Consider the following 126,895-nt stretch of genomic DNA (forward strand, 5'->3'; position numbering starts at 1 on the left):
GAGATTTGGTAGGTCCTATTTTTCCCACTGATGAAAGCTTTGATAGCTGGGAAGAAAGCTCTCTTTCCCTGTTAAAGGAGGATAACCTAGGAGGAGGACGTTAAGACTAGCTAGACCACCTTCCAATGCATGCAAGGGCTGACCATTTTATAGACGAGGAAACTTAGACATTGAGAAGATAAGTTGGGAGGCAAAATCAGAAAAAGAATATGAATTTTATGCCTCAGTCAATGGTACTAGGTATTAATATCACCGTAGGTTTGGCAATTTCATTCAGCCATCTGTCCATCTGGTGATAACTGGAGCTCCTTGAAGTCAGAAACCCATCTTCATTAGTAGGTCCCCAGAGCCTAGCACAGCATCGTATAAACTGAATATTCCCAATAAATATTTGTTGAATGAATAAAATAAGAAAACTGGGTGTTAATCTTTATGCCCTAAGAGCAGTTTTATTTACATATTGGATAATTAAATTCAATTTAATATACATTTACTAAATATCTGCTCCCATATTGGGTTAAGCTCTCAAGAAATAAAAGAATTATCTTATCACTGCATCAAATTCATGCATTTTATAGTTTTTCGTAAATAGATCAAAAGTAAGAGGTACATACAAATAAGGAACAGGCCCCTACAGATGTTTTAATTGCTTTGGATTTGGTATGCCTTCTACCAGGGTGTGTCAGAGACCGATGACTATTTATGGTACAATGCAGGGTTAACCCTTACGTCATGACTTCACGTCAATCCCCACATGTTTGGACCCAATATTAATATTAATATTAATACATTTCTCTTAGTTTCCAAAGCATGTTCACATTCATTATATTATCTAGGCTTCTGTGAAATAGCTAAGATTATTCCCATTTTACAGAGTCAGCATTTGCCTAACAAATATTTGTTGAAATAAGCCAGGTACTATTCTATCTACTAGATTAACAACTGAGTACAAGGCAAGTTCTCTACTCTCGTAGGACTTACATTCTTGCAGGGGCAGACACACAGTAAACTGAGTATAAGCGGAAGAGAATGAGGGGGCTGTGAAGACAATGAAATGGTGATGTAATTGAGAGGGACCAGGGTTGGGAGAGGACAGGATTCTCTGGGAAGGTGACACTTGAGCTACAACCTAGATGAGGATCAGAAGTTACTCACGGGTCCCAGGGAATAGTGTTCCAGACAATAGGGGCAGCACATTGAAGGACTTGGAGGTGAAAATAAACTTGGTGTGTCCAAGGGACACAAAGAAGGCCAGTGTGTGGCTGGAGCCTAGTGGAGAATGAATGAGCTGAGATTGGAAAGGTAGATAGAGACCAAATGAAGCAGGGCCTCCTGGGCCATGGCGAGTCAGGGCTGGATGTTATTCTAATTGCAGAGGGAAACCACTGAGGGTTTTAAGCAAGCAAAGGACTACTGGGAAGCAGTTATCCATGAATTCCTCATGTTCTTGCATGGTCGAGGCCCACTGAGCAAAGGCATTTATAGCCAATGTTCATATAAAGGGACATTCCAGGATAATAAAGCTTGGAGGTTTCTCTCTCTACAGACATCCTACGATAATAAATATAGTCCTCTTCTTCCCCTCTGCAGAGGAGACTTGTTTACGTTCCAAGGTGATGAGCAATCTCTCTTTAGAGGGGAGGATGGACGGGTCACCAGCAGCCCTACATATGATCAGATTTTCCTAATTTCAGATTTTCTCTCCTGCAGCACAATCCACTGCACATGCAGGTAACATCTGGCCCCATCACATTGGGGAAGCAAAACAACATATTGGCCTGGCTGCTGCTTTTGCGGTGAGGAATAAATGGTCTTTTCTTTGACCCAGAGGTCTCTCTTGTATTCTGTCAGTATATGTACTTAACACCACGGTAGGCTAACTTGTTAGCTTGCAAGTTGGATAAAATTTTAGACCATTCAGTTTCTGACTTATCAATCACCTAATCCAATTTGGTTTTGAAAAAGATTTCATAACAAGGAGAAGAGGGTTTGAGAGCTGAGATGATCTGCCCACGGTGAGGCAGCACTAAGGTTCTCGTTTGGACTGCCAATGATTTTTAGGCACTGTCTTGGTGCTTCTCAGAAGGAACCATCCTGACCACTCTGGCTTTTCTTTCTGAACTTTCCAGGTGCATTTTAATTTAGATTTGGTTCATGAACTATTCACACCAGTCCTCTAAAGGTCTATATACTCAAAAAGTGATAGAAGAAACAGCCCCCCACTTGATAGTGATATAAGAAACACACAGAAAGTCAGAAGGTTAGATCACAGACTTTGTGAAAAAGAACATAAATATACTAGTTATGGGATTTAAAAAAAACAAACTTGAAATTTGATGGATTCCTGTTTGAATCGACTTTATTGATAAAAGACTTTATGTAAAAAGACCTTCACATTTGTGAAAGCAGCATCTCAGGATGCAATGCAATACTCTACTGCCCTCTTCTCTGGGATTGTTCAGCCTATTGGCGTCCAGTGGGCTGGAATGCTTCCCTCCCACACATTGCAGAACATTCTGGAGCCACGTCCTGCAAAGCACAGCTCTCAGTGGATGTGTGTGTGTCTGGGGGGGCTGGGTTTGTTTCATGTCACCTGGAGAGAGCAGTCACAAAGGGAAGACTCTCTTGAGGCCTTTTGTTTGTGTGTTTGTTTTGTGTGTGTTGAACACAAATCAAGTGACACTTTTGGTTGACCTCATTCTTCCCAGCTCCTACTGAACATCTGCTCTCCAGTAAAAAATACTGTTGGGATCCAAAAGCAAAACAGAAATCCACATTCGTTTCTTTCACAACGTCCTTTGCCCGTTTCTTGATCTCTAAAGTTGTCTGTGATCTCAGGTCTTACAATAAGTGTTTCTGTTTCAGATTCATATTTTCAAAGGAATTGGTCACTTCAAAATTTGATCTGCATTAATTTGAATTGCCACTTGCTAGACTGTTAGGCTCTATGTTGAATATGGGAAAAGTCTCTAGAACTGATCTTTTGGATCCATTACAATATTCTCTGGGTGGGTGTGAGGGCAGTGGTTCACAACCTTTTGTACTGAAATCTTACCAATAGCTGGATGAAAAACATTGTTCCTATTATTATAGAAGCAAAAAAAGACCACTTTTTCCAAAAGAGCATTTCCACATTGACACGCATTCTCAGTAGCTAAGAACTTTTATGAAAGCACCACTTCCCACCAGACTACTCCACAAGACCAGTTTATAACCTTGGCAGTCGATTCCAGACTCAGAGTAATTACGCCTTGGAAATAGGTGTTTGGTGACTACTACTCTAGGTGAGTGATATTTGAGATCTAGGTCACCGGTAAAAATGTTGATCCCATTTGTTTTATTAACAAGTATCTCTCAGAGGTATCCTGGTAAATTTTTGCAGGCTGCCAAATGTTGTGATCTTATTTTCAAGGTTTTATTTTAAATCACTAAATGCATCCCTTTTTAACTTGCCTGGATGGACGGGGCTGTCCGTTCCTGATTCCCCCTGCTCTTTCCATCCCGCTGTCCCACCTCTGTACCCAGGCACGGTGCTTCTGTCTCCGAGAAACTTGCTGTGTTCATATTTGAAGCATTTTCAAGCAAAGGGAACTGAAGGGCTCTTCAGAGGCAAGTGATAAACAGTGTCTTAGAAACTGCCTTTCCAAACGGAGACATTCTAACTTATTTAGCCTCCTGGATCAGGAAAACAGTTTGGCTCTTTTCAACCTGATCTTTGAAACAAGCAATACAAGCACACACGTGCTGAATCAAGTTTGTTCTGTCAACTTATTGGCATCTGAAGTTTCCCTGTGTAGGTTCCATGTTTCTGAGAGAGACACCACCATATGCTGCTTTGAAATACCTGAGCTGTCTGACTCAACACCGGCTTCTCCTCAGGTCTGCCCGCCGCGGCATGGTGGGAAGAGAGCTGGGTGTGAAGGGTGGAAATTTAGGTTCCAGACCTGCCTTTACTGCTGATGAGCTTGTGACTCTGGGTAGCGCAGAGATGTTCCACATCTTTCCGGAAGTGGCAATGCTGGGATTTGAACTTGGGACAGCTGGCTCTGTGCTCTTAGCTGCTTCATTGCACAACCCTCCAAGGGGGGCGCTGCCTGCCCTGTTAACCCATGGGGTTGTTGTGACAATCATATCTCACATAAGTGAGAAAAGTATGTTGGTTTCCCAATTCATGAATGTGTTAAACCAGCTTATAGTTATTTTCTTGGATCACTTAAAGAGATTTATTATTAAACTGCTATGACAGCCTTTTACCTGGTTTCACGCCCCTCCCCTTTCTTCTCCAAACAGTCCTGCATGACCTCACCCCATAACCTTTCTGGAGAACCGCCGACAAGACGCGTTGCGCTGGAAAGAGTGTTGGGGTAGCTGGCTGTGGACTCTCAAGGGCGGATGAGGATGCGATTCACCGCCTTGGCTGTAGGCAGCGCTGTGTCTAACTCACCCCTGCTGCTGGACTGTCTGAAAGTTCAAGTGTTCCAGAGAAACATCTCCACCAAGGCAGAGCCCCTGCAGGCGGGAACCTGTCTGCCTTGGACCGCTATTTCCCCAGCACCTGCCCAGAGCCCGGCACACTGTGGAGGCTCCAGATATAGTCCCTCATGACTCCTACAACTTCCTCGTTAACAGTTTAAAAACCAACCAGTCCTAGGGTTAAGAAAGTTTCGATCATTCCACCAGTATTTATTGGTTGCCTATTCAGTGGCGGGCCCGTTCAGTGGGTATTAGACACACGATGGTGAACGGGACATAGTTCCTGCTCTTAAAGAATTTAAGTCCCTCGTGCCAGCTCTAATGCTTGGGGCTTTATCTTTGGCTTATTAGTAGTTGCCCTGCGCACAGGCCGTCGCCCTCACTCCCAAGACGTCCCTCCTGCTCTTCTTGCTACGCAGGGACACCCCCCACCTGTCCGCCTCCTCGTTGGCGGTTCACGTTCCTCCCACATCCTGAGCCCGGCTCACGTCTCTGCTCTTCACAAAACACCCCTGATATCAGCAGCTCCCGCTGCTCCCCTCCCCACCGCCCAAGGTCTTTACCACCTCCGCATTTTCACTACAAACTGCAGTGCCTAACTACACAGCTTTCTATCATTGTACCTGGTTTCAGCAGGCTCCCTTCATCCCGAGTTAGAATGCCTGGAGCCCTGTAGTGCTATGTTGTTCTGAGCACGTGGTTAGAGCTCAGTAAATACTTGATGGGACGATGCAGTCCTTTTCTTCTTGTTTTATTAGCGCATATAAAGACAGTCAGGACACTTTTTTATCTATAGTCATCCTTCATACACTTGAACACTAAAGTTACTTCATTTCTCTCCTTTTTAGATCAAGTAGTCCCAGTTCTCTGTTTAATTCCTGATGGTTCTCATCTTTTACCTGTTGTGACTACAGCTGCATGCTCAGAACTATGTCCCAGAAACATCATATGAAAAAAGTATTCTGTGGGTAGTTTGAGAAATTCTGCTCTCTTTATTTATTGTGGCTACTTGGACCCTTTAATATCCTCAAATATGTTATGAATCTTTTAAAAGTGGATCCTAATATGCCTTCTTAACACTCAGAAGTTTAAGTATTTCATTTTTACTAGCATAACTCGGATTTATAGCAAGTTTGGTTCCAGACCACCGCAATAAAACGAATATCACAATAAAGTGAGTCACACAAATTTTGGGGTTTCCCAGTGCACATAAAAGTTAGGTTTACAAAATACTGTAGTCCATTAAGTGCATGATAGTATTATGTCCAAAGAAACAATGCACATACCTTAATTTAAAAATACTTTATTGCTAAAAAGTGCTAATAGACACGTGAGCCTTCAGTGAGTTATAATCTTTTTGCTGGTAGAAGGTCTTGCCTAGATGTTGATGGCTGCTGACTGATCAGGGTGTTGGTGGCAGGAGGTTGGGGTGGCTGTGGAAATTTCTTCAAATAAGATGACAATAAATTTGTTGCATCAATTGACTCTTCCTTTCAAGAAAGAATTCTCTGTAGCATATGATGCTGTTTGACAGCATTTCACCCATATCAGAACTTCTCCAAAATCGGAGTCAGTTCTCTTAAATCCTGCTGGTGTTTTATCATCTAGGTTTACGGAATATTCTAAATCCTTTGCTGTCATTTCAGCAGTGTTCACAGCGTCTTCACCAGGAGTGGATTCCGTCTCAGGAAACCACTTTCTTTGCTCATCCATAAGGAGCAACTCCACATCCATTCAACTTTGATCCCGGGATTGCAGCAATTTGGTCCCATCTTCAGACTCCAATTCTAATTCTAGTTCCCATGAATTTTCACCACAACTGCACTTACTTTCTCCTTTGATATCTTAAATCCTTCAAAGTCATCTTTGAGGATTGAAAGCAATTTCTTCCACATTCCTGTTAATGTTGATATTTTGACCTCCTCCCATGAATCACCTACGTTTGTAGTGGCATCTAGAATGGTGAATCCTTCCCAGAAGGTTTTCAATTTGCTTTGCCCAGATCCATCAGAGAAATCAGTATCTATGGCAGCCATTGCCTTACAAAATGTATTTCTTAAATAAGAAGACTTGAGAGTCACAATTTCTCCTTGATCCATGGGCTGCAGAATGGATGTCGTGTTAGCAGGCATGAAAACATTCATCTCCTTGTACATCTTCACCAGAGCTCTTGGGTGACTAGGTGCATTGTCAATGGGCAGTAATCTTTTGAAAGGACTCTTTTTTTCTGAGGAGTAGGTCTCAACAGTGGGCTTAAAATACTCGGTAAACCATGCTGTAAACAAATGTACTATCATCTAGGCTTTGTTGTTCCATTTACTGAGCACAGACAGAATAGATTAAGGGCCCTAGGATTTTCTGAATAGTAAATGAGCATTGGCTTCAACTTAAAGTTACCAGTTGCATTAGCCCCTACCAAGAAAGTCAGCCTGTCCTTTGAAGCTTTGAAGCCAGGCATTGACTTCTCCCCTCTAGCTATGAGTCCTAGATGGCACCTTCTTTTAAGAGAAGGCTGTTTCATGTATAAAATACATTGAAAATCTGTTGTTTAATGTAGCCACCGTCATCAGTGATCTTAGCTAGAGCTTCTGAATAACTTGCTGCAGCTTTTACAGCAGCACTTGTTGTTTCACTTTGCACTTTCATGTTATGGAGTTGGCTTCTTTCTTTAAACCTCATGCATCAACTTCTGTTAGCGTCAAACTTTTCTTCTGCAGCTTCCTCACCTCTCTCAGCTTTCATAGAATTGAAACAAGTTAGGGCCTTGCTCTGGATTAGGTTTTGGTTTAAGGGGATGTTGGAGCTGGCTTAATCTTCTATCTAGACCTTCTATCTAAAATGCTGTCCGTATCAGCCACAACAAGGCTGTTTCACTTTCTAATCATTTGTGTGTTCACTGGAGTAGCACTTTTAATTTCCTTCAAGAAGTTTCCCTTGCATTTACAATTTAGCTAACTGTTTGGCACAAGAGGCCTAGCTTTTGGTTTATCTTGGCTTTTGACATGCCTTCTTCACTAAGCTTAATCATTTCTGGTTTTTAATTTAAAGTGAGAGATGTGTGACTCTTCCTTTCACTTGAGCACTTAAAGGCCACTGTAGAATTATCAATTGGCCTAATTTCAATTTTGTTGTGCCTCAGGGAGGCCCAAGGAGAGAGAGAGAGAGAGACGGGGCAACAGCGGTGGAGCAGTCAGTGTACACACGACATTTACTGATCAAGTTTGCCATCTTACGTGGGTGTGGCTGACAGAGCCCCCAAACTATTACGATAGTAACATGGTCACTAATCACAGACCACCCTAAAACATATAGTAATAATAATAATAATACTATTGCGAGAATTAACATGATGTTATGCAAAGACACAAAGTGAGCACATGCTGTTGGGAAAAATTATGCTGATAGACTTGCTTGACTCAGGGTTGCCACAAACCTTCAATTTGTAAAAACCTCAGTATCTGCACAGTACAATAAAGCAAAACCTACTAAAATGAGGTTTGCCTGTAATTACACTTAAAAATTTTAGGCAGTGTCAGTGACTGCTTTACTATGAAAATTTCTTGCATCTTCTCACATCCCATCTCCAGATTTTGTGATTTACATTATTTCTACTTTGTTAGGCAGAGTTCCTAACATTTGTATTCCATTTTGCAATATAAAACACCCCAAATTGTTAGTCTTAATTCTATGCTAAAATGGAACAAAGTTCAACAAGAGTCTTTATATCATGGCATCTCTATTTCTGTCTTCTTTGTGTGGACTTATCTTTTGGATACCTGGAGTTCATCAAATAGATTTTTAAAGAAGAGATCATAAAAAAGTAACATTACCTGAGTTATTATGTGTTGAAATTCTCTTTTTCTTTTAAAACTATTTTTATTTATATAATGAAAAATAATAATACTTGGCCATGGCAAAAATTCAAAGTTACAAAATGCATTCAGTGAAAACTGTTATATTATGCTCACTGCTTAGTACCTTTTCTTTTTTTGGTTAACTATACATAATGGAGATTGTTTTATACCAGAACTTGAAGAACTACCTCATTCTTTTAAGCCAGCATAATTTACCAGTGTATTGAAGGAATATAAATTTATTTCTTACATTTATTTCTAAAGATAATCTAACTAAATATAATATTCTTAGATCACATTTTGCCTCAGAATTTCACAGACATTCTTCCATTATCTATTATTATTGGATGTTGCTTTAGAGAAATTTGAGAATTATCTAATCTTTCTTTCTCATAAGTAGTTCTATTTTTATGCCTGGATAATATGTATAATTTTTTTTTTATTTTAGATTTTTTCCTCTCAATATGTATAATTTTTATCTTGAGAGTCAATAATTTATCCAGAATATATCTCATTTTGATTATGTGGTATGTGTTTTTTCTGGCATGTGGTGTGAACTTTTCAACTGAGGACTCAGTTTATCCTCTAATTCAGGAAAATTTCCCCATATAATATCTTAGAATATTTTTTGTGATTCATTTATTGAACTATCTAGTTCAGGGATGCCAATTATTCTTATATTGGAATACTGTCTTCTATTGTTACCATATCTTAATTGCTGTAATGTCTTTGTATTTTTCCTTGTATTGATAGTGGTTATACAAAAAGGAAGATGGCCCAGACTGCAGAGCAGTGGGCTACAGAGGATTATTCCAAAGAGAGTTTGCCTAGCTGGATTTTAAAATGGCTTGATTGGTGATTACTTTTTTCCTTCTATTTTCTTCTTTTTTGAATAGGAATGTCTATAACTGTTATCTTATGTCTATCCTGCCATTGTATTTTCAGAGCGGAGAACTTGTTTCTGTAGTTCACAAGTCTGGATGGAGAGAAATTGTGCCCTGAGATGGATTATGCCCAGAGGCTCACCTATACCTTATTTTGATTACTTAGACAGTGAGATTTGGGACTCTTGAGCTGCTGAGATTTGGGACTTAGAGTTGATGCTATAATGTGTTGGACTTTCAGGGACCCAGGATAGGGTTAATATAATTTGCATGTGGGACAGACATGGATCTTTGAGGGCCAGAGGGTGGACTGTGTAAGGCACAACTAACATGCAACCACTGAAGATGTCCACATCCTAATACCTGGAACCTGTGAGTCTGTTATGTGGCATGGCGAAAGAGAACTAAGGTTGCAGATGCAACTATGTTAGATAATTAGCTGACTTTGAGACAGGCAGATTGGTCCAGATGATCTCAGTGGGCCCAATCTTTCATATGAGTCTTTAAAAGTGGAAGAAGGACGGTCAGAGAGCCTAGATGGCCATGTGGAAAGGACTGCATCCCCGCTGCTGGGGAAGGGGCCACAAGCCGCGGAGCGGAGGCAGCCTCTAGACGCTGGAAAAGGCATGGAAGCAGATTCTCCCGAGAGCCTCCAGAAAAGAACTCAGCCCCAGCAACACCTTGATTTCAGCCCAGTGATACCCGTGTCAGAACCTGCAATTCTAACAAGTTCCCAGGAGATGCTGGTGCTGCTGGATTGGGGACCACACTTTGAGAATCTGTAATTTATTTAAGGCCCAAACTGTGGCAGGTCATTCAGGGTCCAAAGCATGCCATTTTATTTATTTGACCATTCTTTGTAACCTTTGGCTTGAGGAATTCAGAAGCAAAAAGAGAACTTGAATGCGTGGGTGTTACCAAGCAATTATCACCGTAAGCAGCACATTGGCAGTTTGCATATCATTTTCACTGCCTGCAGCAAGGTGTGGGGATGGGCCCATACCAGAGGGATCAGCAGTCGCCCACTCAAGAATGTAATTAGAGATAACAACATCTGAAAGTCTCATGCTTCTCATGGTGTGGAACTGGATCCAATGGCTCTCATCACTCAGCAGGGCAGTAATCCTTGGCATGGAGCTAAACGGAACAGTGACTTCAGAATGACAACATTGATCTTGATTTTAAACTGAGCTCAGGAATTACTGCGTTCTCAGGTTTCACTGCATGCCTGGTATTGCACAAATTCTTCAGGTTTGCTTGCTCTAAACGGGCCTTTTTAAACTCCAGAAGAGTCCTACCTGCTGAATGGAGTCTCTGACCCAATGCCAGGCACAACAGCAGGGTGGCTGAATAGACTTTTTATTGTCGCCAGGCGTCCTCAGCCTCGCTTTCACAGTAGCAGCTTTGGAAGAATAGACAATTGTACTCTGTGTTATTTTTCAAAGCACATTCATGTCTTTCATCTCATCCTGTCTGTCAGAAATATTAATGACAAAGTTAGGAAGAAAGTCCGGGTTTCCTGAATCCTAGCCCCAAGTTCTGTCTGCCTCGTGCTCCTGCTACACTTTTATCTCAGTCTCTAGATCAACGCTCAGAAAGTTCTTCCATCTACAGTGGGGGATACCTGGAGGAGACGGGGGGAGAGAAATAGACAGAGAGAGACAGCGAGACAGAGAAGGAAAGAGAGAGGGAGAAACAGAGACAGAGAGGAAGAGAGAGAGAACCAAAGGAGTGAAGGAGGGAAGGAAACAAACAACAGGGAACAACAAGAAAAGGGAGAAAAAAGAAGAAAGAAAATAGACCCTGAACCCCCTAAGGGACAGTTGGGAGCCATAACCTTCCAGGTCAGCGAGTAGGAATAATGGTCTAGTTCCTCTGGGACAAAAGCACCATCCCGAGCCTGAGAGAAGCGGCAGGCATCATAGACTGGTGAGCATTACAGCTGGCAGTTGTCACCTCCTCTCCGCAGCTCCTTGGCAGCAGTTTGGTGCCACTTCTCTCCCCTCCTCCCCTTTCTCCTGTTTGTGTAGAGAGGTGACCCATCTGCAGGTGACCATATGCTTTGCACAGGCTGCGCTCAAGGTCATAGTGGGGCAAAGCGTGGACTAGAAAATGACACAGACAGGCCACCCATTGCTTGGCCTCAGGAGTCCCCCCCCCCCACGCTGTTGGCACCACAAAGCACCCCCCCCCCAGTTCTTCCTGATAAGATCAGGGGAGATATGAGAGAACAGAAACTGGGGAAACAACCCTTCCCTTCTTTTTAAGCGTCATCTTGACTGTGATAGGATTTGCATCAGGAAACCTTTTGACGGAATGTGGATGAATGCAACGCCGCTCAAAATGGTAAAATGATATTTTGAGAGCATGGAATGGAAACACAAGATCAATTATGTAAGCATGCAGCAGCCACTGTCAGCATGGCCAGGCGTGGGGACCAAGGAATGGCCAAGAGGAAATGCTTGCTCAGTGTTACGTGTAGCACTATGTTTGGTTTTGACTCAGCATCCAGAACCATCTCACGTTGTTCAAGGAGCTCTTTCTTATTTCTCATCTGTATTCTCTTATTATTTTTCTATTTTTTTAAAGGGGTGGGGCTGTTGTGAGGAGGGGTGTTCAGCTGCCTTGTTTTTGTTGAGACAGAGTCTCCCTCTGTCGCCCCAGGGTAGAGTGCAATGGCATCATTATAGCTCACTGCAACCTCCAACTCCTGAGCTCAAAGCAATCCTTTTGCCTCAGCCTCCCAGGTAGCTGGCACTACAGGCATGTGCTGCAAAGCCCAGCTGGGTTTTTTTTTTTTTTTTCCTTTTCTTTTTGGTAGAGACGGATAAGGTCTCACTCTTGCTCAGGCTGGTCTCGAACTCCTGAGCTCAAGCGATCATCCCGCCTCGGCCTCCCAGAGTGCTGGGATTACAGGCGTGAGCCACCTCCCCGGCCCCTCAACTGTATTCTCTCATCCTATTCTCTGTGCCCACATAGCTGTCTCCTGAGGTAGATGGAGCCCTGGAACAGCACCTGGCACACTGCGGTGCTCGATAAATGAGTGGGGGGTGCTCGAGACAGAGAGGCTGCTTGTGGGAAAGGAGACATTACTTGACCTCATTTGGCAGGAGCGTGGGAGTCAAGGATAAGACGGATGGTTAGACCCCATGACTTTCCAATTCCTCAAAATCCTGAGATGCTATAGTTCTTATGTATTTAGAAAACTCCAGAAATGCCAGTATCTGCATCTTCAAGGAAGCCTATTAAAGATTTATGGTATATTTTTTTTGTCAGAGGTTTATAAATAGCACCATAATTTGTCTTTAGCATAAGTTCCAAATTTTTTAGATTCTCATTTACTTAGTGTCTATTTCAGTAACATAATTGGGAAGCCAGAGCCTGAGGTACTATGGTCATAAGTTATTTTACAAAATTGAAAGGGTATGTTTGTAGATTTCCAAAAGAAAGTTAGCTACTTCAAATGGAGCGGATACCAGCCAAACTCAAATTGCCTCTGCCCAAGGTAAGTAGTAAAAAGGATCAAAACTCGGGCCTTTCAAGTCTTTCCATGATACTATCCGTCAGTCTGAAAGCTCCGGGAGAGCACGTGAGGCTTAATAAATGGTTCCTGTGATGATAATGTTTGGTTGTAAACAAACAGGAAAAAATCGTCTCAAGTTCTACAGGTGAGGAAAAGAGAAAGAAAGGAAAAGGAAAGGAAAAAGGAAAAGGAAAGGAAATATAATCAGGAAATTTATAAGAAGTTAAAAACATTTGACTTCTAACAACTATCATTGCTTTGTGGAAAACAAAAAACTAAACAGGCAATGTCATCAATCTCTGGAAGATTTGTCAGGTTTTATGTTCTTCAGGAACATTTAGGGGCTTGATTACAGTATTCCTAGTACACTGCTGAAATTCAATTCATACTACAGAAAAACAGCCCAGAATTGTCTGGGAATGTCTGTTTCTGTTGTAGTAGCTAGGGGGCTGGAGGCTTGAACCTATGCAGAAATATTACAAGTGTTTGGGAAACAAAATTCCCAAAGGGGAGCAATAACATTCCACATAAAAAGTTATATAGGCTGGGTGCGGTGGCTCACACCTGTAATTCTAGCACTCTAGGAGGCCGAGGCAGGAGGATCACTTGAGGTCAGGAGTTCGAGACCAACCTGAGCGAGAGCGAGACTCCTGTCTCTACTAAAAATAGAAAAAATTAGCTGGACAACTAAAAACAGAAAAATTTAGCTGCGTGTGATGGCATGCACCTGTAGTCTCAACTACTCGGGAGGCTGAGACAGGAAAGTTGCTTGAGCCCAGGAGTTTGAGGTTGCTGTGAGCTAGGCTGACGCCCGGCACTCTATCTAGCCTGGGCAACAGAGCAAGACTCTGTCTCAAAAAAAAAAAGGAGTTATATGGACTCAAATTTTAGCCAGCATTGCAGAAGTAGCCTTCTTTGATACTGGATAGCACTTTATATCAGCCCACGGATGATTTGCCAATCATAAATGGGGAAGTGAGTCTTCACAAAGGAGGGATAAAGTTGTCATCTCCTGAACCCACTGATCAGTTTTCATCTCACTAAAATTGAGAGGGTAAGACATCATGCCTCCAATGTCATGCATTATGAAGACATTACATCACTATCAAGTGTTCTTACCCAAAACTTTGAAACCAAATTTAAACATGCCTTTAGATCTAACTTCCAGCTTATAGGATAGACGATTTGGTTAAACAACACCGAGGAAGCCAGTAGAGACATCCAGAATGCGAGACGTTTGTAATATGCCTGACACCTTTTCAGTGAGTCAGTGGTGTGGGAACGCGGCCTGTGCTGAGTGGTGAGACTGCTGAAGACCCCGAGACTGAGGACACAAAGCAGACAGTGCCAAGTGTGGACCTTATTTGGATTCTGATTAACACGAAACAACTATAAACCAACATTAGGGGGATGGCTGGGAAAAGCAGAATATTAGATATTAAGAAATCACTTTACCTTTTTTTAGGTGTGATGTTAGCATAGTAGTTATATAAGAAACTGCTCTTAATTTCTAGAAAGTTATGCTGAACTACTTAGGGGTAAAATAGCCTTTAAAATATGTCAACAGGTTTTTATGCAGATACAGGTATCAATAATCCCTTAATCCCTTCGTGATTAAGTCAGTTTGAATTGAGCTTTCTTACCAGGATGTTGAAATGCTGATGGTAGTTATCTAGTAGAGGGAAGAAACTGACGATTCAGAGAGGGGGGAGAATTTCTGGGGTGATGTCTGGAGCAGGCAGGAAGGGCTGTGATCTGGCCCCTCGGAGTGGTCCAGGGCCCCAGACCAGACTGCAAAATGCTTGTCACTGGACCTCAAGGAGATAAGTATGAAAGTTGAGAGCACACATTTAGAAACTTTTATAGCAATTTGACAGAGTAATTTTATGCCCTTTGAATCCAATAATTTAAAAGTGAGGCTTAAAAAAGATATTTATTATTGGATCATCCTGTTTCTGGGGCTTCTTAAATGGTGTCTTGGATGTGCTTCAGGGGGCCTGTGAACCCCTCAAATTGTATGACAGATGGAATTGCACACAGGCACACACATGCATGCATGCATGACACATTTGTCAACAGCTGTCATCAGATTCTCACAGAGGTCCACAACCCCCCAAAAGACGAAGAACTCTTGCCCTGGAGTTGCCTTAGAGTAATCCTCCCCACTCTGCTTAGAGTTGCCTGTGTGGACACTTATCTTTTCCAGTTTTTAAACTTCTCAGATGCTAATGCCTAGCTCTATCCGTTTGTGTGGCCCCCTCATCTACAGTGTTAAAGTACAAATGTCTTTGGTTGGCCGCTGTCTTTGTCATTCTGCCAACACGGAGCTCTTAAGCCACACACTACAAGCAACCCGACCTCCCTCCCACCCAAACTGGGTGAGGGCCGGGGCATGGGGGGCTTTCTAAAGCCTCCGGCACGAGCGCTTGGTATTGCCCATTTCAGCTCTACCACGTTGGCAGGCTCCATTCCAACAATCCTTCTTGGCTTAGCTACTCACCGCGCGAGTCACTGTTTAAACAAATTCCAGAAAGCACATCAATTATTACTAATGAATTCCAAATCAAATCATCCAGAACTACAAAGGGCCACCAGATGTTTCGGGCAAGGAGAAAAGACGGGGCGGGAGGCATGGGGTGAGGAAGGATTCTTTCCCACCGCGCTGTGAACTTGGGTCTGAAAGCCATAATTTATCAGGCACCCAGCATACAGAGGCATCGCACGCATTTAAAAATACTTCTTGGAGAGTATTCTGACATTAGTTCTATTGTGGAATGTTACTCTATATTGGTATCATACCTAACAAAAACTTTTCAGACCTCTTTTACATATATATATATATATATATATCATTTTTCCTTATAGTATCTGAGTGAGGAAGCAAAGGTTGTGACTGTTTTCATTTTTCCAGATGAGGAAATTAAGGCACAGTGAAACACATAGATTTTTTTTTTTAATAGTAGGGCTATGTTTGGAAGCCAGGTGCTCTGAGGTTCTTGTTGGACATTGCCATTTCCAAACAACCAGTGAGCTACTAGGCAATAAAACTTTCTAAGAACAGTCACATGGGCCCATATGAAAGCCCCACGTTGAGTTTTAAGGGATGTAGGATAATGAGCTATAACCAGGACAAGAAAACAGGTCTGCAGTGGTGAGCCTAAGACTCAACGTGAGAAACTGGGGATGGCCATGGGGTCCCTGCTGGGGGGATAAGGAGCAAAGGCTCTTTAGGCACTGGGGTGCCACCGGCAAAGGCACGCACAAGTTTTTTCCATCGTGGATCTCGTGTCGACTCATCAACGGTAAATCTCAGCGGACCTGGCCCTTCTCTTAGCACTCCTGGGAACTTATTCCATTATCAAGCAGAATTAAAGACCCCCCACAAGACCCGTGCCTAAAATAATATCCCTTCAAATGGCTGGGGGTCAGAGTTATCAAAAATATGGATGACTTAGGACGTGGTTATTAGATGTGGGAGTGAGAAAGAGGAAATCACAGCATGTGAGGCCAGGAAGGGACCTGAACACACGTGGTTCAACCTGTCCCTCTCTTATGTGAGGGACCTGGGAACCCAGAGAAGATGGGCCACTCTCCAGGGACACATCCTTTCTTTCAGATATGGAGGTGATCACATGCTAATGAATTGCTTTCTTCTGCTTATTCTCATCTTTATGCTCATTTTAAATATTCATATATCTCCAGTGGGCTTTGAATATTTAAAACTTGTGCTCTCAAATGTTGGAATGAATAAGTGCTTTTTTTTTTTTTTTTTTTGGTCTCTCCTACTATGTATTTGTTCAAGCAGACAAATTTCTTTAAAGGTAGATTTCGTATTTTTTTTTTATAAGAACACATGTTAAATATCTCAAAAAAGGCCTTCATGGAGCAAAAAATTCTAGTGGCTACATACTTTTGTTGATACTGTGTGAAGACTGCTGAATAAGGCTGGATTTTTGCTTGTGAGTGCACTTCATGCTACATTCCAGCTCCACAATGCATTTGATTTACCAACTCTAAAAATAAGACATACTTTAGAGAAAGATGTGGGCTTGGTCAGAGTGAAAGTAATGGAATAAACAATCTCTCACATTCCAAAATCATTTTCCAGGGTAATTATCAAGCCAAGAACTACAAAAACACTTTAATTTGTGCTATACGAATCAATGCAATAAAAGCTCTACTTATTGACTCAAGAACATGCTTTGTTTGTTTTTCAACTCCAAGATCAACTTTCTAACCATCCATTTTTTTTTTAGACACAATAAGGTAATAGTACAATTAGACCTAGACCTCCTTTCTTTTTCTTCTCTTCCTCTCCTCTTCCTTATTGTATTTTTGATTAATTTTATTTAAAAGTTATAATGTATAAACATGAATAATAAAAAAGTTGTGTGTAACTGTTTAATATTTAGGCTATTTTAAATTTTAAGAATAAAAAAATTAAATCAGATCAATATTCAGAGAAAAGTTTGTATCTCCATCAAGTTCTCTTCTGACAAATACCACGACTCTCCTGGAGCCAACAGCCACATGTCATGCTTGAAGTATCCAAGATCCAATGTTTCTGTAGAGCTATGGCTTTGAAAGGCTGCCCAACACCCTTAAGAAACAGAAGTGCTGAGTGAAGGTCCAGGCCTCCTGAACCATCAAAACCTTGTGTTTGAGGCCTGCTTGCCAATAGTCATTCAACAAACATTTATTGTCAGCCATGCACAAAGAACTGGATGTCAAAGATGAAAAAGACACACTCCCGGCCTCACAGGAGGACGTTCCAGTTCTGGAAAGGAGGTAGACAGTGGACCACACAGCCTCACATTGTAACATGGACAGAAATGGAGAGATGGTAATAACAGCTAATATTTGTGCAATACTTGCTGAGGACGTGACATTGGCCTAACAATGTCCATGGTGCTGAGGCAGTGTGGGGCAGGGACAGGAACAGTCAGGAAGATAGAAGACTCTGTTGTCTATGAAAGCAAAGGTAGGCTGCCCACCATCTCCACACACACACACACACACACACACACACACGCATGCACGCACATGAGATGACATAGGAAGGAAGAAATATGGCAGCGTGGTACAGGAAAAAGGGCCAAAGGCAGGCTGATTTAATGTCATTTTATTTTCATTATCTCATAATGAAATATGAGATATCTCATAATGAAATATGAGATATCTCATATCTCATAACCTGAAGAGACAGATATTTCTGAGCCTCACTCTGTCCCTCTGCCCAGCCCTGGGCCTTACTCAGTTTCACCTTCACTCAGGCAAAAAAAGAAGTGAGGATCAGGACCAGACCAAAATGTCATTGGTCAAACAGAAAAGCTGAGAGTTTAATGCCCGTTTTTCCTTCACAGCAAAATGTTCCTGGCTCTGGCATCACAGTGGATGTTAAAACCATTGCATCAAGACACGGCTTCAGAGCCTACAGAGCTGGTTCTGGGCAGTGGTTAAGCCCTCGAGGGGCTGGCTGTGGGACCCTGGACAAGCTATCTAGCTGACCCTCAAATTCTTCCTCAGTGAGATCAAACTGAGAATGCCTGTTTTGCAGGGCTGCTGCAAGGGATCAAACGACAGATGAAGAAAATACAGTACCCAGCATACAGTACTTAAAACCCCTAGCTCTTATTGTTACTCAAATGCTCTAGGCTCCAGGTGACATTCCTGAATTCACTCTGTGTGTACATGTGCAAGTGTGTATGCGTGTGTGTGTGTGTGTGTGTGTCCTGGGTGCACAGCACACAGGAAGGGAAATGATGGGGCAGTCTATACCAGGGTTTCTCAACCTCAGTACTATTAGCATTTCGAACTGGGTAACTGTTTGTTGTGGGAGCTGTCCTGCAACTCCAAGGTTTTTAGTATCACCCCGGTCCTCTATCCACTAGATGCTGGTAGCACCCTCTTCCTCCTGCCCCCACCAACTTGTGACAAATGAAAAATGTCTCCAGATACTGCCAAATGTCCCCTGGGCAAAATTGTCCCTGGTTGAGAACCTCCACTCTACACACTGGTATTTTACTCCTCTTGTTGCCAGCCAAATAAATCATGGGGATGGGGATGACTATTTACTGAGCCCAGGTGGATCAGTGTTGCATGAAAAGTTTCCTGCATTCATACAAAGGCACCCTTGTCTTGTTCCCCACCTGCCCAACCTAAAAGTCAAGAGAAAGACCTGCTTCTAAAGAGACCTTGCCAACGTTACCTGCAGCCTTTCTTTCCCTCATGCTCCTACCATCACAACCCTCTTGGTTTTTGAGGTCAAAATGCTGCTTCCAGAACAATCTCCCCCTCCAGGCTTTCTGACCCAGCCACAGCTTCCTTTCCTCCTCCCAAATCCTCTCCCTTCTCTGCACTTGTGCATGATGACACTGTGGCATTTTCACCCCATGCACCTTGTTGGGCTCCCCTTTCTCATTTTGTCCAAGCAGACACACTCTTGGCCCCTTTCCTGTTTCTCTGGACGTCTCTGTTCCCTACCCCCACCCCAGCTGAAAGAGCCACCCACCTCCTTCCTGCCCATCACCCGCTTCTCATTCTCAGAGAACCTTTTCCAAACCCCACTCCACAGGGACATCTTTCCTCCCTCTCTGTCTGCTAATCTCTCTTCCCTCCAACAACTTTCCCATGATGATATCTATTCACCCTTCGATGGGCAGATTTGGAGAAGAGTGTCATTTGATAACGTGCCCAGCAACTAGCAACTTCATTAAATGCGTGGAAACACTTCACTGCTCTTGGCCGCCGTTTCTGAGCTGCATTTGCACAGCAGTTGTAGAGAATTTCAAAGCTTTCTCTCATATTTATCTTGGCCAAACATCCATGTGATCTGGTTGCTGGTAGTTTAAAAATTCATGCCTATACCGTAGATGACTGGCTGCTTACAAAGTCCACTGAGTATCAGATGTGAACCCCAGGATCGAACCTATGCCCTTGGGTAGTTTCCTCTCTCCCTGTTTTTGCCCGTTTTTCTCTCTGCTTCAAATCAATTTTGTTTGCCAAACTCCCCTCTTTTTTTCCTGGCATTTGGCTCTCCAGTTTATAACTAGTTCTTATATATCTCAATTCTGGCTAAAAAGTTAGAAGTAAATTTTCGAGAAGAAAAAGGATAAGAGAAAGAGTTAAGTAAATAAACGGATGAAAGTGGGTAGGAAAATGAAGGCGTTGGGGGAATACGGTGCATCTCACCTTCAGGACCCACTTATGTTAAAACATATTAATGTTTTTAGGTTTATTACTGCACTTCATTGAGCCAAAATCATCATCAAAGGCTATTTAGCACATTTTCAGGAAGAAGTCTGAGTAGGTCCTGTGCATAATGAATCCGGTTATTAAAAAAAAACTTAGGCAGGGCGCGGTGGCTCACGCCTGTAATCCTAGCACTCTGGGAGGCCGAGGTGGGCGGATTGTTTGAGCTCAGGAGTTCGAGACCAGCCTGAGCAAGAGCGAGACCCCATCTCTACTAAAAATAGAAAGAAATTATATAGACAGCTAAAAATATATATAGAAAAAATTAGCCGGGCATGGTGGCGCATGCCTATAGTCCCAGCTACTCGGGAGGCTGAGGCAGTAGGGTCGCTTAAGCCCAGGAGTTTGAGGTTGCTGTGAGCTAGGCTGACACCACGGCACTCGAGCCTGGGCAACAGAGTAAGACTCTGTCTCAAAAAAAAAAAAAAAAAAAGAATGGCTTTTTCTTCTGTGTTAAAATATAGAATGGACTGCTGAGTTTTCATTTTTTAAAAAAATTCCCTCCTGAGCAAATTTTGGTGTCCTGGTTTCCATTAAGTTTACATCTGGTGATGCATCTACAAGCCATGAGCATGTTCGCCCTTCCATCATGAAGCACAGGAACAGTCCTGGGTTCTCTTGATGGAGATCTTAGTCTTAGCACTCCTATTCCTTACTTCTCCGTCATTGATCCCATTTGTTAGTAGAAATTTCTGTAGTTTTTCACTGAAGCTTGTCCATTTCTTCCCTAGGGGATGCTTATTTTTGTCCACTTCCTCTCCATTTGCATGGATAATTTTTTAAGACTCTCAGCATGCTTGCTGGTCTCCTGACCGCATTTCAGTTCTGCACGTAGCAGCTCATCTTCCTGCCATAATAGCCTAATAGAAGTTTGGAGCATAAACTGACCTGAAAACCACCTGTCAGAGATTATTAGCAGGGCAAAAATGTGAGCTGTGGACTTCCTCAATCCAATCTTATTTTACCTACACTGATGCCCATCACAATTGGGTTTAAATCCCAGATTCACCATTTTCTAGCTGTGTGATTTGGAGCAAGGGGTCTCAAGTTTTTCCTCTATGAAATGTATTACATAGGAGGATTAGATGAATTAATTAGTGTAAAAGCACTTAAAACAGTGCCCAGCACACAGTAGGAACTCAAGAAATTTAGCCCCTATTATCAGGGTTGTGATCAGACAAGAATATCAAAAGAAAGCTCTTACCATTTCCCTTGGAATGGAGTCAGATTGAGAGATCTAACAAAACCAGGTCAGGATGCTGGGCCCCATTACCCCAAAAGTTAGAAAATACCAACTATGAATGGTTTCATGAAGCAAAAATGATTGTCACGGTCCTGTCCATGGATGGACTTTAAAGTGTTTCCCTAGTTCTTGGGCTCCTGGCTTGGAGGAATCACAAGCTATGGCCCACACAATGGAGAGAGATGACAGACACTCAGCAAGTATGCGTGAAGAATTTATTATAAAGAAAGTTTAAGGGTGCAAAGTGAAAGATACTTCCTAAGGGGAAATGAGTCTGTCTCTGCTAGTGGAGAAGACACTATCTTCTTCTATGTTTTTCCTTCTATACGCTAGTAGTATATGCTGGTGTAAAGGCCAGGTAGAATTACTTACGACTATATGTGATGGGTTTTGGGGTCTGGATTTTTCCAGGTATGGACATAACTTAAAAGTTATGTTCCAGGCATTCCTTTCTCCTATATGTGTGGTGGGGAAAGTCACCGTTTATGGTGTTTTCCTATTTTCTGATTGGTGGTCCCTGTTCCATGGTCTAATTATCCCATTCTTTAAGACTAAAATAACTTTTCCTTGGTTATTTTTCTGTAACTATTTCCTTCTTATTATTTTTCTTTAACTGTTTCCTCCTTCTTGTTTTTCTGCTCCTATCATTCATTATCTCTTGTTTTTCTGTCCCTAACATTCCATTACCTCTTGTTTTTTTGTCCCTGACAAGATCACTTTTTAAAGCAAATTACTCACAACTCAATTTTTAAAATAGGCAAAAGACTTGGATAGACATTTCTTTAAAGAAGATATACAAATGGATAAAAAGACCATGAAAAGGTGCTCAGTATCACTAGTAATTAGGGAAATGCAAATCAAGACCATGATAAGATACTACTCCATACCCACTAGGATGGCTATAATTTTTTTTAAATGTGCACATTGTTGGTGGGAATATAAAATGGTGCAGCCACTGTGGAAAACAGCTTGGCAGTTCCTCAAAAAGTTACGCATAGAATTAATAAATGACTACAAAAATCCCACACTTCGGTATGTACCCCAAAGAACTGAAAACAGATATTCAAGCAAATACATACGCACACGTGTTCATAGAGGCACTACTCACGATAGCCAAAAGATGAAAACAACTCAAATGTCCATCACCAGATGGATAAACAAAATGTGATATATCCATTCAATGGAATACTATTCAGCCAAAAAAAGGAAAGAACTACTGATACATACTACAATGTGCGTGAACCTTGAAAAAATTACGCTAAGTGAAAGAAGCCAGATACAAAAAGTCACACACTATATGATCCTCTTTATATGAAATACCCAGGATGTGTAAATCCACAGAGACAGAACACAGGGGCGGGGGAGAGGAAGAATCAGGAATACTTGTTTAATAGGTACAGGGTTTCCTTTTGGGGTGATGAAAATGTTTTGGAACTAGATAGAGGTGGTTGCACGATATTGGGAATGTACTAAATACCCCTGTTGTCCAGCTTTCATTACTTTGCTACAGCCCAAAATGTTCTGGGGGTGACTAAATGTTGCTCATTTTCTTCATTATCTGTCCAGCTCAATGAAACCAAATTGCATCGAGTCTGGCTTTGATGCCAGCTGGCTGAATCATGCATATTAAAATAGTTAATTTTATGTTATGTGACTCTTACCTCAATTAAAAAAAAAAGATGAAGTGAATCATTTGCTTCCCAGTGAGGGTGATTTTTCAGGGCATTTAATACTTCATTGAAATGGAAGGTTCGTTCTCTAGATATTCTCTTACATATTTCAGTAAACCTAAGAAAACTTCAAGGAAATATTTTCCTTACAAAACAAAACCCCAAAACAAAACTGGTTGCAAACCCCGGACTTTAAATTGCTTTTCAGAGTGAACCTGTATTCTCTATTCTGTGGCAGAGCAGTGTGGCATGGGGTCCCTCTCACTCTTGGAGCTGTCATAGCATGGATGGCCCTGGCTGCAGTGGCTGGACAGAAATGCATGTGTCATGAAATAGCTTGTTTGTAGGGAGAGGGAAAGCTTAACCAGATAGGGGAAGATTGCTCCCATCAGTAAAAGGAAAATGAGTGTCCCTCTTGTTAGAATCTTCCATTATGCTCTCAAGGTACACATTAGACACCTCTACTGCTTTAATCCAGAAAGGTGATTAGTGGGGGAAATTTGAAGCACCGTGACTGTGCAGTCGATCCAGAGGATGGCAGTGGAGAGGGTAGGGCTTCCTGCTCATTTCGTACCAAGTATGCCATCACTTATCACACTCCTGGGTCCAGCCAGCCCTACTAGAATAGAACTGACCGCAGAACAATTATTTAGCTATTTTGAATGCCCCTTTTCAACTGCCAGCATAGAACCTATGACAGCTCAGTGAGATCTGGGGTTTTAGCCATCTAAAGCCTACCACGACCACATAATATTTTCCACTGTGTCCCATCTCCATCTCATGGGTCACTTCAGTTTAGCTGCCCAAGTCCACATCGTTAGCCCATGCTGCTTCCAATTTCCTATGTCCCATCTTTCTTTGTTTGCTTGTTGTCCAGCTTTCATTATGCCACTACAACCCAAATACTCCAGTGGTGACTACATGTTCTTTTTTTATTTGTCCACCTCATGACACCAAATTACACTGAGTCTGACATCAATGCCAGTTGGCTGGCTTCTTTCCGGGTGTTAATTATTGAAGAACTTGTCTTACTATTTGATATTAATCACTCTGAGCGGGCTTCAGTGGGGAAAAAAAATGGTCCAGGAATAGAATGTGACATTAGAAAATAGGTCCAAATCCTGAATATCCTTCCCACGAGACAGGGTGTGCAGAGCTTTGCAACCCTGGGAGGAAGGATGCAAGGCTTGCAGGTGCCTTTAGAAGGCTTAAGACTTTGGTACATCCAGAGAACACCGGGAAGAGCAAAAAGAGGAGAATCAGGGAGAGAAGATAAGTGTGGAGGACGCAGAAAAGCAAGGACAGTAAAAGGACAGTGACTATGAAAGCACCACCTGGAACCAGGGTCCGCAAATGGTCACTTTTCATGTATATGCTCCTGGGAAGCATAACGACTAAGACCGTGAATATGGGAATCAGAGCAGTGTGGGTTTTAAGTCAAGCTCTGCCAGTTACACCGGCTGTCTTCAGACCAGCTGTCTGACCCTCTATGTCCCTAATTTCCTCAACTATAAAATAAGGATAAAATCTACAGAATTTATTGTTATGACACTCATTTCCCACCTCTCCTTTCATAATCATCCCTCTTCCATTTTACAAAAGAAATATATCACCTGTCTCTAATCTTACTGCCCTGCATTGCCCTGCATCTGACAAACCTCTGGGGTACCTAACAAGGGGACAATTTGCCAGATGGTTTTGGTGTTGGTGTTGAGAAAGTGAGTGATTCTAATGATCAGGGAACACATATTTTTTGCAACTCAGGTGGTTGCCAGATATCTGCTCTCAACACCATTGAAGGAAGATCTTTTTGAGTTGTAAGCTGATGACTGAAAACAATTTTGATGATAGAATAATGAAGTTCAAGGGGATGAGGGACTTTGCTATGACAAAACACCTTCCATCTTCATATAATTATTTATGTGAACAAATTTTCTCAGTGCTTACATTAAAAAAGGGATAAAATTTACACTAACCCTAGCTCATTATAGCAATGAATATATTTATCCATGGATAAGTGAATAAATTTTTTAAAATTCCAGCTAACTCATAAAGAGACATATTTCAGGACCTCCCTCCCCCCAGGGCCACTTACTACTGGGATCCCTTCTTTTTTTTTAATTTCAGAAAATTACAGGGGTAAAAATGTTTTGGGTACATAATCTGCTTTTGTACAGTTTGAGTCAAAGTTATAATCTGTGCCCATCTCACAGATAGTGTGCATTGTACCCATTAGGTGTGAATTTACCTACCTCCCCCCCCCCCCGCCCCCTCCCCACCCCCCACCCCCGGCTGCATGCTTGATTTCCACTGAGTTTTACTTCCATATGTGCACATAAATGTTGATAGATTAGTTCCAATTTAGTAGTGAGTGCATGTGGTGTTTGTTTCTCCATTCTTGTGATACTTCACTTAGAAGAATGGGCTCCAGTTCCATCCAGGTTGTTACAAAAGATACTAGATCACCATTTTCTATGGCTGAGTAGTACTCCATGGTATACATATACCACATTTGATTAATCCACTCATGTATTGATGGGCACTTGGGTTGTTTCCACATCTTTGCAATGGTGAATTGTGCTGCTATAAACATTTGAGTACAAGTGTCTTTTTTTAATAAAATGTCTTTTTTTCCTTTGGGTATATACCCAGTAGGGGGATTGCTGGATCAAATGATAGGTCTACTTTTAGTTCTTTGAGGTATCTTGTACTACTTTCCATAGAGCTTGTACCAGTTTGCAGTCCCACCAACAGTGTATGAGTGTTCCTTTCTCTCTGCATCCATGCAAGCATCTGTTGTTTTGTGACTTTTTGATAAAAGCCATTCTCACTGGAGATAAGTGATATCTCATTTAGTTTTGATTTGCATTCCCCTGATGATTAGAGAAGTTGAGCATTTTTTCATATGTTTCTTGGCCATTAGTCTATCTTCATTTGAAAAGTTTCTATTCATGTCTTTTGACCACTTTTTAATGGGGTTTGATTTATTTTTCTTGCTGAGTTCTTTGAGTTCTTTGTAGATTTTGGTTATCAGCCTTTTATTGAATGTATAGAATGCAAATATTTTCTCCCATTTTATTGGTTGTCTATTCACTCTAGTGATTGTTTCCTTGGCTGTGCAGAAGCTTCTTAATTTGATCAGGTCCCATTTATTTATTTTTGTTGTTGCTCTGATTGCTTTTGGGGTGTTGTTCATAAATTCTTTGCCTATGCCAATGTCTACAAGAGTTTTTCCAACATTTTCTTCTAGAATTCTTATAGTTTCATGCCTTAAGTTTGAGCTGTTATCCATCATGAGTTAATTTTTGTGAGTGGTGAGAGGTGTGGATCCTGTTTCATTGTGGCTATCCAATTTTCCCAGCACCATTTATTGAACAGGGATTCTTTTCCCCAGTGTATGTTTTTGTCTGCTTTGTCAAAGACCAGATGACAATATGAGGATGGTTTTATATCTGGGTTCTCTGTTCTGATCTGTTAGTCTGTCTCTGTTCTTGTGCCAGTACCATGCTGTTTTTGGTTACTATGGCCTTGTTGGATAGCTTGAGGTCTGGTAAATTGATGCCTCCTGATTTGTTCTTTTTGCTTTAGGTTGCTTTGGCTATATGGGGTCTTTTCTGGTTTCATACAAAACATAGAGTTATTTTTTCTAGATCTGCACATTCCTATATGCCAACAATAGTCAAGCTGAGAATAAAATAAAAGACTCAATATCTTTCACAATAGCAACAAAGAAAATAAAATACCCAGGAATATGTTTAACAAAGGAGGTGAAAGAGCTCTACAGGGAGATCTACAAAATACTTAGGAAGGAAATCACAGAGAACATAAACAAATGGGAAAACATACCATGTTCATGGATCGGCAGAATCAACATTGTTAAAATGTCTATACTACACAAAGTGATTTACAGATTCAACGGGATCCCTTCTTGACAATTCTATAAACTTAGGAGAAACCACTAGTGCCAGCTCCCTTTGGAGCTCCCATGGCTCCCTGGGCCATGCAGACTGGCTGGAGGTTGCCTTAATTTACAGGCAGCCATCATGGTTCTCCTGAGCACATTCACACTGCTCAGCTGAATTAATTAAAGGAAAGGCCTATGTTGTCAGTAAAAGATGTTGTATAAGTAGTTAATTGAACAGTCAGACTTTTAGTTAATTACAAACACAAAACAGTCCCAGTTTTTATTCAATTGTTGCTTTTAAAAGTACTCTGTCAATTTCCCTTTTCCACAGCTTTTCTGTCACTTGTAACTTTCAAAAAGTCAGATCTAGTCTAATCTAAAATGAAGTCTTATACTCACTTTGTCTATTGACCTGCATGCATTATCTCATTGGCAGTTTCTCCCTCCTACTAGTTTATTAGGAAAACATCTTTCACTGCTCCTTCCACCCCCACATAAGGTCATGGGATCTCTAATGCAATAGTCGTCAAAATATTTGTTTATGCTCCCCCACATAGTGTGTGTGTACTCCCACACTTAAAAATATTTGACATCTAAATTTTTAAAATTTTTGTGCAAAAGATGCAATTTCTGTTGTATTGTAAATATTGGCAGTTAAGATAATGCCATTATATCACTCTTTTAAATACACCTGCTGAACTACAAATATCGTAGTTATTTTATAACCACTGTCGTCCATTGATACTACATGCATTTGTGATTCATTGGTAATCCATGGAAAAGCTCTTCTTTAATGGCAGGAAACTTTGTAATGTTCCTTTACTTCCTTGAACTCGTATTTCCATCCCATTTCTCCCATAGAATTTTATCCTGTTATCTTGTTATGCTTGAAAGTTTTTGCTAACTGCCCTACCATAATTTTCTACAATAAAAACACTCATGTAAACATAAATGTTTTGATTTCCTGTGTCTCTGAGATTGTAAATGTCAAAAAATTTATTCTGGAGTGAGTTATCAATTTTTAGGAGGCAGCTGACCAAAACATAATATACATTAAAATTTTTAATAAATAATGATTAAACATGAATACTAAAAATTTGTTGACAATTTATTTTCGGGAGCCGCCAACTTCCTCTAGCACCATACCAACCGTGGTGCCAGGACGGCAGCAGCGAAAATTTCAGAAAAGGAACTTCTTTCTCCTAATGGAGCCAAGTGGTGCTTGCGTGGAAAAGCACTGCAGATGTGGGCCAGACAGTTGTGACTCAGTTCTTTCCCAGCTGGCTACCTTGGGTCACAGGTCACTTAACTTTTTGTCTCTGTTTCCCATCTTTGCAAACTGGAATTAATACAATATGTGCTCTGTTTCCTTCATGGAGTTGTGGGAAGCTTCACCTGCTATAATGGAAAAGTGCTTTGTGTGCATCAAAAATGAAATACAATTGTTATTTACTGTTATTAATAAAGGAGGAAAATACCCTTTCTGAAATTTGGCATCTGAGGCCTGGAATTTAAATTGTAGTTTGATAATTATAATGGTAGTTTAATCTGACCTGTTTGGTATTGTTTCGGGCTTATCTATATCCAAGATATTAAAATAAATTAATTTTTCTAAAGAAAAACACAAGAGTCCTTAGGAATTCTTGAAGTAGCCTTCAAAATAAAATTAAAAGTATTCCTAATAAACATAAATGACTCAATGATCACTCTAGGGAGACCTTAGCTCTGGGTTAGTTAGCTACGGGCTGGGACTCAGGGAAGGCATACCACCAACTAGTCAAGCAGGAATGAATTTGTGAATCACAAATCACACCCCTGTGTATACACAACCAGGCAGCTTCTGGTCTTAGGAGCTTTTCATTCTAGGCCCTTAGGGGACAGAGAGAGAGAGAGAAGAGAGACGTGGGGGCGGGAAGGATAAATGTCTTTAAAGAGTAAATGATATAAGGAAATATGCAAGGAAGGAAAGAGGGGAAAAGAAAAACAGGAAAAATGCAGCATGTTTGAAGTCTCCTCATCTTGAGTCCATCAGTGAAATCCCCTGGAGAGCAAACAAAGTGAGCTCGGTGTGTTTGTAGTCCCAGCCTGGGTGGGTCCCAGTGTGGACGTGGAGGTGTGGCCGGCTCTCCCCTGACAGATCCCACGTCTGGGCTCCTCTTTGAAGTTGACCTGAACAATCCTTTCATCGAGTTTTCAATATTGCTGTGGCTATAATTTAAACTTGAAACAGGAACAAAGTGTTTTTGCTATTGAGTCAATCCTCTGTTAAAAGAGACTCTCCGTGTGCAGACGGTGCCCCTCTGCTCCCTTCGTGGTGCATTTAAGCCTCCACACTTCGCACACACACTTTGTAGAGCAAAACAACACAACATTAACTGGGTTTGACTGTGGGGTCTAAACAATGGTAGTACCATTTCTAAAATTTGTCTTTCTTCCTCCTTCTCTCCTTTTCCTTCTCTTTCCTTCTTTTGCTTCTTTTCCTTTCTTTCTTAAAAATTTTGTATTAGTAATATAATAGTATTGCAAATGCAATGTTCATTATAAAACATTAAAAAATACAAATAAACAAAAACAAAACAAATCAAAATAAAAATACATGAATCATTTCATCCAAAGTTAACTTCAGTTAACATTCTGGTGGAAATTCTTCCAGAATTTCCGTCTACTTGTGTGTCTGTCTATCTGTCTCTCTCTCTCTCACCTTGTTTGTGTTTGCATGTGTGTGGATGTATGGATTACTCTACTAGAAATAAAGTTTCTTGAGAGTAATGATTTTCAGTTCTCTTAATTTGACCCCATTCTATATAGACTCTTCCACTTATTTTCCTTGGTGGCGTTATTTTAGTTTTACCTATAAGAAGCTAACTCTGAGACCACACAATCCAATGTGATTTTCAGGTCATAGTTATTTGAGAAGGTCAGGACTCAAGTTTCCATTCACGAGGGTGATTTGGGATTAAACTTTCAGGGATCTGAATAGATGCTGAAAACAGAGATTTTTTTTTTTTTTTTTTTTTTCTGAGTAGGCTTGTCTGATCCTACCTACACCAAAAGGTGTGATTGAAAAGTGTGAAGCAAGGCAGCCCCAGTGCATCCCTCATACATTGCCCTCCTCAGCTCACCCTGGCCCCTACACTTTCCAAGAACCCATTATTTTTTGTGCTACAGGAATTCTGGGGAAATTCTCAGATAAAAATGTGCCTGTTTATAGATATCACACCAAAGCCTCATCAGGTATTTAGTAATACCCTAACTTGGATAACTTGGATTAGATCATCAGTTCCCGGGAAGAGAGGAAGACTTTAACAACTGTGTGGGTTGGGGTTTTGGGCAATGAAAGAGAAGAGAGAGTTAGGGGGAAGGAAAGATAAGGAAAGAGTCTGAGCCTACACATTTCCTCCAACTTGATGGGTGGGCTGACAGCAAGGACCAGAAACCCACCGACTTAGAGTATGCACACATACAGAGGGAGGGAGGACGGAAGGGTTGTTGTAAAGATCCAGCATTCTTAGATGTTATGGGGACATGACATAAAGTACGGCAGGTCCTGAGCAGTTGGGAATTCAGAAAGTGTACCTCTCTCCCTTCTCTGCCCCTTCCTCTTCAGTTCCTCTATTGCCCAAGCAACGTCTTCTAATCACTCACTTGATACTCGGCCCCAAATGGTCTCAAGCCCTACTATTGCATCAACCCTGTTGTACTATCCACCACAGCTGAGAATTTTTTCTGCATCTCTTAATTCAAATTCCCGATACTGGCATTGAAATCAGTTAGGACATCTAAAAAAAAATCCAGATTCTTGGGTTCTCAGCCTTGATGATTCAACCAGAATCTCTGGAGAGAGGGAGAGTAGTAACCAGCTCGTCTCTACTGGGGCAGATTCTGCCACAGCTGCTGGTTGATTGCCCTGAGGCCCAAAGTCCATCCGAGGACCCTGGGCTGCGGTCAGGGTGGGTGGGCTTCGAGAGGCAGATGGGGCCCTTTGGGGCTGGGATCAGGGCCAACACTGTAAGACGTATTTGTACAGTGCTCCCTTCAACTCATTCTCTTCTTCTCACTAGGGAGTTTTTAAAAATACTTATAAATCAGATTATGCTCACCGAGCTTCAAATCCTTCAGTCGATCCCCTATCTTTATAGATAAGGACCAAAATCTTTAGCATGGCTCTTATGGAGAGAGGTGAGAGCAGGAACAAAGGAAAAAATAGATAGCAGGAATAAGTTCTAGTGTTCTGTACCACTGTAGGATGACTATAGTTGACACTAATATATAGTTTCAAATAGCTAGGAGGAGGATACTGAATGTTGCTAACACAAAGCAATGATAAATGTCTGAGATGATGGATGTGCTACTTACCCTGATCTGATCACTATGCAATACATGTATCAAAACATCATTGTGTACTTCACAAAGATGTGCAATTATTATTTTTCTATTAAAAAATAAAATAAAAACACAATGGGAAATACTAAGTGAAAAACTGAATGTCTGGGGACCTAGATTCTGGTTTGGATTCTGCATAAACTTAAGTGGCCTCAGTTTCTTCACTATGAAAGTAAGTAGATGGACAAGATGGTCTCTAACTCTCTGAGTGCTAATATTCTGACATTTCTTCGTTCTGTCCCACAATATTAGGGACAGAAATCCATTCCAGAGTAGGGGATAGGATTCAGGTGGAGCAACATGGCTCACGAATAGGTTCACCTCCTATTAGCTGATGAGAAGTAAAGGTGAGAAATCAGGTGGAGGACCCTGTGCAAGACCCTGACCAAATCTCGGCGTTGTAGACAACAAACACATCGACATGCTCCTTCTGGCTTTTGATGACACAATCAAGTTGTTCAAGTGAAAATTGGAATTCTGAGACTATTCTTTCAAAACAAGAATTCTTTTTTTTTTGAGACAGAGTCTTATTCTTTTGTCCAGGCTAGAGTGCCATGGTGTTAGCCTAGCTGACAGCAACCTCAAACTCCTGGGCTCAAACGATCCTCCTGCCTCAGTCTCCCGAGTAGCTGGGACTACAGGCGCTCACTGCAACGCCCAGGCTAATTTTTTCCTTCTATTTTTAGTTGCCCAGCGAATTTCTTACTATTTATAGTAGAGACAGGGTCTCGCTCTTGCTCAGGCTGGTCTCAAACTCCTGAGCTCAAGCCATCACTCCCACCTTGGCCTCCCAGAGTGCTAGGATTATAGGCGTGAGCCACCTTGCCCGGCCTCAAAACAATAATTCTAAAGCTACTTGTTCATGCGTCCAGGTGTTAGCTGGGTGAGTATGTGGCAAATGCTGAAATAATTCAGTCCCAAGCAAACTGTGAGAATTGGTGCAAGCGGAAATGATGCAAAACTAACTACTAAGAGAAAATGAAAACTTTCTACAGATGGCTGGCCACATTGCAGCCCAGAATAGTCATCTGTAGGGTGGATGAAATAGTGTGTCAAGAATTCACTGGTTGGATGATTATAATGAGTCTTATAAGTTGATGAGGAGGCTTGAATTGTGATTTTTTCAGCAAGCTCAGAAATACTTCATTCATTTCTACTAGACAAAATGTGTGTCCCTGAGGTCAAAGACGGCATCTATCACTTTAGCATACCTGGACTTTTAACAAATTCACACTAACCCACCACAGTGGACCTAGGCATGGTTGGATGGAAGGCTGCTCACAGACTTGGCTGATATCCCACCTGCACTTCCCATCCACCTCCTGGCTCGTCCCCACGTGCTATAATGCCCTTCTCTTCCGCAGGCCAGCCTTTCTCTCGTATCACTCAACCTATTAAGAAATTTTACATTCTCCAAAAAAGCTGTCCTTCATTGGGTGGCTAGGGACCAAGGACTTCTGATTCCTGATGCTTAATTAATCCCTCCCTCTTCTGTGCGGCCGTATCATCTTATATTAATAAATACCACTAGTGTGAGACTTAGAGCATTAATTATGTCTGTCTACCCCTCTGGATTCTATGTCTCTTTACAGCAGACATCATGACTCACGTATGTTTGCATCTCCCATAGCACCCAGCGTGTAATTGGTACCCAGTAAATACTTAGAAAGAATTGTAGCAATGACTGTGGGGGTGAGGGGGTGTGGGGAGGGGAGGAGGGGTACTTACCCTCTCATAAGGACTTTTATCTCAATTTATTTTATAATATTTAAAATACTATCCATTGACAATGAAAATATAGCAGAGCACAATACTATTTAAATAGTAGTGATTGAAACAGGAAAAGGCTGCGTAGGAAATATTTATCTTGAATGACGGTGCTTAAGGACAAGAAGACAAGCTGATTTAAATAAAGAAGGGTGAGGAAGGGCCTTCTGAAGACAATCACATCTCCTGAGTGCTTTTAGGGGTTGTTCACACCTCTAGCCAAGTCCAGTTAAATTCCAAAGCACATGGCCTTCTTTTTCTGAGACATGCCTATTCTTATGTGTTCCCATCACGCATGGAATAATTTGTAGGCTGACAAAGTAGGTAGAGGAGGAATAGAAGACAGAAAGAGAATAAAAGATTGCCTTGAGGTATCTACGCAAGTTGGAAGAAGGAAAAAGAAGCGGAGTTGCTATGGTTTGAATTGTGTGCCCCCAAGTCCATATGCTGAAATCTTAACCCTCAGGATTTCAGAATGTTAACTTATTTGGAAATAAGGTTGTTGCAGATGTAATTGGTTAGGTTAACATTAAGGAGGGCTCTAATCCAATATGACTATTGTCCTCATAAAAAGGGAAAATTTGGACACAGAGACACAGGAAGAATGCCATGTGAACAGGAAGATGGCCATCTACGAGCCAAGGAGAGAAGCTTGGAACAGAGTCTTCCTTTGAAGCCCTCAGAAGGAACCAGCCCACTGACATCTTGATCTCAGACTCCCAGCCTCCAGAACTGTGAGGCAATAAATCTCTGTTCAAGCCCCCCAGTGTATGGTACTTTGTTATGGCAGCCCTAGTAAACTGAGGCAGGAATGAAGGAGAATGTGTGTGTACATGTAAAAGAAAGGTTTCCTGAGACGGAATTAATTGCATTGTGGAATTTGAAATAGAGCAGTCTGAGCAGGACAGCTGTGCAAGACAATTCAGAGGAGGAAGAAAGAAAAGAGGACATTGACTCAGTTCCCGGCGCCAGCAGCAGATGGGCTGTTGACTGGAACAGCTCTCTGTAGGGGGAGAGGAAACAGTACACAGTGGATCTTTCCAATTTGTCTGATATTTCAAGTAGCCAGGACGTGGCAATTGTTGGACATGCAGACTACTGCTGAGCTGGGGCCCAGCCCCCTCTGCAATTTTTGGAAGGCTGAGGAAGCACCGATTTGGGGTAAATATTATCAGTGGTTATAATCTGGGCAGTTGCACGTGTGTGCAGTGTGGTATGTGGGCATGGAATTTAAACTTTTGCCACATCTGACTAAAATGCAGATTCCTAGAGGGTTTTTAACTGTGGCTGTGCTACTACTGTCTTTGCACAGCATCTTACACAAAGTTAGAAAATAGTTTTTCTTAGTGAAAATAATTTTATCCTTTTAAGATTGATAAAAGGAGACATACTTTTCTGAATAATATTTTTAAGCCAATAGTATGTACAAAGCCTACATTTACATTCACTGAAATCTCTGAGGCATGCTTTTGTTTACTTCTTGAAGTATTAACATTTTAATATAAATAACTTAAATATAAAACAACCAACAGTGACCAAGAAATAATAAGTGTTTACAAAGCACTTTCACATATACTATTTTATTTGATCCTTACAAGATCCCCGTGGTTTTACCAAGATAGATCTTACTGTCCCTATTTTATGACGAGGAAAACTGAGGGTCGTAGAGTTTAAGTAAATGCCCTAATTCATACAGGTGGGAAGTAGCATTATAAAAACAAAACTAGAACTCAGTTCTCTCAACCTCCAATTCAGTGTTCTCTACCATTAATGAAATATTTAATAATTTCAGAAACTGTTAATAGAAAATAATAATACATGGTTTACTGTCTTAAGTCTTTTAATGATCTAACTATATTCTATTTGTCAAGATATTTATCGTAAAAAGTCTATGAAGGCCGGGCACGGTGGCTCACGCCTGTAATCCTAGCACTCTGGGAAGCCGAGGCGGGTGGATCGTTTGAGCTCAGGAGTTTGAGACCAGCCTGAGCAAGAGCGAGACCCTGTCTCTATTAAAAATAGAAAGAAATTAGCTGGAAAACTAAAAATATATAGAAAAAATTAGCCAGGCATGGTGGCCCAGGCATGGTGGCCCAGGCATGGTGGCGCATGGCTATAGTCCCAGCTACTTGGGAGGCTGAGGCAGGAGGACTGCTTGAGCCCAGGAGTTTGAGGTTGCTGTGAGCTAGGCTGACGCCACAGCACTCTAGCCCGGGCAACAGAGTGAGACTCTGTCTAAAAAAAAAAAAAAAAAAAAAAAAAAGGTCTATGAAATCTTAATAGAAATCTAGTTGTTAATTACATAATTAGTTTTCTGAGTAGAAAAAAATGTGCACTCTGGAAATTGCAGAACTGGTTTGAATATCTCTCGTTTGGGCAAGCTATAAGCTTATAAGCTTCAACAAGATTAGATACAATACGTATTTAATATAGTTCCTGGTACCAAATAGGCCTTAATAAATTTATTGGGACTGAGAGGGTATTTGGAGGCTTAGCGTGCAAAGAATATGTTTTCTCTCAAGCAAATGTCCAGGATCAAGGTCAAAGTCATACTATGCAGCCGTGGACTGCATCACACCCACGCAGGGTTGCCGCTGGTCAGTGAGCTCACTCACTTCCCACTTAACTTGTTAGCACTAAATGGAGTAGGAACATTCCTCTCCCTGGGAGGGGCATAGTTCTCTCTGGCTTGTCGTGTGGCAGGCCCTTCTTAGGGCTTTGTGCCCTTCGCTGACACAGGGAGAGTTTTGCATGTAGGAAGAAAGAGTAAGTTGCTATACGGATCCCTGCTGTGGATCAGAGAAGGCTATTTTACTGTAAAAGGAGCAAAATTACATGACTGCTTTAATGTCATCCAGATGATTTTCTCCTTTTCATTTTTTAAGCTTTGCTTATAATTTTACAGCATTTTCTAGCAGCACAGGATTAATCTTGGCGCTATCCAGAACTTTACCATTGCAAACAAAGTTTGCTGGGCATGAGGGTTCTGGCTGTGCCTTTTTAATTTCAGTATTCCATTTCATATGAACCCCTTACATATGGATGAATGCTAGGTAGTTTACAAAGTGGTTAATGTCTATATTAGTTCACAGAATTTTAGAACCGGACGCATTCAGTAGGTGTCAGCAGACTTTTTCTGTAGAAGCCCAGGTAGTAAATATTTTAGGTTTTGTGGGTTTCTTTCTTTTTTTTTTTTTTCTTTTTTTGAGGCAGGGTCTCCCTCTGTGGCCCCAGCTAGAGTGCAGTGGTGTCATCATACCTCACTGCAACCTCAAACTCCTGGACTCAAGGATCCTCCTGCCTCAGCCTCAGGAGTAGCTGGGACTACAGGTGTATGCCACCACGCCTGGCTAATTTTTGTATTTTTTGTAGAGACAGGGTCTTGCTTTGCCCAGGCTGGTCTCAAACTCCTGGCTTCGAGTGATCCTCCAGCCTCAGCCTCCCAAAGTGCTAGGATTATAGGTGTGAGCCACCGTGCCTGGTCTTTGCAGTTTTCTGTCTGCTGCAGCTACTCAACTCTGCCCTTGTAGCATGAAAGCAGCCACTGACAAACAAAAACAAATGCACATAGTTGTGTTTCAATAAAACGTTATCTATGGATACCAAAATTTGAATTTCATTTAATTTTCACATAACACGACATAATATTCTTCTGATTTGCCTTCACCATTTAAAAAATGTAAAAAACAAAAACAAAAACCATGCTTAGCTCATAGGCCATAAGAACATAGGTATAATTTGCCTACCCCTGAACTAGAGGATTATATTCAGTGTTAGACTTGCCAGAGACTTTATAGAGCTTTTCAAAGTCCTTTTTAGAGCTGAGATTCTGAGCACAGAGAAATCCAATACTTTCCCTACAGTCATCCAGCTAGTGAGTTATGGAGACAAAACTGTTGTGCCCATTTCCTGATTCTAAAATCTTTTTTTAAATCATGTGTCATTGCTTCAATAATTGCCGTATTTTACATGTCCATGCAAGCATCTATGATGAACTTGTGATTAATCTGTGAACATAAATGTCTGTCTCCAAATTAGCTGTCTGACCTCAACTTGGAAAGACTTGGACTTTGCAAATTCACTTCCTCAGTTGTGTTACTTGCAGTCTACCATTAGGGTCAAAGAAATCATGTAAGACCCTCTCTTGTAGATTATGCTGCGACTTAAATTGAATATTACAATTTTTCAGCTAACAGAGTTCTTGGCGATTTCCTTGGCTCACACAATCAAATTATATGGGGAAATTGAGGTGCAGAGAGTCTAAATGAACTGCTCAAGGTCACACATTGGCAGGATCGAAGCCAAGTCTTTGGACTCCCAGTACAGAGCTCCTTCAATTGCACCATACAGCCTGACACAATAGGTTATGGAAAAAAATTTATTACTCATAATTAAAGCATGCCTTTTGTATTAAAGTCCAAGGCACACATATAATAATTACCACTAATTATCAACTCATTCTTATGGAGCAGGAACTGTACTAGACATGTACAAATTATATAATTAAATCCTTTTCTTTTTTGTCTCCATTTTACAGCTCAGGAAGCTGAGGCTTGAAGAGTTTACAATAATTTATTTCATGTGACGTACCTGGTAAGTGATAGAGCCATAGTTCAAATCTACTTTTCTCTCTAAAAACTGAGCTCTTTTCGCTTTCCTTATCTCCTCTGTTGGGTGCTTTTGTTTTAAGCCACAGAAATTGCAACTGAAACTGGCATAAGTTATAAGAAGGAATTAATGGGGCAGAGGATTGAGAAGGGGGATGTTCGGCTTCACCTGTCATTCAGTCAAAGCCCTGTGATCTCCTGGTTCTGTCTTCCCTGGCCGGTTGGCTAAGGTCTCAGACTGGCTTCACAAGGGTCACGTGCATCCTCATTCTCCTCCAATAAGGGTAAAGAGAAAACCAAGTCATCTATTGGACCAATCCCTGAGTGGTCCACAGACTAAGGATGAAATTAACCCTCAAAGCACATCTCTAGAGCTAGGGGTGCTGTCTAACAATGGAGGGAAGGGGTGCTTCCTTTAGAAAGGAAAATCTGAAGTCTGTTAGAAAAAGAAGGGAAGAATGGATGTTGCCTAGGCAACCACTGAATTTACTTTTGTATCCACTTTACATTTATTGAATTGATAAGGTCAGAGATATAGAAATGGCAACATAAACCTTGGTAGTGATGTCCTTGCCTGCTTGCTATAAGGTCACAGGAGAAGAATTACTCAAAGTGCGTTATGCACACCACCTTAAACAAGCATCTTTGGATATGTGCCTGCACATTTTTGCATTATTAAATGAACAGGTACCAGACTTTCAAGGCAGGAGCTTCCCAAGAGTTATTGGAGCTTTTCCTGGTGGTTGAATCTGCACTTTCCAGGGAGAAAGTAAAGGGACTAATAGTAATCCCAGTCCTGATATTTATAATCCAAATTAGAAATCCTCCTTGTCTGCCCAGCTCCAGTGACAGTATCTCAGACATCCCTCCCCATTCCCTTTAATAATAACACTCATCACCATACACTATAGTGACTGTTCATATGGCTAGCTCCTCCTTAGGTCTTAGTCTCCTTAGGGAAGACCTGTTGACCTTCAGCCTAGAGTGGCATCTCACCTTCAGGAAGAGAACAACTGCAACCAAATGAGCAGCACTAGCTCTGCAGAGAGGACTCGAGGACACTGCTCACTCAGGTCACGTAGGTCTTCTAGAACCTCCCTTTCAACAAAGCAGGCAAGTTAAAAACATCGACCTCATAGGATTATCCAAAAAGTGTATTACAAAATGTAAAATAATGAAAGTGTTATCTCTTTCCGTTTTTCACTGATTCTAGGATACACGTTTCCAAATTTGAACATCTCTGAAACTGAACTCCATCCTACAATCTGTGTACAGGTATGCATCATAGTTTAATTGGCAGTGGTTTTTTTCTGTCTTAGTAGTGCAGAAAATAGTGGTACATCTTACAATCAAGGGTGTCTGATATCCAACAAATTATATTATAGATGTCCATGCAGAATTCTGCCTCTGACAAATGCCCCCAAACCATGTAAGTATCAACTGTTTTGTTTGTCAACCTCTAAAGGTTCCTCCTTCTACAGCCCTCGTAGCACCCTGGATGGCTATAATAACTCCCTATACATCTTACATGGATAAAAATATAAAGCTTACATTTTAAGTGTATCCAAACATTTCTGGAAATTATTTGTATTTTCAGTCCCACACACACTATAGAATTTGGTACAGTTCTTAATCTTACTTATTTTACTTTCCGTTACCATCTTGTCCCACCCCCGTCACAAGCTGTAAGTAATGGGAAGAACCCTGTAGTGATTTGGAAAGAATAATTTCAGTTTTAATTCCTTTCTGTCACTAATAAACTGCATGTCTAATCTCTGTGGCATCTGCAAAACAGGGGTGCTAATATTTTCCTTATAGTTATGCAGGATTGAATGAGATCATGTATGTGGATGTCCTTTAAATTACCACGCTCTGGAATCTGATGAACAGGTAGGCCTCCGTTTCACTCTGTAATTTTACCAATCTTGGACAGCGTCCAAAGACAACACTACAGAAGAAAGAATGTCTTTAAGGTATGTTCCTACATTCATCCAATGGTCACTAGCATGATTTCTGTTCGCCAAACATCTACAAGGCATGGAAAACAAAGCGACTAATTGTTGCATTCGGCTGCATCCAGTTTCCAGTAAGGATGTGAACTCTGTTTTTTCCCCCAAATGTCAGGGTCCCTGACTGTGCCTGTTCCTGCAGAAACTGCTTCCTTTGCTAGGGCATGCTAGAGGGGGGTTATCACGATGTCTTCAAGACAGTACAAGCTTTAACTTGAGATTGTGAGTTTCTTTTAATGTTGCTTATACCAGAGACAAGCTCCTTTTTATGTTTGCCATTAAAGTAGTAATCATTTATTTGTGGTTTTCTTCCTCTTTTTTTTTTTTTCTTAACTTTGTGGTTTCCCCTATTTTGCACACTGTGAAAACTGCCCTTGTCTTTTATTTTGTTTTAGGCTTAAATTATGGAGTAGGAGTGGGGTGGACATTAGGACATAAGCAGACAGTTAGCTCCCACTTTGTGCTCAATTTACACTCACTTCCGTAGGTATCTTAGTAGAAAAGTTTTAGTGGTCTATTTGAGACGAGAGTGCTGAGGCAGTTTGTCAGAGATCATAGAATCAGAACTGGACCCAGGTTCTAATTCCAAAGCCCAAAACTCCTGAGCACACCCCCGCAACTTTATGTTTTCCATTTTGGGTTTTGGTTTTATTGGGGTATAAGAAAAAGGTGGGTAAAAAAATGGTATTTGAGCAGGCATTTGACATTATACTTTTAATTCTCTTAAACCAGACCTCATTATCTCCTCTCTGTTATCACTGTATTTCATGTTTTAGTCCTGAAAATGAGGTTCTCAGTGGATCATTTTCCTTTACATCTTTCTGGAACTATTTCAGATTCTTACAGCATTACAGAATAAATATCTCCCTAAAGGCATTCTATAAAGCAGATAGCCTTAGAGAAGGCGTGGGGGATAAATTACATGAATGAGTACAAAACTGCTAATAAAACCTATAACAGGGGAAAAGGCAGAGGGTATAATTTGCTGGCAAAGTTATTTAGTTCCAACTACCAAGAACTAAAGATATAAAAAAAGAAGTATATATTATTTATTTAAACTGTAAAAGTGAGAGAGACCTAAAGAGGAAAACAAAATAAGTTTCCAAAGCTAAGAACTTATTTGCGTAAGCATACAAAGAAAGAATTTCTTTTTGACTTTAGAGTGTTTTTTTCCCTTGGATAATAAAAGAATATTACACTCTGCATTGGTCAAACTTTTCATCTGTGATTAGAGTTTATAAGGTACAATTCTTATAATGTATTAAATCCTTTTCATTTCCCAATGTGTTTTTATGCTTGATTACTGTATTGTTTTACTATTTTTGTAGTAAAGTTTTTTCATTTTTACTTTTGGTACTTTTTCTCTGATGAATAAAGAAAATTCATCCATGAGAAGTCTTTGTTGAGAAAAGAAGTTAGTCTCTGAAATTAATTTGATTTTTTAGGTTAACACATGCAGAAAACGCTATATTACTGGTTTCTCACAAAAACCGTGTTAGTATAAATGATTTAGAAACATAAAATAATTAAAACTTCCAGAATAAATATTGGTGAACAAAAAGGAGCGAAGTGCACAAAATGTAATACATTGGGGGAGGGGACGTATATAAAAAGTTAGGCACGCACCTATTAAAGTGGAAGTTATTTATAAAATATCAATAATCAGGGTTTCTTTTCAGAAATCGGCTTTAACAGAAAGCAGAGCACCATTTATATCTTATTTATTCTTTCCTTCATATTCATTAATTGCCTCTTAAGTGGGGAAAAGTGGCATTTTCCTTGGGCAGAAAAATCCCATTATAAAAATGTGGCAGAAGGAAAGGATGCTTCTTTGGTCTCATCTCCCTGCTTCTCTGTGGCCCGCGGGGCTCAGACGGTTGGTGAGCGGCGGAAAAAATGCAGAGCGGACTTTCCCGGGCGAAGGCAGGGTGGCCCGCGTGCAGGGCGCTCGTGATACCTATTTGGTGCACATCGGGCTCTTCGTCGCCTGTCTTTAGAGTGAAAATGCCCGCTCGCTAACGTGTCCCCAGAGGTTAGGAAGCACAGCTTGGGGCCAGGAAATGTGGCCGCCCCGGCCTGGCTCCTGGTTGCCCATCCCCCGACCCGAACACCCGCTTTTCCACTCCTCGCCCCGGCCCCGAGGTCCCCCGGGGCCGGGGCGGGGGGCGCGGGCGGACTGGCAGCGGGAGGGGGCGGCGCCGGGACCGCCGACGGCGGGCGCGTCCCAGGAGGGCTGTGGTGCCCTCCCCACCTGAGCAGGGGCAGCCGCGCCACCGCCCGGGCCGGCGGGCGCGCCGCCAAGGCCGGGGAGGGGCCGCGCGAGGGCGGGGGCCGGGCGCCGGGCAGGGCCGGGCTGTGCCGCGCCGGCCGCTCGGGCAGCTCGGGGGCCTCGGCTCTCGGAGGAGCGGAGCATTTGCCCCGGGGGCCTGTCGCGTCGCAGGCGCCGCCTTAGCGCTGGCCATGAGGGCCCTGTGGATGGCGCTGTGCGCGCTGGCGCGGCTGTGGCCCGGGGCCCTGGCCGGCTGCGCAGAGGCTGGGCGCTGCTGCCCCGGCCGGGACCCTGCCTGCTTCGCCCACGGCTGGAGGCTGGACAGGGTCTACGGGACGTGCTTCTGCGACCAAGCCTGTCGCCTCACCGGGGACTGCTGCTTCGACTACGACAGGGCATGCCCAGGTGGGTGGCCAGGCCGAGGGTGGGGCGCCGGCCGTTCGCTCGCAGCCGACGGGCACGGGGCGGGCGCGGTGCCAAGGACCGCAGCCCCAGAGCCAGGCGTCCCCCAGCGCCTTCCATCCTGGCGTGTCCAGCCCTCTATCCCCGCCCATCCCAGCCACCGACGAACAGGTACACCGAGCTCCATTCATCCCAGGGTCCCCCTGTCCCCTCCACCCAGCCGAACCCTAGACTCTGCATTCGGGCGTTCCCCAACCTCTACCATCCAGAGGTCTCCCCGTCCTCTCCATCCGGACAGACGGCTCCGAAGCACCCTCCTCACCAGAGCCTGGAGGGAAGGGGCCTCTGTTCTCCTGGAAGGCTGTGGGGCCACCTCTTCGGTGAATTCTGCGACTCGGAAACTCCAGCCGGGGGGACCAGCTCCGGGATGGAGAGATGACACTGAGAGGTTACTGGGCACGACCCAGGCCAGGCCCCACCACTTTCCTTCTGTTAACCCTCAGGGGTCTTTGGGCCCCGTGAGGGGTGACGAGGGCAGGAATGTGTAGTCATCCTGCTTAGTGCCTAGGTCTTGCTGAGGGAGAGTACTGTCTTCTGGAGAGCAAGTTCTTAAAGGACCAGGGTTGTCCTCACCTCTGGACCCCAACCAGTAGCACAGCCCTTCCTGATAACGAGGTGTGCAATGTGTTCTTGGGATTCAGTTTTATCTATACAGCATGATAAGGATTTTTGTCTCAAAAAATTATGTTTTAATCTTGCTCATTTTCCTTTAGGATCAGTTTTGTTCCTCTTTACATTTCCCACAGTACCTCATGGTTCCTTGCCCCTGTGAAGGGCTCAATAAATGTTGTTTTGATTGAATTAAAAAATAAAGGAAAAAGTGGTGAGTATAGTCCTAAGGAACAAGGTGTGCCTGAAAGAAGCCGGCTCTGGAAATAAAAGTAGCTCTGTTCCGGGTTAATCTCATCATCCCCAGAGCCGCACAGATGTTGGGGCTGGCACTCAAGGGTACTCAGCGTCTCTGGGCTGTGCCGTTCCCTGGGGCGCCAGCTGCCCAGTGGGGAGAAGCACCCCCCTGCCTCTGCGCCGGCGGACGAGGCCCCAGTAGCACAGACCTGATGCTGACGGAACACAGCTGACAAGCTTAAAGATTTTTCGACCCTGGTTGAAAGCTAATGATTTACCTATGCATATTGATGTTCCTTTTGATAAGCTTCTTTCCCTTTCCTGCTCCGTGGCCAGGGTAAGATGGAAGCATCTGCTCTTTAGGAAATGCAGCGCCCTTGAGGCAGGTGTCTCCTCTCAGCATCCGGAACTGTTGGCCTCATTTACCTGGAGAACCCAGGCAAAGCTCTCACTGTGGCAGAATCACTCTCCCATGAGGGGCTTGCCTACATTTTAATTACGGGATTCACGTGACCTAGATAATGTGCCCAGATCTGTGGTAAGCACAAGGACAGGAAGATGACACAGATGCTGTCTCTGCTTTCTAGGAGTTCCTAGTCTAGCCGGGCAACGTGTGCAAAACTATGTGCACCGTCCTTAGCACCAAAAGAGGTTCTCTGGGAGGGAACACTTCAAAGACTCAAGGAATTCAAGGAAGACTTCCCAGAGGAAGTCCTGGGCTGGCCTGGGCCTAGGGAATGAGGAAGAGGCTTTCTAGGAGGAGGGAGAGATGGGAGGCCTAACGTCGAGGTCCAGCAGTCACTGTGGATGTCGGCCTGCTCATGCCAGGCCCTGTGCTGGCCTTGAGCTAAAATGGTGACCAGGACAGATAGTGCAGGCAGCCAGATCTGGAGATTCAGGCACATCCGAGGGATGGGGAAAGACAGGGCGTGTCGTGAGAAGAATTTGCTTTCTAGTGAGGCCCAGCAGTGCTAACAAGGAGTTGCAAAACCCTCAAAGTCTTTATTTGGTCAAAAAGAAATCCCTCGGCTGGGGGTGACGCCTGTAATCCTAACACTCTGTGAGGCTGAGGTGGGAGGATCACTTGAGCTCAGGAGTTTGAAACCAGCCTAAGTAGGAGCGAGACCCTGTCCCTACTAAAAATAGAAAAAAATTAGCTGGGCATGGTGGTGCATGCCTGTAGTCCCAGCTCCTCGGGAGGCTGAGGCAGAAGGATCGCTTGAGCCCAGGAGTTTGAGGTTGCTGTGAGCTATGACGATGCCACTGCACTCTACCTGTGGCAACAAGACTTTGTCTCAAAAAAAAAAAAAAAAAAAAGAGAGAGAGAGAGAAAACAAAATCCCTTATTTTCGGTCTAGGAGGTAGAAATAGTGGGGATTTAGAGGGTAAGCACAGAAGAGAAGAGATGGTCTGACCAAATCATGAAGAACTAGAAATCACTGCAAGTGTGTGCCTGGGAGAGGAGCCGTGAGTGGCAGAAAAGGAGATGGTGTTGGATAGAATTTTAAAAGGGGCATGTTGGGAGCCCTAAATGCCCTTCCCCAGAGCCAGCAGAGGACCTTGCAGGCCTAGACAGAAGCAGGTGTGGGACTGAAAAATGCTCCTTCTTGGTAAATTCTGTGCCTAGAGTTTCTCGTGAGGGGAGGAAGAAAATAGAGACCATTGGAAGCTGGCCACCGGTGAGCCTGAGCCTGCTCATCCGTCAGGGCTGAGGGTGACAGCGAAGGGCGCAGAGCCGAGAGGCCCGGCTGGCTGAGCCCTGGACTAGCGCCACCAACACGCCGCCGCCTGCCAGGCTCAGAGCTGACTGGGCAGCTGGAACTGGTTGGGGGCAACTCCCAGAACACAGCCTTCCCTTCTCACAGAGTCTACCCTCCAGATACCTATTTGTGATTTTTTCCCCCCAAAAGTAACCTGAATGCCTCGATTTTGCCTCTAAAGCCAGAATCCTGCGTTCAACCTTTACCCTGCCATCTACTGGCTTTGTGGGTTCGCAGAACCTCGCGGGGCCTAGAGTAGCGAGCTCATTTATAATAGGGGAATGCTAAAGCCACCACGTGGGACTGCAGAGTTGGTGGAAGGGGTGAATGCCTGGAAAGCGCAGTGTTGCCGGGCATGGAGCAGGCACTCAGCAAATGTACTGTTGGTCAGCTCGTAGCACCAGCGGACACCGGTGAACATTCTATTTGATTAAATATTTACATAATTTTATGACAGCATGTTGCTATAATTGTATTTGCTCATATTAAATCATAAATATCTTTTATTGAACTCCTGCCATGCGACAGGTACTTACGTACTTTGTCTCTTTTGATCCTCCTGGCAATTTTGTAAGAAAGGCAGGTCAGGTCCACAATCCCTTACCGACAATCCCCAAATCCAGAAAGTGCTAAAGTTTGAAAGTTTTTTCATAACTCCCTTGATGGCAAAAGTCTCACCTGACCTGACCTGATGAAAGGTAATTGATAATCTTTGTTTATTCCATTTAGTGTGAGTATATTTTGCCTCTAAAATATTAACATGTTGTTGTAAGAAGCTTCCCCTGACCCTGCTGCAGTGGGGACACCCCACAAAAGGTATGTGCACTGTATTCCCTTTATTTATTTATTTATTTTTTTTGTAATGGCAATTTTTTCAAATTTCTTTTCTTTTTTTTAATTTCGGAATATTATGGGGGTGCCAACATTTTGGTTACATATATTGCCTTTGCATCCCCCAAGCCAGAGCTACAAGGGTGCCCATCCCCCAGACAGTGTGCTTCGCACCCATTAGTTATGAATTTACCCATCCCCTCCACTGCCTCCCACCCGCCCAGCACCTGATGAATGTTACCTCTATGTGAGCACCTAAGTGCCGATCCAATTTGTTAGTGCCAATCTGATAGCGACTATACGTGGTACTTGTTTTTCCTTTCTTGTGATATTTCACTTCGAAGAATGGGCTCTAGCTCATCTTGAATTGTGAAACTCATCTGCCTCCAGGGTTTGGGCAAAGATGTTGTTGACCTATATTAGCATTTTACAGATGCAGCAGCTGATACTTTCCAAGGGTTCCCTCACTCAAGTTAACGCGAATGAGCAGAGCTGAGATCGGATTTCAAGATGCCATCAGCATCCATTTGTGCCAATTCATGGCTATAATTTGTTTCTAGATAAATCAAGTTGATTCAGCATCTCAGGGCCCCTAGTTACTCTCTGCATAGAAAGTCTTTCTGCCCCTTAGAATCTCTTCTCCTTCTTACCCAATGTTATATTACCTATTGTTGCTGCCCAAAGCCTCTTTTGGCTGATATTACATTCAAGTGAATGAAAAATGTAACTGAGTCAGCATAGCTAAGCATGCTTTACTTCTGTTCCTTCTGATCTTTTCATCTTGGCAAACTCTTTTTTTTTTTTTTTTTTTTTTGGTGTGGCTAAGAAATGAGATGGCATTTCTTTTTCTAAGTAGAAAGTTTTGTTTTGGGTTTTGTTTTGTTTTTTAACTCATGTAAAAATATGATTGTTCTTGCATCTATAGAATTACTAAACTGCCAAAGAAATCTGTCCTGAAACGAATTATTTAAGAAAATCTCATTATGATCATGGCTTGGGTTTCAACATCGAAGATGTATCACATCTCCATCTCCGTGAAGAAAAGGATGGAAAATTCTGCATTGGCTGTGTCTGACCATGGATGGGGACAAGTCGAGTAGGGGAACAGACCCAAGCCACTCTGGCCTGGAAGAACTTCTTGGGAGACTTGATTATCAGGTGCATAACACCCCAGTCTCTAACTTACCAGTTGGGTTCCTTGAGTTTCCATTCTATGCAAACAGTAGGTTACATTAGATCATTGATGAGCAACTTAAAGAAAGGGTAAAAATTAACCCAAGTGGAAGCAGGACAAATACTGAGCAGCCTATATGGGCCAGTGTCTTCTAGATTTCTGGGGAGTCTAGGAAACAAACTGGCCAAAATCTGATGACATCATATCTGGCGAGGAAAGGGACACCATGCTTGAAAATATGGGCTCCAAAACTCACCCAAAGGAAGGATTTCACAGTCTATGAGGATTTAGAAAGTTGTGGCTTTACAGGAGCTAGAACAGAGACACCCCTGTGGCTTCCCCTGCCTTTGACTTTGCAGAAAAAGTGAGCGGGGCCTGGAGCCAGTATTCAAAATGACTTAGCAGAACTTGGCTGCAGCCCTCGGTGTGCTGGGAAGGAGGGTGAGTTGTTAACGCTTACCCAGCAAGTCCGCTCTGCCAGGCGCTCTCCCAGGCGCTTCACGGCTTTTCCCTTAGTTGGATTTCACAACCCGCTGAAGTTATTCCTCATTTTGGTCTCATTTTACGGGCAAGGTAAGAGAGGCACAGAGAAGTTAGGTAGCTTGTCCAAAGTCACACACATAATAAGGAATGAGGCGAGATTCAAACCCAGATAATCTGGATCCCGAGCCCACACTTGTAAGCAAGATGTTTTTCTGTCTCTGGGAAATGAGGCTTTATGAGAAGCTGTGTACTTTGCAGGGTAGGCCCCAAATACACACCGGCAGACTGAGCAAGCCTCTCTCCATCCAGGCTGTGCTCCTCGAGGGCAGAGTGTGTCTTGCTCCTCCTTGCAACCCCCTCAAGGCTATCACGATGCCATTTCATAATGCTTGTTAAAAGAACGGCAGCATTCATCCCAGCTAGAGGATGTTATCCCTGGCTTCAGGGGCCACTGCCATCTGGGGTGTGACCACACTTCCGTTTTAAAAGGTTTTCCTTCCTTTTACAATACGTTTGTTGCTGAAAATTTGGAAAATACAGAAATGCGTAAAAGAAGAAAATAACTCACCTGGAAACCTGCCACTCAGAAAAAAAGCATCATTATCTTTTTCATTCATATCTTCTTTTTTTTTCCCCCTTAGGCTAACATGATGTGTAAAATTCTATCTATTTAATGAGGCAGTCCACTTCTTTGTCTTGCTAGCATTTCAGGAACTAGTCCAGTTAATGTCTTTTTTTTTTTTTTTTTTTTTTTGAGACAGAGTCTCACTCTGTTGCCCAGGCTAGAGTGCCGTGGCATCACCCTAGCTCACAGCAACCTCACACTCCTGGGCTCAGGCGATCCTTCTGCCTCAGCCTCCTGAGTAGCTGGGACTATAGGCACATACCACAATGCCTGGTTAATTTTTTTATTTTTAGTAGAGACGAGGTATCTTGCTCAGGCTGGTCTTAAACTCTTGAACTCAAGCAATCCTCCCGCCTTGGCCTCCCAGAGTGTTAGGATTACAGGCGTGAGCCACCACACCTGGCCCAGTTAATGTCTTGAAAAGAAAAAAACTATTGGGGCTCAGATAACATGGTTCCTGCAAGAAAAAAAATATTTGAGCTTTCTGCAGGGGCAATATAGTCTCCTTTGACTTTCAGAGAAGCTTTGATATGGTTCCACAGAAAAGAATATACATGTGGAAAGAGAGAGAGGCAGATGACACATACTTAAAATTGTGTCACCATGAGGTGTGTGTGTGTATGTGTGTGTTGGGGGTTTTATTTTTCATCCAGAGAATATCATGAAACAACAGCTGTGTCTACGTGGGTACTGCTGTGGGTAAGGTGTGAGAAGAATATTTCCTGAGAAATGATGAAGACTCTTTGAACTTAGCAATGTGAGGGAGAAAGCACTTGCTCGTGGGTGGCCTTAAACTTTGAGGTGGCAAAAAGCCAAGCAGGCAGGGCTAGATTACAAAGAAGAGTTCTTGAGTGTCTGCGATTAACCGAGGAGACATTGCTGCGTGAAAACAAGAGTGAGGCCTTACATTGAAGAAGAAATAATCCAAACTATATAAAATGAATGGCTCTATCTACTCAATTTGTTGCTGTGTGTGTGTGTATGTGTGTGTGTATATTTGACATTGCTAAGAAAAACGTTTGAAAAAACATTTTTTAAGTGACCCTTTGGTACCTAAAGCCTGAGAATAGGGTGTCTTGTTCTGGCTGGCACATTCACCAAGCTGTGAACGGGTCTAGAGAAAGCCCAGTAGCAATTGTGAGATGCCAAGTGTCTAGACAGATGGGTCCCAAAGCTGGAGACATGAATCTGAAAAGTCTGGCTGGGAGGGAAGGGGACCTTCCAAAACAGTAAGAACATGAGTGACACCGAAAAGATAAGCATGAATATTTTTTTTTTTTCACCATATTCTGAAATTCTTGAGTGAGAGAAATTTGGATCAAATAAAGGAAATGCCATTTCACGCCACAGATAATAAAATTAAAGAGGCTTGTTATTCATACTTTCAAGATGTGGTACTGGCAGGAGATACGAATGGATTAGGAAGGATGTGGAGGACTTGTGGCTGCCGGGAGAAGCTGGGATCTACCCAACCTTAAGGCACAGAAAGTGAGGCTCCCTCCAATGGGCACCCTTTGGGCCCACCCCTTTGGGACTCCCTTGACAGGAGAGCCCAGACGACTCTGGGCCAGGCTCAGAATTCCTGTGGTTTTGGCTGTGGGCGTTTCTGACTTGCTCCTGTCTCTCCCTCTCTGGAGCCTCCTTCAGTGCATTGGCTTCTAACTGATGATACGAGCAGATCAGAGTCAGAACATGATTTAGGGAGGAGGAGGAATTTTCCCAATGCCAATTTCACTCATTCATTCATTCATTCATTTATTCAACAAATATTTGCTGAGCACTTACTTGCCAAGTACTAGGAATGAAATGAAAAACTATCATGATCCTTGGGGACAACAATAAACAAAACAAATACGTAGTTATAAATGATGGAGATTCTACAAGGCAAGGAACGCCAAGCTCCGAGGGGAAATTGTTGTGTGTGTGTGTATTAGGGGGGCTGGAAACTACTTAGAAAAGCTGGCCAGAAGAGGACTCCCTGAAGAGGAAACAGTTCACCTGGGACCCAAAGGGACCCAGCCATGCCCAGCTTGGGAAGAACATCATCCCCGGAAGAGTGAAAACACATACAAAGCTCCCACCGAGGGAAAGAGCTTGGTATGATAAGGGGTGAAGAGGACCATATGGCTGGAACTTGGAGGGGGGCACTCCAGCTGAGAGCCCAGGGTCAGGCAGAGGCCAGGTCACATGGGACCTTGTAGGTCACAGCAGGCAGTTTGGATGTCAAATGAAATATAAATGAAATGAGGGAGTTTAAGTCATCTATTAAAAATAAAAAATTGGTGATGCATCTGTTAAGGTAACTGTACTTGGATGTGACTGGCTGTCCCTGTTAGGACATGCGACAATGTGTCCTACTCCTGTATGCAGATTGGTTACAAAAATATATAAATGTTTTGTTCTTGGCCATTCTCCTCTGTCTGTGACAGAGATATCTGATAACCAGAAAGCTCTTGAGAAAGGGGGACCTTTAGTAAATCAGGAGGGACTTGATAATTCCTTACACTCTGGGTCTATATCCATTATCTCACTCTCCAGTGAGCTGAGAGCCAGAGGTGCCCACCGGGCCTACAGTAGGAACTTAGATGTCTATTTTATGTCTCTGTTCTCTTTTATGTCTGCTTCTCTTTAAAAAAAAAATTTTAATGCACTTATTTTAAGTTTTTTAGATGCAGGGGGTCTTGCTATATTGCTCAGCCTGGCCTTAAATTCCTGACCTCAAGCAATCCTCCCACCTCAGCCTCCAGAGTGGCTGGGATTACGGGTGTGCAACTCTGTGCCCAGCTATGTCTGCTTCTCTGTCCCTTCTCTGCTCCCTTATGGTGCTTCATGGGATTACCTCCCACACAAATTACTTACATTCGATCCATGTCTCCTGGGCTGCTCCTGGGGAAACTCCCCCTAAATAGTAGGCTGTGTTGAAACAAAGAAGAAAAAAAGAAAAGAGTGAGCTTGTCGAGGTTTCTGGCACCCATTAAATCTAGGCTGCCTTCCCCTAAAAGGGGTGGATGGTGCCATCCAATTCTAACTATTAAGCACTCAGAAAGCTGTGACAAACTTGGAATCACAGGTAATCATGCCACTCACGGGTACCACAGTCTGTCTGCTCTACTAACAGCTGGTGAAACTAGCTTTAGTGGGATAAGGACAAGAATGCTATGGGATAAGGACAAGCTTCAAAGGGAAAGAGGACAAGAATACTATGGGATAGTTCAGAAGGAAATTTGTGTCATGTAGCTGTAATATATGGCTTGTGGTAATAAATCCACCAGAAGTTCCGTACTTCCCTTAACCTCCGAGACCAAAGATCTCACAATTTACGATGGCTTGCGATCCAAATAATCAAAAGTTCAAGAGCTAGTCAGGAATAGAATCTTTGGTGCAGAATAGGAATACATATCCCAGATTACTCTGCCAATACAAAATATTTTGTGGAATGCCTTTTTATTCACATAATTCTATATGAGTGTTTTTATTTTGTCTTACAGTGAGGCCATCAGATGTTGTCCTGGACCCTAGAACTTTCCAATTCTCTTTCTGGGGCTTTTAAAGTCATGGATTGGAAAAACAGGAAATAGCATTTTGCCCAGGACAAATCTTAACCAACAGGAACAACAATTGATGCAATGATTCTGTGATTTTGAGGACCTCAGCTGTGGGACCAAACCAAATAAAATAAACAAATACTGGGCGTTGGACACAAATGATGAAGAAACCTTGGGGGGCTAAATTCAGCCAGAAAACTCTCCCCAGGGCCATCTGTTACCATATGGACAGAGTCTGTCCCAAGGTCATATTCTGACTTAATGCCGTGGCAAAATTTTATTTTATGGTGATGTCCAAATGTTAATCTTTCTTTGAAACAACTGCATTCTTTTGCATGTATTATTGAGTGTTGCTCAAGTTCAACACATCCTGGCAGGACTAGCTAGACTCAGGGATGAAGAGGTTTTGGGCAGGAAGAGCGGTATTGAAAGAATGAAGGATAGAAGTAGTCCTTCTCGACCAGCTCGCAGCCTAGGGGAGCTCTTTAAATGCCTTCTGGTTCGATGGGCCCATGAAATCATGAAATCGTGAAATAATGAAAATAAAAAGGGAAAGGTCAACAAGAGATGACGAACAGGAAGTGACCTGTTATTGATTTTTCCAAAAGATGTATGCACAGCGGATATTGGGAATGAACCCTGACGTGGCTCATTGTTGCTTCTTTAGGTAGTTGACATGTGATGCCTATGGGTTTTTAGATGATGAATGAAAGCATGTTTTAAAACGTATTAAAATTTTTGAATTATGTTGTGTGCAGTCCTTTTCATGTCAGAGGTGGCTGTGTGTCACCAAATAACATATCCTCGGAAAACCACGAGCCCTGAGCTCGAGTGTGTTTTCAAGTACAAACTGTCAGAAGTCCAAATCAAGTGCTCAAAGAAGCCAGAGTGCTTTTTTGTCAAAAACACTGTGAACTTCAAAGTGTGACAGTAATAGGGAAAGTGGGTCACACTCTGTGAAGAAAAAAGCTTGGTGTTTAGTTCAGAGACACAGCTTTTGTCTTCTTGTTCTTTCCTTTTCTCATATTTAATTTCAAGTCCGGAAATCATTCAATTTAAAAACTCATTACAGTCCTTTTATTATAAAAGACTCATCAGAACTTTCAATGGGAAAGTTGAATGTGAAACCACTTTGATTTTACCGTCGTGGTGAGGAAATTGCATTTTTTAATTCCATCTCCAGATTTGGTAATTGGGTTTTCAGAATCAAGGACTGGCTTGGCTCGCCCGTCAGGTGAGTCCTCAGACATAGTGCTGGACTCCAGGGAGCAGCGTAGCCCCTTCCCACGTGGCCATGGCACTCTTTACCTCTCTGGGCTCTGGCTGGTCATCTCTAAACTCCCACACTCGTAGTTTGTGAACCTGTGAGTCATGGAGAATAATGAGAACAGAGCAAACAGGAGAAGCCTAAAGTGTGGGGGTCCCCGTGTGTAGCCCCAAGCCATGTTTCTTACAGAGACGCCTTTGCGGATAAGAATTGGCCTGGCTGGGTGATGGGATTATTGGTGGGTGAAGCACATTTCTTTTTTTATACTTTGTGTTTTCCTTATGTTCTCTACAACGAGAGTGTATTACTGTTATAATAAAAATGTTGTGAGCGGAGACGAGTAAAGTTAATATCAAGGACAAACAAAAGCAAAGAGCTGATGTCAGCCGTGGGAGTCTGAGCATGTACCCCGAAGGCATCCGCCTCATGTACTTGGGTGTGTGTCCCTGGCTCAGAGGCACCTTGGGGATCCTGGGATACCCAGTGGCCTCTAACGGGTTATCAGTTAGGCGGGTACAGGTGAAGTCAATGCCAACTAGGACCTGCTGAAGCTTTGTGTTCTCCCGACACAGGGCTGGGTCGAGGTGAAGGTTACTGGGGCTAAACTTCCGTTTGTGTTAGCGGGAGCGGCCTGGCAGGCTGGCTGGGTTTACTCAGGTGAGCGTCCTGTTGTGCTGTTTTGCAGCTCGCCCGTGCTTCGTGGGGGAGTGGAGCCCCTGGAGTGGCTGTGCAGACCAGTGCAAGCCCACCACCCGCGTGCGGAGGCGCTCGGTGCGGCAGGAGCCGCAGAACGGCGGGGCGCCCTGCCCGCCCCTGGAAGAGCGAGCCGGCTGCCTGGAGTACTCCACGCCGCAGGGCCAGGACTGCGGGCATGCCTTCGGTACTGACACTTCGCGGTTGCCGCTTTTGCCTCCTTGGATGGCTTTTTGGCCACAGCATCCGTGCGCTGTGCGCGGAAAGTTCCATGCGCTGCAGGGAGTGGGATGGGCCAGTCTGCACGCAGTAGATAGGAAACTCAGGAAGTGCTTAATAAAGGAATTATGGCCAGCTGCACAAATGCCTGCCTCTCCCCTGTTCCCTCGGTGTGTCTGATAGCCTGATGGTGCATGGACTCAGTACGGAAACAAGCCGCATGCCTGTGGGTTTTGGTGAACTCAGTCCAGCTGGTGGTGAGGGCTTCAGATAGGATGATGTCTGATATTTCACACAGGACCGTCAGGGTTCGGTAGAGATAACTCTATTCACCTTCCGCTGTAATTCCTGTTTAATCACGCATGCTCACATGTGTGAAAATAGTGGGAAAATGGTAAATTTCTAAACAATGATAAAAGTGGCTCTGCTCTCCTCTCAAGCTGACTGGATTCGGGCTGATCTGACCAGATCTGTGATTTGCAAAGACCGCTCTGGTTGTGGAGGGGCCAATGAGCCGGGAGCCAGGTGAAGCTTCCAAAGAAACAAACAAAAAAGCTGATGTGTTGATCTGAATTGAATCCAACAGGGCACAACACTGACTTCTCAGGATAGCAAAGACCGTATGTTTTTCATAGGAACATGGACAATGTCATGCCAACACGGTCCTCATCAAGTCATTTCATTCCTTCTTTTTTTCCACACACAAATATGTATTGAGAGTCTGCTTGATGCCAGGTGCTGGGCCGGGTGCCAGGGTAACAATGGTGATAACAGTTGATGCCTGCTGTCATGCAGGTCACAGCCCAGTGGGAGGAAGTGCGACAATCAGATAATACCAGGAAATTAATCCCATAACTTTACAGCCATCGTAACTGGTGCAACTGATAGTGAGAGTTGCATGAGCTATGAGCAGGTGTAATGAGGTGATTCCCCTTGGTCTTGGGGCAGTAAAGGGCGGGGCCCCCTCCTGGAGATGGGGCTGAGATATGTAGAGCTGCCCAGAGGACAGACCAGTGTGGCCAGATCGGATGGTCAGAGCTGCTGGTCGTGTAGGGGCTTTGAGGGATTTGAGGGCTGATCAAGGGGAACGATATGAGCACAAGAAGCAGTAACACAGCAAGCTTTATTGGGCTGCATGAGATGAGAGGTCCTCACAGCACGAGGCTGTCCAGAGGCTTGTGGTGGGCTAAGGAGTGGGGGAACCATCCAGAAAGGGGAGGGGCTCAAGAACTCCTGAGGGAGAGGGGGATTGGAGAGAGGTCTTAAGTGTCCAGGTGATGTCATCCAGCGGCACAGTGGGGAGTCTCTGGGTCCACTCTGAGGGGCAGTAGCAGCATGGGGTTTTATAGCACAAGGCTCTAGCCTATCAACCGCCAGCAGATGCTGGGTATAGTTTCATGGGCGTGCAAAACAGGCCGGCCCTAAATGGCTAAAAATCTGCTTGTCTGGCTATTTTAAAACAGTTGGAGGTGTAACAATTTGAGTTTGGTGCTGGCACGCTTTTGAGCTAAAGAGTCTCAGCCTGTGGTGAGGGGCCGTTTTGGCTATTTATATAACACAGGGGAGGCACAGGCCCAGACGAGAAGCTGCAGGAAGGTCAGTGTGAGGGGAGCACAGAGAACACCCTATTTAGGATCCTGGTCTTTGTCTTAAGAGCCCTGGAAATCCTCTGGAGTGTGTTCTGCAGGGCCCGATGTAATCAGATGTGTGGTTTGAAAAGATTGTTCTGGTAGTAGAGAGGAAAATGGCGGGGTGGGATGGAGCCTGCTCATTGACACGCAGTCATATTCTGCTCGCAGGGAAATCCTGTCATGCTCTTAACGTGGCTGCTCACAGAAACGGTCATAGAACAGAGTCACGTTCAGCTCATGCTCTCTGCAGAAACGCAACAGAAACAGCTCAGGGAGGAAGACGCTGTATGGCAGTATTGATTTTTTTTTTTTGCTGGCACTTAAAAGCTAGAGCCGATCTATCAGGAAAAGCAGCCAGTCTGCTTATTTGCCGTGTTTGGCAGCCAGAAAGTGCACATTAGGCTCTGGGGATTAGGACATGGACATCTTTGAAGGGCCGTTACTGTGCCTGCCACAGAGAGGTGGGACCAGGTCCTCATCCTTGGCTTACACATGAGGACTTTGGAGTTCTGAGAGGTGACGGCACGTGTGAAGGCCTGCTGGAACTTAAACCTGGATCTCATGGCTCTAAGTCCTGTGGGGTTCCCCCCTCCTCGACATTGTTTTGCTGTTAAATGTCATCATTAGAGCTAAAATCATGATTATAGATTCCTGTAACAAAGTAGAAATATAAGGGCCCTGTGAAGCCGGTGAATGAAACATGATCCCTAAAGCTCTCTAATTAATGATCAATTAATGATCAAACTGCCAGTGTATTTTTCCTGTTGCATTTAATGTATGAGGGCTGTCCATAAAGTATCCAGCCATTGTTAATATAACAGGAACATATTACATGGATACTTTCCCGACAGCCCTTGTATATTGCGATTACATTTTAATCATAAAAATCAAATCAAAAAAACCACATTATCGAATTTGTTGCACATTACTGACAGTTCTTCGTGTGTGCTTTCTTCCTAAAAGGAGATCAATTTACCTTACTATAATCTGCATGCTTCCAGGTAGGTGTTAATTGTCAATTTCTCATTTTATTCTCTCCTGCACTGTCTATAGACCAGTGACCCTAAGCCTGCTTTTGTGACGCCCCATTGTGTCAGAGGGCGTTATGAAATTCTCAAAGCAAATTTAATTCACTTTCATGTTCAAAGTAAGTATGCTCAGTGCCACGCTCTTCGAGGTGGAAGTTGTTGTAAAACCGGACAATGGCAGGCTGATAGAACGCCAGGAAAGTTGGCAAATCAGCTGAGAACAGAGACTGTATTATGTTTGCATACTGTTGCCAGGAAAGGGGAAGGAAGGGGAGCTAACGTTTATTGGGAGCCTTTGTCCCAGGGCAGCTGGTTACGTGCTTCCACACAAAGGCATAAGTGGAGCTGAAGGCAAAAATAATTTCTAAATTATTTACCACTCTGAAGTAATGAAAATCGAATTTGTGGGGAGTAGTAAAAAGTGGTGCTGGTTCGGAAACTTCCAAGGGGTCTGGCTTCTGGTGTGTTTACCAAAGGCTCCTGGTCTCCTGTGCAGGGGAAGGAGCCCTGGAAACAGGATGTGCCACCAAACCACGCCGACGTGGAGGACACAGGCCCTGGGTAACTGGGTTGCTTTTAGGGTGCACCACGATCCCAGGAGCGTGAAACTGAACATGATAGTTAAGTCTTAAAAAAAAGGAAGATCTCCTCTGTGTTGGGGCCCTTGCTTACTTATTTTATTTATTTTCCCTTCATCTAACCTCTACAAGCCTCAGTTTTGTGATGAATAAAATTGGTATAACACCGCTTTATAAAGTTTTTTGGACGATTGGTAACATATGATATGAAGTTACTTTGCAAATGAGCAGGCTGTAAAATACCAGGGGCCATGACAGGAAGGGGGTAAGGGGTAACTCTGCCCACTCTGTACCCTCCCCCACCCCCACCCCGGCTCCCCCTCCCCACCCTCCCCACCATGTCCCACTTGAGGGGACTCTGAGTACAGTGGGCTAAAAATGTTTTTTTTTTCCTTTCCTACATCTGACTACACACATAGAGGGTAGTGATTGGACACGGAAAGGGAAAATAAAGCAGAATTTAAATAATTCACAGGAAATATGACACATAAAGTAGTGGAACTCTGTAATCTGCGCCTGAGTGGGGTACTGAAGAGTGTGGTTTGGGAGATGTTGCCTGGCTCTGCCATATTTAGACGTGAGCCTTACACAGATAACCTCTCCGTGCCACAATTTTCTCATCTGTGAAATGGGGAATCTGTCTCAGAGGGCTGTGAGAATCAAATGAATTTATATGTAAAAACTGACTTAAAGTTGCACCTGGAAATTTAGAAGTGCATAATTGTTAGCTGTTATTTTTATTATTATAGAATGTTTTATAAGAATTTTATATCAGAAACTAGAGTTATATATTTATTTTTCCTTCCTCTACTTAACCTCATTTTTTTCCCGAGCTATACATTAAGTACCTTACTTTGACCTTTTGTGATGATATATGCAGCTGCAGTACAAATTAAGAGATTACGTAAATGTTTTGAGCTAAAGAAACATATCCTGAAAATGTGATAGTCTGGCTTGTAGAATGCTGCATGGATTTAGTAGTAAATTTATTCTTCATTTAGTGAATAAATACATGTGTCTGAAGACACATTCCCACATATTGAAAACAATATGTGGGAAAACTAAAAACCTTTTAGATGTTTGTGTTTTTGACAATTCGGTCTGAGAGAATCAGAGAAGGGTCCTAACATACATGCACTCACTTGTTCTTTTTCCTCCTACATGTGGATTTTAGAAATGCAAAAGCTACGATCACATTTAGAAAGTGTGATGTGCTCTCTTTGGAAAACAACTAAACATGTCAGTGCAACGAGAACGATCCACACAGCTGGGGCTCTAGGGTTTAGTGTAGATGTGTATAATTTTCATACTGGAGAGATTAGGCACCAAACCACATGAGACAAGAACCGTACCTGCAACTCTTGGGAGCAAGTGGCTACCTGGTATTAGGCTGCTCTTGTCTTAAATTCCCTAGTAATATAAAAATGACTCCTCATTAAGAAAATCTGAAAAAGAATTAAGGCCTATCATCTCGGGACAGTACGGAGCCAGGTAAAACCAACACGTAGGCTGGAAGCATCTATTTCGTATCTATTTCGGAACCTCTACCCTCGTGCCACTGAGCTCGTGTTGATGATGACTTTGGCATCTCACAAGTCAATGTCATCTTGTATCTACCCTTCCTGGGATCATCCAGTTTCTAAAACAAAAGGTCCAAAGGACTGTTGAGCCATCTCAGCCACCAGGCTCAGTATAGGAACAGAAGACCATGGGGAACTAGGACCTGTGCCTTTTGGCGGCAGGCTGTGACCTCATTCATTCAGTCCTTGGCCCATTCATTCACCGCACAGATTTTTATTGGGTGTGTAAATGTGTGAAGGGCATAGCGATGAACAAGGCATAGCCCTGCCTCCCTCGAGCTGACAGCAGGCTGGAGTCAGGAAGCTACCTCTAGGTGCTATATAGCAATGAATGCCTCCTGGACTTGGTGATGAGATAGGAAGAAGGCACAGCAACAAAATAAAATTAAACACAGCAGAGGCTGGAGGAAGGATTCCTGGCTCCTTTTTTTTTTTCTCCGACCGAGCGTATCAGAGTTAGGGTAGGGTTGGGAGGATGAGAGGGAGGAGAAGGTGACCACTGCAGACTGTCCCCGAGCTTGCACAGGGACAGCTGTGCCGCCTGGCACTGGGCACTCACGCCAGGTGTTATCCAGGGGGCAGAGGCTTGGGGAGGACTCACAGTTCCTTCCTCCCGTGCTGCTGCTCTTCTTCCTCATTTCCTCTCTCTCCCCAGTCGTCTGCTTTCTCTCCTTCCATCTCCCTTTCTATTACCTCACTTTTTTTACTCGTCCCCCTACTCCCAACCCCTCCCCCCCATCTTTTTATTTCTTCCTGGTTTTTCTTCCCGGCCTTCCTCTCACAGTTTTTTGGTTTTGTTTGTACTGCAGACAAATGTGTTTGTCAAAGGCCTGTAGTTCCCCTCTCTACCCACCTACAGGCACACAAATCTTTATCGAGTTTGGTTCTGGGGACACTGTAACTTAGCCTCGTTTCACTCCCTGATGGTGTGCGGTAGACTCGTGGATTTAGAAATGGGACCTTTAGGCAGATAGGAGACCAAGGCTGGGAAACGTCGCTCTGAGTACTTGGGCAACACGCATTCAATGTGATTCTCCCTTTTCTAGTCCCCGCCTTTATAACTACCTCTGCATTCAACAAGGAGAGAACGAGACCAGCTGCGTCCCCACAGTGGGCCACACACACGGAGGATGCCGGGTAATTTTTTTTTATGTTTTTTTTCAGTTGTTTAGTCAAGTCTGTCCAATAGGATCAACTTGGTTTGAATATGTCTTCTTCTGTTACTTGTTCTTTGACTTTGGATAAAACTCAATTCTTCAGCACAGAGTTGGGAAAGTACTTGTCGCCTTGCTGTTTCTGTGGGGCTATAAAGATTTATTTGCCTCTGAGGTCAGAGCTCCAAGAAGAAACAACCTGTATAAAAATGAGATGACATTATTTTATCAATCTTGCTAAGGATGCTCGTCTTATAGTCTTTATGCAGCCATAGACTCCTTGGTGCTATGCCATAGACTGCTTGGTGAATTTGAAGGTGCCACACACGTCGCCTCAAAGGATTTCTTATCAAAACCTAATGACACAGGATGGGAGGCCCCTCCATGTTCACCAAAGTCCACTCTTCTGATGAGACAAGGGACACCAGGTGGCTGCGTGTTCAGATCCCCACACTGCCTCTGACCAGCCGTAAGACCTGGGATAAATTGTTCCACCTCAGTTTTTTCTTTTTTTTTTTTTTTTCTTTTTTTTTGAGACAGAGTCTCACTCTGTTGCCTGGGCTGAAGTGCCGTGGCATCAGCCTAGCTCACAGCAACCTCAAACTCCTGGGCTCAAGCAATCTTTCTGCCTCAGCCTCCCGAGGAGCTGGGACTACAGGCATGCACCACCATGCCCGGCTATTTTTTTTTTTTTCTATATATATATTTTAGCTGTCCATATAATTTCTTTCTATTTTTAGTAGAGACGGGGTCTTGCTCTTGCTCAGGCTGGTCTCGAACTCCTGAGCTCAAACAATCCGCCCGCCTCGGCCTCCCAGAGTGCTAGGATTACAGGCGTGAGCCACCGCACCCGGCCCACCTCAGTTTTTTCTTCTTCAATAATGAGAATATTTATTAATACCTACCACACGGGATTGGCATGATCATTTAATGAGCAAATAGCATTGAAGAGATGTCTGGGTTACGCCGTCTGATGGAAGTTGATTGAAGCTGCATTGTAGAATTTCCTACCTCAATAACTAAAAGTCCTAGTTACCTTCAGTTACTACCATTGGTAAAGATCTTTGCAGCAGACTCTCCAAACACTTTCCGTTTAACCTATTACAACTCATAATTCTATGGCTAAGGAATTAGCCCATTAAACTGAAAATGCAAGTTTCTTCTACAGCACTCAGGGTTTTTACTATGTTTTGTTTCCTTGAAAAATTGGAAAATTGTGCTGCTTTGAAGTACAACATTCTGAAACATTCACACATGCTCCCCCGGGGGCCTTCGGAGTCTAGTCACATATAATGTTGGCATTTCCACAGCTCAGTACAAGGTGACACTAATCTCCGTCACAGAAAAACAAGTCTCAGCTTCCCATTTCTGCTTTCATCTTAGATGTCCAATATATCTTTGATGCTTGACTTCATGCCAAAACTCATCCTCATTAGCCCGATCACGCAGGTGAGCTGGGCGGGGAGTCTAGGGAAGGCCCCTGGGAACCTCTGTGGGGCAGAACAGCACAGGCGCTGCCCTGCGTGTCGAGGACTGTCCCTTCTGGGCTCACATTTAAGAGTTCTCAGGTTAAAGCAAGTGTGTATTCAATTTATATAATCCTTTAAAATATCAGCAAAGTCATCAAGGGCTAGCTAGTTTCCTACTAAAACATGGACTCCCATACACGATTTAATGGTTCGATTAGACAGGATACAGGATGTAAAAGCTTCTGCAAATTTGTGTTGACCAGATAGTTCAATCGTGGATTGAAACAGAACAAAAAGGTTCTGTGTGGCTGTCAGTCATATGTCATCCTGGTTCAGCAAATGGGAAACTTTAAAGGCGTTCCGGGGTTGGTGCGTGACTTGCGAAGACGCACTCGCTACCCGCTCCAGGCTGCCACGCGCCCTTGGAGGTGGCAGCTTTCCTGAGACTTTCCGCAGCTTTAGTCCACCTCTAACTGCAGCATGTGCGATTGTCACTTCCTTTGCTCTAGATACTGTATGGAGTTCAAGACAGAGTCCCTGACTCCTCACTGCGCGCTGGAAAACCGCCCTTTGACCCGATGGATGCAGTATCTCCGCGAGGGGTACACAGTGTGCGTGGACTGCCAGCCTCCAGCCATGAACGCCGTGAGCCTCCGCTGTTCCGGGGACGGCCTGGACTCTGACGGGTGAGGGGGAGACACTGGCGGAAGGACTTTGCTTGTTACTCACTCTGAGACACCTGTCCTATCCGTGTCCCAACCAGCTGGCCGGTGTGTGATATATCAAAGGGTCAAAACAGTAAGCGAGGAGCCATCTGTCTGGCAATCCCAGAGTCCAGGACGCCAGTGCCCCCTGTGGAACTCAGAGGACATACACCGCAATAAATGGGTCAGTTTTGATACTGGGGTTTAGCTCAAACGCCCAAAGGACCACCAAAAACTTGGTCGCTCCAAAGCAGTATTCTGGAGACCGCTAGAATCAGAATTTCCTGGGACAGAGATTTAAAACATGCAGATTCCCGAGCCCCACTTCACACCAACTGAATTAGACTCTTTGGAGATAGATTTTTCATCATCTTTTAGGTCAGGGGTCAGAAAACTTTTTCTGTAAAAGGCCAGAGAGTAGATGTTTTGGCTTTGTAGGCCGTGTGGTCTCTGTGACAACCGCTCAGCTCTGACTTTGTGACACAAAAGCAGCCATAGACACTGTGTAAACCTTGGTTTTGTTCTAACAAAACTTTATTTATAGACATTAAAATTTGCATTTCATATTATTTTCATGTGTCACAAAATATTATTCTTTTGATTTTATCTCTCTTTTAAAACATAAAAATCACTCTTAACTTACAGCCTAGACAAAAAGAGGGGCTAGGCTGGCTTTGGCAGATAGGGGGTCATAGTTTCCTGACCCCTGCCCAGGTCATTCATACCCACAGTGGAGTCCTAGAACCACTGCTCCATGGGGATTTTTTGTAAGTCATGACTGAGATGGTGGGTTCAGCTCTGCAGGGTCATAACCTTATAAAAATCTATAGATCTTCTGAAAGAATCAACCCCCAAGACATTTTACCGCTCTGGAAATCTATCCCAGCCTACACTTATTTACCATTTAAATCTGATAACACTATTCGTAACTAAGAGAAGAGTCAATTTTGTGCTGAGCAATGTAGGTCACACATGGATGATGGTTTTAAGTGTGTCAGGTGGAAACTGGTAAAGATACAGATTAAAAAGTAAAATATGGGCCTTTCCAGTTAATTACTATTCCCGTGGTATGTTTTAATATTTAATAACTTGAATTTATGTTTATTAGTCACTTGCGCCTAAAGGCCTCTAGTGAGCACACCATATGAACGAACAGTAAAGTGGGTCAGGAATTCACATCAAATAGAAACTTAATATTTAGACTTAATATTTTTCTGAATACCTCATCCATGTTTTGACTTTAAATGAATTCATAATTTAATTTGTACCCATAAAGAGAGTACTTAAACCCTGGCTGAGGTGCCAGTGAGTTTAAAAGTAATATTAAAAATAAATAATTTTAATAATCTGGCTTTGCTCTTTCCACTTCTCCCATTTTTTTTTTATTATGGAATCAAAGAGTTGGAAAGGATTAAAAGAGATCATTTGGTTCAGATCCTCCTAATTTAAATATACACGAAAAAGCCACATTCATTTATGTAGTGCTTGTATTCAGATCAAGGGGGAGCAGCAAACACGGTAACCCCAAACTACTCTCTCAACATGAGGGTGTCCTCAGATGGGATTAATTGGTAACTTGAAGGCTGGATGCGGTGGCTCACGCCTGTAATCCTAGCACTCTGGGAGGCTGAGGCGGGAGGATAGCTCGAGGTCAGGAGTTCGAGACCAGCCTGAGCAAGAGTGAGACCCCATCTCTGCTAAAAATAGAAAGAAATTAGCTGAAAAACTAAAAATACATATAGAAAAATTAGCCAGGCATGGTGGCACATGCCTGTAGTCCCAGCTACTCGGGAGGCTGAGGCAGGAGGATCGCTTGAGCCCAGGAGTTTGAGGTTGCTGTGAGCTAGGCTGACGCCACGACACTCTAGCCTGGGCAACAGAGTGAGACAATGTCTCAAAAAAAAAAAAAGAAAAGAAAAATTGGTAACTTGCTTTGACAGGAACCTAAAGAAGGGAAACTCTGTTTGTGATCCTTTTTTTTAAAAAAAATTAATTTGTAATGCACTTTAAACCTTTGTGTGTGATCAATATATTTTTTTAAAAACGCCAATATATAATTCTGTAAATTAGAATTTTCTGCAGTTTGCTTTTAGTGTAACTAACATTTTCAAAATATCGTTTCAGAAATCAAACTCTCCATTGGCAAGCAATCGGCAATCCTAGATGTCAAGGAACTTGGAAAAAAGTTCGGAAAGTAGACCAATGTTCTTGTCCAGCTGTTCACAGCTTTATTTTTATATAGATTGCGATGTACATGTTTCAAAATGCATTTGTAAACATGATAAATATCAAGTCGTGTTCAATGCTTCCTAAACCTTCAAAAATTTCTTGGCCAAAGTCCCCGAGTACATGTCATCATTGTCATACTCTGAAGTAGAGAAAGGAAATTTAGGGGCCAGTTCTCAAGGGGCACTGTACCTTTATTTTTATTAAGTTGAAGACACACCCTAAAATCTCCTGTGGTTTTGTCTTTGATCTTCAATCTGGAGTCCTCTCTTTCAACAGGTGGCCCATGAGACACAGAATATATCTGTTTGCTAAACTGAAATGTTTAGCAAATGTCCATTTATTGGTGAGGAAGTCGTCATTTAAGAGTATCCATGCTTTGAATCTGGCAGTCTTTCTTTCTATTCTATAATCCTTTGAAAGGTTCTCACTTTAAAAAGTGTATAAAGATGTATGGGCCAGGCGTGGTGGCTCACACTTGTAATCCTAAGCACTTTGGGAGGCTGAGGTGGGAGGATAGTTTGAGCCCAGGAGTCCAAGACCAGCTTAAGCAACATAGCGAGACCCCGTCTCTACAAAAAAAATTTTAAAAATTAGCCGGGCATGGTGGCACATGCCTGTAGTCCCAACTACTCGAGAGGCTGAGGCAGGAGGAATGTTTGAGCCCAGGAGTTTGAGGTTGAAGTGAGCTCTGATGACACCACTGTACTTCTAGCCTAGGTGACAGAGCAAGACCTCATCTCTAAAAAAAAAAAAAAAAAAAAAAGTCTACAGACATATGTACACTCTCACACATATATTTTCCATATAATCCATAAATTCTGAATTAATAATTTAAAGCAAACTGTCACAAATAATTTTACACAGGGCAAGTTGTTTAAAATTTCAGTAAGCATTTTGTAATGAAAAACCAACTATGCTAAAAATATTGTTTTTATGGAAGACATTTTCTTTTTTTAATTAAAAAAGATCAAAATGCTCATTCCGGGTCAATAGGAGTTCCTTTAAATGTTGTCATTTTCATGAAGAGAAATTTTGGCACCAATGAATGAAACAATTGTTTTCATTATGAAAATCCTACCACCATTTGCATCTACAATTATTTCCAAGGCTTAAAGCCTGAAGCTGAATAAAATAATCTTTCAAAATCCAACTTCAATGTAGTTGACGTAAGCTTACTACTTTTTTTCTACAGCAAACATTTTCTAATGCTTGGGGTGAAAGGCAGAGGTATGGATTGTAGAAAGTGAGGATTTCATTATTAATGCTACGATCTCACACACGGAGAGAGAAATGTTAGTGTCCTTATTTTATGGTTGGAAAACCAATGAACTAGAGGGAAAGTGGCATGTTTAAGGACCTGGGGTGACAAATCCTTTTGGGGTCAGCCACAGAGCCAGATCTGGGCTCCTCATCCAGGAGTCCACTTCCATGAGAAGCTGGACTATGCCAAAGACTGTGCTGGAAAAACTCTTCCATTTCATTTTTGAAGTAAATTTTAAATTCAGGATATGTTCTTTGGAGAACTGAGTCTTGAGATTTAAACTACATGAAATTCCTTTGGTTTCAGTTGTGTGACACAGTATTCACTAACAAGTGATTTACTAAAATACATATTTCTTGGTCCTTGTCATGTAATGACAGAATGACATCAGCAAACTTAAAAGGCATGGAAAAGTTCCAATAATTAATACCGAGAGTAGAAATATTTCTGACTATGTTTTCACTCAACTGTCAAAGTTAGTTTTGTGGAAAATTAAATTCTTTGGAAATTAATAATATTGAAAATTTGAGTCTCACCAAGGCTAGCAACTTTATAAGTTCAGTATTAACATTTTAATGCTATTTCTAAGATTTATAAAGCAAGATTTTTTTAAATGTATGTCTGGGTAATTTTCAATGTTACTTAAAATTTTTATACCAGTAAATAAACTTTCTGTTCACACTTAAAAGCTCTTTACTTGTTTGATTAGAAAATAACCCAAATTTTCTGGACTGATCACAGAATAAAGACAATTTCACCAAAAACAAAAAATCCTTCAAAATTGATAGAAATAGTTACAATGACTACTAAGGGCAATAAAGCTATGATGCATTTATGGTTCCAATGTGTGTTATAACATTTAACATAATTGAGTTGTATAAAATCAGTTTTTCACCTTATGCATTTAATTTTTGGTGCATGGCCACTAATTACTTTCATATTGAAGTTATACTTTTGTTATTTCTATTCTTGAGAAAATTTCATAGGCTGGAAGCCTTAACTATTCCATAATGATTTTGAAAAGCTTGTTATTAATTTTAGCAAAGCCCAAGGAAACAGTTCAGAACTGAATCATGTAGTTCAAGTGATTAATGAAGAACCACAAGTTTTTATTTTCAAAGTGAAAGATCAAAGTATTTAAGACCTCTTGGCATTCTGTTTTAATGAGTACCTTAGCTTTAGGGTCCTTTCTGCAGGCACTTTACGATGATTTACAGGCTCCAGAATCACTTAACAGACTGATTTTCAAATGTGTACATGGAAAGTAATTTGAACAAAAATAAATATACCTAGCAGGAAAGAAGGGAAAAGAAATTAGGGATGATGGCCATTTAGAAGAGAAAAGTGGGAAAAAAAGGGAAAGAAAGAAAGAGTAGAAAGAGGAATAAGGTGAACTATAATCACAGAGTATTGCTTTGGTTGTTCTTATTCAAGAGTGTTATAACTGGGCATAAATAGCAATAGCAATAATTTAAATTGTTTGGTTTTCTTCTGGCATAAAAATTTTTATTAGCTGTCTTTTCTTAGTATGCACAAAAAATGATGTTAGTAAAACTGGTTTCTGCCCTGTAAGAATATTCTAGTAAAAGTTCATATAAACAACCACAAGTTGGCTTAGAAACCAAAGACCTGGGGAACTTGGCATCCTGAGGTCCAAACAATCCCATGATGAGCATCACGAAGGAGAAGTGAAACATCTATGTCAAGGTGGCAGAGAGAGACACGTTTACCCTCGCTCTCCCTCAAATCCCACTGAGGTTATGGGATTCACAAACGAGAATAAGTCCACAACGTACATGAGAAATGAGGTGGATGGAATCAGCCCAGAGGTTTTGAAGAATTTTTTTGAAGATAAAAAGCAAATGAGAATCTACTGATGGATGAACGAGACTAAAGGGACTTTTTTTTGTGAACAAGAAGAAGGTGGAATCAGAGAGCCATTCTCCCTAGGGTGGGGAGGTCCCACTGAGCACCAAACAAAATGAATAAAAAAATTCTCACTCCTAGAGATGAATCTGTGAAATTGAAAATTAAGGATAAAGAAAGACCATAAACCCTTTCAGAGAGAGAAAACAGATTATCTATACAGGAACAGGCGTCCCCGTGAGCAGACAGCAGTCTTCTCATCAGTGTCAGTGGATGCTTAAAGTCTGGTAGAATCAAGCCTCCAAGCTCGGAGGGCAAATGAGTGTGAAACTAGCATTCTAGAGCAGCCATGGCTAATAAAGTGTGAAGTCAAGACACAGACTTTCAGAGGTACGAGGATTCAGAAGCTTTATTAAAAGGTCTTAAATAGAACCTTTTTTTTCAGTTAAAGATGGAAGATTAAACACATGTATTTATGTCCCAATTCCCAATAAACTTATAGATAAAGGATTTTAAAAATTCTCCCCCCCCCCAAAAAAAATCCATATATAATGATAAGGAGGTCAAGAGAAAAAAAGCAGAAAAGAGATGACCGTAAAATTTCAGGACCAGAAAAGCAGAAGCTGTCTAAAAAGGGAGAAGAAAGCCAAACTCCTGCAGGGATGAATTTGAGTAAGCAAGGTCATTTACAGCTCCCTAGAAAGACTCAGGAACGAAAGGTTCCAAGTGTTTCCGTTAAGGGAATGGTTGATTGTTGTTACAAGAAGTTAGTGCCTTAGATCCCCTTCCTCATGCTGCAGCAAGTCAACAGCCCCATTGAAGATTTATGGAGGGGTCTCCAGATTGGAAACGCCAGTCGTGAGGACAGAAAATGGAGCCTGAGTCTCCATTCTGACTGGTGATCCCAGTTCCCTTTTCCATGTGCTCCGAGAATGCTGCAACCAGGGATGTGTATGACCCTCCTTCACTCCCTCTCTCACCCCCACACAAAAGTCTGCTACATTCATCTTGGAGGAAATGGATTATCTAAGAGAAATGACTATAGGTGTTGATAGTTGAGGGTCCCCCAGTGAAAGAACCAGGTCTATGTCTGATCACTATACGGGCTCACCTTTACCCTGATCTCTTAGTTAGTTCACGCTACTGTAACAAAAACATCATAGACTGGGTGTCTTAAGCAACAAATACTTATTTCTCATAGTTCTGGAGGCTGCAAAGTACAAGATCAAGGGACCAGCAGATCTGATGTCTGGTGAGGGCTCTCTTCTCGGTTTACAGATAGATGTCTTCTTGCTGTCCTCACATAGCAGAGAGAGAGAGAGAGAGAGAGAGAAGAGAACTAAAGACAGTGAGATAGAGAGAATGCACGTGTCTCTTCTTATGAGGGCATTAATCTCATCATGAGGGCTCTACCTTCATGAACTAATTACCTCTCAAAGGCCCATCTCCAAATACCATCACACTGGGGATAAGAGTTTCAGCATATGAATTTCAGGGGGACATGAACATGCAGTCCATAGCATTTGACATGCCCTATCAGTGCTCACAGAGCTTCAGTTAGCTTTTTCATTCCCGCTCATAAATATAAATGGACAGCATAGGACAACCAAACATTGGAGGAAAACCACCAACAAGAAAGAGAGAAACCAAAATGAAAGAGAAAGAAGAAATATAACAAAACTTAGAGGAAATGAACAATGCCAGGATCAGAAGAGATGAAATGATATCAATCATGAAAGACTGATAGGATGCCCCAAAAAAGGAACATTTAGAGAATTAAAAGCTCTCGGTATTAAAAAGTTTGATAGTCATATATAAATACTATGAAAATTTATAAGATAAAGCTTACTGACATTTTCCCCAGAAAGTATACCAAAAGAAAAAAGAAAAAAAGAGACAGAAATTAGGAGACAAAATATAAGGAAATTAGAGAATCAGTCAAAGAAATCCAACATCTGGATAATGGGAGTTCTCCAAAGCCCATTTAGTGCCTAGATCAATAGTTGGTTTTTTTTGTTTGTTTTTTTAAAGGCTCATACCAAGGTACATTACCATGAAATTCCAGATCATCAGATGGGAGAATATAAAATCTTTCAGAGAGAAAAAAGTAGGTCACATGGAAAGAATCAGTAGTTAGAATTGTATCAGATGATTTACTTAAAGCAACATTTGAAGCTAGAAGACAATGGAGCAATGCCTTTGAAATTCAGAAAGAAAATGTTTTCCAAACTAAAATTTTATATCCAGTAAAATTATTAATCAAATGGGAAGATAGAATATTTTCAGACATGCAAGATATAAAAATTTTTCATTCTATGTGTCTTTTCTGAGAAGGTTTAGGTGGAGGTGCTCTACCTAAATAGCAGTGTAAACCAGACAAGAGCATCGAGTAGGGAACACAAGCCAGGGGAGACACAACTGGGATCTCCAGGCTCAGATGAAGGGCAGTGTAAGCGTGACAGCTTGCAGCAGGCCCAGGGAGCCGCCAGACTACCTGGAAGCAGGAGGAGGGACGGCTCCAGGAAACAATGCAATCACAGAATGGCTGACATCTTCCAATGTGTTCAGAGATTTTCAATATGGTCAGAGAATTTGGAGACACGTAAGTGACAGGTACATAGAAACTACACAGCTCAGGTGTAAATAATAGTTACAGAATCACAATGATATAAACACTGACTACCGATTTAACCAAAAACTGACATAAATAAACTGAAAGAACTGAGGAGAAGCACGCGTGTGAGTGGAATGTGTGTGTTTGCATGTGGGGTGTGGCCGAGGGGAGCAGGCAGGACACCGAACCCCTCACACTGAGCAGTGGGAGGTCAGCAGGACAATAGCTCAAACTGAAAAATAATGAACAGCAGCAGGAGCATGTTTTTAATAAATATAAAAATCAATACCTGAGAAAAGAGCTCAAAGAGTTGCTTAGAGTGGCCTTTAGGGACCATTGAAAGGGGGTGGAAGGGAAGAGTGTTTTCCGTTTTAAGCCATATAGAACTATTTCAATTTTAAAATATGAACATGCATTACTTTCCTAAAGTTTTCAGGAAGAAATTGCGAATAAAAGCGTGATCAAAATATGAAGCAAGCTAAAATGTGGCATGATTTTGAGCTACTGAGGGAAGGAATGGAGAGAAAGAGAGAATATAATTACCTTGACACTCTTTGAGTTGTATGAATTTTATGATACAGGACTACATTTTTGGAGTCAATCACACTTCTAGGATCTAATATGAATAATATACTATATAATCAAAATGTAAGTTTATTGGCTTCTGATTTTTTTAATCCACCCATACATAAAGCACAAAATATTTAAATATAATTGATGGACAAGCTGTGAATGGTGAAACCAAAACAAAACCAACCAACCAACCAACACGACACAATCCTTAACAATGTAAAAGTAATAGCTAAGTGAGGGAGCAAGTGGGAAGCTGGGGAGAGGGGAGGTGCAGAGGAGTGGAGGGTCCTGACTTCCTCATTCTGTGTAGCAGAGCCCAGGAATTCCCTCTAAATTTGGTGCCATGAGAAAGAGAAGCTCGGGCAGGCCCAGTGGCTCACGCCTGTAATCCTAGCACTCTGGGAGGCCGAGGCGGGAGAATTGCTTGAGCTCAGGAGTTCGAGACCAGCCTGGGCAAGAGCTAGGCCCCCATCTCTACAGAACAATAGGAAAATTATCTGGGCATTGTGACACATGCCTATAGTCCCAGCTACTCGAGGATCTGAGGCAGGAGGATGCTTGAGCCCAGGAGTTTGAAGTTGCTGTGAGCTATTATGACACCACTGTGCTCTACCCACTCTACCTGGGGTGTCAGAGCAAGACCCTGTCTCAAGGGAAAAAAATAAAATAAAATAAATAGAAGGTTAGGTCAGCAGAAGAATGAAACTGAACAAAGCTTCACGGGAGCAGGCGGGGAGAGGCGGGCACAGCGCGAGGGAGCGAACCGCTGCAGCTCCACACCAGGGAGTTCCCGCGGTAGGTTTCAGCCAAGGTTCAGTGGCCAGTGAACGGCAGCATAAGCATGTTACTTAGAATGACAGTGAGCAGGGCCACCAGAGCGTGTGCAGCTACAAACCGTTAAGGGTGATGCCTCTAAAAAGTAGGATGGAGCAGAAGCCCTTCCATTTAGTGCCATTCTGTATTCTTCCTTTCTTTTTTAATGTTAGGATACAAAGAATGATCTGGAAAGATAGGGCTTTTAAAAACGGGTGTCAAGGGAAGCTGACGGAGGCACATTTTGCCTCTGTGCTCCTGCTGTGCTTTGTACACATGCAGCACTTAACCACAGTTCAGAGTCCCCTGAGACGTAATAAGTGTTAACACATGTTCAACCTTCTTCCTATTCCAAATTCCAAATTTATAACACAGAGATTTTTTTTTTTCAAAATTACTCATGATATGATTCCGTTGAATAACGGCTCATCAAAGTTGTTGGTGTTTGATCCACTTGGTAGTGGTAGAAAGGCTTGGGATTAGTGAGACGGAAACCTATTTGATGCCACTGCCAACTAACTGATCCCTAACCAGACAGAGGAACAAGCATCTCCGAAATAATGAAAAAACACACTTCAGTGAAAAATACAGTTCAATTATAGGTGCAGTTTGAGGAATTCCCGTACATTCTACCGTCCTGTGCCGCTGCGGAGCTACACTGGTGTCGAGATCACTGACCTGGACTTCCTTATAGTGAGCGCATCAACATGTGCAGGATAAAGGGGAAGAGAATTCTGCTTGAATAATGAAAAGTGTTAATTGTGGAATATTACCAAATAAATAAAAGTTCTGTCACTTGCCAAGTCGATTTTGGGCAAGTCAAAATACCTGAAGCTTGATTCCTCATCTGTGACATGCAATTCATGACACTGTTCTGCTTATGCATCAGGGCTTTGCAAGAATTGCATGAGATATTCCATGCAAAGCAAAGCACTATGCAAATTTCTCAAGGGTAAGATGGATGCAGTTCCTCAAAGACTCACGTAGAAAGGAAAAAATAATTTTCTCTTTAAATAATTATCTCTTGTAAATAACATAAAAACCCTGAAAAATTAGTACTCCTCCTTTGAGAGTTGTAGATCACATAAAATATCACATTTCTTTACTCAAATTGTCTTCTATTTTTGCCCTTTCAACACAGGGTAGATTTAAATGAAGATTTACTTTAATATTCAAAGTATTTTGACATACGAAGGGGGATGTGGGTGTGGGAGGAGGTAAGTTGGAAAAACTAAAAGCACCTTAAGTGCTGGTTATCAATTATGTGCTGGCTCTGAGCTCCAAATCTACCCTTCTTTGCCCTGCTTTGTGATAGCCAGACACGGGCTGGACTCTGTAAACATATCTTGACATGATAACTGTTCAGCTTCATTGATAAAGAGGGCTCTGGAATGATGGTGACAGGAAGACCATTCCCTCCTGGTTCCGGTTCTCTCTCACTGCCATCCAGCTGGGAAGCCATGTGGATGAGTTCCCGCTATGCCCCCGGCCACCTCCCACCCACCTACATGCCCGGGCATGGTGTGTTGCTATTCCAGATCAGCTCCGGCTGCACCCTCGGGCCAGTTTCTTCCCCACCAACAGGCTGTGTTCCAGCACTAGGCAGGTCATCTTCGGAGAGGTCTGAATTTTAGCCTTGGAGGAACAGGGGCCCTTTTACACTCCACACTTCCTTTATTGTCCTCTCCACCTCATCTAAGGGGTCAGAAGTCAAAGCCCAAGGCCAGACTGAGGTAGGAATAATTAAATGAGGACACAGAAAGACTATATTCCTAGGGGAAGATTAAACCAGAAATTAATCCAAACCCTCCTTCTCCTCAAGGAACTGTGGGAACATTGTATTTGGCTTAACTAAGAGGTTGTCGCCAGTCACCTATCCTGTGCGTTTGCAGCCTGAATTCTCACTACCAGGCTGGTTGTGAAAAAGCAACCTGTTAATTTACTTTAAAAGTGGTTCCAAACTTGGAAACTTCCAAACCTGGGGGGAAAAAGAAATAAAAGAAGTTCCCAGATTCAGGAGTAATTGCCCGCCAGAATGAAGTCCAACAAATTTTAACAAAAGGAAACAAAATCTACAACTCAACAGCAGGGGTCAGCAAACTATAGCCTGTAGGCTAAGCCTAGCATGCTGTTTTTGTAAATACAGTTTGATTGCAACACAGCCATACCCATTCATTTATATATTGTCTATGGCTAATTCCAAGCAGGGTACACAGAGTATGGTCCACGGGGCCTAAAATATTTACTATGTAGCTCTTTACAGAAAAAGTTTGCCTATCCCCTGCCTTAGAACATTAACATTTAATGCAGTTATTGATGTGGTTGGATTTAGATGGACCATCTTCTTTTTTCTATGAGTCCCTGTGGTTTTGTTTTTGCTTCCCTTCTGTTTTTGGATTATTTGAATAATTTTAGTATCCCATTTTAATTTCTCTATTGCCTATCTGTATTTTATTTTTATTTATCTGTATTTTTTTAAAAAATGGTTGCTCTAGGGATTACAGTATGCATACCTAACATCATGCATGGTTAATATTATTCCTAATGTTACACTTCATGCAAAATGTAAAAGCCTAGCAGCCAGAAACTGGAAATAACTCTGGGAGACTGAATATATAAGCGGACAATGGGCAGACCCCATGTGACAATAGAACCCTGACCCACAACCTCTGCAGCAACCAGTCCTGAAGGCAAGCCACAATCTCTGCAGTGATCCTCTCAGAATGGTCAGGACTTAGTCAACAACTGCATTACATTTTAATGTTTTGTCCCCACTTCCAATTTGGGACCAATCAGGGAAAGCCAAATATATTCCCTCAATCACATAAGACGCTTGCCCCTAGTTGGTCAGCCTCTTTCTCATGCCAACACCCTACAACCAGAGCATGACTGAAGCCTTTCCCCCGTTGTCTTGTATTCATCATAAAGTATTTTCCCACTATAAACATGTCTGTCTTTGAGTCTCTGCCAAACACAAGAGATTGTGGCTGATTCCCTTGCTATAGCAAGCTCAGAATAAATAGTCTGTTCTCATTTATTTTCACAACTTTATTTTTACAACTCAAATGCTTACCAATAGCATAATAAATATCATATAATGGTTTATGGTGTGGAAATAAACTACAGCTACATACGATTTGAATTGTACAAACATATGTAGAGTGAAAGAAAAGATGGCAAAGAATACATACAGCATTTCACTTCATTTCCTTAAATGTCACAAGTCCAAAAGAACAAAACAAAAGATATTCTTCCAGCCTTTGCAGATTCATTCTTAGCCAGGTCACCTACAACTCTGCCTTAGCCTTCACCTCCTGCTTACATGGAACCTAAAGACCAGTCAGAGGTCAAGCCTAGGTCTTTTCTGAAAATGTGTCCAGTCCTGGGCATGTGTGTGCACATCCAGTCTTCCTAGTATACATGAGAGCCCTTCAGAGCCCTAACAATCTTCCTTCCCAGGCTTTTTGTTCTATTTGCTGCATGCCCCATCTGCTATCCCTGGTCCCAGGTTGCTGCAGATAGTGTCTTTAAATGCTTTTGACAAAAACGCTGCTTGTGAGGTTAGTACAGTCTAGAGAATAGTCCAGTCTGGAAAAGGCAAAACAAAGGCAAATCTCTGATGTGGACCTGAAGGAACTGCCAGACAGACAGGTCAAAATGCACACCTAAACTTCTATGAGAACAAGATATATACTGCCCCCTCTGGCACCATCAGGCTGCACCAGGAATGCAGGCCACAGCTGCTGCCGAGCGTTAATGAAAAACAGTAGGTGGGGAAGTAAAGACACCAAAACCCGTTTACCAAAATTTAATAACCTCTTCCTTCATTAAGCATTCCCCTGGTTGTTTTTATTAGATACCAGAGTTCCAAAAAGTTGATTCTAGGTTTTTGCCAGCTTTATTAGTTGCTTCATTGGAGAGATAAGATCTTTGGAACTCCCTACTGTGCCATGTTTGCAAATTTTGGTGATTTATGTGTTTGAAATGAGGAAGCTGACTTACAAGTCTGTATTGACTAATGATGCCAGCTTTGGCACTAATCATCAAAATGTCTGCAAGAAACACAGCAACAGTATCTTGTTGTGTAACAGGACAGACTCAGGAAACATAGCATAATAAATTATCCATGTCTCTGTTTACTATATATACAGGGCAACATAAATTCAGGAACAATGAGAAAAGTAATTGTATAAAACTTTAATAGGAAATGGAACAGAGATTACAAAATACTATCATTTCAGTTTTTATGCAAACACTTCAATATTTTCACTCACTTGTTAAACAAAGAACATATAACTGGAAATGCTAAATAATTGTTGATCTAAAAAATAAAATGTTGGTGAAAACTCAAAATTGTCTAGTACGTAAGGTACATAAAACCCTATTATTTACCGTGGATGTCAAGATGATCATGGTTAATACCAATTTAAGCATTTACAGAATAGTATTTAGCCCCAATATCGATACATTAAATGAAGGTATCAGAGAACCTGGTATTTATGGCATCAGGTTATAAAGAAACTTTATTCAACACCATCTTTGTCAAAGTTAACACTGGAAACAAAAGTCAAATTATTCCTGAATGAGACACAAAGCTCTTCTTGTTAATAGGACAAATTTTGTCCTATGGGTATTACTATTTTCTAGTTTTTTCCTTTATACGAAACTATTAAAGGAAAACTATATAAACTATTAAGGAAAACTTAAGTATGCTATACTTATACATTACTTTGTAAATTTATCATTCTGTTAGTAAATATCTTAGTAATCAAGTGGTATAGTAAAGCCATAAATCAAGTCATTATTTCATATCAAAGGACTATTATACAATGATTTAGAAAATTCATTTTTTTTTTATAGAAAATTTATTTTTATGTGTGTTACAGGGTTCAGGTCAACCCACAGACACAGAACAGGTTAAGAGAAATATTATTTTTTTCTCTTACCAGTTTTTAATTTTTTTATTGGAACAGGACTTGAGGATCGTGATATTTCATGTGACAAGGTTCAACAAATATACATTTTATCAAAATAAAAAGATTCTTAAAGAATACAATGATGACATATAATTTTACTCTTATAGCACAAACCCTCATATTGACTGTCACAGAAAAATACTCTAATGCTTTAAACAAAAATGTTAAGACACATTTAATGACCAGCAAGTTTCAAACAAAATGTAGTGATCAAAATATTTAACTGTCCCTTTATCAAGCTTTACAAACACATTCAGTCTTCACTGTCTGAGCAAATCAGTTTTAGTTTCTTCATAGTCCTCCATCTGTCTTTTAACATGACACTTGTGCGATTGTTGAATTTATAATGTAATAGTATTTTAGACCAGTTTCCCTCTCCATATTTTCTCACGCCGGATCTCAAATTCTTGTCTTCTTCCCAAAGCCATGCCTTTTAATAAAAAGTAAAGCAGTTATTTATAGAAACAATTATTTGAGAAGAATATACCTATAAATGCAACTGTTTTTTATCAAGATAATACTTACAGTTTCTTAAAGACGGAATATTTCTCCATACATTTCTTAGATTTTTATAAGATCTTATATTTATCATTATGATATTTTTAAGGGTCATTACTATTACTGTCCATTTTATATAAGCTCAGCTTGCCAAAATCAGACAGCTAGAAATTGACAGGTACACGCCAACCCAATCTGTCTGACTTTAAGCCCACACTGTCTCTTTGGATGCTTTTCTTCAACTGTTAATAGATTGGTATTTATTAATCCACCATATCTATCAAATAGAACATATGAATGTTTAGTACTCCATTAATGAACTCGGTGAGAACCCTGTTCTACCTATGTTGGAGAAATATTGTATACACGTATGAAACTCAAATCTCTAAAACAGATTTTTAGAAACATAACTAACATAAATTATTTAAAAACATACAATTTTTTTTTTTGAGACAGAGTCTCATTCTGTTGCCCTGAGGAAACTACCATGGCATCAGCCTAGCTCGCAGCAACCTCCAACTCCTGTGCTCAAGTGATCCTCCTGCCTCAGACTCCCGAGTAGCTGGAACTACAGGTGCACACCACCATGCCTGGCTAATTTCTCTATTTTTAGTAGAGATGGGGTCTCGCTCTTGCTCAGGCTGGTCTTGAACACCTGAGCTCAAATGATCCTCCTGCCTTGGCCTTCCAACGTGTTAGGATTACAGGCATGAGCCACCTTGCCCAGCCAAAAAACATACAATTTTATGTTGGGAGAAAATGGCTAAAAATTCTTTTAAATCAAATTTAATACTATATACAGAAAAATTACTGATAACTTGGCATTTTTCTATAGGTGACCAACAAAATTGCTTCTGTTGGCATACTAAAGGAGTGATTTGACCATCTCAGTGATTATTTACTGTGTCTAGACTATGAAAAATTCCCTGGTAGACTTGCACATTTTCCTTAAAACTCTAGTTCATCACCTTATACTCATTTGGATGGTTGCTATTAAAAAAACAGAAGATAAAAAGTGTTGGTAAAGATATAGAAAAATTGGAACCTGTGTACACTATTGGTGGGAATGAAAATGATCTGGCCACTATGGAAAACAGTACGGCAGAGTTCCTTGAAAAATTAAAAATAGAACTACCATATGATCCAGCAATTCCACTTCTGGGTATATGTCCAACAGAATCAAAAACAGAACCTTAGAGATACTTGTATGCCCATGTTCACACCAGAATCATTCCCAATAGCTAAAATGTGGAAGCCACCCAAGTGCCCATCAATGGAGGAATGGATAAACAAAATGTGGTATATACACACAATGGAATATTATTCAGTCTTAAAAAGGAAGAAAATTCAGACACAGACTGCAACAGGGATGAATCTTGAAGACATTATGTATGTAAAATATGTTAGACAGAAAAGGACAAATAATGTATGATTTTACTGACATGAGGTGCCTAGAATAGTCAAATTCACAGAGATAGAAAGTAGAAGCCGGCACAGTGGCTCATGCCTATAATCAATCCCAGCACTTTGGGAGAGTGAGGAGTATCACTTGAAGCCAGGCACTTGAGACAGCCTAGGCACATATACAGACCCTATCCCTAAAAAAAATTTTTAAAAATTAGCTGAGGCAGGAGGATCACTTTGAGCCCAAGAGTTCGAGGCTACAGTGAGCTATGACTGCACCAATGCACTTTAGCCTGGGTGACAGAGCAAAACCCTGTCTCTCTTGTAAAACTACAACTGCAGAGTTGTAGTTTTACAAGATGAAGAGTTCTGTGGATAGATGGTGGTGGTAGCACAATACGAAAGTGTTTACTGCCACCAAACTATACATTTAAAAATGATTAAGATGGTAAATTTTATGTTATACGTATTTTACTATAAGAAAAAAAATCCAGTTGTCTGATGCAATATTAGAAGAAATTCAAGGTGGTCTGAAGAAGACAAACATGAGATGAGAACTGTCTTGTGTATGACTTAATTCCATAAAAACTGGCAGTGACCATAACCAAATCCCTTGTAGAAGTTTGTTTCAGCTGCCTTAAACCTGATTCCTCTGCTCTTGTGGCTTGAGCCCAAAATATCTGGTCTCTCCTTTGCCTGTGTTTGCTATTGCTTGTCTGTAGTACACCTATCAGCAACTGTACTGCCTACGAATGCATGGCTACCCATCTCTAGACAAAGACTGACATCCTCGTACTGACCATCTGTTACTGACTGACCCAGCCCCCGCTCCTACAAAGCCTCACTACACTGCTTGTTATTAACTGACACAAAACCAAAAGAGATGTAAATTTTGCATGTATGGGATGACTGATTAAAAGTACTTTTAACAGTAAGTTATTAATCTTTGGGGTCATATAAATCTTTGAAAATGTGATGACAGCTATGGATCCACCCCCCAGAAAAGTGTAGTTAAGAGTGTAGTTATCTTAAAATTTTACATAAAATTTTGGAGACCCAGTAGATTCCCCTTAAAAAGCCTATCAATTCCATGGTTCCCAAGTTAACAATTTCTGTTGTTTTAAGAAGTTGTCACACATTTATTCAGCTTTAAAAAGTAGCCTTTGGTTTATGCAAATACCATACATATACAGCATTGTTTTCTTGCTTTTATCTAAGTTCTATTACTTTTAACAGAAAGCAAGATATATGATATACAAAAACCTCTTTCTCTCAAGAAATTAATCATTTTCTGTTTGAATCCTATTTAGGTTCCTGAGTACAGTAAGTTTAAACAATGTTTTCCAGTGAATTACCTACCTCAGAGGTCAGCAAGCTACTGCCAAAATCTAGCCCAAGGCTGTTCTTCTACAGCCCAGGGGCTAAAGATCATTTTTACATTTTAAAAAGTCATTGAAAAAAAAAAAAAGAAAGAAAATGACTAGGTAACAGAAACTGTTTACGTCACACAAGGACTAAAATATTCACAATCTGGCCCTTTGTAGAAAAATTTTGTTGACCCCTAATCTAGAGGAACGTTGTTAATTTTCTCAGAAAAGATTAACTGAACACAACCACAGGGTTTAGAGTTAAGTATTTCATTTTTTATTCTACTGAAAAAGAGCAACTTTAGCTTGATATATTGTTACTTCGTGACTGATTACGCCTTGATTATTTTGTTTGATCTGAATGTTTTCAGTCTTTGCTTAATTTCATCTATAAAAGAGTCTTAAAAACATTATATGGGGCTGGGTGAGGTGGCTCACACTTATAATCCTAGCACTCTGGGAGGCCAAGGTAGGAGGATTGCTTGAGCTTGAGTTCAACACCAGCCTGAGCAACGACGAGACCCCATTTCTACTAAAACTAGAAAAATTAGCCAGGTGTGGTGTGAGCCTGTAGTCCCAGCTACAAAAAAACAAAACAAAACAAAACAAAACAAGAAAAACAAACACCAACCCCAACCCTCCCCCCCCCCCCAAAAAAAGGCATCATAGGGAATAAGCAATCATATGGCAAATAATTAACACTGTAATCTTTAAAAGTGTAGAGCTTAAAGAGGCATAGTAATCACGGGTGCAACTCTTATTTTCTCTAGATGAAGTTGAATGAGCAACACGATTGGCCTGTCAACATCAGATCAGAAAGAGAACATAAGGGCAGTACAATTTCAAAAGTATACTGCTTTGCTTAAAACTCTTAATTTCTCCATTTCATACATTTAACTGATTGTACTAGATTCCATTCATGACACACAACTAAAAAAGAGCTTAAGATGATAAATTTCTTGGACATAAAACCCATGTCCTTTGTCCCATTATCTTTTCTCCTTTGCTTTTCTTGAAAAATAAAAAATTAAATCAATAAAAAAAAAATCATCAAACACTAGCCATGCCAATAGCCTAAAAAGATACAAAAATCCCATAACAAGTTAAAATGTACCAATCTTTTTCTTTGCTAAGGCCAGAGAGTTTGTTTATATAATTTATGTCTGAAAACTGCACATCCAGTCTAATGACTTTTTTGGGTAAAAAATGCTCTATAATGCCTTTAAAATGATACCCTTTATAGCAAAAGAAAATACTGTTATAGTAATTCTCATTGTATACTCTTTGTGGAAGAAAAGCCCTCAATGAAAGGTATTTATTTTTCTTCTTGAATGGAATACATTTATCAAAGGAAGTTTCTTTAAACTGTGGTAAGGCGGACAGAAATACCTTTGTCTGTTTAACAGACAAATGTGGCAAAGAGAAAACTGTCTATTTAGACATGGACTACTGCAATGAAAAATTTTTTAAAGAAACAAAGGCCTTAATACAAAATAAAATAAAGTCTGTCGCTCATCTTCTAAACAAGTATTCCAACAAAAAGCCAACCATGGAAAACCAAAAAATAAAACCAGATACTTGTGCTAGCCACAGAATTCTTTTTTTGGCATGGAAAGTGATAGATGATATCACCTATACTACGGATTATGTGGTCGATATCCTACATTTTGTTTTTCATAGAAAAGAAAAGAGAGAGAAAAACTGTTTTCTTGCTATGTATCTATAAGTAACATATACAATCTCACTTGGAGTTGTTGGCAGAAAAACTACAGGGAAAGATCAATTGTACGTATGAGGCGGACTTCTGGTTTCTAGTGTGGCATGTGAAGAGTTTGAAAATCACTCCAGTCTCCACAAGAAAACAGCTGAACAAACTGAACATCAGTAATTCTTCTTAGATCCATTAGTGAATTAACGTCACAAAGCAAACTGTTGCCCTGAACACTAGAGAGACAGGCAGTTACACAGAATCAGGAATTACCAGGAGCAGAGACTTGCAGCTAGAGCCACAGTATTGGTAGGAGAAATTAACTGGGATTGATGAACTGATGGAGGCTAAGTGTGGAAGAACTTAAGAGTTAAAAACTCCAGGGGCCCAGTCTTCACAAAGCCCACACACTTTTCTGAGGTCTTGTGTGTGTGTGTGTGTGTGTGTGTGTGAGAGAGATAGGGTCTCACTCAGTCACCCAGGCTGGAGTGCAGTGGCATGACAACAGCTCATTGTAACCTCAACCTTCTGGGCTCAAGAGATCCTCTTGCTTCAGCCTTCAGGGTAGCTAGGATTACAAATGCACACCACCACACCTGCCTAATTTTTTTATTTTTTGTAGAGACGGGGTCTCGCTATGTTGCTCAGGCTGTTCTCAAACTCCTGGCCTCAAGTGATCCTCCCATCTCAGCCTCCCAAAGTGCTGAGATTATAGGCGTGAGCCACCACGCCTGGCCACTTTTCTGAGTTTTATCTCCAGGAGCCCCACGAGGTCTCAGCGGGAAGATCAGACAAAAATCCCTTCCTGTTTCTAACAGGGGGAGGAGAAAAGTAGCCATTTTGAAATACTCCCAGAACATTCTGTTCTCCTTAACAAAAGCCTGCCTTTAAGAGAAACTAATTTTGCCAGAACATAACCCTGGACCTTTACAAGAGCCTCACTGACCTGTGGAAATACCCAATTGCAGCCCCCTCTAGCCTTCCTGTCTCACCCAAGGGGTGGTGGTAGTGGGGGCAGTAGACTGAAAAGTACTTACAAACATCACAGCCCAGGACACAGGCTCACTAAAAGAGTGAGACTTATACAAAGGACTATAGAATGCTTCCCTTCCCCCTGCCTTACCACCACATCAGCCAGGATCCTGGGGGTTGCATCTGAAAGAGGTACCTCGGACCCTTAGTAAGAAGCAGTCTCTAAGGAAACTCAAGACAACGAGAGACAAAAACAAGGACAGGAGAAGAACTTTTAGCCTGTGATACCTACAACTATAGCAAATAATAAACACAGACTAACTCCTAGCCAAATAAAGATAAAACCTCATGCTACAGGCCCATTTACCTAAGTTCCTTTTACTTGATACATTATGTCCAGCTATCAACAAAAAAAATTATAAGCATGCTAAAAGGCACAAAACAATCAGAAGGGACAAAGCAAGCATCAAAACTACACTAAGATACAGCAGAGGTTTTGGAATTGTCAGACTTGGAATTTAAAATGACTAATTAATATGCCAAGGGCTCTAATGGAAAATGCGGACAACAGGAAAGAGCGGATGGGTAAATGTAAGCAGAGACAAAAACCCTAAGGAAAAAATCAAAAGGAAATGCTTGAAATCTACAAAATAGTAACAGAAATGAACAATGCCTTTGATGGGCTCATAAGATTACTAGACACACCTGAGGAAAAAAATCAGTGAGCTTGAAGATATGTTAATAGAAACTTCCCAAACTGCAAAGCAAAGCAAAAAAGAATGGGGCAGGCGCGGTGGCGCATGCCTGTAATCTTAGCACTCTGTGAGGCCAAGCTGGGAGGACTGCTTGAGCTCAGGAGTTTAAGATCAGCTTGAGCAAGAGTGAGACCCCGTCTCTACTAAAAATAGAAAAATTAGCCAAGCATGGTGGCGCACGTCTGTAGTCCCAGCAACTGGGGAGGCTGAGGCAGGAGGGTCACCTGAGCCCAGGAATTTGAGGTTGCAGTAAGCTAGGGCACCACTGCACTGCACTGTATTCTACCCAGGGTGACAGAGTGAGACTCTGTCTCAAAAAAAAAAAAAAAGACTGAAAAAATAAAGAAAAGAACATCTAAGAACTATAGGACAATAACAAAAGGTATAACACGTTGGAAATATAATGGGAATACCAGAAGAAGGAAGGAAGGAATAGAAGATTTGAAGTAATAATGGCGGAGAATTTTCCAAAATTAATGACAGACACCAAACCACAGATCCAGAAAGTTCATAAAACACCAAGAAGGATAAAAATAAAAAAAATCTACATTTACATACATCATATTCAAACTGCAAAAAAAATCAAGCACAAAAAAAATGTATGACCTGTAGTTGCATGTGGTAGCATAATGTTGGCATTTCCCCCTTCTCCTTTGAGAATTCACCCAAGAACCACAAGGAAAGAAAGAAAATCCCAAACTCTGAAAAAAGTAGGAGACATCTGTAACCTGAACCATAATATAGGTGGAAGTGGAACATAATCAGTGCCAATCGAAAAAGGATATGTGAGGAAACAGGGGCATAGGCATTTTGCCTACAGATCTCAGAAAGCCTGAGGTGTATACTTTCCCAAAGTAAAAACACACTCTGAGATGCACACCCTAAATCCCTGATCTGCAACAGCAGGAGCTCCCCTTAAACCTACTAGAGCTCCAAAGGACAGAAATGGTGGGACTAAGACTAAACTAAGACTAAAAAAGGAGGCCAGGTATGGTGGCTCACACCAGTAATCCTAGCAATCTGGGAGGCTGAGGCAGGAGGATCGCGTAAGCTCAGGAGTTCAAGACCAGCCTGAGGAACAGTGAGACCCCGTCTCTAAAAAAAAAAAAAAAATTAAAGAAAAAGAAGAAAAAAAAACAAAAAATAAAAAAAGACTAAAAAATGTACCACACAGACAAGTAGTATTTGCAGGAAGCAAATCAAAAGTAGGAGTTGCTATGTTCACTGGGGGAGAAATAAAGCCCCAAATAACCTTAAACTTGAGTCACAGGAGATATCCCTAATAGCCTGCACCATGACCCTAGCTGCAACACCTCAATATGAGCCATTTGCAAATTTGCTTGTTATTAAAAAAAAAAAAAATGTCTGGGCACAGTGACTCATGCGTGTAATCCCAGCATTTTGGAAGCTGAGGCAGGAGGATGGGTTGAGGCAAGAAGCTCAAGACCAGCCTGGGCAACACAGCAAGACACCATCTCTACAAAAAATTTAAAAATTAGTCCTAACTATTTTGGAGGCTGAGCCAGGAGGATCACTTGAGCCCAGGAGTTTAAGGTTATAGTAAGCTATGATCGTGCCACTGTACTCCACACTCCAGCCTGGGTGAAAGAGCAAGACCTTGTCTCTTTAAAAAACAAACAAAAAATAACAAAAAACCCACCTTAAATTTAAAAAAAGTTCTGGCCACAATAGAATAATGTGGACCAGATTTATCTACCTGCTGTAAACAACTAGAAAATCAGATAAAAATGAAATAATGGTTTCAGATTCTGGACAGATGACACAGGACTACACTTACTGAGAGGGGAAGTAAATGAATTAAGCCCTAAAACTGACTTTCCTTGATAAAATTTTATGATCGAAGTATAGAAGAATCTTATTTAATTGGGATCCCTGTTAGAAAGATTTAAATATAAAAGCTTACGATGTGGATATAAGTGTCACCTTACCTCTGATGAACTGACTTTATTTATGATGGTATAATAGTAATTTTAAATAGCTGTCAGTATCAATACCCAACTTAAGACTATTTTAAAAATGTGGATATTTTCTTGGAATACTGAATAGGCTGATTAATCAATTAATCTAAGACAGCAATATCAAAGATGGCAAAGAGAAAATATTTTATATTCAAGACTTTTTAGGGTTGAAAGAAAATAATGTGAAACAACCACAATTATTCAAGTCATAACTTTAATGTCCACAAGTATTATTCAAATACAATAAAGAACAAATACCTGTTTTTTCCTAGATCGTTGTTTCTTAGGAGTTACTTCTTGATTCTTTGAAACATGTATTCTCATGCTTTCAGTGGCTCTTCTCTCTTTTATCATTCTTCCATCTGAAAGTACAAGTAACATTATCAAAAATTGTTTCACATAAAAGGAAAAGTAGAAATTATTTTTAAAGATTATCATGAAATTCCCATTTATTTTTTAGCTATTGTAAGAAAAAGAGTCTACATTTAAATTTTTCCTTCAAATCTGGAAGCAGCACAGTATAGTGCAAAGATCAGTCTTTGAAAATCAGAGGGGGAGTGGTTTAAGTCTTGACTCTTATCATGTCTTTAAACAAGTCATCTTACTTCCCTGAGCCTATTTTTTCATCATCCGTTACAGAAAGGAAAAATATTTATCATACAGAATCGTTGTTAAATTTTCTTAAGATAATATTTAAGGAGTACTTGACACAATATAAGAAGTATAACCCTTTCTTCAATTCTTCTTTCTTATTCATAGTCAATTTGGTAAGATAAGAAATAAATGTATATATTAACTGAAAAGAAATAGAACTGTAATTATTGAAAGACAATTGTTTAGATAGAAAACCTAAAAGAATCTTAAATATAGGCCGGGCGCGGTGGCTCACGCCTGTAATCCTAGCTCTCTGGGAGGCCGAGGTGGGCGGATCGTTTGAGCTCAGGAGTTCGAGACCAGCCTGAGCAAGAGCGAGACCCCATCTCTACTAAAAATAGAATTATATGGACAGCTAAAAATATATATAGAAAAAATTAGCCAGGCATGATGGTGCATGCCTGTAGTCCCAGCTACTCGGGAGGCTGAGACAGGAGGATCGCTTGAGCCCAGGAGTTTGAGGTTGCTGTGAGCTAGGCTGACGCCACGGCACTCACTCTAGCCCGGGCAACAGAGTGAGACTCTGTCTCAAAAAAAAAAAAAAAAAAAAAAAAGAATCTTAAATATAATTAAAAGGGTTCAGCAAGATGGTTGAATAGAAGATCAATACACAAAAAAGCAACAGGATTTTTATACATTAGCAGCAAACAGTTAAAATATTTAATTAAAACAATTGAAAGATACTATTTACAATAGCAACAAAAACATGACATTCTTTGAGATAACTAGCAAAAGTGGCATAAGATCTATATGTAGTAAATTATAAAGTTTCACTATAATATATAAAACATGTTATAAGAAGCTTATAAAAATTCTTACAAATGTAAGCTTCTTTTATATATATATATATATATATATATATATATATATATGGTCAGCCCTCTGTGTTGGTAGGTTCTGTATCTATGGATTCCACCTCTGTGGATTCAACCAACTGCAGGTCAACATATTTGGGAAACAAAATTAAAAATACAACAATAAAAATAATACAAATTAAAAAATACAGTGTAACAACTATTTTTATAGCATTTACATTGTATTAGGGACTATAAGTAATCTTGAGATGATTTAAAGTGTATAGGGGCAACGTGCGGTGGCTTACACCTGTAATTCTAACACTCTGGGAGGCCGAGGCAGGAGGATTGCTTGAGGCCAGGAATTCGAGACCAGCCTGAGCAAGAACGAGACCCCATATCTATAAAAAGTAGAAATATTAGCCAGGCATGGTGGCATGTATCTGTAGTCCCAGCTACCAAGGAGGTTGAGGTAGAAGGATCACTTGAGCCCAGGAGTTTGAGGTTGCAGTGAGCTATGATGACGACACTGCACTCTAGACAGGGAAAGAGAGTTATAACCTTGTCTCAAAAAGAAAAAAAAAAATATATGGAGGGATGTGCATAGGTTATTTGCAAATACTATGCCATTTTATTAATATATAAGGGACTTGAGCTTAGGTGAAATTGTGGTGTACACAGGGGTCTTAAAACCAATACCCCATGTATACTGACAACTGTATATATCCATCCCATGGACATAGAGGGATGGCTATATATATAAAAATATGTTAGAGAAATATACTTTGTCCATGCATAGAAAGACTTAATATGATACTGTCAAGTTCTCTCCAAAATGATCTATTGTTACAATGCAATTTCAAATAAAAATTTCAACAGGGTTTTTTGTATAACTTAAGATTATTCTAAAATTCTATGTTAGGAGAGGTTATTCATCATTGCCACCTTGCTGAATGTACAAGGCTTATTCATCTCCTGATGCTGTGCAGTGAGTGTAGTTTCTACAGCTAGTCAGGCAACTAAGTAGGTCAAGGAAACCTCAGCATGATAACCACGGACCTGCTCTCTCCTGGGAGATGGCAGTGACTTGGTTGCTCTATGCCACAGTGTTCTGCAGCGTACTCAGGAAGTGCTAGGCCCTTGGCTCTGAGTTCATCAGCTGTCTTCAAAACATCTATCTGGGCCCACTTTATTGCCCATGGAACCTAGGGTAGGGGAACCAGCACAACCATAGCAATGTCATGCTGTTTGTTATGCTGTAATAAACTGTCTTACACTGAGTCATTAAGTCTTGTAGTCTACCCTTGGCACCTGTGGAATGGCAGCAGGTTTACCGCCTATAATCCTCTAGGATCAGGTTCTTTTTCCTAACACAATGGAAGACCAAAATACCAAGAACAGTCAAGATACTCTTGGTGAAGAATAAGACTGCCCTATAACATATTAAGTTTTTATTACAAAACTATAGTAATTGAGACAATATGGTATTGTTGCAGGAGTAGACCAAGAAGACCTAACATATATGGAAACTTAATATATGTACTACGTAGGCTCTGGTCAGGAAATTAGCCATGAACAAAGAGATTTTAATACTGAGAGAATTGTTCCAACAAGTGCTAAAGGACTAAAAAAGCAAAAGGGAACTAATAAATTAACATAGATAAATGTATTAATATATTAACAGACAAATTCAAGATCAAAATTGGAGGCCAGGCGTGGTAGCTCATGCCTGTAATCCTAGTACTCTGGGAAGTTGGAGGATTGCTTGAGCTTAGGAGTTCGAGATCAGCCTAAGCAAGGGCAAGACCCTGTCTCTACTAAAAAAATAGAAAAAATTAGCCAAACAACTAAAATTAGGAAAAATTAGCCAGGCATGGTGGTGCATGCCTATAATCCCAGCTACTTGGGAGGCTGAGGCAGGAGGATTGCTTGAGCCCAGGAGTTTGAGGTTGTCGTGAGCTAGGCTGACACCATGGCACTCTAGCCCGGGGAACAGAGAGAACTCTGTCTCAAAAAAAAAAAAAAAAAAAAATCATAGTTGGAGATTTTATCACTTCTCCCTCAGTAATTGGCAGAACAAGTAGACAAGAAATGAGTAAGGATATAGAACACCTGACCAGCACTATTAGCAACTTGACCTAATTAAAACATTTTCAATAATAGCAGAGTTCAAATTCTTCTTAAGTGCACATTCACAGTCACCAAGATAGACCATCCCGTGGGCTACAAACCAATCTTAAATTTAAAAAAATTATACAAAGTATATTCTTACACTGAAATAGAAACTGAAAATCAACAACAAAAAGATATTTAGAAATTAAACAAACAACTTCTAAATAGCCCATACATCAACTAGAAAGTCTCAAGGGAAATGAAAAAATATTTTGAACTGAAATCCAACATTAAAAGTGTAGTATACAACTAAAGCAGTAATTAAAGAGGGATTTACAGCATTACATGCACATTTTAGAAAAATCTGACCATGTACAAAGAAAAAGCAACTCATACAAAGTGGGGAAAGGTCAGGTTAATGTCAGACTTCCCCACAGCAGCATTCGAAATCAGAAAATGGAGCAATATTTGCAAAGTTGTGACATCAAAATATTTCCAAAGAATATTATATTTAATCAAATTTCCTTTTAAGCAAAAAAGAGTGGACATTCTTCTGCATGTGAACATTTAGAAATTATAGTGCCCTTAAGGCATTCTTTGAAAAAAAATCCAGCCTAACCAAGAAATATTTAGTAAGTCAAAATGAAGAGCGAAAGAATGAGAGAATTCTGGGGAATTCTGGCCAAAGGACTAGTTATGAATAACAAATCAATTTAAAAAAAAATTAAACAACGATGGGAATTATAGCTAGAAAACAATGCTACAAACCTTGATTATATAAAAAATAACTCAGAAAAACTAGGGATTGGTGGGATAGATTTTTGCCAAAATCAAATCAATCAACAGTATAAAGTTACAGAAGAAACCAGATCCAACCTCTCAAAGCATTTCATTCCCCCTCCCCAAGTATCAAGAAAAACATTTCATTATTTTGGAGGGGTAATATAGGTTACTGATATTATTTCTTGTGAAACATTTATCCGAAATTCATTGAATCCTTTAGTTTACTTTTTAAAAACTAAATGTAAATATATTTTCAAGTAATACATGTAATGATCACATTTTTCTAAATTTTTATTTTATTTGCTTTGAATCTATCCATTCTTCTATTGAGGCAGTCCATTTAGCAATGGGCTCTGGAATAAGAATGTCTGATTTCTAATCCTAGCTCTGGTTCTCTTCAAATACTATGTAACTGAAGCATCTTATTTCTTTTTGTCTCAGCTTCCTCATCTGTAAAATGAAGATAATAAGAAAGCACTGATCTCCTAAGATTGTTTTGAGGATTAAATGAGTTTACATATAAAAAACTTTTAATTCTAATATTAATCATAATTTTGCTGAATGCTAGTGAGTTTTTCTGCAGAGAAGGAATTTGGGTGATTTGGTTTATACTTTCAGTTTTTCTGAATTACTTGATTTTCCCCCAAGCACATGCCAATTTTACAAAATAAAAATTTGTTTTCGGAAAAAAATTTTTGAAAAAAAGGTTTAGCACAAACAAAACTAATATTATTTAATTATAAAGACAGGACACCTGGGTGCCATTTAGGTCAATTGAATTTTTAAAAAATGTACATGTTACTGACATCTAACAAAAAGTTAAATGTGCTTTTTAAAACTCAGAAGACTTTATAGGCTCAATGGCTACAGTCAATGTCAAGCTGCTCTACAATGAGGTTACAGTCTTCAACAAAGTTGAACTACTGATGCACTATCTAGAACATAAACAAGTTGATGTTTCCTTTTCCTTGAATTTTGTACTATGAAATTGTAAGTCCAGAAAAATACTCACATTATTCTAGTTTAGAATTATGATTTCCAGCTATCTTGCAGCAATAGATGTAGAAAACCAATTTTGGAATTCCAACATTAGGCAAATAACTTAAGAGCTTCAGTTTTCTCATCTTTAAAATGAGAGTGAGAACAATACCTACGAATGTAAATGTTTCAGAGAATTGTATTTACAAATATTAGCTAATAGTGTGCATATCATCAGCTATCAGTTATGAATAAATTTATTCAGTAATATTTACTGCACACCTACTATGTGCCTGGCATCAAGTTGGTACCTTATGAGTATAAAATAAAACTAATTTTATTATAGCTATTATTTTTATTTTGATCTAAAAGTATTTAGGTTTGAACCTATAAAGTTTAAAACTCCCTGCATTTGTACTGTACCTAGGATATTAATGCAGGGCCAATAACAATTTAACAGTTGTTAAATGAATATATACCTAAGATAGAACTTGTAAGTAATAAAATTATAATTGAAACTAATTATGGACTGCTCTTAAGAAGCTTTTTTTCTTTTTTGGGTATTGTTTTTTTTAAATCCAGCAATGCCTTTTTATAAAATAATAAAGTTTAAATGCAATAAAGAGTATACAGATTCTATATATAGTCATTCTAATAATTCATGGATTCTGTATGCAAATTAACCTACTCACTAAAATTTGTCCAGCTCCAAAATCAATATAGCACTCTGAGGGGTCACTGATGGGCACATGAAAAGCAATAAAGAATTTTAAGTTGCCAGATGCACACCTCCACAGCTGAGATGAAACAAGAAAACACTCTGCCTTGTTTTCAGCTCTCATACTAAAAACGTGTCTTTTTCATGGTTTATTTAGTGACAGATTTTTTGCATTTTTGTGCTTTTTGTTGGCGCTGTTACTGTTCCAAATGGCTCCCACGTGTAGCACTGAAGTGCTATCTAGTGTTCCTAAGTGCAAGAGGTGGTATTTTTACAGAGAAAATATATGTGTTCCATAAGCTTCATTCAGACCTGAGTTATACAGTGCTCTTGGCAGTGATTCAACATTAAAGAGTCAACCATGTATATTAAAGTATCTTTAAACAGAAACACGCATAAAACAAGGTTATGTATTGATCAGTTCACAAAAATGCTGTGACCACAGGCTCACAGGAACCTAACCCTGTATTTCCCCTAGGAGTAATGATTTAGTATTTGCTAATTCAATGCTCTCAGACTTTATAGAACCTAACTACTATGAATAATGAGAATCAACCGTATTTATGTTTCAGAAAAGTAACCATAGTCCTGCATTATTAATGACAAGGATATGTTCTGAGAAATGTATTGTTAGGTGATTTCATTGTGAACATCAGAGAGTGCACTTACACAAACCTAGGTCGTATATTTATTTTTTGAATATGGAAAACTAGTAATGGTGTCCCAGCACCATTACTGAATAGCAATCATTTCCCCTACTTGATCTGCAATGCCAATATCAAGCACCATATATCAGATTTCTATACATGTTCCATTATATTCTTATGGAGCTGGTATCATATATGTGGCATCACTATTAATGAATTACTAAAACATTGTCATGCAGCACATGACTGTATTTGAAGTAACCAAATATAGTTAAGGTAGAACTTTAAGCTAGGCAGTTAGAATACTTAACCTTCTAAATTAATCACCAATTTAATTAACCTTATGAGTCAAGACATTTAACTTCTTCGTGCTTTAGTCTTCCGTTTTTTGGTTTTTTTGTTTTTTTTTTTGAGACAGTCTGGCTCTGTTGCCTGGGCTAGAGTGCCGTGGGGTCAACCTAGCTCACAGCAACCTCAAACTCCTGGGCTCAAGTGATCCTCCTGCCTCAGCTTCCCGAGTAGCTGGGACTACAGGTGCTTGCCACCACATTTGGCTAATTTTTGTTTCTATTTTTAGTTGCCTGGCTAATTTTTTTTTCTATTTTTAGTAGAGACAGGGTCTCGCTCTTGCTCAGGCTGGTCTCGAACTCCTGAGCTCAAGTGATCCTCCCACCTCGGCCTCCCAGAGTGCTAGGATTACAGGCCTGTGTTTCAGTTTTCTGAAGTATGTGTTTTTGTGTTGTAGTGGTTAGATCAACAGTTGTATTGTTTGAAGACACATCACCTCTCCACCTCTAAAATTGTAATATGAGCACTCACTTTGAAAAGTTCCCACTCTTTCTTCTTTCTTATTTTTAAGGTCTTGTTGCTGGCTTCCATGTTTCAACTTAGATAAGAAGAGATTCTTGTGAGACCTAAATAAAACATGAAAGCTTGTGACTGGTTCCAGAAAGATTAATAAAGCTATGAAAACAAGTTAGATGATTTGTCTTAAATCTGTTCTAGGATGCTGTATAATACTTTGGCCCACTTCTTTTGGTGCTCTTCTTGCTAGTGCCCCATTTTAACCTTTGGCCTCTTAAAATTTCTGTTGTCAGATTTCCTTCTCTCCCATCTCTTATTTTCTCCACGTCATCTACTCAGAAATCAAGACTCTCTTGGCCTTCCAATTAGACAGATCAAGAGAAAAAAAACTTCAAATTACAAAGTATTAACTTTCGTTCTCTCCTGTGGCTTCTAAGTTCATTTCCCCAAAGAGAAATTTGAAAATTCCTTTACACGATGGCAGAGATCACTTGATTACCTTTATAGTTTCCAAAAAGAACTTTTTTGAAAGGTAGGGCTGTTTGGAATTACAGGATGTGGCATAATTTTGACAACACTGCAAAGCTGGTGTTATTCGAATTTTATTAAGTAGAAAACTAGGACTCAAAAGGCAGTTTGCCTAGGCTTAGGAAGCTACATCAATTATCTCTACCTAAAATATAGGCTCTTTTAGCTATTCTTTTATTCCTACAAGTATTCTATGCCACCAGCTAGTGCTTTCCCTCTTCTCTTCTCTCTCTTGCTCCCTCCCTCCCAAAACTTCTTATTGTGCTTTCTAGATGCCATTCTTCAGTTTCTCTACCTCTTTGCCTTGTGTAAAATCTAGCTCTCCCTGCCAAGGACAACATTTCTCTCTTTTGTGGCCTTTTCAAATAGAGACTGATTTAATCTTCCACCCTCCAAAACCCAAAGGTGGTAGTTTTCATTTCCCAATGAATGCCACTTTCAGAATCCTGCTTCCATAGAAACCTCGGCCCTTGAGGATTCATGCCACTGAGGTATATCACCTTCTATTATGCTTCACAGCCATTCACTATCCTTCCAAACACTTCCCATCATTCACAGATCTGTCTCTACACCTAAGTGCTGCTATAAATGAACTATTTCAGTGTTATCATGGACAACTCATATAACATCCTGGCCTCTCAATTTCTCAAGTCCAGTGATCTCCTCCATACCAAGTCAGCTGCCCCCTCCCACTGTTCCACTCGTGGTCCCAACTGCCCTATCTTCGAAATTACTCATGCAGAATATCTGCTCTCTGGACATATATTGTCTGTCACAGCATTCCTAATAGATCAAATTCGGTTTTTCAAATAATTTAATAAATTGGAATTTGGGACATTCATCAGAAATGTAACCCCCATCCCCTTTCTGCCCCAGCAATATGATTTTGTTTCTATGATAAAGCAAGAGTTTACTAAACATCTGCTTTAAGCTTATGTATTCCCTATACATGTATTCCAATAATGGCCTTGTAGAAACAATGTGAAACAACCCAGGGTCCCAGGAGCAGATCTCTGCACTTTAAAATTCAAGGTATGTCAGGGTCTTGAACACCTATTATTAAGTAGGACCCTGCAATATTCTTTAAATCATATCATTTGTGTGGTAGTTATTAAAACATATTTAGGTCTGCATGAATTGCTTCAAAGATTTGAAAGAGAAGAAAATGTCAATTTACTTCACCTCAATAAGGATACTGTACCCTCTGAGGATTCAGTTACCGCAGACTGTTTGTCACTAACACTTTAAAAGAAGAAAAAATTTGTAAGAATGTAAACAAAAGAAGCTTTCTTAAGGATAGTACTTTCCATATAGTCAAGTCATATTTTAATTTGTAAAAAATATCTTTGGAAAGAAACTCTGAAACATAGTGCATTACAACATGGCTAATTTTTGCACAGATGTGCTTATAAGAGATATTAAATCAAGCTTCTCCAAATATAAGTTAAGCATAGTTAATGCTGTAGTCAAGCATTCATAATAACACTCTTTCAAAAACTCTTCCATGGCTCTTTATTCCCATGAATTCAAGTTTTTTTTTTTTAAACAGCTTTACTGTGGTATAACTGATATACAAAAAACACTATACATGTTTAATGTATATAATTTGGTGAGTTCAATTTTAATTTATTATCCTCCCCACAGTCTCCAATGGCACCTCTGGGAATTGAATAAATTCCCCTTTGCTGTAGTTACAACAGCTTCCGCAAACACAGCATGACCACTTACACCTCCACGCTTTCACTGGTACTAGTCCTCTCTCCTAAAATGATATTTGCTCTTCCATCCATCTATAACAAGCTTAACCATCCTTCAATATCCTGCTCAACTAACATCTCCATGAGGCTGTCCATCTCAATTCCTTCAGCATTGTATCGGGTATTATAAGTAATCTAGAGAAGATTTAAAGTACATGGGAAGAGGTACATGTTATATGCAAATAGCACATTTCTGGAATCAGTCCCCCTAGGATACTGAGGGACAACTGTATAAGCTCTATCAGAGCACACTATTTATTTTGTCTAGTCTTGATAACCTGAGGGTTTTAATTTTTCTAGCATTTGTCTGACCCTCACAATCACATTCCCTCCCCTCTCCCCTTTTTTTTTATTTTATACCATTCTGGCAAAACAATCACACTTCTGATTCTATGCTTACTTCACTTGCATCCTATTGGTTGCTGTCCTGATACTGGTGATTTCATGTTTTATTTGCCCCAGTTCTGCTTCCAGGATGGTTTTGATATTTGCTTGATTCTTGATCTTTACCCTGGCTCTAGTTTTAGTTTTGCTTCCTGTAACTATTGCACTACAAATTCTAATGTATGCATGGTAATGAACAAGGCACATGGCTACCAAGCTAATTAAGATGCTTCAAAGGTAATTAAGAACCTTCAAAGAATTCTAATCTAGTGAGAGATACAGACAGGTGAACAGACAAGTTACTATGCAAGACAAGTCCTTTTAGAGAGTTATGACTTGGTGCTATGAGAGCATACAAGTGACAACACTGATCAGAGAGCCAGGCAACACTTCACATAGGTGATCTATGAGGTAGACTTTGAATGGCAAATAAGAGCTTGCCTTGGAGAGAATAAAAAGATGAGAATTCAAAATAGAAGGAACTAAGCAAGGGGAGAAGTGTGAAAATTTATATTTTAAGATCAGGGAGTAATTCTGTGTTGCCAGAAAAGTACCATGTATGTGGGCAGGGAGGGGTTAATGTTTAGGGATGAGATTTTATATGAAAAAAAAAAAAAAAATAGAACACAGCTATGTACGGCTTTGTAAGCCATGCCAATATATTCTGATTCATCTAGTAGGAAACAGGAGCCAAGAAGTTTTTAAGCTGGAAAGCGATCTAAACAGATTTATTTTTGTGGAAGCTAACTCTGGAACTTATGTCAAGGAGAGATTTGTGTGGTACAAAGCTATGTAATAATCTAGGATAGAAATGATAAGAATGATTGGAGAAGCATTTCTGAGATGGGATTCTCAATACTTGGAGAGACAACTGGCTATGTAAGGTCCAGCAGGAAAGTTTCAGGGTGTAGAGTGGCAGATGAGAACATGAGAGTTCTGTTTTACACACACTGATTGCACTGTGTCTGTGTCTAGGAGAGCATTTGAAGTAAGCGGGTGGTATGACATCAGGAGAGTACTAGGAAATGTGCTCATTCTCTGTAAGAACCATGGTATGAGTTTTTATCTTATAGCAGTATTACACTGAGCAGTATGGTTTGGCCACCAGAATGCAGTGGGGGCCTTAGAATCATTAAACTTTGATTTCCCAAACAAAATGCAGCAACTGAGCCCATAAAAACTGAATCCCTACTTCTCAAAATGGGCTTTAGAAAAAAATAAGACTCTGGGTACAGCCTTTGGGGGATATACCAGGGAAGAGGTCACGCACTCAAAGGAGGAACAAAAGGAGGGACTGCTGAGCTTCAATCCAAGTTTGACACCAATCTCCACCTCTAAGTAAGTAGTTAAGATGGGGTCCCTGCAGCACTCAAGTCATGGTCCCAAGAAGAACAATAATATTACATCCATTGCCAAATACATCCATCCAGAGACCACAGGGATTTGACTTCGGGTTAAGAGTGGAATAACAGGGAACAGACCATGGGTTCAATAGAAAAGAAGATCTTTATAATAATAGAGTCATATCTTCCTTAACAGGGTTAGTTTCTAAAGCAAAAGATCACTCTTGAAAAATCCCTAAAGAAAAAAATAATTTTGGAGACTGAACTAATGTCTCTCAGTATATAGGACCGACACAACCTATTTCCTTCCAGCACGGGAGCAAATCTGGTCAGCTTACCCTTAGAGAATATACATGAATATCACTATCTTAAAAAACTAGAATTAACTCTTAGTATAGTGAAACAGAATGAGGCATATAACGAGGGCGTGTGGAATCTAGGAACAATTAAGGGGCACAGACCATTCAGGTTTACAACCTCATCCTCATTCCTGAGCACACCCTCAGTGAGAGTGGTAAATGAAATTACCCACATTACTTAAACTATAATGTTTTCTCACTATTTTTGCTTAGCATACATAATTTGCATAGGTCATAAAATAACGCTACAGTACGCCAAATATCCCAATGTTAATCATCAGTGAGATACCCACTACTCATGTTATTTTTAATAATACAGGCTCACTGACATCACTTTTAGATAAAGACAGAACATTCAAAAGACAAAGAATATATTACTAAATGAATTTACAAACCTTTTTCTTGCATACAAATTAGCTTCAGTTTCCATTTCAGTATCATTACCATTAGGTTCATCTTGAGAAATTACTGTCCTTGTTCTTTTACTTTCCACTACTTTTGCTGCTGCCTTAAAAAAGGGTGTGTGTGGAAGGGGTGAGGAGATAGGAAGAAATGCATTAAGCCATTTTAAACAAATAGCATAAAATTAAGCCTTCTAATTCTTTGATAGTCATAGCCAAAGTATCTGCTCACAGACCAATGAAGGACACTGTGTAGTTATTTTCACTAATAATTATGATACCACCAGCAGCTACTTTAGCCACCTGCTTGGTTTATAAGCATTAGGGAGAGGTTCTTTGCTTGTAAATATATTTGACAGATACAATGCTTTCTAGGCAATTTTAAGATAAGATGCTACTTAAAAAAATTCAATTAAAACTTCCAGATATTTTGAAATAAAACTACCTCAAATCAATCAGATACTCCACTATAACAACATATTAACTTAAAACTTTTTGAGGCCAGGATGGGGAATAAAACATTATTTAAAAAAATTTAACTCTCTCAATTCTGCATAGTCATACTTGGCTTTATCTGTGTGATTTTCGTAATGGGGAGAGAGAGAAAAGATCTCCTTGGGATCTCAGATTGGCCTTATGGTGGCCTTTTTTTCCTTAAGGGGTGCAACAGGTCCTGGAGAAAAAAAGAATACAGGCCAATCATGTTGTAGGATATCTTTCAATTTGTTTTTCTATGATGTTTCCATGTAATTCGATTCAGGTTATGCATTTTGAACAGGAATAAAGTCTTGTTTTTAAATTAATTGGTGTTGCTAATTATTTGTGTTGTTTTTATTTTCATTTAAAAAGAAAAAAATTTTAAAAGATTCTTTTAATCTAATTTTACTTTCCCCCAAAAATGTTCAAAATTTAAAATTTACTTAAATTAAAACTACATTTTGCATTTTCTTTTTTTTCTTAATTCATTCTGATAAGTTTTCCCCTCAACTTTTTATTTTGAAAAATTTCCCCAACTCTAATTTTGAAAAGTTGCAAAAATACTACAAAAATCACCCATAAGCCCTTTAATTAGGTTCCTTAATTATAACATTTTATCATATTCTATTATAAAACCACTAGACAAAATTCTGATTAGTTCTTAAGGATTTTTATTTCAAGCATTCTCCTTTATTATAACAATTTCTCTTAAGTTTGTTATTAGAGTCAATCTGAAATAATATGTATACCTTCATTAGAAAGGTTGATGACTTTTCATTTAGCACGTGATTCACGTAAGTCTTAATTTTTTCCATCATGTGGTTGAAGCTCAAGTGTTGAAAAAAGGAATGGAATGTATCTTTCTGAGTGATTATCATAAGCAATTTCCTTTTTAAAGGCTAAAGAAAACAGAATATGTATTAAGAAATATATTAACATAAATCACACAAATAAAATTGCAAACACAAGAAATTTTGTCATATATTACATAATTTGTCATAACTGAAAAAATTGGGCTGGGTGCAGTGGCTCACACCTATAATCCTAGCACTCTGGGAGGCCGAGGCGGGACGATCACTTGAGCTCAGGAATTCAAGACCAGTCTGATCAAGAGCAAGGCCCCGTCTCTGCTAAAAATAGAAAAATTAGCTGGGTGTCCTGGCACATGCCTGTTGTCCCAGCTATTCAGGAGACTGAAGAAAGAAGATGACTTGAGCCCAGGAATTTGAGGTTGCAGTGAGCTATGATGACACCATTGCACTCTACCCAGGGTGACAGAGTAAGACACCATTTCTTAAAAAAAAAAAAAACACACTTTACGTACTAGAAGAGATACAATTAAGAGATTTTTAAAATTCTATTTTAAATGGTCCACCAATGTATTTTTTTCTGACTTTTTTGGCCCCTCATGATTTTTTAAATATTTTATATTTCAGACATACACAAAATAAAAAGAATATTATGAACCTGAGTGTCCACTACCCAGTAAAAGAAATAAAAAAAGGTTATCAATACAGTTAAAGCCCCTGTTTACTACCCTGATCTGATTGTATCCCCTTCCCTCTCACTTAACCATTACTCTGAATTTAGAATATGCCATTCCCATGAATTTCTTTACTTGTACTACATATGTATGTATCAATAATATGTAGTATTGCTTAGCATGGTTTTAACTTTATACAAATGGTGTCATAATATGTGTTTTCTTATGAAACTTGCTGTATTTTACTCAACTCTATGTTTACCCATGCTGATTTGACATTTGTAGAACTAGTTATTTTCACTGTTGTATAGCATTATATTGACGAAAAATATCACTTATTCATCCATCCTTCAAGTCTGTTGAAGGACTTAGGCTATTTGCTATTACTGCAAAGTTCTTAAACATTTTTCTGCATATCTTCTTGTATACAGTACAAGTTTTTCTCGGACAGTAGTTCTTTGAATGCTGGATGCACAATAAAAGCTACATAACTTTAAAAAGCTTCTCAGGCTCGATGCCAGACCTTATTGTCTCAGTGAGACCTGAGTTTTTTGTTTTTCTCTTTAAAGCTTCATGGATTTTAAAAGGTGCAGTAAAAGGGAAAACACCTATTCTAGGGTATTATCTAGAAGTAGAATTGCTGGATAGAAGACATGCTTACAGATTTTCTTAAAATGCTTTTCAAAGTTTAAGTACCAATTTATACTCCTGAGAGGAAGCTACAGCAGCAGCCAGTCTAAGGCAGTCTGATCATGTGACTTTTTGAGACAATGGCTAGTATTCTAAGACATTCTATCTGATGCCAATCTCAGGGATGGGAAATGGTGTTTCAATATTATTACTTGGTCCATGTCTACTACACTCCATTAAAGAAATATATGCGTGTGTGTACATATGTATATGTGTTTACCCTAGAAGTGTGTATGTGTGTGTGTATATATATAAATAAAAACTTGGTATTGCCCTGATGACTAATACTAGCGAGGTTAAGCACTTTCTCTTAACCTCTTAACATTTACTGGCCATAAGTTTTCCTATTCTTTGAGGTACAAACAGAATGGAGTTTTCAGTAGTTGCATAGTGCTAAGGAAAAAATACAGGGGCAGCAAACCTAATATACATATCAGGTTACCAGTTGACATTTCCGGAGGGTTATACCCTAGGAAGAAGGTCAAATTAGAGATAGAAAAAGCCTTACCAAAACTGCAACATACTCTCAACCAGGCCCAATCCCTTATTAGATTAAGGTGGTCACCCTCCAACCCTATCTACTAGCATATCAAAAGAAGCTCAAACTTACTAGTCATTAGGGAAATAGAAATTAAAACTCAATGTGACAGCACTACATATTTGTCAGAATGACTAAAATGAAAACCACAGATATAAGGTCTGTGGAGCCACTGGAACTCTCCCACACTACTGGAGGTATTGACATAACTACTTCAGAAAGCTGTTTGGCAGTTATCTACTAAAACTGAATATGTGCATATCCTGTGCCTCATCAATTCTGTTCCTAAGTATATATCCAATATATCCAATAGAAATGCATACATTTGTTCTACAAAAAACATGTAAAAGGATGTTACCTCTTCTGAGTACAACTGCATCTTAAAAAAAAAAAAAAAAAAAAAAAAAGGATGTTACAGCCCAAAACTGGAAATAACTGAAATGTCCACCAAAAACAGAATGGATAAATAAATAATTGTATATTCATACAATGAAACAATGAGAATGAACAAACTATTGTTATAAACAACAACATGAATCAATCTTACAAATATAAACTTGCTATAATTTCATTATATAAATTCAGGACCAAGTAAAACCAGTCTTGGCAGGTACAAGTCAGGGTAGTGGTTACCTTTGAAAAGGTAACCACTTCTTCAAGTGACTGGAGGGTGTTATTGAGGTTCGGTTTCTTGATCTAGAGCCCTGTCACACAGGTATGCTCCTTTACTGAAAATGCACTTACTTACATACTTGTGGCATGTACTCTTCTAGGGGTATACTATTGTTCAATAAAAAGTTCATTAAAAAATTCTACCCTGGCTGGGTACAGTGGCTCATACCTATAATCTTAGCACTTTGAGAGACTGAGGTGGGAGGATCGCTTGAGGCCAGGAGTTCAAGATCAAACTGAGCAACATAGCAAGACCCTGTCTCTACAAAACACAGAAAAAATTAGCCGGGCACACTGATGTGCACCTGTAGTCTACTTGGGAGGCTGATTGCTTGAGCCTGTGAGGTTTTTGCTTATTTTTTAAAGCCTGGACCACAGTGAAAGAGCCCAGGAGTTTGAGGCTGCAGTGAGCTATGAGGCTGCAGCTAAGAGGCTGCAGTGAGCTACACTGCACTGTAGCCCTGGCAACAGAGTGAGACCTTATCTCAAAAAAAAAAAAAACAAAAAAAAAAAACCACTACTTGAGACGCTGAGGTGGGAAGATCCTTTAAGCCCAGGAGTTTGAGGCCAGTTTGGGCAACATAGCAAGACTCCATCTCTTAAAAAAAAAAAAACTCATTAAAAAATGTAAAAAAAACATCTTTTCTTCCTTTGAATAAGCTTAATTCACTCCAGTAACACTTTGTTTTTAATATTTAAAAAGGTAAGATCCATTGACTTTAACATTCCACACACATAAAAACTAACAATGATCACATAAGAAACCATTCAGGCCGGGCGCGGTGGCTCACGCCTGTAATCCTAGCACTCTGGGAGGCCGAGGCGGGTGGATCGCTCGAGGTCAGGAGTTCGAGACCAGCCTGAGCAAGAGCGAGACCCCGTCTCTACTAAAAATAGAAAGAAATTATATGGACAACTAAAATATATATATACAAAAAAAAAATTAGCCGGGCATGGTGGCGCATGCCTGTAGTCCCAGCTACTCGGGAGGCTGAGGCAGTAGGATCGCTTAAGCCCAGGAGTTTGAGGTTGCTGTGAGCTAGACTGACGCCATGGCACTCACTCTAGCCCGGGCAACAGAGTGAGACTCTGTCTCAAAAAAAAAAAAAAAAAAAAAACCATTCAGAAAAATAAGCCAAGTTGTAACATTTTCTTCTATACCTGCCCAATATGGTGGCTAATAGCTACATGTGGCCACTGAGCCCTTGAAATGTGGATAGTCTGAATTTGGATGTTCCACAAGTATAAAATACACACTGGATTTTGAAAACAGTACAAAAAGAGAATGTAAAATATCTCATTTTTTTATATTCATTAAATGTTAAAATAAATTTTTTTAATATATAGTCAGCCCTTCATATCAATGAGTTCTGCATTTGTGTATTTAACCAATGGCAGATGACAAATATTTAAAAATAAGTATCTGTAATGAACATGTAAGACTTTTTCCCTTGTCCTTATTCCCTAAACGGTACAGTACAATTATTTACATAACATGTATCTTGCATTAGGTATTATAAGTAATCTAGAGATGATTTAAAAAATATAGAAGGATGTGCATGGTTATATGCAAATACTATGCCATTTTAAGTAAGAGACTTGAGTATCCACAGGTTTTGGTATCCTTGGGTGTCCTGAAACCGATCTCCCATGAATAGTGAGAGACAACAGATTTGGGTTAAATAAAATGTTATTAAAATTAGTTTCACCTGTTCCTTCTACTTTACTACGGCTACTAGAAAATTTTAAATTACATATGTGACTTGCACTATTATTTCTTTTGCACAGTATTTTTTCATACTGTTTATAAGATAAACCATTCCTTTTCTCCTCCAATTTTCTTTCAGTTTTCCTCATTCCATATAAACAGTGCTAAAATTCTATGGCTTTAATTTAAACAATTACCGTGTAAGAGTCTGGGTCACCAAATATTCTTTCAAAGACTTCTTCTGCTTCCTTAAAATTGCCATTTTCCATACACACAGCTATAGCCTAAAAGAGAAAGTGACACATACATACCTTAGACTGCTTTTTAAAATATCTAGTAACTGTTTAATTATTGAAATAACTAGGATAAGCCTAAAATACCTCATTTAAAACATTTTCATAATTTAATAATTTTGATTTGATTAAGAATATACTTTTTTAAAAATGAAGTAACTATGACTTGAAAAGACATGAAAATTTTTCATTGGTCCCATGCATATTTACACATATTTACTAATAAATGTTCAGCATTCTATGTCTATTTTAGGCCAAATTAATAGCAGGCATTAAAAAATAAATTAGAAGCTATACTATATACATTCAGGACCCACCTAAATATTAATTTTGAGTAAAAAGGGAAATGAGAGAGGAGGTAGATGGTATTTATGATGATTAGGATATATAAAATCTGCTAGTTAGGATCCCTGGAAAATCACTAATAGAAACCTAGAAGTTAGATGCTTTTGAATGATTTCACACACTGGCTTTCTGATACTGTATGTGGCACAATATGTTACCACGATTACCATCTGAGTAGCTATGTAAACTTGGCAAGCTACTTAACCACTTGGTGCCTCAGTTTCCTTATATGTAAAATGGTGTAAAAATAGTACCTATTTCATAGAATTGTTATAAGGATTAAAGAGTTATATGTGAAAGTGCTTAGAACAGTGCCTGGCAAATAGTAAGTGATATATTAAATGTTTGCTATAAACTTTGTTTTTATCCATTCAACTTATAGTAGTATACTAACAATGGCCTGCTTCCTCTAGAGCCCCCCAAAATTAGGATAACATCACAAATCTTTTTGCCCTGGGTCGAATTCTTAAAAGAAGCAGTCATTTGTCTGCTCATTCTCTTCTCTTCAGGTCCTAATTCTATTGAAAGTCACATTAATTCTTGGGAAGATGAGGAACCAACTTGGTTCTCTCTCCCATACAACCCATAAAGAATGTTTTAAAATTCTAAATAAATGAGTTTATTTAACTAAGAAAGTTACATAAACTAATATTTGCTTTGACTGCTAGCAGCAAAACATTTTCCCTGCTATTATATCTTTGAGTGATGTTTTTGGCTTCTCACTCTTAAATAGTTCACTAAAATTCTCTCTATCTGGTTAAAATTTTACACATTCTTGATCATAAAACTTACTAATTAAAAATATTATCTTTTTTCCATATTTATAACCTTTAAATAGAAATTGGGAGAGCACAAATTCTGGGTTTTTGAAGGTTGTTTGATCTTTAAATAGATGCAGTATATTTTTCGCAACAAGGGGGCAATATACATCTAAGTATGAAAAATTAAGTTTCAGCCCCACTCATGTTAAGACTATAAACCAAAGGTCAAATTTCTAGAGAAAAAGATTATATTGAATTTTACTACTGCCCAACTTCCACTAGGTTCCTCTTAATTTCTTTTGGATGTTAAATGGTTTTATTTTCTAGCAAAGTAATAATTATAAGCACAAAGTAATACCCATACCTGAACTTTAATTAAATTCTGTATTTCTTCATGAAGTTTGTCATGTTCCTTTTCAATTAAATCCCAAATAATCAGGGCTGATTCCAAGGGTGTAATTCGTTCATCACTTTCAAACTGTGCATCTTTTAAAACAGAACAAAAATAAGTAACTTAGAAAGCTAAATAGAACCTTACTTTGTTGTTTTTTAAAAATGCATTCCTTTAAATATTTACTAAGTATAAACTATGTGCCTAGCACTGTTCTCATATATACCAGTTTAGAGAAGTGATTTGATTTTGTAAGTTAATTTGCTCATTAGTCAATCTCAACTGGAAACAAGTTTGACAAGATTATAAAACATCTGAAGCTTTTCTTTACTAAAATATTGATTTTAAGGACTAAATTAAACTGCATTTTACATCAAGTGTCACAGTAACAGAATTCTTAAATGGTTTGTAAATCTAACTGCACTATGACAATCCTCAAGATAGAACCTCAGTTTTCTCCCCTGTAAAATGGTGACAATACTATCCCACAGGATTTATGTGACTATTTAATGAGATAATATTTAATGGAACAATTTTGATGAAGTTATTCTGAACAAAGACTCACAACAGCTCATAACTAATGAGCAAATTACAAACAACTCAATCTGGCACTCAAGAGTGTTCACTATGGGCTGGGCATGGTGGCTCACACGCGGAAGGATTGTTTGAGCTCAGGAGTTTGAGACCAGCATGAGCAAGAGCCAGAGCCCGTCTCTACTAAAAACAGAAAGAAATTAGCTGGACAACTAAAAATATATATATAAAAAAAAATTATCTGGGCATGGTGGTGCATGCCTGTAGTCCCAGCTACTCAGGAGACTGAGGGAGAAGGATCGCTTGAGCCCAGGAGTTTGAGGTTGCTGTGAGCTAAGCTGACGCCATGGCACTCTAGCCCGGGCAACAGAGTGAGACTCTGTCTCAAAAAAAAAAAAAAACCAAAAAGAATGTTCACTATGTATGTCTTACATGTCTTGCACCTATAATCAACAGTTCATTTAATAAGCACTTAGCATTTATTGATCCCTCACTGTGTATAGCCACTCACGTAAAAATTGAGAGTATCTCAGTGGATGAGACAAAGTCCCCATTCTTATGATGCTTACATGCTAACGGGAGAGCCAAGTAATAAATCAGCAAATAATACAATTTCAGAGTAACAAGGGCTAGAAAGAAGAAAAAGTATACTGGGGATCACGAATGGTGGTGGAAGAGGCAAAGCTGTTTCAGATACGATAGCAAGGAAAGGCCTCTTTGAGGACATGACAGTGGAGCTAAGAACAGCATAATGTGAAGAACAATCACACAGAGGTCTGGAAGAAAGACATCCCAGAGGAAACGGCAAGCACTAAGGTCCTGAGGAGGAGAGTTTGGTGTTCAAAGGGCAGAAAGATGGTAAGTTTGCTAGAACAGTGGGCAAGATAGATATATGCCATCTGAAAGATGGAAGAGGTTAAGTAGATGTCTGATTCGAAACTTATTTTGAATGTAGAACAAGACTTGCTAATGGATTGCATTTAGAGTGTGAGGAAAAATGGAGGCCTCTCAGGTTTTAACTGAATAAACGGTGCTGATACTTACTAACATGGGAAGCCTGGGTGAGGAGCAAGTTTAGGAAGTTGAGCATGGAAATCAAGAGTTCTGCTATTCAGGTAACCTACAGTTTATTTTTCAAAATAATGCTCATGTTTTATCAGAATATCATTTTTATATTCTCTTTCTGACAAAATCTAGCAATCCTTCCAGGCATAGTGCAAATTCTACCTCTTTCTTGAATGCCTTCCTTACTCCAGCTAAGTGACTAGGAAATTACTGTTCCCTAAATCTCTTGTATTTCTATTCCTATTTTTTTATGCTTTATAATATTTTAGACTTATACTGACCTCAACAACTTTATTAGCATTTTAAGCGTTTTGAAGGCAAAAAAAAAAAAAAAAAAAAAGAAAAACCCTCTTTTACTCTACGATGCGTAATAATCATTTTTCAAATTCTGGGGGACAGTAGCCACTTAGTATTAAATATATTCCCTGAAACCCCTCTATTTCCCAGCACAGTTTTAGTTTCACAGCAACTATGCAACAAATACACATACTGAAAAGAATTTTAAATAGCATATCTTTTTATTTACTTGAAAAACTAAGGTGAGCCAGGCACAGTGGCTCACACCTGTAATCCCAGCACCTTGGGAGGCCAAGGTGGGAGGATCACTTGAGGTCAGGAGTTTAAGATCAGCCTGAGCAAGAGTGAGACTCCGTTGCTACTAAAAAATAGAAAAAATTAGCCAGACGTGGTGACGTGTGCTGGTAGTCCCAGGTACTCCTCAGGAAGCTGAGGCAAGAGAATCACTTGAGCCCAGGAGTTTGAGGCTGCTGAGAGCTAGGCTAACGCCTTGGCACTCTAGCCTTGGCACCAGAGTGAGACTCTGCTTCAAAAAAAAAAAAAAATGAAAAACTAAAGTGAGCAGGAAGTTTAAATATAACCAGTTTCAAGTATTTTTACTTTATTTTCTATTGTCTAATCCTAATTGTTTTTCCAATTTTAGATATAAAAATATATATTGATTCATACACTAAGTCTCTTTATATTCCAGACCCTGGGCCTGGTACTTGGGATACAAACAAAGAAGAAACAGTTCCTGACTTTGTGGAACTTGCATACTAGCTATGGAGGAACACATGTAGACAAACCAATATAACTGATACTTTACTAGAATTGTGTATTATGCCAGTGGTTCTCAATGCTTGCTATATCTCAGAATCATCTGAGGTGCTTTTAAAAAATATTGATGCCTGTGCCCACCCCCCAGAGACTGATTAAACTCTCTAGCACAGTCTAGTGTATTTGAGGAATAGGTTAATAACTCGAAATAGGGATACTAGAAGAGAATCCTTTATGACAGAGAAGTCATCTGAACTGGGGCATTAAGGACAAAGATAACCAAGTGAAGAGGACAAGGATGAGAAGAACATTTCAGGAAGATGGAGTAGCAGAAGATAAGGCAGAGGTGTACAAAAGATAGTCACCCCAATAATTAACACCCAGTGTCAGGCACTATGCTAATCTTGTTTCATAAAACAGGATTTGAGACCTAGAGAAGTCACACAGCTAACAAGTGGCAGAAGCAGACGCCGGGACCCTAAAAACTACTTACTGTGTCTCAGAAAAAAAGTATTTCAGGAATAGCAATATGGCTGCTATGGCTAGAATACATGGTATAAAGTAGTGGAATGAAAACACAAAGGTATATTGCCTAAGCTTTCTTCCTCATTTTTCATCTGCCTTCTTTCTTTCAAAAACTCATTTTGATACTCATCTTTCCTAAGAAGTCTTTCTTGACTGAAAGAACCATTACCTAACCCTTCTCACTAATCTGTCTCCCTTCTTATAAATGTGAGATAAAGTTGGATAAATGCAAAATCATGCTGCTAAAGACATGGGATATCTATAGAAGCAATGAGATTGAGATGAACTAAAATTCCAGAGAGAAAAAGAATCCCTTCTGAGATGAACTGATTATTTACAGCTGTTTTCTTCCCTGGGCCTATTTGCTAATTTTAGATAAGGCTGAGTTTCCAGTATACTACAGGCAGGTAGAGCTTACTAGGAGAAAGAGAAATGAGAAAAGCTTCTGGTGGTTTCCAGGGCTAACTTGGTGGATTGGAAAGCAGGGGAACTGCAAGCACATGATTGATTTTTCTCCATAGGACATCTGTTGAGTTCCAGGGCAGTACAGTAGGCTGGGGAAGACAGGCAGGGAAATCTCCCAGAGTCTCACAGATCTCGACAGAGAAAGTCCTAAGAGAGAAGAGAGCCTGCCATAAACAAACACTTCCCCTTAAAGAAATCTGTATAGCTATATGGGGTAGGAGATTAAAGCCAAAATAGTAGCCACTAGCAATATATAATTATTGGGCAGCTAAAATGTGGCTAGTCCAAATTGAGATGCACTGTAAGATTTCAAACACTTACTACAAAAAAAGATAAAATATCTCATCAACATTTTTGTACTGATTACTTGACAAATTTTTAAAGTACTGGGTTAAATAAGATATTATTAAAATTAATTTCTACATACTTCTTTACTTTTCTTAACGTAGCTATCAGAAAATTTTAAATTACACAAGTGGCTATCTTTATTAAGCAGTGTGACTATAGAGCAACCACTAAAAATATACAGAAGTGTTATGCATAGCTGAAAATCCAATACATAAATTAAAATGAAATTTTAAATGATACCTCATTTGCACCCATTATAGTGAAATATATTGATTCTTTTTTTTTTTTTTTTGAGACAGAGTCTCACTCTGTTGCCCGGGCCAGAGTGAGTGCCGTGGCGTCAGCCTAGCTCACAGCAACCTCAAACTCCTGGGCTCAAATGATCCTCCTGTCTCAGCCTCCCGAGTAGCTGGGACTACAGGCATGCACCACCATGCCCGGCTAATTTTTGTCTATATATTTTTAGCTGTCCATATAATTTCTTTCTATTTTTTTTTTTTAGTAGAGATGGGGTCTCGCTCTTGCTCAGGCTGGTCTCGAACTCCTGAGCTCAAACGATCCGCCCACCTCGGCCTCCCAGAGAGCTAGGATTACAGGCGTGAGCCACCGCGCCCGGCCTATATTGATTCTTGATAGTCAACCCTGGCCTAGCTATCATATCTACGATATACCCAAAAGGGGATGCTAGTGAATTTCAAGATGAAACCATGGGGTCACACACAAATTCTGGATTCCCCCACCCCCGCCCCCACCGCCTTTTTCTGGAGAGATGAAACTAAGATATACTGAGCAACTGCTACATGTAAAGCACTGCTGGGCACTTTCAAGTATTTTGTCACATTTAATTTACAAAACAACCCTGTTAACAACAACATTATCTTATGGTCCACATGGCCTGGAATTTTCCAATGGTGTCCACATCAGCCTGTCTTCTTCAGCAACAGGCCCAGGCCTATAGTCCTCTCTCCTCTACATCCATTCTGCCTGTACGTCTATCCACTTATGGCCCTGGAACCAACTCCAGACCTAAGCTTACCTCCTAAACAAAGCAGGATATAAGAACCAGAGCTAGATTAGTAAGGGCCTTGACAGTGGTACTAATACAGTGGGATTTTATGTAATACAACATGTTTATAAGTAAACAGTTTCATGTAAGTACTGCCTACCACTCAGGATTGCTGGGAAAACATTTTGTAAAATATAAAAACCAATATAATTATGTAATTATTTGTATCAAACAGTCCTTTAAATGATCATGTTGTAAATATCAGCCAAATTACTGATAAATTGAATCAGGCTTGCCCGTTATAATCTAAAATGAACTATGGGGACAAGGGAGAAAGATTATAGCTATAAATTATATTTACTTATATAAATAAGTCCTAACATCAAGTTCAAATAAAAAGCTTCAAGTATCATAGTTACCAGTAAAAAACAGGGTATGATAGGAGTCACCACAAAGTTACCATATAATAAAATTTAAAGTGAATAAAATTTAAAGATAAAGTTCACAAAATGTGGTTCCCTAACAGCAGCATCAGAATCACCTAGGAACTTAGAAATATAAATTTTGGGGCCCCACACCCATTCTACTGTATCTGAAATTCATAGGGGACAGAAGAACTTAGCACTCTGTTTAAGCAGGATCAAGTTTGAGAAAGATGTGTGCAAACTCTCAAAAAAAAAATTAAAAAAAAGCTCCCATCTGTTTCTTCTCATTCTCTTACATTTAGACATAGATTGAAATATTGCCAATATAAGATAAAAACAGGTATTTACCAAGGGTTTTTCCTTCTGCAATTCTTGTCAAAAACTGACATATGTATACAGTTCTCAACTGGTAAGCTGTTAGACTGGATAGTCCATGAATAATAGCTGAAAAATAAAAAAGTGAATTTTATTAAAATAAAATCAAACTTAATTCAATAGTGCCACTGTATGGTTTGTTAACCAACAAGTTACAAACATCTTACAAAAATTATCATAAATTTAGATCTACATGTTTTATTTATGGTCAATTTTTTAAAAAAATCAGAACAAAAATAGCAAAGAACATTTTTCTTGCAAAATATAACTAATGTTTCACATGCAAATATTTAAAATTACTTTCACAGGTAGAACTCTATATTAACAAAAAAGGAGATTAAGATCCAAATGGTAAAATGTGTCAAATTATTGGTTGAAAACTTATTTATACCTTGAAACTCTTTAATTATAGTATTTTATATTACTTCTGTCAAGGTTTTAGTTAAGTAAGAATCTGTTCAGTTTACAAAGCATACTTTTATATTTATTTTTTTTTAGAGACAAGGTCATCCAGGCTGGAGTACAAGTGGCACTGTCATAGCTCACTGCAGCCTCCAACTCCTGGTCTCAAGCAATCCTTCTGCCTCAGCCTCCCAAGTAGTTGGAACTATACGTACCACCTATAGGGTTAGGGTTATGCCCGAATAATTTCTTTATTTTTTGTAGAGACGGGGTCTCACTATGTTGGCCAGGCTGCTCACAAACTCCTGGCCTCAAGTGATCCTCTCACCTCAGCTTCCCAGATTGCTGGGATTATAGGTATGAACCACTGTGTTCAGCCAAAGCTATACTTTTAAAACACTTACAAATATTTGAATGACCACCCAGATGTATCAGATAGTGACCACATACAATGGTGAGTAAACCATGTTCCTGGGCCTTCGTGAGTTTATTACCATGTAGCAATGAGAGACAAATGATTGAACTACTAAAGTAAAAATATGAAAAACGGCAAAAGACAAGTACAGAAGGCTACGCTAATGCTATGGAAGCATATGACACAGAAATCTTAGAGTGTGTTTATCTTTTGTGAGGAGGGGATGTCAGGGAAGGCTTCTCCAAGGAAATACTAACCTAAGCCACTAAGGTACCCTGTTAGCATTATACTTCACCCAGGGCTTGATTTGTATATACAAAAAGCTTAAATAACTAGCAAACCAAAGAGCAATCCTGCAGCCACTAAGCAGATAAGATAAATACATTTTCCCCATTTCTTCAATTCTAAAATGCCATAATCTTATGCTATACCAGAGATTATCAGGACTAAATACAGCCATAATAGAATTAAATAGGATTTAAAGAAAGTAAAAAATTTACATAAAATTTAAACACAAATCATTCAATATTCATTGAAACATCTACTGCTAACCTGTGTTAGAAGCTGATGAATTAAGAAATAAGATACCAGTCCCTGCCTCTCAAAAAGGTTTTATGCTGAGAAGGCACAAATTAAACAAGAAGTTATATAACTAGCTGTAATGAGTGCAATGAAGGATAAATACAGGCATACCTTGCTTTATTGCGCTTCGCAGATACTGCATTTTTTAACAAATTGAAGGTTTCTGGCAACCCTGCATTGAGCAAGTCTATTGGTGCCATTTTTGCAACAGTATGTGCTTACTCCATTTCTCTGTGTCACATTCTGGTAATTCTCTATTTCAAACTTTTTTGCTGCTATTATGTATGTTATGATGATCTATGATCTATGATGCTACTACTGTAATTGTTTTGAGGAGCCATGAACTGCACCACTTAAGACAGAAAGCTTATGTTGTAATGTTCTGACTGCTCCACTGACCGGCCATTCTCCCGTCCCTCTTCCTCTCCTTGAGCTTCACTATTCCCTGAGACACAACAATATTGAAATTAGGCTACTTAATAACCCTACAATGGCCTCTAAGTATTCAAGTGAAAAGAGTCATAAATCTCCAACTTTAAATCAAAAGTTAGAAATAAGATGGGCAAGGTGGCACGTGCCTGAAATCCCAGCTATTCAGGAGGCTGAGGCAGGAGGATCACTTGAGCGCAGAAGTTCGAGACCAGCCTGGGCAATATAGCAAAACCCCAACTCCAAAAAAAAAAAAAAAAGAAACAAAGAAAGAAAAAAAAAGTCCCCACAAAAACAACAAAAGCTAGTGAGGAAGACATGTTGAAAGCTGAGACAGTGAGACAGACAGAAAGCTAGGCCTCTTGCCAAGTTGGGAATGCAAAGTAAACGTTCTTGAAGGAAATTAAAAATGCTGCTGCAATGAACAGGCAAATAATAAGAAAATAAAACAGCCTTATTGCTGATATGAAGAAAGTTTGAGGGGTCTGGATAGAAGATCAAATCAACTACAACATTCCCTTAAGCCGAAACCTAATCCAAAGCAAGGCCCTAACTCTCTTCAATATACGAAGGCTGAAAGAGGTAAAGAAGCTGAAAAAAAACTGCAAGCTAGCAGAGATTGGTTCACGAGGTTTAAAGAAAGAAGCTGTTTCCATAATACAGAAGTACAAGGTGAAGCAGCAAATGCTAATGTAGAAGCTGTAGCAAGTTATCTAGAAGATCTAGCTAAGATCATTGATGAAGCTAGCTACATTAAACAACAGTTTCAATGTAGATGAAACAGGTTTCTGTTGGAAGAAGATGACATCTTGGACTTTAATACATAGATAGAAGTCAATGCCTGGCTTCAAAGTTTCAAAGGACAAGCTGATTCCCTTGTTAAGGGCTAATGCAGCTGGTGACTTTAAGTAGAAGCTAATACTCACTTAACATTCAGAAAATCCTAGAGCCCTTAAGAATGATGCTAAATCTAATCTGTCTGTGCTCTAGAAACGGAACATCAAAGCCTGGATGATAGAGCATCAGTTTACAGCATGGTTCACTATATATCTTAAGCTCCTTGTTGAGACTTACTGCTTAGAAAAAAGGATTCCTTTCAAAATATTATAGCTCACTGACAATGCACCTAGTCACCCAACAGCTCTGGTGAAGATGTACAAGGAAATGAATGTTTTCATGCCTGCTAACACGATATCCATTCTGCAGCCCATGGATTGACGAGTAATTTTGACTTTCATATCTTCTTATTTAAGAAATACATGTCATAAGACTATAGCTGCCATAGATAGGGATCCCCCTGATGGATCTGGGCAAAATAAATTGAAAACCTTCTGGAAAGGATTCACCATTCTAGATGCCACTAAAAACATTTCATGACTCATGGGAGAAGGTCAAAATATCAACATTAATAGGAGTTTGGAAGAAGTTGGTTCCAACTCTCTAAGGTATGTATATTTTTAGACATAATGCTATTGTACACTTAATAGACTATATGGTATAGTGTAAACAACTTTTATATGCACTCAAAAAACCAAAGAAATTGTGTGACTCCCTTTATTTTGATATTTGCTTTATTGCAGTGGTCTGGAACCTGGAACAGAATCAGCAGTATCTCAGAGGTATGCCTAGTATAGGAGCAAAAGACAGACCTATTCTAAGGAAGTAAGTCAAACCTTTTCTATTTTCACTTCCCTTCACATTTAATTTAGTCTATTATGCAGAAATTACAGATTCCTTAGATACCACAGTCATGGTATATAATTTCAAGTTAATTGTACCTGCTAAAGAGGTTATTTACAAAACAAAAACAAAAAACCCTACCCTGGTTGATCTCAGCTATCTGCTTTTTCCCATACTGCTGACCAAAAGACCCTCACACACGAGAGGACCTAATGGCTAGAAATAATAGTAGCAACTATATTTGAAGGCTTACTATAGGCCAGGCACTACTCTAAAGACTTTCTACCACTAATTTTCAACTAGGGGTGATTTTGTTCCCTAAGGCATATTTGGCAATGACTGGAGACATTTTTGATTGTCACAACTGAGAAGCTGAATGTTACTGGCATCTAGTGGGTCAAGGCCAGGAATGCTGCTAAATATCCTACAATGCACAAGAGAGACCCCTCGCCCTACAACAAAGAATTACATGTCCAAAATGTCAAGTATTAAGATTGAAAAACCTTGATTTACCTATCAATTCATTAGCTTCTTCCAATAGCCCTAGATACTATAACCATCACCATTTTACAAATGAGAAAACTGAGGCACCAAGCGAGTAAGTATTGTTTCAGGACCATTAAACAAAAATTGTAGGAGGCTATTGCTTTAGACTAAGTTTCTACATTAGACCTCAAGAGATCAGACTAAAAATGAAAATGGAGTTACCTATGCTAAAGTTCCATATCACTTAACTGAAACTAAGTCGTTATCTGACCTCCCAAGAAATCAGGAGAGAGAAATAACAGCCAATTTCCCAAACAGGCCAGTTTCAATCTTCAATTTAATGAAACTCCCTGTTTTAATCCTTAGGCCAAAGTGAACCAAAGTAATCTGATAATAACCAATCAGCTCTTTCTATTGTTCTGTCTCCCTGTCCCCCCATCAACTCGCTTACAAGGAAAGTAACTTTAAAATGATCAATCTGCTTTTTGTTCTTTGCTTCTGCTTTCTTCAGCCCTCTCTGTCTATAAAACCAACCTCCTCTGCTCAAATCATTTCAACACTTAATTCTATTTTATGGGATAGTTTTGCCAGATTCTAGAAGCAAAATAAAGCCAAGTAAGATCTTTAAACTAAATGTGTTGTAATTTTGTCTTTTAACAGGTTATATAGCTATAAAGTAATAAAGCCAAAAATCAAACTTCGACAAGTTACACCAGAGCCCATGTCCTTAATCATTATCCTACACTGCTTCCCGTGGCAGGGATGTTAGGAATAATACTCTGGAAAAGGCGAGATCCATGAGGTGTGAGAACAATTTTGAGTCTGAATAAAAGGCTAACAATTTTCTAGAAAGCATTGAGAGTTGTATATCTTTACAATTTTGAAAAGTGTAGTATACAAAATTCAGTAAAATTAAAAAGAGTCCGTTCAGTTAAAAATAGGAACAGGAAGACAACACTGTACTTACAATTGGCATATTAGCCACTGATTAGCAATACAACTTGAAAAATAGTTTGTTCTGAGTTTCTGTGCCTTTAACCTTAAAATAATGGGGGTGACGTAGATTATTCCTCAGGTCTTCAGCTAGAACATCAAAAGGGTTTTTTTGTTTTTTTAAATAAACTATTTTCTAGAACAGTTTTCAATTGATGGAATTATTGTGAAAAAAGGTCCTAAATACCCTGCAATAGTTTCTATTAACATTTTAGATTAGTATGGTTCATGTCACATTTATGTACCAACATTGGTATCTTATTAACTAAAGTCCATGTTTATTCAGATTTCCTTAGTTTTTTTCGTAATGTCCTTTTTCTGTGGCAGGATCCCATCCAGGACACCACATGACATTTAGTCATCCTGTCTCTTTAGGCACCTGTTGGCTATGACAGTTTCTCAGACTTTCCTCTGTTTTGATGACCTTAACATTTTGAGGTCAGGTATTCTGTAGGCTGTCCCTCTCCTGGGATTTGTCTGATGTTTTTCTCATTATCAGACTGGAACTACACGTTCTGGGGAAGAAGACTATAGCAGTAAAGTTTCACTTTCATTACATTATTATCAAGTGTACATATACCAACTATAATTGTTGATGTTGACCTTGATCACCTAGGTGAGGTAGTGTGTGTTTGTCAGCTTTCTCCACTGTATAGTTACTCTTTTTCCCTTTCTATACTGTATTCTTTGGAAGAAAGTCACTATGTGTATCCCACACTCAAGGAGTGGGGAGTTATGCTCTACCTCCTCAAGGACAGAGTAGCTACATTAAATTACTTGGAATTAACTGCATGTGAGATTTGCCTCGTCTCCCACTGATTATTTATCTATATCAGTATGGACTCACAACTATTTATTTTATACTTTGGGTTATAAATCTATACCATTATATTTTCTAACTGTAGTTGTTTCCACTTTGGCCACTGAAAGGTCTTGCAGATGATTCCTGTGTCCCTTTATACTCTGTACCTCCACTAATGAGGGGTTTTCTTTGTTGCTGTTTTTGAGCACTTTCTTACTTTCTGGCACTATAGGATGCTCCAGGTTTATCTTGTATATTTCCTGTCCCAGTCTCAGAATCAGTGATTTCTTCAAAGAGCCTTGCTGGAGAATGGTATTGGAAACCTGGATGTACTGGTTGTCACTAGAGTTGGGTTGCTTCTGTGCCCTTTTATGTGACAGGGCAAGGAAATTGTGTATACTAATCCATGTCCAAACATTTAATAAATACCTATCTCTTCTGACATTAACTAAAAAGGTGTTCATACTGATGTCTCCAACTCTAATAATTCATTACCACAAAGATAATTCTAGCCTCCACCCAAAAGAGGACTTTCTAATAATTCTAATTATGGTGAACTGGCTTCATTCCAGGATTTAATTTTCTATTTTAATGTTAATTATCCAAAGATCCAGTGCAATCTGTGATACAAAGGAAAGGTCCCTGAATTGGAAGATAAAGCGTGAGTCTGGAATACCCCTTTTAATCTATCAGTACCTTAGGTTAACTAGTTCACTCTTCTATAAACTAAGAAGATTATTTGCTTAATTCACAGGATTATCATGAAGATGAAATGTGTCAATATGGCTGGGAACTTTCTATTAAGTAATATAATACTATAATATTTATTTGTACAATAAGTTTACTGCCAACTCTGAATGAAGTACCAGAACATACTTCTGTTATCTTAAAAGGTTAGGCTGGTCTTTTTCTATGGGTCTGTGTCTTCGTCTATCACTTACAGACTGTCTAGCCAGATTTCATGGACAGTTACTTTCAGCCTGAAGGCTATGCTGAGCACGTAGGCCAAAGGACATTTAAACGGTTCACAAATTAACATAAAACACTGATGCCTGAAGGTCAATGAGGCTACAGTGACTGATGAATATTACCACAGGAATATCTGAGCAGAAAGAACCAAACACAAACACCAAAGACGGAACAAATTGAGTATTGGGTTGGGTGCAATTTTATACGTTTTAACTCATTTACTACTTTTATAACCCTGAACGGGGATCTTATTTTCACTTTACCAAAGAGAAAAACAGAACGTGAGAAAAACTGAGGCGCTAGCAGGCAAAACCCGGATTCGAACAAATTTCGGCCCAGAGCCTCGGTTCCCCGGCTAATTCGCCGCCGCAGCCCCCCTCCGCCGATCCCAGTGGGGTACAGCGCTGGAAACTAGGCCTCGGCCGCCCGCCGCGGTTCCCACCTCCGCCCCCAGCGCAGCCCGCGGCCCTGGCGCAGCCCGCCCTCACCCTCGGCGCTGTCGCGGGTCCGGTTGAAGTCCTCTGAGCGGCCGTCTCGGAAGGCTCGGCAAAGAGAGAGGCAGAGGAAATCGAGCATCCAGCCGGCAGCCACGGCCTCGGCCTCGGCCACCAGGCCCGCTTCCTCCCCCTCCTCGGGGGCCCCCAGCTGCACCTGGGGCTCGAGCAGTTCCTGGCACTCACACTTCTCCAGGTCGTCTCTCTCCGTTTCCGCCATCTGATCCTCCAGGGGGTCAGCATCCTTCCCGTCTGCACACCCCCGCGGACTCAGACCCCCTGAAGCAGCGTCCTCCGCCATGTTCAACCGCTCGCGCGGGTTCCGCCCCTTCAGGCGCCGAGCAACGATTGGCTTGCACTGGAGGGCGCGGATCGTGGCTGCGAAGAGTCTCTTCCGCTGGCGGGAAATAACCAATCACACCGCCAGGATAGGCGAGCTCCTCGAGACTGGGCTCTGATTGGCCAAAACCTCTTAGACTTCTCCGCCTGTTTGTAAACTGGACGTTTCCATGATGGACAAGAAGAGAAGTCAGGGCAGGGCCGGGCTGCTTTATCCTTCTTTAAAATGCAACCTCGACTGGAACAATGACATGGTTAGTTAAAATGGGAACGCATTTTTCCTGTAGTATGCTTCAAAAAGAGGTAATTAGAACTTGTCACTGTGAGTCAGGTTGACACTTTTAGACCGTAGTATTCGTCTAACACACTTCAAGAACCAAAACTGTTCAGCTCACTGACCTCGCTACTTCTCCAACCTTAGGATGCATCAGAAACAGCCAGAGGGCTTGTTAAAACACAAATTGGTGGGCTCTACCCACAGAGTTTCCGTTCTGTAGATCTGGCTTGGGGTCCTTGAATTTGCAAGTCTAACAAGTTCCCAGGTGATGCCAGGCTGCTTGCCTGGGCACCACATTTAAAGAATCACTGTTCTAGAAAGAGTATATAACTATGGAAATGCATTTCACTTGGAGTTTGAGATGGACTACGCAATGCAGTTTATACAAGAATAATAAGTAAATGCTTATTTTGAATTCTGAAACTAACAGCGCAAGAGGAATTTCTGGATGGGGAAGAGTGGTCTGGTTATTTTCTGTTTCTCCATGTGGGTAATGGTTACATCAGTGTGTTCGCTTTATGAAAATTCATCGAACATAATTTATGCACTTTTCATTTTATTTATTATTATTTATTTTTTATTTTATTTTATTTTTTTGAGACAGTCTCACTCATGTTGCCCTGAGTAGAATGACCTGGCGTCAGCCTAGCTGACAGCAACCTCAAACTCCTGGGCTCAAGCAATCCTCCTGCCTCAGCCTCCGGAATAGCTGGGACTACAGGCACACACCACGAGGCCGGCTAATTTTCTATTTTTAGTAGAGACGGGTCTCGCTCTTGCTCAGGCTGGTCTTTAACTCCTGACTTCAAGTGATCCACCTTGGCCTCCCAGAGTGTTAGGATTACAGGCGTGAGCCACCCACCGTGCCTGGCCAATTTATGCACTTTTAAGTATTATGTCATAATTGAATAAAAAATTTAAAAACCTTTTTGATTATGCATCCATTACCAAAGCCTTTATGTATTTTAATTTTATACATTTCTTATTGTCTTTAAGAGTACAATTTAAATGTTGAGTCATTAAGGCATTATATTACAGCGTTAAGAATGCCTAGGTTGGAATGTCCCCTACCAGTTACCCATTAGCTGCGCAATCTTGGGTAAATTATCTCTCAGTTTTCTGTATATTGGGGATAATATAATAACAACACTGCATTATAGGTTTGTTGGGAAGATTAAAGGGCTCGGTAAATGTAAAAAATTTAAAACAAAGCCAGGTACATAGTAAGTGCTCAATTAGTATTAGCAGGCAGGATATCTGTGCTACCAGGAAAGAGGATGATGTATCAGTAAGTATCTCTTTTTCAGGCTCTCATGTTCACATGGGAATTAAGTTCTGTTTTGCAAATAATACAGAGGAATGGGAATAGAGGCTGAGGGAATAAGGGCTAAGGCACATTATGAACCTAGTGTTATGGACTGCATGTTTGTGTTCCTCCCAGATTCATATGCTGAAACCCTAACCCCTTCCAGTGGGATGATATTAGGAGGTAAGACCTTTGGGAGGTAATTATAATGGGGCCTACATTATAGAATTGATGTTCTTACATGAAGAGGAAGAACACTGGCACTCACACTTTCTCCCCACTACCTCCTCTCTCTCCTCTCTCTGTCCTGTTAGGATACAGTGAAAACATGGCCATCTGCAAACCCAGAAATGGGCTTTTATCAGACACTGGGCCTGCAAACACCCTGATCTTGGACTTCCCAGCCTCCAGAACTGTGAGGAATAAATTTCTGTTGTTTAAGTTACCCAGGCTATGGTATGTTTGTTAAAGCAACTGAAATGACTAAGACACCTAGCAACCCCCAAGTTTCCAAGCCAAAACTTTTCTGTGTTGTTGCAGGGCTTTCACACGGGGCCTCCTTCTTCCTTTCCTTCCAGTTCCCTTCCTTTCTTCCCAGCAGGCCTTCAGGGATTATTCTTAGGTATATCAACAAATTAATTCAAAGTAAATAAACATAGTCACAAATTACACACAACACATTTTCCTGTGGTAACAATTTACTAAAAGATTTAGGGAAGTGTTAAATAAAATTTACAGGAGGCCATTGGTTTGGTCTGAGTTCCTGCATTGGGCCTAACAGACCAAACCAAAATGGAGTTACTCATGTTGTAGTTTCACGTCACCAAGCTAAAACTGAGTTGTTTATCTGACCTTCCAAGAAATCAGGAGAGAGAGAGACAATAGCCAAATCCCTAAACAGGCCAGTTTAAAACTAGCTTGAATTACAAAGAAGTCCCCTCTGTTTTAACCTTTACAAGGAAAGTAACTTTGAAATGACCAATCTGCTTTTTTTTTTCTGCTTTTTTCGGCCCTTTTCTACATATAAAGCCAACCTCCTCTGCTCAGTTGATCAGAACACTCATTCTGTTTTATAAAATGAGGTGTTGCCTGATTCTAAAATCACAAATAAAAGCCAATTAAGATCTTTAAACAAAATTGGTTATAATTTTGTGTTTTGGTGGAAATAAACCTTTTTATACTATATATTTAAAATAATGGTGTATAATGAAGTAGAGTAAAAAATGTATATTTTTATTAGGATTAAATTATAATCTCCAACAAAATCTCTGTTTGGGGACTGTTTCCAGCTACCTACTGCATTCTCTGTCCCTTCCCCTTACTGAAAAGTAAAGAAAATTAAAAAATTAAAAATTAAGACATACTTGTCTAGAAGCATGGGTCAGCTGGGTGTAAAATTATTTAAAAATTCAATCCCAGCAGAGGAGTCAATAACACAGAGTCTTGACTGCGGGCCAGAAAACAGTCCTGGAAGAGGAGGCCTCTCATAAAATAAAAAATGAAATTTAAAAAACATTTCTTAAAAACATGCAAGCCAGGATAGATGGTGGATTCATTCTTCTGAAATAATACTTCAACATAGCTATGATTAGAAATTTCAACTGTGAGGCCAAGCGCGGTGCCTCACACCTGTAATCCTAGCACTGTAGCACCATGGGAGGCTGAGGTGGAAGGATAGCTTGAGTTCAGGGGTTCGAAACCAGCCTGAGGAAGAGTAAGCCTCCCTCTCTACTAAAAATAGAAAGAATTAGTCAGGTGTGGTTGCACGTGCCTGTAGTCCCAGCTACTTGGGAGGCTGAGGCAGTAGGATTGCTTGAGCCCAGGTGTTTGAGTTGCTGTGAGCTAGGCTGACACCATGGCACTCTAGCCTGGGTGACAGAGCAAGACTCTGTCTCAGAAAAAAAAAAAGAAAAAAAGAAAGAAAGAAAGAAAGAAATTTCAACTGTAATAAGCGTAAAACAGCTACAATAAAACTTAAAATACCTGAAGTTCCAATATTAGTGTAGCCATATATATTTTAATTTAAAGATATGCTAGATTAATCAAACACATAACATTTTAATAAAACTTATAAATAATTAGTAAACATGGGGAAATTTTTTTGGCAGAAAGTTTATAATGTATTAATATCTGCTATAGACTGAATATTTATATCTCCCCAGAATTCATGTGTTGAAACCCTCACCAGACATCAAATATGCCAGCACCTTGATCTTGGACTTTCAAGCCTCAAGATCTGTGAGAAATAAATTTCTATTGTTTATAAGCCATACAATATGTGCTATTCTATTATAGTAGCCCATAGTAGACTAGAATAGTATTATTCCTTCATGACTGTTTTAAAGGAGGTAGGTCCTAGTAGTTCAGCATGGGGGAAGGTGTGGGTAGGGAGACAGAACCTTGTGTTTGATGACTTTAAAGTCATCCCTTACATAAAATTAGGAAATTATATTTCTTACAAACTTGAGTTTACGAACTAAGATCCACAATTACTATTGTTGGCTTTACAGTCCTTTAACAGAACTGCTATGAAGGGAGAGATTTCAGTTTGTTTTGTGATGATCCTAAGTATAACCTGAAACCAAAGACTGAAGGTTTGAGGAGGTATGTTTGACATACCCCACATGCTTTCAAACAATTAGGGCTTTTACACAATGAAGTATTCATACTCCTGCCAGGTAATAATTTCTCACCACTGGAATGATCGATGATTCTGTGATCATGGTATATTCCCTGCCAGGTAAGTATGCATTGATGATTCTGGATGCCACCAGACAGAGATACTGTGGAAAGATTCCCACAAGGCCTAGATGACATTCCCCGTGCTGTTGCATGCCTTGGACTATTTCCTAAGGAACACTTTGATATTGATAAGTTTCCTGAATTCTGCAGGCTACCATATTGAATATTTGTGTTTTTAGCCATATTGTAGTTAGACTATCCTATCACTAATATACATTAATGTTTTCATTATGAGTCATATACATTGCTTTAATTTTGCATTTACAAATGTCTCATCAATATCCAAACTACATACGTACTTTTGAAACATCCTTTTTTGTTGAGTACCTATTATGTGAAACGTACTGTGCTAGGATGGTACATGTTAAACATAAAGATACTATCCCTCTCCATAAAGAATTATAGTCCAGTTGGGGAGACAAGAAATGCACATGTTCACGCTCGAGGTCTCTCACACACACACACACACACACACACACACTGTATATAAACATCAGACTAATGAGTGAGGCTAATAGTAACCCTAATAGGAGTTTGGTGCAGGGAGAGAAGACTCTAGTGAGATTTCAGTAAGGAGGTTTGAACAGAGGTGTAAAGGGGAGAGACCTGAGTGTGAACTGATTTTTTTTATTTAAGTAAATTTTAGATGGACTGAAAGATTAGTTTTGCTGGCCTCACAAACAGTTCTCAACCTTGGCTATGCATTAAATTTTCTCAGTTGGCTGAATTAGACTTCATATTCACTAAATCAGAATTCCTAGGGGCAAGTCTCAAGCATTTGTGGTTTTTAATGTTTTTCCAAGTGATTCCAATATAGAACCAGGGTCACTAGCTACCAAACCACACAAATAAACCACTCCACTGTTAGGTAGTAGATACAATACATAATGTTGGTAAAGAAGCACACTCCTACTAATGAAGACCTCATTCCTTTTCAGAATCAATAAATTAATGCCAAGTACTAAAGGAATGTTTAGAGTTAAAATGAATTAGATTTCAAAAAGGGAAACATTATTTTAGACATTTCTAATCTTTTAGAGCTTTTAAAATACTTAAAAGAGGGTTGGTGCCGTGGCTCAGGCCTGTAATCCCAGCACTCTGGGAGTTTGAGACCAGCCTGAGCAAGAGCGAGACATTCATCTCTACTAAAAATGGAAAAAATTAGCCGGGCATGGTGGCACGCGCCTGTAGTCCCAGATACTCTGGAGGCTGAGGCAGGAGGATTGCTTGAGCCTGGGAGTGTGAGGCTGCAATAAGCTATGATGACACCACTGTACTCTACCCAGGGCAACAGAGACACTGTCTCAAAACAAACAAACAAACAAAAAAACAACTTAACATCTTTGTAGCCCCTGGAGATTTTTGTTATTTCACACATTACAGGGTCAGCTGACTCTGACAGAAGACAAGCACTGTGGTGGTGCCTGCTCACCCTGTAAGGACATGCATTTAGTTGAAAGCCAAAATCTAGGACTGACTGTCCATGGTCATTTTACTTGATTTATATTATTTTTTTTTCTTTTGATACAGAGTCTCACTCTGTTGCCCAGGCTAGAGTGCTGTGGTGTCAACCTAGCTCATAGCAACCTCAAACTCCTGGGCTCAAGCAATCCTCCTGCCTCAGCCTCCTGAGTAGCTGGGACTACAGGCATGCGCCCCCATGCCTGGCTAATTTTTTCTATATATATTTTTAGTTGTCCACATAATTTCTTTCTATTTTTAGTAGAGACGGTCTCGCTCTCGCTCAGGCTGGTCTTGAACTCCTGACCTCGAGCGATCCTTCCGCCTCTGCCTCCCAGAGTGCTAGGATTACAGGCGTGAGCCACCGTGCCTGGCCTTGATTGCTTTATTTTTAAAAAATTACCTTCTGGTGTATGCTTTTACCAAGTCCCTGATTAGCCAATATTTTTAATAAAATACATCTGCTAAAAGTGAACGCAATAATATGTGTGGGAGTAAAAGAATATGACTGCAAACAGCTGGGGACCTAGGAGAAGAATCTTGTTTCTACTCTTTTCTCCCGGGAAATAAACCAATGCCGGATTAAACAATGCATCCTGATGGTGTTTTCTACTCTTGAATAGAAATATAACAGGAACTGTCTTGACTGAGATAGCACTAAGAAATACAATGGACAGCCTCTACTTATTAAAGCAGCACATAACCCATATATTTAATTTTTAATTTTCTAGGAGCCACGTTAAAAAAAAGTAAATAGAGACTGGGCAGGGTGGCTCATGCCTGTAATCCTGGCACTGTAGGAAGCCGAAGCAGGAGGATCCCTTGTACTTAGGAGCAGCCTGAGCAAGAGCAAGACCCTGTCTCTACTAAAAATAGAAAAAGTAGCCTGGCCTCTTGGCACATGCCTGTAGTCCCAACTACTCAGGAGGCTGAGGCAGGAGAATCGCTTGAGCCCAGTAGTATGAGGTTGCAGTGAGCTATGAGGATGCCACTGTACTCTAGCCTAGGCGATACAGCAAGACTCTGTCTCAAAATAAATAAATAAATATGGAAAAGGATAAAATTAATTTTAATATATAGTTTATTTAACCCAATATATCCAAATATTATTTCACTATGTAATCAATTATAAAAATTACTGAGAAATTTTACATTTTAAAAAATGTCTTCGAAATCCCGAGTATATTTTATGCTTACATGCATCTCAACTTGGAGTAGCCACATTTCAAGTGCTCGAATAGCCAAATAGGGCCAGTGGCTACTGTACTGGACAACCTAGTACCATGCAGTTAGGATTTCCTGCTCTGGAGTCAAGAGAGATCTAGGTTTGAATTCTTTCTCCACCAATTTCTAACTCTTTGCCCTTGAGCAAATTGATTAAAGACACTTGACTCCTATGTTCTCCTTTGTAAGGTAAGAATATTAACACCTACTTCAAAGACTTGTGTGATGGATTAAAGACTCAACAAATAGCTGTAGTTGTCTGTAGTACTATCCCAGTGTTACCTTTCCACAATGCCAAGTGAAGAGGACTCATCTGAGTGTTCACATCCAATCTACCTCTTTCACTGAGTAGTTTTGTGTGATCGTGGACATGAATCTTTACCTCTCTATGCCTCTTTGTTTATTTGTCTTATTGGAAATAATGGTTCCAAACTCAGAGAGTTGATGTCTGGGTTAAATGGGAAAATACATGTGAAAGTGTTCTATAAACGCTCAGCAGCCATTTCCCAGAGTGGGACTTCAGACATTCATAAATGGCATGAGATGTGATTTAAAAACAACTGGGATTGTGGTGGTGGTGATGTGATAGCATAAAAACTCATAGAATTGTACACCTAAAATGGCTGGATTTTCCTGCTTGTAAATTATCCTCAATAAACCTAAAAATAATAATTTGGGAAATTTCTGGTTTTAAAAAGGTAGCAGCTTTCTTTTCTATGGACTTCTCAGAGCCTTAAATATACTAATGTGAATCTCATGAGTTTCTGAGTGAAACATTAGCATACAGCATGGCCCATAATTAATCATCACACTCTTTTTTTCCACAGGAAATCATATATATTTACCAACAAACACATTTTGAGAAATTATGCTATAAACTACTATACAAATATAATCAGATACCAGCTATGAAATGTATTCCATGATCTCTAAAGATTATAGAAAACTCAGATCACTTGACGTATTTGATCATGACCTCCTCCTGGATACATTCCCTTTATTTGACTTTCAGGATATCATCCTTTCCTGGTATTCTTCACACCTCACTGGTCACTTCTCAACATTCCTTGCTGGCTATTGCTCCTCCTACAAAACTCTAAATGTTGGAGTATTCTTTACCTCAGCCTTTGAACCTCTTCGCTAGTCTCACTATGCTCATTCCCTAGTTGATCTTGCCTAGTTCCATTGTTTAACATCATCTAGAGCCTGTTGAGACCCAAACATAAATCTCCCTCCCTAAAATTTCTGCTGATCAACCCCACATCATTGCTTGACTTATTGTGCATCTAAATTGGACAAGTCCAAATATAGTGCATGCCCCATCAAACTAGACCCTTGTCTCAGCTTCCCCATCTCAGTAAATGGCACCACCATTCCACTTACCCAGTTAATTAGGCCAAATACTCAAGTTTCATCCTTGATTCCTCGATCACATCTAGTCCTTCAATACTTTTGATCATCTCTACCTTCAAAATAGATCCAGAATCTGACACTTCCAATCATTTTCATCTCCACCCTCAGCCAAGTGACCTTCTGTCTCCTTTGGACCACATAATAGCCTCACAATGGCTCTCCTTGCCCCTGTACTTGGCCCACCATGATTTATTTTTTGCACAGTAGTCTGAATGAACTTTCTAAAATGTAAACGAAAACTTGTCATTAACCTCCTCAAAACCTAACATGATTTGTGATCACCCTTAGAATAAAATCTAAATGCCATAAGTCCTAAAAGCTCTTACTTACACGATCTTGTTCCCCCTTAGTTTCTAACCACATCTGTTAAAAATTCTGCCTTCGAGTATAGCCATTCTGGCCTTCTTGCTATTCCTCAAATAGGTTAAGCTTATTCCTGCCCCCAGTGTCTTTGCACTTGCTCTGAGTTGATTGTTCTCTCAAATATTTGCATGGCATAGATCCTTCCCCAATCTGTTTCATTCAAATGCTACTTTTCTTCAGAGAAATTTTCTTTGACTA

The 126,895-nt window shown here is 40.2% G+C and overlaps 2 protein-coding genes and 1 non-coding gene across 12 annotated transcripts; 2 read left to right on the forward strand and 1 right to left on the reverse strand.

The window, feature by feature from the left end:
• The first annotated feature begins 42,028 nt into the window (after positions 1-42,028).
• Positions 42,029-64,128, forward strand: SBSPON (somatomedin B and thrombospondin type 1 domain containing). Its single transcript, XM_069466357.1, has 5 exons — positions 42,029-42,242; positions 53,516-53,710; positions 59,606-59,696; positions 61,692-61,868; positions 64,011-64,128. Exons 1-5 carry the CDS (start codon positions 42,029-42,031, stop codon positions 64,126-64,128), a joined length of 795 nt encoding a protein of 264 aa, XP_069322458.1.
• A 12,144-nt stretch (positions 64,129-76,272) lies between these two features.
• Positions 76,273-117,873, reverse strand: TERF1 (telomeric repeat binding factor 1). Of its 10 annotated transcripts, XM_069466358.1 has the most exons (12): positions 117,567-117,873; positions 110,294-110,389; positions 104,495-104,616; positions 102,929-103,015; positions 98,390-98,539; positions 97,158-97,270; positions 94,102-94,161; positions 92,407-92,501; positions 89,401-89,413; positions 85,563-85,674; positions 85,160-85,243; positions 76,273-76,648 (listed from the first exon to the last, which is right to left on the reverse strand). In XM_069466358.1, the coding sequence occupies exons 1-12, from the start codon at positions 117,871-117,873 to the stop codon at positions 76,472-76,474; spliced, it is 1,416 nt and encodes a 471-aa protein (XP_069322459.1). In that variant the 3' UTR covers positions 76,273-76,471. The 10 variants fall into 10 exon arrangements, with proteins under 10 accessions (XP_069322459.1, XP_069322461.1, XP_069322462.1 ...); XM_069466360.1 differs by lacking the exon at positions 94,102-94,161; XM_069466361.1 differs by lacking the exons at positions 85,563-85,674; positions 89,401-89,413 and adding an exon at positions 90,193-90,211 and having other exon boundaries at positions 92,403-92,501.
• LOC138382277 (small nucleolar RNA SNORA64/SNORA10 family) lies at positions 97,702-97,835 on the forward strand. Its single transcript, XR_011233366.1, has one exon. It is a non-coding gene; the product is annotated as a small nucleolar RNA SNORA64/SNORA10 family (small nucleolar RNA).
• Positions 117,874-126,895: the final 9,022 nt, after the last annotated feature.

Source organism: Eulemur rufifrons, chromosome 3 (assembly GCF_041146395.1).
Source record: "Eulemur rufifrons isolate Redbay chromosome 3, OSU_ERuf_1, whole genome shotgun sequence".
NCBI lineage: Eukaryota > Metazoa > Chordata > Mammalia > Primates > Lemuridae > Eulemur > Eulemur rufifrons.

Excerpts from the sequence above, each read along its gene's own strand:
- SBSPON (XM_069466357.1), top strand. The coding sequence starts at position 42,029 with ATGAGGGCCCTGTGGATGGCGCTGTGCGCGCTGGCGCGGCTGTGGCCC. Across the intron at positions 42,243-53,515 it reads CTACGACAGGGCATGCCCAG|CTCGCCCGTGCTTCGTGGGG; the intron begins GTGGGTGGCCAG and ends GCTGTTTTGCAG. Across the intron at positions 53,711-59,605 it reads GGACTGCGGGCATGCCTTCG|TCCCCGCCTTTATAACTACC; the intron begins GTACTGACACTT and ends TCCCTTTTCTAG.
- TERF1 (XM_069466358.1), bottom strand. The coding sequence starts at position 117,873 with ATGGCGGAGGACGCTGCTTCAGGGGGTCTGAGTCCGCGGGGGTGTGCA. Across the intron at positions 92,502-94,101 it reads GGTACAGTATCCTTATTGAG|GTCTCACAAGAATCTCTTCT; the intron begins GTGAAGTAAATT and ends TGTTTTATTTAG. Across the intron at positions 85,244-85,562 it reads GAAAATTTAACAACGATTCT|AGAAGAGCCACTGAAAGCAT; the intron begins GTATGATAAATA and ends ATGATAAAAGAG.